At 36.8% G+C, this 125,877-nt stretch overlaps 3 protein-coding genes across 8 annotated transcripts; 1 reads left to right on the forward strand and 2 right to left on the reverse strand.

The window, feature by feature from the left end:
* Nucleotides 1-2,385: 2,385 nt before the first annotated feature.
* On the reverse strand, nt 2,386-7,373 carry frzb (frizzled related protein). Its single transcript, XM_067409901.1, has 7 exons — nt 6,553-7,373; nt 5,951-5,989; nt 5,717-5,773; nt 5,458-5,523; nt 5,115-5,319; nt 4,972-5,035; nt 2,386-3,319 (listed from the first exon to the last, which is right to left on the reverse strand). Exons 1-7 carry the CDS (start codon nt 7,007-7,009, stop codon nt 3,245-3,247), a joined length of 963 nt encoding a protein of 320 aa, XP_067266002.1. The 5' UTR covers nt 7,010-7,373; the 3' UTR covers nt 2,386-3,244.
* A 1,703-nt stretch (nt 7,374-9,076) lies between these two features.
* On the reverse strand, nt 9,077-66,337 carry nckap1 (NCK-associated protein 1). Of its 6 annotated transcripts, none has more exons than XM_067409049.1 (30): nt 66,037-66,337; nt 50,895-51,005; nt 43,296-43,382; nt 42,508-42,564; nt 42,244-42,386; nt 42,035-42,125; nt 41,770-41,907; nt 41,279-41,327; nt 40,551-40,707; nt 40,319-40,375; nt 40,026-40,229; nt 38,736-38,868; nt 38,297-38,378; nt 37,812-37,870; nt 33,926-34,071; nt 32,523-32,655; nt 25,482-25,601; nt 24,066-24,205; nt 23,511-23,642; nt 20,691-20,909; nt 19,633-19,763; nt 19,386-19,483; nt 16,960-17,053; nt 15,645-15,727; nt 14,779-14,859; nt 14,614-14,707; nt 12,465-12,581; nt 12,203-12,312; nt 11,947-12,036; nt 9,077-10,034 (listed from the first exon to the last, which is right to left on the reverse strand). In XM_067409049.1, the coding sequence occupies exons 1-30, from the start codon at nt 66,142-66,144 to the stop codon at nt 9,918-9,920; spliced, it is 3,381 nt and encodes a 1,126-aa protein (XP_067265150.1). In that variant the 5' UTR covers nt 66,145-66,337; the 3' UTR covers nt 9,077-9,917. The 6 variants fall into 6 exon arrangements, with proteins under 6 accessions (XP_067265150.1, XP_067265146.1, XP_067265149.1 ...); XM_067409045.1 differs by having other exon boundaries at nt 32,451-32,655; nt 33,902-34,071; XM_067409048.1 differs by having other exon boundaries at nt 43,296-43,388.
* Nucleotides 66,338-72,706: 6,369 nt separating this feature from the next.
* dusp19a (dual specificity phosphatase 19a) lies at nt 72,707-74,489 on the forward strand. The gene is made up of 4 exons (XM_067410511.1): nt 72,707-72,929; nt 73,220-73,266; nt 73,372-73,524; nt 74,271-74,489. Exons 1-4 carry the CDS (start codon nt 72,707-72,709, stop codon nt 74,487-74,489), a joined length of 642 nt encoding a protein of 213 aa, XP_067266612.1.
* Nucleotides 74,490-125,877: the final 51,388 nt, after the last annotated feature.

Genomic DNA, 125,877 nt, shown 5'->3' on the forward strand with positions numbered 1-125,877 from the left:
CAACTGAATATGCTGAGTTTGCTTTTGTATGAGCGAGGAGGACTTGTGGGGATGTAGGTGCTGTTTGATATTTTTTTTAAGGCTTTCTGAGATTCAAAACTCAATTAATCTCTGCAATTCTCCAGCTGTGATCTTTGGAGAGTCTTTGTCCACTCAAACTTTCCTCTTCACCGTGTATTAGGATGATTTAGACACACGTCCTCTTTCAGTCAGATTTGTAACATCTTTAGTTGAATGGAACTTCTAAATTATTGCCCTGATAGTGGAAATGGGGATTTTCAATGCTTTAGCTATTTTCTTATAGCCATTTTCTATTTTGTGAAGCTCAACAATCTTTTGCTGCACATCAGAACTATATTCTTTGGTTTTACTCATTGTGATGATTACTTAAGGGGATTTGGCCTTTGTGTTTCCTCATGTTTATACTCCTGTGGAACAGGAAGTCAGGGCAGGACTATTTCATGCTCCTAGTCATGTAAATGTGAATGGAAATATACTTCAGAGATATTTTACTCATAAGAATTTCTAGGGGTGGCAATAATTATGGCCAACATGTATTGGAGAAAAAACATTTATTTCATAATGTGAGTTTCCCCCCACTTTCAATTGTTTTACTTCAATGAAAGGTTCGATTCTTGTGAATTTTTCGAATGAAAGATCAAAAGGATAAACAATGCAGATTTATTTTTACAGCCGCCTTTGCTCATATTTACTAAGGGTGCCGGTATTTGTGGAGGGCACTATATACAAACTTTTATGTTAGATGAGGTTAATCACGCATTTGACAGCACTAGTTTTTAATACTTTAGACAAGTTTAAGTGAAAATTAGAAATTTTAGTTTATTATTTATGTTTTATTTTAATTCAGTTTGTTTCAAGTAACAAAAAAAATGTTATGGATTTAGCCAACTTTAAACTTTAAATGGAATAACATTCACTGCTGAATCATGCACAATAACACTGGGAACATGGATTAAAAAAAAAACTAAATAGTATGAAATACATTTCATGTTACTATACAACTCTCTTATGTGTTTCCGCGGTATGCGGTCTGTACCTGTGCTGGTGGACGTGGAGTCAGCAGCTGCCACTGCAGCTGCTCTCAGGAGCAGGTTGTTTACAAAGAGTAACTCTGTATGAATCTGTTACTGTAGATTACAGGCCTAATACTGACCCTCAGCATTGAGAAGCATAAACAGAGACTCTCTCTTTCCCTGACAGCAGGAATGCTTCACAAAACTAGTTGGACTGGCTCCAGATTTGCTCTCAATCCAGAGACCAATGGCCAAAGGAAGACGAGGGGAGTTTTCAGGAAACCCGTTTGAAAACAGTCATTATTTTTTTGCAATTCCCAAATTTGTTGATGAAAATGATGTAGAAATTACACATTTTAACCTTAAATAAGTAAATACGGTCAGTTTTGATTTCAGTGCAGTCTGAATGCAACCTTTAAAAGGGGACATATTATGCCCCTTTTACAAGTCTCTGGTGTCCCCAGAATGTGTCTGTGAAGTTTCAGCTCAAAATTCCCCACAGATCATTAATTTTAGCTTGTCAAATTTGCCCCTATTTAGGTGTGAGCAAACACACCGTTTTTGTGTGTGTCTCTTTAAATGCAAATGAGCTGCTGCTCCCGCCTGCTTTCCAGAAGAGGGCGGAGCTTTAACAGCTCACGCTTCAGCTTTGGAGAATCTCACGCAGCCAAAATGAGGATTGTCAGTAACGGTGTTCAGCCTTACATTGTTCAAACCGGAGTCGACACTGATGGAGAGACTCAGGAAGAAGTTACAACCTTTAGAATACAACTGGATGTTTCTGAATGGTTAGTGGATCAATTTATACAGTTACTGTGGAGTTGATTCAACTCATCGACTAGCGCGTGCCGTCATGTTCATCTTTTGTGCAAATCCAGCATTGAATTGACCCTCATTTGTGAAGCAATCTGGCATAAAATGACAGCATGGCAATAACACTCTACTACAACAACTCTTCCTCTTCTCTAAAGCAGCCCAACATGGCCCCACCCCATAAGTTGCATGTTCTCGGGGGGCGGGGTTTATGTAAATTTTAGGGTTAGTGATGTCACTAACCCAGAAAGAAGCTCATTGTAGTCCCTATACCAGCCGTTTGTTGTAGTCCTTAAACAGAGAATTCTAAAAAAAAAAAAAATCTCCCTTTGCATTGAACTTTGAGCTTCGTAACTTTGCAGATGTTGTTTATGCTCAAACAGCAACATTACACACTAACTAAAGTTAAAAACGTGAAATCATAATCAACCACCCCTTTAATATGGATGCTGAAATAAATACGACACTTATGTGTAAATTAAAATAAATGCATGTCACAGAGTCGAATAAGATTAAACATCTTTACTTGAACCGAAATACAGTGAAGAATGTTCTCGTTTGTCTTGGAAGACAGAAGGTCTGTTTGCAAAACTAATGACATTAACAATGCATACAAACATAACATGGTCATGTCATCAGCTAGATGTGTTTAACAACCGAGTTATAGACTGTACAATAATAGCCGTTTCCATTGCATGACACTTTAAATGCAACTTCTTCCTAAGAATGACATTTAAGATCAAGCATATCTAAGAGAGAACAGAACTACAAGAAATATCATGTAAAATGCTTTTTCTCTTTTAAATGAACATCATTCAGAAAGCCCAACAGCTTGTTTTCGTCGTCCACGATAATGTTACACTCCTAGTCTTGGATCATCTTGACGTCTTTGTGCTTCTGCCAAAAGGATTCTCTTTCTCTCTCCCCCCCACGCTGTTCATTGTTCTTTTCCGAAGAACATTTAAACCTCCTGAGGGGGGAATTCAGCGGAGCTGCAGTTCATGATTTGTTACCTTTGTATGCAGAGAGCTCAATGGAGCGCTGCATCATGTCAAAGCACACTGGCATCTCCGTGGCTCTCCACCTCAACGGCGCTACGATAATATTCCTCCCTCGCGTTCACCCCTTCCCACTTTGATGGGCAAACGCTGCCCGACACTCGCCTTTCCCAACAAGTATACACAGCAATGTCAAACCAACATTTTGTTTGTGCAAAGGCAACATTTTGTTTATGAGAATATAACAACAATAAAACATAAAGCAACAACTAAAAAACAAAAAAACAGTCTCAGCCAAAAAATGAAAAACAAAAAAAAAAAAGTACAATAGTGCAATTTCTCAGTTTTATGAACCTCTTCTCCTCCTTGGGCTTGTCCGTGTGGTTTTTCCAAGGACGGTTAGTGGCGGTTCCGTCTCGTGTTGCTCCTGCCTGAGTTTGCTCTGCTCTGCTCACGCAAAAGCTGGTCCCAGCGCTGGCAAACACATAAAAACATTAGTCACTTCCCATTGCCCTCTGCATCAGGGGCCTCTTTCCATATGCTCATGCAAAGGGTCTACAGTGTTATATTTTATGTCAGCAGGTCATAGACACAGAAATTAACAACACTTTATTCCATGCTAAAGTCTGCAGAATAAAAACAGATTTCCTACCTAGATGTTATGGCCACAAAAACACACACATTATGGGTATATACACACATATTATATAGCAAAATTGTATATATATATATACATACACACACATGTATAAAATGAATTTGGACACAAATATATGTCATTATATTAGCTAAAGTTATATTAGATTCACATTAAGTAGTTTTCTAATTGCTGTTGAATTGAAGAAAAAAAAAAACTTAACTTTTCAAAAAGAAGTCAAAGTTTACAGAAGAAAAACACATATTTCCTTGCTTGATATTATAATATATATTTAAGTTTTTGGACACTTAACAACATGAATGTTATGTAAAATTACATTAGATTAGATTATTTTATATTAGATGTTAGTAAGGTTTGAATTTAGAAAACTCTTCATTCTTTTCAAAACGAAGTAAACGTTTGGAGAAGAAAAAACATATTTCCTTGCTAGATATTATGGTGTCAAAAAAATCATATATGATAAAAATATATCATAATAAAAAACAAAGATATGACATCCAAAGTATGCAAGGTAGTACAACTAGATCTCTTTTATTAAATCCAATTTTGCTACATATAAAGGTATTTTAAAGATTTTGAAGTGTCAACAGGTCATTCGGTTTAACCGTCCAAAGGCCAATACAGCCATTTAATTTGTGATTAAAATATCTTAAAATGTAATAAATGTATATATTTTTTTTATTTTGGCATGATTTTATAATGTCATATATCAACATAGTACAACATGGTATTAAAATTATTTGTAGAAGTCGTTTCTTTGTTATAAGAAAAATGAATTTCATTGATGTCATTCGGAGTAACCAATATAAAGGGATCATTTTGGATCGAGTCATGCGGTCAATATCATGTGACAGGATGTGACATCTTTCAGACACCTGCAGAGGACCACACAGTCGTGAGGCAAAGTAACAAACTCTCTCATAACTATTTGAAAAAATTGTTTTCACTTGCTCATACGCATGTCCCCAAACATCAGGTCATTCGGTACAACCACTATAAAACATGGAAAATGTGGTAATATTTTAAAAACTTGTACTAAATATAAAAATCTAGATATCAGCCTGTTAGCATTGTTTGAAAATATCTTCATTTGGTATAACCAAAATTTTGGTTAAACCGAATGACTTTTTGGTAAAAAATCTTGTAAAAAATGACAAAATCAGTGTTAATTGATTATAAAAAACACATAATCTCATTGATAATACTTAATAAAACTTCAAAATTATTTATATCTCCATTATGATTTTTTTTTACACACTATATATAGGCTACATACCATTTATATATATTTATTTATTTAGATTTTTTGCAAGGAAATTGTCTCATAAAAGTATCATCCAGCATCATTTGTTTGCTTGATTTTATATTTTGCATTTTATGCAATGGCATTTAGACATTTTAAGCATAAGTGTCCAAAAACTTTTTGGGCTGCACTGTAATGTGGGGCATATGTTATTTCGTTTCACACCTTCACTTTCCGTCCCATTTTGTCTTTCCACTTCTGTGCAATGGATCCATCAATGAGCAGCAGTCTGTTGGAGAAATGATTGATTATGAGAACAGGAATATAATCCACAACATCCTCATCACATACTGTAAATCAAGCTTTACCTGGACCTTTCCTCGTTTTCATAACCCATGATGATGTATTCCTCATTGACAGCTAGTGGAGGACACAGACACCCAGAGTTATAATACAGAGTGACGGTGTCTCGAGGGATGTTGACCAGAGAAGACTTCAGAACGTCTTTGACCTCGACGATGGCGCTCAGGTCATGATTTCTAGTCTTTATCTCTTTCACTCTTGCCCGGATGACTGCAAAGAGAAACAACGAAAGTGTGTCCAGCATTATAAACAGTACTTTCAGTTTAGGAAAGAAAGAAAACGTGCAAGAAACACAAAGCAAACAAAACCACAGTAGTTTGAGACTGCAAAATACCATCCAGGTCTTACCATAATTGTAATTGTTCTTTGAATATGTCTTTTGACCAAGTCTCACAGACTTGCATTTGCACCGATCTGTAAAAGTAAAGGTATTATGTTCAGAAATGTTTATATTAATTGTATATCTAAACAGCAAAATAGACTACTTTTATGCAGTGTTAGACATATTTGCATCTGATCAAATATTCGTTTTGAATTTTGCATTAAAACTAAATGAAATATACATTATATAAATACTGTAAACTGTAATGATACTTAAATAGTATACCATTAGCTCCTTTGCAGTTGGAATTGTGTGAATCCATCGGGAAGTCTGGGTTTCCCTCTGTACAAGAACCAGAACTGAGTTTAATGTTCAACTTGCATTTCAATCTTTTCTTGATCTAAACTATCTAGTCTGGACACAGAAATAAACCTCCTTAAATTAGCAATATAAAACTTTTTTTTTTCAAATAATAATAATAATAATAATAATAATATATATATATAGAAAAAATCTTACCAGGGTTACATTTTGAAGGGTCTTGATAGTAAGGATTATCTTTAGGGAAGAAATGTTCAAGGATTATTTTCATAGAATTGATGATAATGATTATAGATATTAGAAATAATAATACAGTATATATTATAAACTCTACATCCAATGAATAATCAGTAAAATATTTGAATATATATCCATGTAAATTGAGCCACTCTGGATACAGAGATGACTGTCAAAAGTGCTAAATTCACCTTTCAATATAATATAATATAATATAATATAATATAATATAATATAATATAATATAATATAATATAATATAATATAATCACTGCAGTATATAAATATATTATAAACTGGTCAACTTTTTTTACATTAAAACTACAAAGAAAAGTGATCCAATTTACTTAAAACCATCTTAATATACTAAACATTATTTTAATATTTACATATTACATACTATGCATACAATCAAATCTGTATCTACTTATAAGTAAACTTAAAGGGTACATTTGTATAAATTGGGTCACTTTTTGACACTGAGATGACTGTCAAAAGAATCCCAATTTACCGTATATAATAGGCTAATAATTAATACTATCAAAACATAAATCATAAATAACCTGGCCCATCCGCCTTGACTATGGCCTCAGGTGAGATGCAGACTCCTCGGTCGTACACGGGCAGCTCCTCGCAGGCCAGACTCTCCGGCCACGTATGGTTGTACTTCTTCATGACCGGCTCGCAGCCGCACTTGGCCCGCTCACACACGGACTTGCAGGGTTTGATGGGGTCGTGCTGGAAGTCGATGGTGCATATGGGCGCGTACATGGCGCACAGGAAGAACAGCAGGTCCGGACTGCACTGGGTGCCCAGGAGCCCCTCGAACTGCTCGATGGCGAGCACGGCGTTGGCCTGCGTGCTGTGATGGAGGTGGTTGGGCATCTTGGTCATGTTCCACGGCATGGTCCTGCACATGGGGATACGGATAGGCTCGCAGGACGCGGCCGCGGTGCCTCGGGGGATCTCCAGAAGACAGGCGATGGCCAGGACGCAAATGAACATCTCGTAGGAAAACATTTTTTTGTGTGTGTGTGTGTGTGTGTGATAAAAACACAATTGAGAGAAGCAGCTAGATATAATTCACCAATGACATGCGGAGATCTTCTGGAGAGCTGGAGACTCTTGCGCGTAAAACTCCCCCAAAACAAAGTTTCTCAAACTAACTTCACCATACTGAAGTACTGCATCAGAAACGCGGATAACAAAAGCTCATCTTTTAAACTCTCGCTGAAACGGAGGTGAAAAAATAAACATAAATTCTCTCGTTGGGTTCCTCGCTTCAGGAGCGCGCTGGCGAACTGATCTCTCCTCCAGCTCCTGCTGACAGAAAGCGACTGGAAGCAGCTGGAGGAGGAGGAATAAGAGGAGGTGGGCTGGGGACAAGAAGCAGCCCACCTCCTTCTCCATCACTTCAGTCTCCTGTTGCGCCATCAAACACACGACTGTTGACTTACTGCTGCCGTAAATGACTTTAGCCAAGACAAAAGCGCTGTTTTGAATAAGTAAAATAGTACATAAATAGAGTTGTGGACATAAGGAGGTGTTAATTTAAAAGCAAACCTCTAATCAACATCGGTCTGTGTTGATTAGGGGACTACAATGAGGTAAAAACACACTTTAAATGCTCTTGTAGTGCATTTACAAAAGGACGTGCTGAATAATGAACTGTTTTGTGGAGCATAACATTGTTAGCCAAAGGATGTTTGACTTCATAATATATGGAGACATCTCGCCGATTTGCTAATAAAATTGCATCTTTATGATAAAATTTAAGGGCACAATTTTGTATTAAAATATTATTGGCCTACATCTGTTTAATCATGAAACTTGTTGGCTAACCAGAAAGGCTAATTTGGATAGGAATGTTTTTAGCACAGCAGTGTTTGATTTTGTGAATAAAATGAGTTTGTTGCTAATGTTGTAAGTGTTTAACATTAATTTCGTGTTTTACAAGTACACATTCATAGCTCAGACTTGATTTTTGAAAAAAAATCTAGTTGCTAGCGAGTTACTTCGGGAAAACTACAACTACCATAAGGATGTGTGTATACTTTCTTAACTCAGGAGACGAACGTTTGTAGTCTTTATCTAGAAAGTTATTAGCAGCATCTCTGTATGTGATTGATGTTGCACAACAAAATGTAAAAGAATCTTAAAGAAATGTTAATTACATTAATAAATCGAAAAGCTGCTATGCTAAAAACACAGTACTCCCGCGGGAACTTTGTGGCTCAAAAAAATGCTAATTCTTTTCTGGGTTTTAGGATTATAAACGGCTCTATTAAGCTAATTCATGAAGTGATATCTGTCCAACAGAAGATATAATCCTAGACATAATGTCGCTATGCACCAAATATATCAATATGTTAAGAGAGGGAGACATGAATCTAGAAAAGCTATAGCAAATCCTATATAGCATAATAGCATAATGTGCATGACACAGCACTCAATTAAACAATTTAATTGTCATTACACCTGAGGAAATGTTTTTTTCCCCTCCCCCTCAGCAGCAACATAATTTGGTTTTATCTCTATGCCAAAAGGGGTCAAGTACAACTTAAATGTGAAGCTAAAAAGCATAAACTAAAGGTAAAAACAAGTCCATAAAGTAGCTAAACATACAGCCTTTTAAAACGTTGTGCCTTTTGGCTCTGTGTCTGTGAGAAGATTTAGATGAGCAGCCTCAGATCAAAGAACTTCAGCAATGTTCTTACAGCTTGGACAGAAAAATAGAATAGTAAAATGCTGTTTTTAGAAGCCGTTTTTCATACTCCTGCATAATACAATGTCAAAATCACAGATGCAACCTGTTGTAGGATTCTTCTACTTTTTGACAAATTAATTTCATGAACTTAAAAGTTACCTGTGAGTTCCGGAAAATTATTTTTAATCAATAAATAATAATAATATAATTAAAAATTAATTTGGAAAAATATGTGAATTCAGTAGACTAAAAAAAAAAAAAAAAAAAAAAAATCCTGATATTTCCAGGTTTTTCATCAGAACCATACTGGCTGTAATTATGATCTAAAAAATACATCTATATCACTAAACAGAATTAAAGTGGACCAGTCAAACTGCATATGACCTGATGTTTATTCATGTTATGGAAGATACATTGTCATTTCCAAAAAATCCAAAACATATAAAACCGTTTAAGGGAGAGGAGGGGGAAACAACTGATAAACATTCAATAAATATGTAAGAATGTTTATTATAGCTCACAGACAGGTACAATGGAGTGTAAATGCCACAAGGCATCATGAAAGTTAGTTAAAAAATTATACTATGCTTTGTACAAACAACACTAGGTTGCTTTTATAACATGTAGTTATGCACAATTCTGCTTTTTAAATCCAAATGAGATGTTATATCTATCAATTTGGCAAGTATGTCAAAGAAACACAAAGTGTAATGAAAATAAATGCAAATTCACAGGGAGGGAGAGAGAGAAAGCACGCAGTAACCCACACAGATTAGATCTAGAACAACATCAAAAAAAGAATCACTGTTTCATAGAGGCATCTGTTATCGCAACAAGCATTTTAGCATGATGTAGAGTTTTTAACAATTCACCCTTGCCCTCCCCCCCACGTCCCACCACACACAATTCACTATTTAATGTGTTTGTTCCAAGTTTAACCATTGCAAATTAAAACACAAACCAATAAAAAAAAAAAAAAAGAAAAAAAAAGAAAGAAAGGTAATTAGTGTCACTAGTCCATGGGATCAAATTCGATTATTGTAAGTGGACAATAAACAAATCATTTTTTTCCTTTTTTCCTTATTTTATTCAGTGTTATAAAAGATTTGATCCCATTAAAAGTCTTGAACTGGTAAGACTATAACATTGGAGAATCCTACAGAGGAATATGGAATGAGGGTTGAAGTATCCGGCCCTCGAGTGCTCTTCACACAGGAACTCTTACGCGGATGAAGACACAGACTGCTTGTATACGGCATGGTAGGCATTCCGGAGCAGGACGTACGGGAAGCAGGATTCCAAGAGGTCCATGGTGAGGAATGGTGATTCTTGAACGATCTAGACAAAAACAAAATCACTTTCAGAACAGATCTCGGGGTGATTGGGATGTTCTGCTGAAACCGACACACGTGGGCTCTGTCCAACTCCTCCTAGCTTTCCATTACAGCCTAATTCAGTGCATCCTGCAGATTACACTTCAAAGAGTTAAAAATCCCATGGACAAATCCCCCACAAGCCTCACAGATCAAAAGAGCTGCGTGACTCTCAAACACAAACAACAGAAACAGTCCTTAGCACATTTTCCCAGTCATCAGATGGACTAAAAGAAAGATGGAAATATGGAGAAATAGAGTTGCAGCCCATTTTTTCAGTTGGCTTGGTTCTTTGAAGTATTTTTCCCATTCATTTTTTCCATAGGGATTTCAAAACATTCTTTAGTTCTAAGCCTTGAAACAAACCGATCGGATCTGAGATCAATCATAATATTGCAGCATTTGGTGCAAAACAACAAAGTATATGAAAACAACAAAGACAAGACCGTACTTTATATTATTTATGAAAGAATGAACTACTTATGCCAGAAACACTGCAACGTTATGATATAAAACTACCGACATCAGTCATTGATAAGCATAAAAAAAAATTAATTTACTGTATATTTTTCCGTTTGAAAAAAAAATTGGAGTTTGGACACATTACTATTTTCATTGTTTTTGAAAGAAGTCTCTTATGCTCACCAAGGCTGCATTTATTTGATCAAAAACCATATTTGATCTAATATGCTGATTTATTATCAATGTTGGAAACAGTTTAATATTTTTTTTATAATCTGTGATACTTTTTTCAGGACTCTTTGATGAATAAAAGCTAAAAAAAGAACAGCATTTATTTAAAAATTTGTAACAATATACACTACTGTTAAAAAGTTTGTGTTTTTTTCTTTTTTTTAAAGAAATTAATACTTTTATTCAGCAATGATGTATTAAATTGATAAGAAGTGATAGTAAAGACTTATATTATTAAAAAGCTTTCTATTTGGAAAAAAATGCTGTATTTTTTTTTGTTACTTATTATTCATCAATGAAACCTGAACAAAATATCACATGTTCCAAAAAAATATTAAAATATTAAGCAGCACAACTGTTTCCAACATTGACAATAACTGAGTATCAAATCAGCATATTAGAATGATTTCTGAAGGATCATGTGACACTGAAGAATGGAGTAATGATGCTGAAAATTCAGCTTTCCATCACAGGAATAAAATTATATTTTAAAATATATTAAAATAAAAAAAACATTATTTTAATTTGTAATAATATTTCACAATATTACTGTTTTTTTTTCTGTATTTTTGATCAAATAAATGCAGCCTTGACGAGCATAAGACACTTAGTATATATATATATATATATATATATATATATATATATATATATATATATATATATATATATATATATATACTATATACTAAGTGTCTTATGCTCGTCAAGGCTGCATTTATTTTATACACACACACACATACACACACACACATATATACATACATGCATGTATGTATGTATGTATAGTAGCAAAAGTTTGGACACATTGTTATTTTTTTCAACGAAGGTTACTATGGTAGTTAATCAGCAAGTTACACTGTTGTACAGTAAACGCACCTCTGATAAGTGGAGCTCTCTTTAGGATTATGGCTAGTGTAATTCTTCCCCATGAATTTGCCAAAAATATATATATATATTTTTTTGTTTTTTATTACACTGACAGAAATATATATTATATATCATTGAAAACCTAAGAATATATGATAAGTCTGTCTTCAATTTTTAATGATAATGTATTAATATTTCATGTCTATGTCCTATGTCTATGGAGAAAATGATTTTCACTTCTGCAACTTCATTGTTGCACACCATCATGAACTGCTCTCTCTTTAGTCTTGTAACAGAGGTGTGGATTCACTTACCATGTCCAGAAGCAGGTAAACAGACTCCCTGTTCCGTGTAGTGGTTTTATCAGTCTCCTGTCCAATCTTGAGCAGGCTGGAGGAGGCGAGCTGGGAGACAATAACAGGATTTTATTCAAGCTGCATAGTGAGAGTTGCAATTGAGTATTTATTGTTGATATGTTAATGTAAATTGTATGTTGTAGAGTAAAAGTATTGGAAAAGAAAAACCTTTAAACCAGGATTTAGGATAATTACAGCTACTACCGTTACTTACGGCAAGAAACTCTTTCAGGCGATCCTCTATGCTGCCCTTGTGGATAGTGAACAGCGCAGCGGCAATCTGGTTTATCGCTTTAGCCAGACAGTGAATGTTGTTGCAGTGACCTTAAAAGATTTATAGAGAGTTAACACACACATGATAAATGTCATGCACATTAAAACGCGTCGTTCCAGCGAACCGCAGTTCAAACAGCACAGATATAATCTGATTTCATTCGCAGCGGTTCAGCGCAAGTCTGAAATGTAAAAATTGGTACCTTCTATTGCGGGACTGTACTGTGACATCACGTTGCTGGCCAGGGTCGGCATGGAAACAGCCACGAAGACCATCAACAGGCAGGCGATCTTGTACTCTTCCTCTGGGCTAATATTTTCTGTTACAAACATGGAGAATTGAGTTTTCATCATGAATTTTCCTTTAGGTAACTCGGAGAAGTACCGATGTGTTGCCATTGTGAGACGGCAGGGAAATTGCAGCGATTGCATTTCTCTCTCTGAACAGTGTCCGAAAATCTGCGTGAAGAGCCAAGAAAAACAGCACTAATGTCCAAAAATTAACTCTTATTTATGTTATTAGCGCAACAGCATTTGGGAGTGATTCAATTAAGTCTAGTTTGAGTTGACTCGCTATTTAGATAGTAAACAGAAGACGTTTGGATTTAACCATCAGGGGAATAAAACAAAAACATCAGTGCTGGCCAAGAGACCCTGGAGGGTCTGGGCTGCTCTGAGAAAATGAAAGCTGTTCACCGGAGAGCTTTGCTCAATTCGCAAGAACTGCTATGTGGTATGAGGTGTTGAAGTGCACAAGGCTCTTCTCAGGTACCTCCAATGGTCTCTAATGCCTGATGAAGGTTTGAGAAGCAACGCTGGACAAAAAAAATCTGAAAACAGCAGTGTGACGGAAGCTACTTTGAAACTAGCTTTGCAAATGACAAGATAATTTGAAGTAGTGGTTTAAGTTTTAATTTTTTACAATAAGGTTACTAAATGATAACATTGGTGCAATGTAGTGCAATTTAATTCCACATATGCTCCCACTCAATTTTTTTTAATAATAATAAAAAAAAATAAATAAAAAAAAAACACATTTTAATGTTATTTGATCAAAAACACAGTAAAAACAAAAATACATTTGAAATTTTAATGTTATTTGTTAAAAATGCTAATTATTTTAATATAAAAATAAAACACTTCATACACGCTATGAAGCGCTGTCAAGAGCATGCCAAACCAACAGGTGGTGATATAACCCTAATATTTTAATATATTTTAAAATGTAATTTATTCCTGTGATGATGGTGAAGCTGAATTTCCAGTCTTCAGTGTCACATGACCCTTCAGAAATCATTCCAATTACTGATTTGCTGCTCAAGAAACATTTATTATTATCGATGATGGAAATTCTTGTGCTGCTTAATATTTTTGCGGAAACAGGGTTCCCCCGCATAGAAAAAGCTGCGGTTTTGAAAATATCCATGTTAGTGTGGACAGGGCCTCAGTTTGATTGGCTGTAAAGCTGCATTAGTAAATGAGTGTGACAAAAAAGCTAAGCGATGTAGCACTTTTTTGTCACATTACATTGTTACACAAAAAAAAGAGCAGAATATTGTCACGTCAATTTTACTGAGCTACTCCTCAACAAACTCCTGAAAACGGCACTCACGAGATACTAAAGTGCACAGATATTTGTATTATTTTTAAGTCTTGAGGTTGTGGTTAAGATAGGCCTGGCCATGTGAGGTTTTAAACTTTCTTGTGAATTCATTCACCACAGAAATAATAAGACATGGTAAACTGATACTGTGACCAACGTGAACATGGGTGTGGATGTAATGCATGTTTTCAAGTGTGTATTATAGCATGAGGTTACACCGTAATCACAGTGCAGGCAAGCATCCTAACGCTGCAGTACTTGACCAGATTGATATAAAGCATGTGATACCACTTAACGTTTCAGCACAAACCAAACCTTTTTTTACAGCCAGCTAGCTTGCATCCAAGGTCTTAATACAGGGATTTCTGGTAAATCATTTGGCATAAAATGGTCTTTAGATGTGAGCACCAAAGTGCACTTTGGAAAAAGAATTCCTGTTTAACTTTTCTTTCAAGTGTGTGCACACCGACGTCACACTTTGGTAACTACGTATTTTGGGGCAAATGCTGATGAAAGGAGCAATCCAAAAGTGGACGTTCACCGTTCTAACAAATCTAGAGCAAAAACACCTGATGCATATCAGCACTTTCTTAGGGGGGCAAAACCAAAGAACTTCCAGTTACAGCATTTTATTTTCCTCTGACTGTGACAAAAATTTGCCAGTTTATATATTGATGCCAAAAAGGATTTAACGTTTTGCATCTGGGATCAAAATGCATTGCCATTTCAAATGGCCTTAAATAACTTACCAGACTTCTGGGAAGACAAAGCCACAACCAGAGCAGGGTCGATCTCGCAGGGCAGGCCTGCGGCAGAAGACAGCTCATACACGTTCATGGCCACCTGAGAAAAGGGAGAATTTCAGGTCCAGCAGCCCATTGTTACTGCCAACATCAAGTCTGAACGTCACCTACCTTCATGTCAGTTTCACGAGGAATGTGGTCTTTGAAGTCTTCCACGGAGCTCACCAGGAAGGGAATGTGGCAGGACAGCACCTGGAGAAAAGGACACATCTGTGGTTAGAGCTCATTTGTGCGAGAACATTTCCAAACAAAGGAATATTTAACTGTCATCCTCATTCCAATGCCATATTATTTTCTTTCTTCCTTCAAACACGAAAGTCAGAAGAATATCTGAGCTGCTCTTTCCTTACAATAAACATGGACAGTGATTTATTGCATCAAGCTCTAAAAAGCACACACAAAGCCATATGAGATATATATATGCTGTCAAATCGATTAATCGCATGTAACAAATGTAAATATATATGTGCATTTACATATACACAGATACACACAGGACCATTTAAAGCAGGTGTCTATCAGCAGATCCCTAAAAAAATACAGTGATAAACAGATCCGCTGATAGATGCATGTATACAAACTTTTATGTTAGATGTGATTAATCAATTTGAGAGCACTAAAATGAGTAAATGCATTTCAATTATCATTTACTATAAATCTTCTCTTACTGTAGCTCTAACATCTCATTCACTCTTCACATTAAAACTTGTCATGTGACATGTGACAACCAAACCTGATGCATCTTCAGGTGGCATATTTGAATCAGTGTAATTTTAGTATAATTTATATACTGTTATAGTATTTATTCATATTTTAAATTAGCTTTCATTTTTACATTTTCATTGTATTTTTAGTTTGAGCTTGAGTAATTTTAGTAAAATGAGCAAGATCTCAGCTATAAGATGAAAAGCATCCTTCCATTGAGTTGAAGTGCTGTCCATGTGAGAGAAACAAGACGAGATGTCTGGATAACTCACATCTCTGAGAGCTTCCTGAGCCAGAGAGCGGAATGACAAAATCACGCCGATGATGGTCATCCGTTTCAGCACACTGTCAACCGCTACAGAAATAGAAGACAAGTCATATTAATAACTTCCAAAAATAGGCCATTTTTGTCCTTTAGAACCACTAAAAATAGGTCTGCAGGTGGTGTGTATATGGGTCACATTCCTCAGACGGGATTTTTAAATTCCTGCTCACATTTGAGCTCAGTAATACAGGACTGTGAGGACAAGCCATAACAAATACCACAAATAGCTCTGTGTAGAGGGTCCTGTCTGTATGTTATTACAGCTCATACCATGACATTCCAAACAGCTATTGTCTAATAAAGTGCTTCTCGACCTGTGGTAAGTGGACATGACTGGAAAGGTACAATTTTTTAAATATTCCAAATTTTTCAATTATAAAAAGACATTTTCTTTTTTTTTTTTTGGTGTTTTATTTGTTATTTCTGACCTTGCCTCACAATATTTTAAATATAGCTTTGCACATTTATGACTTTAAAACTGTGTCAAAATGTAAGCCTCCTCTCATTAAAGCTAACTCTGGCCAAAACCTGCCACTTCAACAAGAAGATAAGTAACACAATGTGACCAAACACAGTTCGCTTTGTTTTTACATGCTGCTTTTTTTAGAGAAAAAAAAAGGAATTTACAGTCAAACCAAAAATGATAGTCAGACACTAGAAATATATATATATATATATATATATATTATTTATTTTTTTTTACTAGTGGGTGCAGGACAATATAGTTCATTTATGTAAGTGAGGATAGCAAAATAAAGTAAACTGTGACATATTATACCCAAAAATTCTGCATGCAGTGGACTACCAGTAAAACTGATACAAATATGGAACCAAAAATTATTCAGACACTTTGACCTGACCATTTTTTGCTTAAGTGTTATCTGACATAAATAAGATTATTTTTTTCTGACACAGTTTAACTGAGATCTTGTCACATTTTATTACCATTTTTTTAAACTAGTGAATAAACTGTAATAATGAATGAAATGTCTGAATACATTTTGGTTTGACTGTAGTTGATATATTATTGCATTTAGTATGGAAATGATTTATATTAGAAAAATGTACTGTGATAAATTTTTTTCTGGGATGCATTTATTTGAATTAGAAATGTTTTGTAGTCTTTGCTGTCACTTTTGTCCAATTTATTGCATCCTTGCTGAATAAAAGTATTCATTTAAAAAAAAAAAAAAAAAAATCTTACTGACTCCAAACTTTTGAAGTTAGTGTATATAATTACAAGTCCCACAACGCATACTCACATGTCAGCCGCTTAAAGAGTGCTGCCATATGGTCCGGCTTGTCGAAACTGGTCCTCATCTGGGTCAGAACCTCCACATTGTCCACCACAAGTTTCTGAAATGGCAACAAAACACAGTATGATGAATAAGCAGGAAAAAATTATGCGAATAAGTCTGAAGTCTGTACATCCTTCCACAGGAGGTCATCATAACCTAAACCTACATACATCTTTAAAAGCATTGCAATCTAAGCATTTATAACACAATGCTGATTAGCAGAAAATATTTTTAATGTCGGCATAAATGTTGTCGATTGAACTTAATTTTGAACCCAGAACATTACTTTTAACACCAAAGCAGAACAATTTTGAACAGTAGCCATTTAAAGGCATGAAATCGCCTGAGACGGGAACTGCGAAGTAATGCAAAAGCACGAGTTTGCATGTCAACAAATCATTTGCGTAATTTGAGCTCTAAGAGAAAACATATTCCATGTTTAAGTCCTTTGGTGAACATGCCACAGAATAGAAATGCAAAATAAGCCATTTCACTCCACAGCTGATTTTGGGTCAGATAGGAAACTTGCCCCCCCCCCCCCCCAAATTACTTTCAGCTGAGGGAAAGAGGTTTGCATGTTAGAACATCACTGACATGTGCCAAGCCTGTGTTCTCACACTTTGGTTGGCTCTCGTTACTCAACTTTTCATTCCTACATCATTGTCTAAGGTAGTGCAAACAATACACCATTCATACTTCACGAGGAAGGCTTTGCCTTTAATGTAATCAAAGTAGCATGGTTCAGGTCTAAATGTTATCCAATAACTCAGAGTGAGGGGAAGTGCTACCTAAACTCTGTTCCCAGTAAGCAGGCCCATATGGAATCTGTGGCTGCAGAAATCCACGGAAAGCTCTTCAGATTTCTGTAATATTAGAACGTCCATCAATCACAAAGTTCAACACACCACGTGTGTCAACTACTTTCAGCCCTGTTCTAAGGTCATGTGATGCTGCCATTTTTACTCATGTGCGGGACTATATTTTTGTACAATGAATAGTTATTATTTTTGCAGCTTCATTTTTCCATCATCTGCTGGATCTATCTACTGCCTTTGACACTGTGAATCATCAGATCCTTCTGTCCACTCTGTCATCACTAGGCATCACAGATACTCCACTTCACTGGTTTGAATCCTAACTCACAGGTAGGTCTTTCAAAGTTGCCTGGAGAGGGGAGGTATCCAAAGTTCATCAACTGATCACAGGAGTTCCTCAGGGTTCAGTTCTTTGACCCCTCTTCTCCATATACACTACATCACTGGGTTCCATCATACAGGCACATGGTTGCTCATACCATTGCTATGCTGATGACACACAGCTCTACCAGATTTATTCCAACCAGATGATCCCACAGTAGCTGCACGAATCTCAAGCTGTCTGGCGGACATCTCGGCATGGATGAAAGAACATCACCTGCAGCTCAACCTGGCAAAGACTGAGCCTCTCATCTTCCCAGCCAATCCGACTCTACAGCACAATTTCACAATCCAGCTAGGTACATCATCAATTACCCCATCAAATTCGGCCAAGAATCTTGAAGTAATCCTTGATGACCAGCTGACCTTCAAAGACCAAATTGCAAAGTCAGCTCGGTCATGCAGATTTGCACTATACAACATCAGAAAAATCAGGCCTTTTCTAACAGAACATGCAACACAACTTCTCGTCCAGGCCTTGGTCATTTCTAGGCTCGATTACTGCAATGCTCTTCTGTCTGGACTTCCAACATGCACAATCAAACCTCTACAAATGATTCAGAAAGCTTCAGCACATCTTGTCTTTAACAAGCTCAAAAGAGCCCACGTCACACCTCTCTTCATCTCTCTGCACTGGCTACCATTTGTTGCTCGCATCAAGTTCGAGGAATTGATGCCTGCTTACAGATCTACCACAGGCTCAGCTCCCTCCTACTTCCACTCAACGATCTCCCTGTCTTCATCCCGAATGCAGAATCCCTGGCAATATTCAAAGGACAGCTGAAAACTCATCTCTTTTGTGAGCACTTAACCTCATCTTAAACCCCCCCATCCTTTCATTTTCTCTAATCCCTCCCTATGCTACCCTGAGCAATGTCTGAAACTTGTATTGTGAGCACTTCTTGTGTCCATTTGCCTCTTCATGATGAATCGCTTGTTGTATTCCTGACTTGTAAGTTGCTTTGGATAAAAGCATCTGCCAAAATGAATAAATGTAAATACAAAATAAATAAAGAAGTGACCTGGCAGTAAGTCAAAGTGACTTAAAAAAAATAAAAAATTCAAAATTGTATAAATAATAATAAAAAAAAAAAAAAAAAAAAAAAAAATCCAGATTTGATCTAGGCAAACAAATTTGGAACTGTGACAAGCCTAATGATGTGACCTTTCACCTCAGAGACCCCTATAGCTCACCTTGAGTTCAGCCACCTGGGAAGAGATGTGCCACATGAGGCTCTCGCTGAGGAACTTCATCCCGTATGGACCCAGCAGCTCAGAGAGTGAACGCATTTCTGAGAGAAAAAGTCAAGAACTTTAGACGTGCTATGGCAGTTTGAGTGTGGAAATAATCACATCCAGCTCAAGAAAACTATGTGAAATGTTTCTAAACAAGGAAATCTTTTATTCAGTGTGTTTTTATGGCATGCTTTTTTCCCCTCACCAGATATGTCGGAATACTCCTCTGCATTGAAGGTGAGCTCATTCTCTGTGGGCAAGTTGACAAAGGCCTTCATGGCAGGAAAGTAAGCGATGTGACCATTGCTAACCTGCCGCAGTAAAGTCTCCAGATACCTGCAAACAGATTTACACCAAACCAATGTTTCATTTTGAGGCAGTGGTCTCAAACTCAGCTCCTGGAGGGCAACTGCCCAGGCAGGTGAGTTGGAGCTAAAAGGCCCCGGTAAACTCTTTCTTTTTAATTCTTCATTTAAAGGTAAAAACATTTGAAATACCTTTGCAGTGGTATGCTGTTAGTTAAGTCAAGTCACATTATGTTTACTTATCTATCACTTTATGCAATATACTGCTTTAAAACAACCAGCTTTTCAGGTCAGTGTCACTTTTGTGATACTGAAATTTTAAAAATGTGATGATACCATTCCCCCTATCATTTTGAGTGCTGTTAAGCGTATTCTTAAACACCTCTGATTGGCCATTGTGTTCACATGCTCAACAGATATGTCATGAAGAACGTTTAATATGTCTATTTACAACATGTTTTTGAAGCGTTGATCATTGTAGCCAATCACAGACATATCTGCTGAGCGCGTGAACACAATGGCCAATCAGAGGTGTTTAAGAATCCACTCAACAGCACTCAAAATGCTAGGGGGAAATGCTGGTATCGTCACATTTTTTAAATTTCAGTACAGACTTGATACCGAAATTGGTATTTTTGACAACCCTAGTTCTTCGATTTCACTGTCATTATTGGGGCCTTTAGAGCAGTATGTTGTTAGCATGGCAATATACTAATGCCAAAGTCTATTCAAATTAAGTCAAAAATTTGAGTTAGGAGTGCCATTTGTTGCTGCCTATGTAAAGTCCTCTAAATCTGTCACTTAAGAGGTTCTATTTAAGTTAGAATGCTGTCTAAGCAGCAGCCTATGTAGGAAGTATACTTGGTTTTGGAACAGAGCCCTTCATCCTATTGTAAAAGCAAAAGTTAAGCTCTGAAATAACTCTGGAGGCCATTCTGGTATTGACATAAAGTCTCACCAGTTGGTGTAGAGGCTGGTGATGGTTGGTTCTCCATGGCTGTCCAGGTGTTGGGTCTGCTGCAGCAGCACATTGTTGAACACTCTGGTGATGTCAATCTGCACATAATTCTCAATGGACTGCAGCACTGTCATGTAGGCCCGCACGCTGGTGAGCAGCTCTGATGGTTTGGCGATCTCCTGTGTGGCCTGGTTGTACATGGTCATCCCAACTATTGACCTGAGCAACAATTACAGACAATTACAGAGCGAAAGACAAGAAAGACAAAAATTTGGCATTATTAATCGGTACATGTAAGGAACAAAAGGTTTGTTCTCTTAATATTTTATCAAAATGTATCTTCCTACTAGGGCTGGGACAATAAATCGATGCATTGTGAATTGAGAAACAATTCTGGATCGATTCTGAGATTTTCTGAACGCATTGCAATTCTCTCACGAATCGATACTGAGCTTAGTTTTTAACAGCAGGTGGCACTGCCTGCTTTAGAAACAGACGTATTCTGCTTGCTTCCAATTCCTTACGTTCACTTCATTCATAAAGTTTCAAAAAGGTTGAAGCGAATTACAAGGGTGTTTGCAGTGGGCTGTTTACATTAATCTTGTGTCATTAAAGCATTCTGACAAGCCACATTCACTGACAAGCCACGCAATATCGCGTTCGTTATTGAAGGCGATTCACCTGCGATATGAACGCGATAATGCGTAGCTTGTCAGTGAACTACGGCTCTCTATTAAATGCCGCTCCATTTGAAAGCAGGTGATGGCGATTTAGCGGTAATCAGGGAACCGGCTTTACTGATGAAATGCGCGTGACAATCGCATGCGATATATCGGTCAGCCCTACTGCCTTAAATAATTTCCTACTAAATATGCATTTTTACTCAAATAGTTCTTATTTAAAAGTAATTATATTGAACATGGAATGCTGTTTGCAACCCATTAAGCTTAAGTTAAATTATATAAATAATGAACAATTAAACTACATTAGTAGAATATTTCCAAACAAAACATGATATTATATGAGAAAAATGTAGAGCAAAAAAAGAAGAACAAAGAAATCTGTGACAGCTGAAAAGGAAAATCGTTTTAAAGTTGGACCAAGTTATTACATTTTGATAAAAGCTTACGAAGATAAACTTTTTTTCTTCTTCTTTGGAATAAAATGCACCAATTAATCATGCACAGTAAGACCTGGAATATATGTTACGAAAGTAATCAGGGTCAATTTGGATTTGGTTATTTGGTGCTGTTCAGAGAGCAATGGTGGCCACCATAAACAGATCCATAACAACGACATATTCTTTTTATGCTTTGACCTGAATCAAGGCTATTTACCCCATCTGATGGAAATGGGTAATAACAGCACATGGTTGGGTGGTGAGATCTGCTAACAGGGCCTCTCATTGCTGAGAAGCACAGCCACATGAGGGGTTCACAGCCCGGGAGAGAGGGGCCAGCCAATGCATCCGCGTCAGAGTTTTGAGTCCAACAGTGGAAAATACCTGTTATTCCTCTGCCCAATGTTTATTTAGTTGGAAAAGCTCTATTTTGGAACGGAGTCAAAAATCATGCTAACCCAAACTCTCACCACTAGTCCAATAAATTACACAAATCGAACAATAAACCCAAGAGGCTCTTTAAGCCGTTGAGTTCTCAGCTTAATTAATAAGGGAGAGTTGGAAGACAATTTTCCCCTCACATAAAACGCAACAGTAACTCTCCCCTATGAGGCAAATCAATATGATTGATGCTAGAGTGGAACGAGTGCTGATAGACCTCATCAGGAAGGGTTGACTGTGGGTAACGTAATAGATAAAAACAAGCAGTGATGTGTTTATGGAGGTAGCAGCCAAATTCAGTTTAGGCTACTGGGATCCTTTAACCAACAGGATTCAGAAAAAAAGTTACTAAATACTAGTATTAATAAGAAAATTTATACTTTTATTCTGCAGTGATGCATTCAATTGATCAAAAGTGTCAGTAAAGACATTTTTAATGTTACAAAAGATTTCTATTTCCAATAAATGCTGATCTCTTGAACTTTCTATTCATCATGGAATATATTAAGCAGCACAACTGTTTTCAATATTGATATTTCTCAAGAAATATTTCTTGAGCACCAAATCAGAACATTAGAATATTAGAATGATTGCTGAAGGATCATGTGACACTGAAGATTGGAGTAATGATGCTGAAAATTTAGCTTTGATCACAGGAATAAATTACTTTGTAAAATATATAATAAAATAGAAAACAGTTGTTTTCACAATATTACTGGTTTTACTGTATTTTTTTAGCAAATTAATGCAGCATTGGTGAGCCGAAAAGACAAAAAATAAATAAATTACATATTTATATAATTAAACAGTTCACAATTAAAAGGGGACACATCTGTACCAGTTGCCACATTTTATTGTCATACTAAATACTGTCATATATCCATATCTATAAAAAAAAAGATGAGCCAAAAAGACATCTTTTAAAAAAAAGTTCTCAATAAATAAATTATTGTAATTACGCTTGTTTGTCTGTTAACAGTACATAGTTTTAAGAAATGGTTATGGGTAGGTTTTAGGGGTAGGTGTAGGATTAGCGGCTCAAAATATAATTTTAATGCTATATTGTTACTAAAAAGGCATTATCACATGGTGATGCAATAAACATTTATTTTCCCTATTGAATTTCCAGCAACATAACGATATTAATTTACTCATGCCAAGATATTATGGTCATACCGCCCAGCCCGAGTTCAGATTAGGATGTAGTTTAATTCAGAGTTTTGTGGTATCTGAAGCATCAAGATGGAAGTCTGACTTACTTAGTGAAGCGGATCTCCAGGTGGGAGGTCAGGTACTCGCGTGGGGTGAAGGTGTGCTCCCAGACCATCATGTTAGGGACGTAGTTAATGGAGAAGCAGAGCTCTGAGAGGGCAGTGTGCAGTTTGTCCAGACTGTAAAAACCAGACGACAGCCTTAAAAACCAATTTCCTTCAGATTATACAGCCAATCAGGCAAAGCTTAACCAGCACAACAGTGCTGCTCACCATGGGGCCATACTGTTACTACTGCTCATGTGTGTCCATGGCAGGTTTTAGGATAAATCCATTTTATATTATATGGAGGATCTGTTTGAATGTCTGCCGTATGGGAGGATAATAGGTAAGGGCTTCCAGCTAGGTTTTATTTAACACAGTGAATCTCTACTTGTGAGTTCTAATAGGGACGCAGACATGCCCTCATCGACAAAATCAATTACAGAAACTAGAACGTGGTAAAAGACAAAATGACCCACACTATATTATATAGAGTATGAGCAACAAGGATTAACAGTTTATGCTGACTAGATGTAGAAGAAGAGTAAGTTTCATCCTTACTTGGTGACCAGGAGTCTGTTCTTCCTCATGCTCTCAACACCAGGTTTCTCTCTCTCTGGTTCACCCTTCTTCCCCGTCTGCTTTTTCGACTTCTTGTTCACGGCCTGACTGATGGTTTTGGCACAATGTTTTGGCAGTAGCTGCACAGAAGAGCAACAGGAAAAAGCCCCTTTTAAAGTCAACATGAAATCAAAATTGACCCTCCTTACTTTCTCAATACAAGTTCCTGGTCACGTTGTGCACAATTCATCAGTGCAAGTTATTTCAAATAATAAAAAAATGTGTGTGTATAAACATACATTTTTCTTAAAATACTAGAACCGAATGATTTATGACATACTAAAATACAGCACCACAGCAAAAGAAATTGTGAGCTTGAGTTGTGAGCTTGCTTCCTGAACTGGACATAATGAAAGATTAGGTGTAATAAAATATAGGTAGTGAATAGATATATTTCTGTTGCATTATCCTCACTGGTTGCACGCAATAACATGCAGCCTGGCCAGTATAGTCCATCTCATGCACAAATGACTCTTAAGTGTTGACTCTTTCTAATGGGTCACTCAAAAAGACTCAACACAGTGTCAAATTCATGGGTTTTCTGTCTGAATCAATGAATTGGTCACAGATGTTCTTCACTGATTAACTGAACCACTTGTTGTAAAACTAACCGAGAACTGTTTCTGTGATATGTACATACTTTTTGATATACATATAAACAGTTTTGTAAATTATTATATTTTAAATATATATTTATATTTGCATATCTGAAAGAATGAACAATTTAATATAAAAAAAGGTAAAAACATTCAGTAACCCGATCTGCTTCTAAAACAATTTTCCTTTTTAACTGACACAAATACCAAATACCTCTTACTACACCTCTCCTCCAACGACCTGTAACATCCACTTTTCACCATCCAATCAATTCCTGATTAATAAAACCAAGTCCTAGCCTAAGTCTTTGCCAAATAGATATCTTGTTGCACTTGGAAATATGTCAGATTAGATAAGTACAATGGGTTTCATGTTGACCTTAAGACTGTAATTCCTTAAGATAAATGTGCCATCCACAGTCCAGACATGAGCAAAGCGAAAAGTTACTTATGAGCTGCTGTCCGGTTTGCTTACAACATGACGGTTACATTCACCAGAGGGGGGTTAGAGTAAGTTTATTCATTAAAGCCGGCTGTATGTGTTCGAATCAGTGCTGCCAACTGTGTCTAGCGAATCAATCACCGTTTAATTTCACTGCGATCATATTGCAACGGAATGGAACATTCCTGGTGAATTTGCAGAACTCTTTTTAAACCCAGTTAAGTTTGTTAAAATCCCAGATATGACATGGAAAATTCCAGAACTCCCAAAAGTCCCTCTGTGTTTTGGCAGCACTGAAAGCGTGTGTGCGTCACTGACCTGGTCGCTCAGGGTGCACTGCTCTGTGCATATGTCTGTGATGAGGTTGCGGGCTTGCTTGGCCATCTCGTCCAGGAACATGTTGCAAAGGGACAGGCTGCGGTCTCCAATGTGGTGCCTCTGCAGGGAGGGACAGACAAGGAGACATTATTGGAGACATCCCCTAACACAATCTCAAAGTTAAGCGAGACTTTTGATTTTCAGCATAAAGTACAGTCCACTCTGTAGCATACAAACCCGATTCCAAAAAAGTTGGGACACTGTACAAATTGTGAATAAAAAAAGGAATGCAATAATTTACAAATCTCATAAACTTATATTTTATTCACAATAGAATATAGATAACATATCAAATGTTGAAATTGAGACATTTTGAAATGTCATGCCAAATATTGGCTCATTGTGGATTTCATGAGAGCTACACATTCCAAAAAAGTTGGGACAGGTAGCAATAAGAGGCCGGAAAATTTAAATGTACATATAAGGAACAGCTGGAGGACCAATTTGCAACTTATTAGGTCAATTGGCAACATTATTGGGTATAAAAAGAGCCTCTCAGAGTGGCAGTGTCTCTAGGAAGTCAAGATGGGCAGAGGATCACCAATTCCCCCAATGCTGCGGCGAAAAATAGTGGAGCAATATCAGAAAGGAGTTTCTCAGAGAAAAATTGCAAAGAGTTTAAAGTTATCATCATCTACAGTGCATAATATCATGCAAAGATTCAGAGAATCTGGAACAATCTCTGTGCGTGAGGGTCAAGGCCGGAAAACCATACTGGATGCCTGTGATCTTCGGGCCCTTAGACGGCACTGCATCACAGAGGAATGCTACTGTAATGGAAATCACAACATGTGCTCAGGAATACTTCCAGGAAACAATGTCAGTGAACACAATCCATCGTGCCATTCGCCGTTGCAGACTAAAACTCTATAGGTTAAAAAAGAAGCCATATCTAAACACGATCCAGAAGCACAGGTGTTTTCTCTGGGCCAAGGCTCATTTAAAATGGACTGTGGCAAAGTGGAAAACTGTTCTGTGGTCAGACGAATCAAAATTTGAAGTTCTTTTTGGAAAACTGGGACTCCATGTCATCCGGACTAAAGAGGACAAGGACAACCCAAGTTGTTATCAGCGCTCAGTTCAGAAGCCTGCATCTCTGACGGTATGGGGTTGCATGAGTGCGTGTTGCATGGGCAGCTTACACATCTGGAAAGGCACCATCAATGCTGAAAGGTATATCCAAGTTCTAGAACAACATATGCTCCCATCCAGACGTCGTCTCTTTCAGGGAAGACCTTGCATTTTCCAACATGACTATGCCAGACCACATACTGCATCAATTACAACATCATGGCTGCGTAGAAGAAGGATCTGGGTACTGAAATGGCCAGCCTGCAGTCCAGATCTTTCATCCGTAGAAAACATTTGGCGCATCATAAAGAGGAAGATGCGACAAAGAAGCCTGTATTAGACAAGAATGGGACAACATTCCTATTCCTAAACTTGAGCAACTTGTCTCCTCAGTCCCCAGACGTTTGCAGACTGTTATAAAAAGAAGAGGGGATGCCACACAGTGGTAAACATGGCCTTGTCCCAACTTTGAGATATGTTGACGCCATGAAATTTAAAATAAACTTATTTTTCCCTTAAAATGATACATTTTCTCAGTTTAAACATTTGATATGTCATCTATGTTGTATTCTGGATAAAATATTGAAATTTGAAACTTCCACATCATTGCATTCTGTTTTTATTCACAATTTGTACAGTGTCCCAACTTCTTTGGAATCGGGTTTGTACATTTAGTACTGACAGTGCTAAAATACAGGTGTAAATTGTCACTTTTGCTCTACTAGTGGCACCAAATGGAATTAAAATTCTATTTGGTTCTGCTATAGGCACAGGAAATACATCCTTAACCTTTAGTATCAGCAGTAAATAAGTTGGCTCAGCTGGCCACCTGTAAAAACCATCTGTGAACAGGGTCTTATACTGGCCAATAACATCCGATGGATGTATAAAGTTTTTGAGTGCCATTTTAATCAAATAAATGCAGCCTGGGTGAGCATAAGAGACTTTAAATATTCAAACTTTATATATTAATTTTAATACATTTAATAACTAGAATTAATTGAACAAGGGTGGGGAAAGGCCTTATTTGTCAGCATGCCATTAACTGTTGAATTTAACTGAAAATGGTCCTGTCAGAGGCTCAAACTACTCCAACATAAGCTGCTCAGGTGGATTTGGCTCACAGTGAGGTGCGGTTTGTGACCTGTCCATGTGTAAGTGAGGCTCTTTGTTATGGCCCAGCTGGTCTTGTCGCCTCAACTCCCTCCCTAAAGCAAACAGTGCATACTCTCTAAATTACTAATGCAAAATAACCTTTGCCCCTGTGCGTTTTGACGAAACCCAACAAGATGGAAGAGGCCGGTCCTTCTTCGCGACAAACACAAAGTGTCATTTAAAGCTTTGGTGGTTGATCTCTGATTTGATGAGCCCCAAATATTCTGCCTCACTCCTCGTGGGCATCTGAGGGCAGAGTCTGAGACGGTGCAGGTTAAAAAATAACACATCTATCCGAAGTGATGCCGAGGCTAACCTCTGCTGAAGCGCAGTGATCTTTTGTTGTTTCTCTAAACCGCTGTAAAAAGTTTTCTGTGCGAGGATGGAAATATTCTTGGAAACTTTTAGTGCTTTTCCAACATAAATAAAGCTTGCAGCTGTCCAAAGTTGTGTGGAGTGGACATAGGAGGAAGACCATTTCAGAGACATGCTGAGAGAGGGAGTTTCATGTTTAAATAAGGGAAACCCAAGCCTTCTATGGCTCAATAAATCTCTTTTATTCCTCTAAGTGCTCTGAGACAGCTCAATGTTCAGGCCTCGCAATGACATGAGAACTCTCATTGTGCCGTTTGTTTGGGTGCCGTTTGTCCACCAATTAGGAGTGAAAATGTGGGTTTATTTACCAAATTAAATTGGATATTGGAGGGCACGATGTTTGGCAGGAACAAACTCTTAGTGAATGTGCCGGCCATATACCGGCGGGGGGTGGGGGGAACAGGAATCTGTTGTGCTCCTCGTGTGTGCGGAGGGGCTTCCATATGCCCCCGGGGAGCCTGGGTAGCTGCACTGGTGTATGGTTCAATTACAGATTTAATAAATCATGCTTTTCAGCGTTTGGTTTTCTGTACACATCCTGATACATGGACCACAGCGCTCAATGCTGCGTGTTGGGACATTCCAGCTCTAGTTAACTCATGGAGCTTTCCGGATTCACAGTACGACTCCATCCTGAACCCTCGCATGGGTCGCGGCTAAGCCGTGGCGAGACCCGACAGAGAAAAGAAAGATCTTTTCCAAACTCCTCTTCTCAAAAGTAACACTGGCCATATTCACTAGGGGACATTCACAGACACATAAAACAGTTTTTTCCAAAAACACAGAGTCTGCGTTGAAACTAAACTGGAGATTTCAGGACAAGTCAAATATAATATATAATCTGACCAAATTAAATAAATTAGGTGTCAACTAATTTATAACAGTCAATGAAAGCAAGTACATGAGGCCAAAACTGTAAAATAACTATCACTGCAAAAATGTTTGCAGATTCACATATCATGACATTTTTATAAGTAGAAATACTTATAAGTAAAAATATATGTATTGTTAAATATTGTATAATTTTATATTGGTGCATATTAAAAAATAATTATATAGAATTAATTATTTGTGTTAATTTAGTTTAAAACCGTGTAAAACATTTTGAACTTGATTTTAACTGTATTTTACTTGCATTAAATGGACATTTCAGACAAAAATAAATACATTTTATAAATAACAATCATATAATAATTTCACAAATACAAATTCACAATACTCTCAGTGATACCTACAAAAATGTCATGAAACACTATTCTTAGATCAGGTTATTTAAGTCAGGGTTCGTACAGATTTTTAAGAGTGAAATTCAAATACAGCTGAGAAGTAAACTTTAGTAAGCTAAACTGCTATATCAATGGGAGACTATAGCAAATATGTTTGTTTCCATTTGCTCCAACCGCTAAAAAAAAAAAAAAAAAAAAAAAAAATCATTTTGCATTTCCAATGACTTTCCATTTGCAGAAGAAGAAAAAAGAAAGCAGATTAAAAGAACAATATATATATAATCAATTGTAAAACATGTTTACACAAAAAGCAAATCAAATATGTAACAAATTCTGCACTTAAACAAGTCAAGCGCAAATGCAGAGCCGTACAGTAGAGGGCGAAACATGTACACAACATTCAGATGCGCTGCGAATCCGGATATCAAAACAAATGAATGTAGAAGAAAGTTAAGACTCTACTTTCTAGAGATGTGAAAATTCACTTGCCCAGACCTGCCAACTTTGGAAACATTTTTCGAGTACCAGTGTGACGGGATGGGAGATGTTTTTTTTTAATCTTATTTAATCTAATTTTGACTGTTAAACGTTTTTTTAATTTGACAATTAAAAATTTCACTACACCTGCTCAAAAACATTTTTTTTTTTTTAATTCATGATTAATATTGCATTGCATAATGTGTTCTTATACAAACTGACAACCACAAGTGAATCGCATTCATATATTTAGTATGGACTAAAAATTTTTGTTTGCAATTTCAAGTAGGCTATATTTACATACAACTAACCTGACAGTTGAGACTTTTATACAGGTTTTTTAATGAAAACTAGTCTAAAATCAAGAAACCCTTAGAAAACAGTAAACATTGAGTTTACATTTAAAATACTTAATTTATTATTCCAATATCCAAATATGATAGTAAATCCCACAGAAAAAAAGGGTTTCTGTTTGTAACGTGCTGTCTTTGAATTATAAACAAGACAAACATTCGCCGAATAAAGGTTAGCCAATACAATCATTTATAGAAAACAGCTGACAATGAATATAAAGGACCAATACGAGCAAAACGAATCGAGTATTCAAGAATATCAAGAAGTTAGTCTGACATATAATGAGGGGTTGTGTTAACTAAAGTGTCCGTCATTTACTGGGTAGATAATTAAAAATGTTTTCTGACAAAAAAAATATCACAAGCAAGGACAAATTTTAAACCAAACATGGCAATTTTCATTTTACAAATGATTTTCCCTCTCTGTGTGCGCATGCATTTGTGTTTATGAGAGAGCTTGTGCAGCTCTGAGACAACAGTACTTTTAAATGCATAAGTAACTAATGTGCTAGTTTTCATACAAAATAAGTAGGCTATGTAACATAATTAGGTACTTTAGTCAGTATTAACACAATAACGCAACACATGTAGGCGTTTCTCAACACTGAGAATAAATAAACGCCTGTTTCTCCAGACTCGTGCTTGTCAGTCAGTCACACATCACAACATTTCCATAATCACTGAGCCATATAGCAATTTCAATTTTATTTAGATTTGTTGTTCAACATTATTTGAGCATTTTATACCCATTTACCTTAAGGAGTCAGAAGTACCGTGACTACTGTAAGTTACTGTCCTCGCTTGAGATTTCAGTCACTAACGGCAGGAGTGGAAGGAGGGAGATCGAGCGGGATTTTGTGTTGCAGCCTCTTTTTAATGATAATCCCCGCTTGCAATTTGGGAAATGAGCCCAGCATTCAGATTGGTCGAACTCTTTCTTTTGCTGGATTAGAGTACTACGTGCGCACAGACGAGTCACCAGGTTTTTGCGTAGTATAGAGTGACCGATCCTTCCAGCGTACTTTGAGGTCAAACTGCATACCCGCTACGCAAAATGCATACATGTTGGCAGGTCTGCTTGCCTCACGACTCAATTCCCTTTCAGAGGGCAACAATTAGATTATAAAACAATTCTCAATGCATTATGATGCATCATTTCCTCTAATCCTTTATATTAATAATAATTACTATATATATATAATAATCACAATATAGTTCTTTTTGTAATTTTATCTTTGTTATTAAAAATGAGAAAAATGGATGCACATAAACAGTAGAACAAATACAATATAAGAAACAAATTAAATGAACAATGCTTTACTTTTTGTCTTCATTTTACATCTGACAGAAGCATTAAAGTAAGAAATACAGAAATTAAATAATCAAACCTAAAAATAATCACATTTTTCTCATTCATGCATGCTTGTTCTTTTTGTAAAAACTGAAGCAAGTGCTTTGCTTCCAAAGGACATATGCAACTTTTTTTTATTAATATACAGTAATACTATTTTATTTACTATAAAACAGTAGCCTATTGTAGGAATCATTTCAAGTATTAATGAAAACACTATGTTTCAGGTTACCTTGGCAGGCTGGTGAGAACTGATTAGCACAAAGATAATTTAGTGTCACTACTTTTTATGAAGACAACTGTGTGTTGAGCTTCAGGATGTGACGCTGAACTTTCAGTTTAATTTACGATTGAATAGCTATCCGATCAGAGAAAACAAATGACATGCATCGCAGTCATTTTGATGTGTGTGAAATGTTTAATAGAACTATTTGGTTGAATTTATAGCATTGACTATGTGCAGCAGGGCAAGCTGTAAGCTGTCAGTCAGTAACTTGTGTGCGTGTGATGTGAAGGGGGTGAGCTAATGGTTTATCAGAGCTGTGCGCATTCACTGACTTGCACAGTTTAATTCTCACACTTTAATAGTTTATAACCCCTAACTTAATAAAACAAGCCATGTTACTATGAGGAATGATTACCTCAAAAAGTAGATCTGTGTGCAGGTATGAGGTACTTAAGGACAAGATAATTTTTGGGCGCCAACCTATCTCATGCACTTCTGATCTTTAAAGGTTATATTTGTTTTGTTTTTTCTTTCCTTTTTTTAATCAAGACATTCTAAGAAATAATATATCAAGCATTTTCAAGGATGCTATTCAAAATTCAAGCACATTTCAAATCTTGAAAACATAACGGTTAAAATCAAACATTTTCCAAACTTTCAAAACTCTGTACGAACCCTGTGAAGTGAATCTGACATTTGTGCTCCTCTTGGGGCCTGTTGGACTGATTCCAGGTCAGTGCGACTCACCTCTTCAGGGCAGAGCTCATGGGTGCAGCTCATAAAGTGGGTGCAGAGCAGAGGGAAGGAGATGGAGTATCGAGACTGGGACGGCAGTTCGAGACACTGCTGGAACATCTTTTCAAAGGCGCGGCTGTAAAAGCTATCAAAGAGAGAGAAAATGAGTTGCCAGTTCACTTCACCGTCTGGTACAGTCATATCTAATCATTAGAAACGCCCCTGTCTGCTTTTCACCCAGCATGAAAGTGAAATATCTAAAAACAAGAGGCACAACAGACAGTTGCTATGGGGCTCTGAGATCAGATATGCCTTCTGCCAATTGTGGAGCTGGCGTTAAGCAGCGTTTCCTGTGCCACTGCTAAAAGAATCATATTTTGCCCAAGTTGTGAGCTTTAAAATGTAGGTTGTAAAAAAGGCCAGGTACTGTAAAATTAATCAATTTTGCATTATCTTTGTGGGCTACAACAGACAAAGGGATAGCTCACCCAAAAATTAGTCACCCTCAAGCCATCCTAGGTGTATATGACAAACACAATCAGATATATTTAAAAATATCCTTAGTCCTCCAAGGTTTACAAATGGTTGTGAATCCCCATTCACGTGTTTTGAAGTCAAAAACATTGCATCCATCCATAAAAAAAGTAATCCATACGACTCCATGGGGTTAATAAAGGCCTTCTGAAGCGAAGCGATGCGTTTTTGTAAGAAAAATATCCATATTTAAATCTTTATAAATTAAAAAAACTAACTTCTGGTGGCGACCGTACACAGAATGCTTAAGTTGATTTGCGGCATTACTCATTTTGCTTAAGTTGACCAAGTCTGCGTACTAAGGTACGCCGGAAGTTATTTATTTGAATTTATAAAGTTTTAAATACGGATATTTTTCTTTCAAAAATGCATTGCTTCAATTCAGACCCCTGGAGTCGTTTGGATTACTTTTTTTTTTTTTTTTTTTTATGGATGGATGCATTATTTTTGACTTCAAAATGGGGCCTCCATTCATAACCATTATAAACCTTGGAGAACTAAGGATATTTTTTAAATCTATCTCCGATTGTGTTTGTCTGAAAGAAGATAGTCATATACACCTAGGATGGCTTGAGGGTGAGTAAATCATGGGATAATTTTCATTTTTGGGGGAACTATCGCTTTAAATGAATAAAATATACAAATAAATTAAAATATATTGGACAAAAAATTCAAACTCAAGTTTGAATCAAAATAAAAGATGATTCAATGAACCTAGATCAGCTGCAGAATTAACCGACTCACATAAAGAATTGCAAGTCAACATTTTTATTCATTTTTTTATTTTTACTTCTAAAGCCACTTTTTCTCTATTCAGTGTTCTACTCTACCACATTAATGTAATATCTTTGAATGACCTTTTCTTTGATGTGAGGTCATACCAGAAAATGGAAAGGTCAGAAGTCTCCACAAGCATCTCCACCAGAGAGTCCACCATCTTGGTGTGGAAGATGATGGTGTTCATCATCTTTCCCAACTCCCTGTGATCTGCCAGTCCTAGTGAGGCCTTGGACACACTGGTGTAAGCCTAAACACAGAGAAAAACATCATCATTAGCGTTAATCTGGAATCACAGAGTTCATTAATTATTCTGACAACTTTTCGCAATCTTTTCTCAAAGGCTGAGCTTGGTGGGCTTGATTTCCATGAGCAAATCCTCAAACAAATGAAGAGCAATGAATCAGATTGGAAACTGGACCAGGGCAGAGTCTGAAGAAAAGTGTGGTTTGATGTTTTACCATATCATTAACTTCTGAGAAGGCTTTCTGGGAAATATTTTTGTAAACTTGATACTGTTGAACCAGACAATGTCCAACCAACACAATTTCCTCTCTAGCATACATGATCAAATGAAGACTGTATGCAAAACAGATTTTCTTTGGTGTTTAAGTCAAAAACCCTCTTTTTCCCCCAGCGAAACAGCTGTGCCAGTCAGTGCGTTCAGCTCTTGGACAACTCGAACATAAGAAGTGTGAGAAAACTCAACCAAAACACGGACTACACACACCCCGCGCTGGCTTTCATCATCTAAAGATCGGCCAATTCAAAGAGCGTGGCATGCCAGGATGATGCCACATGACATTCAGCAGGTGCTAAAGCTTGTGGTTATGGAGTCCGGGGAACGACAATAAACATATCGTACAGCACTGAAGTCCACTGTGGACCAGAAAAAGTATTGAAAACAGGGCTTATTTTTAGATGAACATTTGCAGACTGCTGCTGGTAGTTTAATCGGCCATAGCGATAAAAAGGACCGCACCTTTGGAAACAAAGAGGCCAAATGCAGACGAGCAGACATGAACCGAGTGAACCGTTGGTTGTTATACACTGGCAAATGCTAGCTCAACAACAGGTCCATTAAACAGGAAGAAAGCATGCTAAATTTAAGGAGAGAACAGGGCATCCCTGCTTAGACAGCAGAGTCAGGGCAGCTCTTCAGAGTAACTCGCTGCTTGTCAAACTTGGAGTAGAGACTGATTCTAGTGCCTATAGAGAGACTTTTTCTACATATCTGTAGCGTTTTATTTCAAGTCTGCTTGGTATCATTCGCCAAAACAATCAGTTTTCATGACCAGTTACCCATCTCTTTTTACTTGCTACTATACATTTACGATATACACTACCGTTTAAAAGATTTTAAAAATCTTTTTTGCATGCTTACCAAGACTGCATTCATTTGATTAAAAAATACAGTAAAAACAGTATTATTTTGAAATATTATTACAATTTAAAATAACTGTTTTCACTTATTTTAAAATGTCTTTTATTCCTGTGATCAGGGACTGAAACTGAATTTTTTATATATATAAATGGCTTTACTGGCACTATGGATCGATTGTTTTGTGAAACAATGGAGGACAGTTGGAAAATCTCATTCTGCAACATTTTTTTAATGTTTAATTCTAAAAAGAACCACCAATAATATAACAAATTAACAGGAATAAAATTAAAATAATAATGATTAATCAAACCTAAAAATAAATAAATATATTTTTTTAAAGAAGTATAAAAAAACCCCCAATATTTTATAATTTAATTATATAATTTTTTCCTTTGGGTTTAGGGGTGAACGGCAACCTGGACATGTTTTCATGCGATTCACCTAGATAGCTGAACATACACATCCACCCACCCACATCTGTCAACAGCCTCACACACTCAGTTGCTCTATAGCTGACTGTTTAAATCCTTGAATTTGCTTTGTCTTGGCAAACTGAGAGCAGTCTGAGCTCAAGGCTGCGCAGTGAATAAACGCTACTGTTATTGGGGTCGATTTGTTTTTGTGGCCATGTGAAAGAGAGGATTCTGGCTGTGAAAAGAGCGATGGAGAGTGGGAAAAGGTCCAAACACAGAAAACTGTTGTTCAGCTGTGAGAAATGTTCACATTCCACTGATAGCAGCTTCTCCTGCTGAAGAGGTGAACTGAAACCCTCCTGTGTGATGAGGTTGAGGCCTGCTCTCAAAGGCATGTTCTGGGTTAAAACGCAAATAAGTAAACTTTTTGTGGGATTTGTGGCATTACCACAGGAAATAATCTGTCCGATAAAGCAAATATTGTGGTAACTGTATAATGGAAGTACAGTAAACACACTGATTCAATCGTATGAGATGGCGTGAGACAAGCAAGACAAAATAATTTACTGACCATGTCTGTATAAAGTTATTCACAATTTTTCAACATCATGACCGATAAACCAGGTATCTTTAACATAACACATGCAAGGTTATCAGAAAGGAACTGTTCAAATAATGCACATTCCACCAACAGGAACTACATCAGTAATGCACAACTAATTCATCCAAACTGAATATTTAAATGTAAAATAAATATCCAATACTTTAATCATTCCTAAGAATAAAGACTGCACTCACAGACAGCAATTTATAACCGATTAAATAATTTCGAGCTGAGTATAATAAGAACAATATATATTCACTAATATGAAAAATGCCAAGATTTCTAACAAATCTCATACTTTTTTTTTTAATAGCAGTATTCCCAATACATTATGTTTCAGAGCAGCTTAATTTATACTACCTTAATATCTTCATGCTTTAGTCGCATTCAACAGATTATAGGGGGATACTAATACAGTTCACAATACAAATAATCAAGCAATTGAGATATGCTATATAGTATATATTGCCCTACGTGAATATACTGTATGTTAATTCAGTATACTATATGCATATAAAAAAAAGAAAATTATCCCATAATTAACTCACCCTCAAGCCATCCAAGGTGTATATGACTTTCTTCATTCAGTCAAACACAATCAGATCACAATCTTCAATCAAACACAAATTAAAAAAATATTTTGGCTCTTCCAGATTTCCATATTTTTTAATATAACTGATTGTGTTTGATTGGAAGAAGAAAGTCATATACACCTAGGTTGGCTTGGGTCTGAGTAAATTATGGGTTAATTTTCATTCTTGGGTGAATTAACCCTTTAATTTCCATTATTTTTCCAGACCTGCAAATCATAATTTTGAAATTCCCTGATATTTCCAGGTTTTCCATGATGATGATGACCCTGAATGTGAGTGCTTTACCCGTAAGTATATTACTGTACATACAAGGGAAATAGGAAAAAAAAAGAAAAAAAGTTCTGTGGTAATCAAAATCATGCCTCAAATTCTGTTGACCCAGAACATTCTTTTATGGAAGAGGTCAAATGGCTTCTCTGCTGTGGGACTGGGCAGGCCAACACACAGGAAACGCATTTGAGAGCACACTGGACAATCCCAAAGACTGCAGTCCAGATCCATGGGCTTTTGAGGTCCACGCACACAAAAACACATGAACAAATCAGTCTCTCCATCTCTGCTTCCATCTCCACCCACCCACATGAACTGTTACTTGATGAAAAAAATGTGCTGTATTCCACAGGGACGAAGTCTGATTTATTTGAGCCTGGATGAAAGGCACAGGCTCTTCTTGAATAATCAAAGCTTCAAAAGAACAGCATGCATTGTGATTCATTTCGAAGTAATTCAAAATTAAGTCATTTTTCATACAACATGTAAAAATGTTGCTTTCATTCGAAAAGACAAAGGATAAGCAAATTTCAAACATTTGTCAGCATGAAACTTTTTGTTGTGCTGCATCTCAAACTGTGAGAGCATTAGTTGCTTTACGTTAACCAGCATCTACTAATTAGTAAGGGGGGAAGCAAAGATAAGAGCTGTTAATTATGCCTGATTAGGATCAGAGGAAACAAACACCATGTATTGACCCAGCTCAGACGACTGAGATCATCTTACCTGCAGTCTAAACCAGTCCAGCCTCATCCCTCTGAAATCAAACACTTCACCATCTTCAACTGCAACACACACCCATACAAAGTTAGTTATTTTGGGACACAGTACAAACAACAAGAGACAATGTTATATCACAAAATAAAAGAAAAATATTAAGTACATCAGTGTCATACTACATTATATATAAAATATAATTATATCATGAGAAGGTGTTATGCTGTCATTTTTTGGCTGGATTACGCAAAATTCGGTCACTGGCCATGATTATTTAATATATAAACCTTTTTTTTTGTTGTTGGATTTTCAGCAAAAATAATGACCTTGTAATCCATGCCATTACCATGACTTCAAATGACTTGATACACATATTTCTGTTTATAAAACAAACCAATGAATCTGATAAATAAGACCAAGGACATCGATTTTGATTACATATTGTCTTTTAAGCACATTTCAAGTGTTTAAATAAGAAGAGAGAGGTTCTCTACCTTGTTTAACACTGAGAGAGGTCATAGTGTTCACGAAAGATGACATGATAATGGACTCGTCCTCTGGGCAGACGGACAGGTTCTATAAGAGAAGACGACATGATGATTTTACCATTTGTGTGTGCATTTTAAAATTAAAACACCATTATGAGCAAGTCTCACTGCTGATTGCAGTTTTAGAACTGAAGACAATACTAGTTCTCCATCTAGTGGTGAAGTTCATGTATTTCGCCTCATGTTCTTCAAGACACCCTATGCGAGATCCAGTGAATGATTCATATTGTGACTAATGTTCATGTCTGAACCACCTAACGGCATGACTGATACTCATCTCATGAGAGCACTACAAATAGCAACTGCTCTCTAAAGACTGAAACTGATCTGCGTCCTTTTAGTGGAGTAGGAAGGAAAACTGGATCCACAGTGCAGATAGTCTCACCTGCACGAGCTCGTTGAGGACCACAGCGTCAAAGCCAGATAGGTACTGCACGTAGTATCTCTGCATCACTGGGCCGTACTTCCGTACGTGTGCCCTCAACTCCTCCATGTAAAAGATCAGCTCTGCAATGTGCCTGAAAAAACAAGAAGGAATTAATTAAAAAACAGCCTTGGTTCCAGACACATTTTTCACAGTCATTTTCTCTATAAAGACTAAAAAAAAAAAAAAAAAAAAAAAAAACAGATTGGTTCTAAGCCATGAACCAAATCAACATGCTCCAAGATGAATCACAAGAGTTGAAGCATTTGAATATGGATGATAACTTAATTAATCACTCATCCCATGATGCTGTTACAACCCCAAGATGGCCTAAGGGTTTCAGGGAATAACATTACAAATGATTTAAAAAGGGAAGAAAAAACTAAACAAAACATTAATGTGATGAATAATGCAATCAAATGAGAAATTATGTTATTGTTAACTAAAACTAAAATTAAAACTATTAAAAATCATTTTTGGTAACTGAAATAAGGCTGAAATAATAATTTAAAAAAAATATATTAGACGAAAAACTTGTAAAAAGTAAAAGTGTTTCCTTGGCAACTAAGGGAAATTGTTTAAACTGAAGTGCTAAAATGACAAATTAAAACTGAAACAAAAATAAATAAAAAAGAAATATTTAAAGATAAACAAAAACTAATAACAATTACAAAAGCGCATAGAATTACAAAACCTTAAACTAAAATTAAAATGAAAACTGAAAATATTAAAATTAAAAGCAAATTTAAAATATTACTACAGTATATACGATAATAGCATTATTATTAAGTTAATCTATTAAAAACTGAAAATAAAATATGTTAGATGAAAAACTTGGCAACTGAAATGTTTAGCTTTTAAATACCAAGTACGTTTTTTAATACCAATTAAATTAAATTACAAAATAAAAATAACTAAAATATATGAAAGCTAAATAGAAATATTTTAAAACAAATTAAAATAAAGAACAAAACTAAAAAAAAAAAAAAAAAAAAAAATCATGAAAATATAAAAAATAAAAACAAATTCAACATTTTTATACATACAATAACAGTAAATAAATTATATTGAAATAATATTTGCAATGCACTATGGGAGCAAACTGCACAGACTCACAAAAAAAAAAAAAAAAAAAAAATGACAGAATCACAGAATTTTTTGGTTTTAAAAATAGGAAAGTGTAGCATAAGGCCTCACTAAAGCATACATTTAAACAACAAATGAGTGTTGAGGTGTAAGAACTGCATTTACTTGTCAATGAAGTCATCTGTGCTTTTCTTCTGAATGTTGTCGGCATGTCTGAGCAGCCAAATGATCTCATCACGGGCGAAAGAGAGAGCCATGAACACAAACAGAGCCTTGGGACCCAGTAAACCTGGCTGATCCGCTAGAACTGTGGCAAGCTCTTTTAGGGCAGATCTTAAGAACTTGCGGCGTTCTCTGTGCATGGAGCCCCTGGATGAAATGATTAAAAAAAATAAAGATACTGCAAATGTAGAGGAGTGACAACTGTTATAGTATCTTCATACCAAGAGGCCACTTACGCATGTGACAGAGCAGACTCCTTGCATTCACGGATGTCATTGACACGTTTGTTGTAACTGTAGAAGAAAACACAAACACATCAACAACATTATATACACAACACAATAACATGCTATTTATGAAATGCATGAACCACATTATAATAATTTAAACATTATACTTATGTTACACACAATATGCAAATTAAGTATAGAAAACGTGAGAATGTGTGTGCCAGTAGAAATGGCTGACCCGCGAATGTTTACAAAGAGATCCTCGGCAGCTTTGTGAATGTGGAAGACCTCGTCCCTGAATAGACAGAGACAGGAACTGCTCTGAAGAGCCAACTTCCACAAACTGAGAGCCGCAGGGTCACTGTTCAGAGCAGCATGACACAAGATGAACCCGACTAGGACACAGAGAGAGACTGTTATAAACCACATGCACTACTGTTACATTTGTAAAACCAGGCTCTGTGTTCACCGATTTCAACAATTAGAAAGAGTGTAGTTTACAAAACGTATATGAAAGATTTGGGTTCATTTTTATTGATGCTTTTCCACAGAGAATGTATTGTTCTCAGATTTAACACATTTCACCAAATTTTAATACATTATGCAGATTCCTCAAAATAAGAACAGAAAGTGTGTGAAAAAGCAGACTCCATCTGGACCTGGTAAATATTAAACCATATTATGTAAACGGGATCCTACTATACAAAAAGACGAAAAAATAAATCAAATGTTAGAACAATTATTGCTTCACTCATTCTGAGGCATTATAACCACGAAAAGGTCTTCACAGAAATTTAACTTGGGTAACTTGATGTATTTCCAGAAAAGAAGTCATTTCAGAGGTTTTGATGTAAAGTTCAGAAAATATTTTTAGAACAAAGTGCAAAAGAACCATACACAGTACGAATAGGCACATTTAATAAATAAGAAAAAAAATTTACATGTTGTCTACAATAACACACTTACAGACGATCCATTTCTCCATGGTGTCCAAGGATAAGTATTCACAGGGCATCTGAAACACACAGGTCAACAAATTGAATTTGATCAATTGCACAATGTTCACATGCACCTGCCTATGAGGAATGTACAGTATGATAAAAATTCTATTTTATTATTTTTGCTAAATAACCATGTGTTTATGCCTATATTTGGGAAATCTAGTTAATTAATACTCTATGAGCAATGTTTGATTACACTTTGTTCTTACACCTAATGAGCTCGTGCCAGTGTTATTTTAGTATTATTTACCTATTATAAGAATATTTATTAAAAATTTTAATAATCTTTTGTGTTTATTTAATTTAAATATATTATTTAGCTTTAATTTATTTTATTTTAAATCAGTCTCTTATAAAAGGTGCCATGATGGTTAGTATGCTTCCTTAAAAGATAGCTGCGTTTGAAGACAGAGACCGTGTTCACAAAAATAAATAAAGACTATAGCGGAGCCTGACCGTGTCGGATTGAGCTGGGTTGAGCATGGTACTAGGAGCACTAATCAAACTGAGCAGCTGAGCATTCCTCCACTGATCTGCAGACAGATTCCGGCGTGGGTAGACCATCTGCAGGGAGACCAGTGCATCTGACAGCGACTGTCATGGAAGAGAGAAAGAGAGGAGAAAAACAAATGGCAGAGCGCTCAGATTAAACCATGTCCTCTTTATAAGATGGGAAACAGTAATAGGATTTTCTGATCTCATAGTAGCATGCAGATGTTACTTTTCCATGAGGAACAAACTCCTCCATCATCTTTTTCAATGGGTTTTCATAGTCCACAATCATCTGTCCAAGCCTGGGGTATTCTCGATCGCTGAATATAAAAACATCACACGAATCATGACCCCAGACAAATCTCTGTCATTGGTCACATCCACACTATAGCAGAATGAAAACTTACAGTGTGTGACTCTAGGTAAGATATGCATTACCTTGAACCGTGTGTCATTTCATGGGCATAGTTGTAGAGGCCGATTATCGCTTTGCGCTCCTCAATTCGAGAAAGCAGCATCATCAGAGTAGTGTACGTCACCACCAAATCCAGGTAGTTCCTTGTGAGGTCAAAATTTACAGTCTGCATTTTGGGAAAAAAAAAAAAAAAAAGACACTTTGCTATATATCTTCCATTTCATTGAACAAAAATCAATAATTCAATTCAAAGACACATTCTATTGATTGCCATTAATTCAACTCACAATGTCAAAGAAAACTTGACAGACGTCAATAGTGTTCAGCAGTTCACAAACGTGGTCCTGGAGGAACAGAAGATCACAAACATATTGGTTTTTAAGAAGACCCTCAATGGGTCTTTTAGCAAAAAAAAAATAAATAAATAATAATAATAATAATAATAATAATAATAATAATAATAATAATAATAATAATAATAATAATAATAATAATAATAAATATATATATATATAAAATTAATTATTAAAAATATTTATAATATAATTATTTTATATTATAAACAGTATGCTCAATATTAAATATTACATAATCACAGAGTTATTATTGTAATTAAAACTAAAACTAAAAATAATTTGCGTTAATTGAAATTAGCTGAAATACAATAAAATATATATATTAGATATTAGAATACTGATTAATTTATAATTTTAAAAACTTACACTTAAAAAAACTTACCAACTGAAATGTTAGTTTAGTTTAGTTAATAGTGAAGTACTAAAATTACTGAAATTAAATTAATAAAAATTACAAATAAATAAATCAAACCTGATAAAAAAACTGATAAAAATTACAACACTACATAATAAAATTATTAAAAATGAAACAAGAAAATGAAAGCAGAAAAAGTAAAAAATAAAAGTTAACTCAAAATATATAAAAAAAATATATATAAACATTAAATAAATAATAAAATACTAAATACTAAAAATACTACCATTTACATAAATATGATTTTATGAAAAAATCATGGTGGTTCATGATTGAGGCCCATAGAGAAGGACTGCTCTCATACCTTAAATTCCATAACGTCCACAAAGGTGAAGTAATATAGTGCTAGATTCTTCAGTATTTCTGACTTTTCTTTTTGTAGTTGTGCAAGCTGTTGCTGTAATGTAAAAGACAAGTGAATAAATTAAACACGGTCACATTAAACAAGGTCACATAACTGTGATATCTGACAGGAAACTTATCAGCAGGGTTCACATTAGATCACTTATGGCTGAGAACTGTACTATTTTATTAATTCTAATAACCTCAATAACAGGCATGTAAAGGAGTTATGAATTCAGTTTGTGTCCTAAACTGTGTAAACAGAATCTTAGAGTAGAGGTCTGACCCGATGAATCTGAGTGCAGCGTGGGAAAACTGTTGAATTGTCGAGTGCTGGTGCGGAAGACAGAAATGACACATAAATTTAAATATCTACTATATATAATAAATATATAATATATATAATGAATATCATAAATTTAATATCTATCTATCTCGCCGACATGGGGTGACACACTGATCCGACAAAACCCTATGAAGTGTCTGTTGCTGTATGTCGGTGCAGTGTGAATTGGCCTTTAAGGTACAGAAAGTTATTTGTCTATTGCAAAACAAAAATAAACGGTTTAGAGGCATACGGTTGGATATTCTCAATGCTTTACAGTTGTACGAGACAGCGAGGGAAACAACCTTCCTTTGCCTGTTGACAAATACAACAAGGTGAGGTCTGAAGCCTCACCTAGGGCTGTTTTGAGGTACATTTAAATAGCGTTAGGGTATGTTTACACTACAACAATGTCCTAAAAAAAATTCCTTCGTGTTTTTTTGCGTACAGACAACAACATGGTCAAAACGATCCTACATGTAGTTCATACAGCTCTGCGAAAACAACTAAAAGCATTGTATTATGTATGCCAGGCCAGTAGTTGGTGATCTCACTTTGTAAAGAAACACTACACGGCTAGAAACTGAACACGTAATACACATGCACATGATGTCACCGTTTTCACACCATTTACACGGAGATGATAACCTTATACTTTTAAACCCGTTTTCTTAAGTTTGCATTTTCAGGCCCCCGAAATGCTGGTGTCATGTACACGAATGGCCAAAACGCATAAAAAGTTATCAGTTTTTAGTTAAAAAAACGTTATTGTCTAAACGCCCCCTAAACACCAGAGTGAGACAGAATCTTACTTTAACAGGACTGAAAAATCCACACAAATCTAAAGCTGTGCAATTTTTTGGGCAGGAACGGGAAGAAAAATAATTTATTTTTAGCGCTAGCGGGATTAGAAAAAAAAAAAAATCATGAGCAGACCTCTTAGTATAACAAAATATTCAAAAACTGGCTTACCACCAAATACAAAAATTAAATGTCTCAGAGCAGGATTCAAAAATAAGGATGTGAGAGAGCTTCATAACATTTGACTGAACTATCTTGCTCTATCAGGGTAGTTCTGCACTGTCACTTATGCTCACTGATTATGTACATCTATATTAAGCCTTGCAAACTTGCCAGTTGTGTCAATTAAGTTGATTGTATATCAATGAGAATTAGTTGAAATGTGGAAAATAATTAAATGTGAGATAATGACGTGTTACAGTCTTGTTTTAAAAAAAAAAAAAAAAAAAAGTAATGTTTGATGCATATGCTACTGTTTTCCAGCAATCTTGTGTTTATGAATGTATACCTGTCATGGAGTTACATCATGTATAAAAATTTGAGCTGTCAAAATTAGCGCTTTAATGCATGCGATTAATTTCAGTTTAACTCGTTAAAAAAAATTTAACGCAGCATGTTTTTTCTGTCAGAATTTGGCTAGTGTTACATTATATGATCACGCTCTTATTCGTGCAAATGTTTTTAAACCATTCAAGCGGCACAAGACAAACGAGAATGCGCTGTCTGTGAATGTCTCAAAACGTCTGTCACACACATATGGAAAGCCAAATGGTTCAAAAATACATGAATTTTAACACATGAACAACAAGTAAAATACATGTTGAACCTCCTGGCTTTCCATATTATGCACAAACAACTCGTGCGCACCGAAAGATGCATGCCAGTATCGAGTTCTCTTTCGCGCTTGAAAAAAACGACACATAATTTTGCCGTTTTGTTGAGTATCCTCATAAGAGCAGACTTAAATGACTTAAATATCATTATAAATTAACTTAAAGAGTTTTGAGAAAATGAACTGCGCGTCAGATCCGTGTCATGTTCGGCAGTGGCAGGTCTTAAAGTCACAGCAGCTTAATAAACCAGTTACTGTGATGTCTGTCATTAATGTTAATCAAAGAACAAAGGTAAAAGAGAAAATTGTAGCTTTAAATAAGGATTCATTTATATTCAATTTATAATTAATGCAATGAAGACTGTAAAGTGTTTGATAACTTTATTCAATTTCTGTATATTTCCTGTTAGACAGGTAGGAAGGCCACAGTTAAATATTACATTATAATGGGTTTATGTGAAGATTGTTTGAAGTTTACTTAAATAAAAAGTAATTTAAGGCCTAATAAATGTTGAAATTGAGAGCATTTAGTTATACTCTAATGTTGAATGTCTATAATTGTTGTTTAAAAAAAAAATCAGTACCAGTATTAGTATCAGTGATACTGGTCTTTATTCATAAAAATATACCATTAAACAAATATTTAAATATATGGTCTTTAAGTTGTTTCTACATTAATTTGGGGAGAAACTGAATTATTACAATATGAAATATTAAAAAATTATATAAGTTTTTAATTGCGACTAATCACAATTACAGAAAAATGTGTGGTTATTTAATTTTTTTAATAGATTGACAGCACTAATAAAAATATCTGAATATGTAAATTAAGATATATAAATTCAGAACATACAAAGTAGGTTTCTAAAAATAGCTATTTATCATTTATGTTGCAGAGGCAGTTAAATGTTGACAGGGCAAGTAAACTCGACCAGTACAGCAGAAAAGAATCCTTATTGTTGAGTCCCGTCAAAGACAGCATTTCTCAGATTTTGTTTTTGACAGTCAAACTAGTGAATGAACCCTGCATCAAGTCCTGACACGCACAAGCCTTTTCCCCTTGGTTGTCTTGTCGGTTTTTGCAATTCTAGAGCAAAAATGCATTGCACCTGGGAAGGTACGCAAAATAACATTTTTTGACCTCATTTCAGGCATGCACATCTATATTATATTTGATTCATAATGTGCTGCTAATATCATTGTCTTTTAGTAATGTTTAGATAATATTGTATACTTGTTCAAAAGAGGAAAAACTCAATTCAAATGGAAAAACTGCATTATTTGAGAAGAATTGTCATTTTCTCTAGGCAGTGCAAATGTGCTCTAGAATCAAGTTAGTGACAGAATCCTTAGTATCTATCAGGATTTCCAGAAAACCAGGTTAGAGCTTATAGTTAATGATGCACTGCAGATACCCATAAAGCCCAATATCAGAGAAACTATGTATAAGCAGAAAATACAAAATCCATCAAACCACAGCATCCCCACCCTACATACTATATATAGATTCACATCCTATCCTTCTAAAGTATATAATTCCACTAGATCAAGAGGTTAAATGTAACATGGGTCTGGTATTCAGATACTGTAGACCTATATGAGGTAGAGATGATATGAAAAACAGCAGAGAGGGAGATTGAACTGTGATATATGTAGGATCTTACAAAAACATGTTATGGTCACTTTTCACTTAAAAATCAAAAGATTAAAAAAAAGAAGAAATTTTAATCTGCATAAAAAACTGAACCCTGTTTTTAAAGATTTTTAAGATTTTGGGCATTGATAATATTTAACTTTAACAGAAATTGGTAATTTTTTTTTTTTACAAAAATGTGTAATATCCTTTTTATAGTTTTTTATTTAAACTTCTATATTTCCATTATTCAGTAGATTATTTTTATTACATATAAAAAAATATTTCAATTAAATTATTTTCTTTTTAATAATACTTTATAGCTCTTTATCAATTTTATTAATTAAAATAAATATATTATTGCATTATAGTCATGAGGATTGGTGGGAATTAATTGTCATTATAAAAATAATTGTCATAATAAAAATAAAATTATAAAATAATATCACAAAACAAAAATAGGCTTTATTTCATTTAAGCAATATGTAATTTATTTATTTTTTTTTACTTCTCTCGTTGGATTCTGGGTTACTACACAACCTGGACATGTTCTTGGCAGGTTTCATGAGATTCTTCCACCAAAACCAAGTAAACTGAATACCAAAGATACATTTTTATTTATTTATTTTATTTTATTTACAATTTTTTCCTTTTTTTTTTTCTTTTTTTTTTATAAATGGTATAGTTTGAAGTTCAAAAAGTTTCATGATCACCATCTCCGCTCTTTTCCAATTAAAGTGTGTTGGGGCAAAACTATGTGATGCTGTGCACAATGGGCTAAACCTCATTACATATATATATATATTTTTTTTTTTTTTTTTTGAATAGAGTGGATAAATATACTGAAGAGAACATGTAACCATGCAGTAACAGACTCAAAGGAAGTTCAGAGCACATCCCAATAAGTAGTCAAATATTACTTCACAGCTACTCCAAATGAATAGAATTAACAGGCTTTGAATTTTAAGAGTTATTTGAAGGGCACATCTGAGATTCCTTTTGTCCATGTAGGTTACTGAAATACTGACATATATATGTGAGTACAACTGAAATGTTAAACTACATATACATAAGAGCAGGAACTAAATAAAGCAAATGGGACTCCACATGGAGTCCAAACTTACCAAAAGAATAATCCAGAAAATAGCCATGTTAAGCATGCAAAAAATGCAAAAAACAAAAAAGGAAATATAAAACACTAAAAGGCAACTCAAACACAGTTAAACATGACACAGCTCCACATCATTGCGAGAAGCAGTTAAACATCTTTAACACAAAGTAGAAGGCAAAGCAGCATCTGAAATATACTTCAAAAGGACATGGTGGTTGGTTAATACAGTGGGACCAAAATGAAAAATGAACACAAAACACACTTGAGACATGAAATGCATATATAAAAATAATATTTAATAGCACACATGAAGAAGTGTTTGGTTAATTTGTTATGAGACAATCCCATTAAATAAATTAAGACAAATGATTGATGTCATGATGCTGATGATTTTCCTGTGTTTTCCCCAAAACATCTGTGGCTTATTATTAAAAATCCAGGCTAAATGTCATCTTTACCTCTTTTCCTCCAAAATTCAAGAGCTTGCATTCAGGACCTGCACAAATTTCCATTTACTTGAGAGTCAAACTATAATGTATCTGATCTGTCTTTATACCATCACATGCTTTGATTTAGCATCAGAAGTTATGTAAACATTTTTTAGCACTCAATTCACACAAATGACTTTTGAATTAAAGTTTACGTTTTTCAACTGAATGTGCATCAATTAGCAACATTCGGGTGCTTCCAATGTAGGCAACTTTGTGGATTATAATAGGAGTGGTTTAGTTTTGTTTTGTGTTTTAAAAATACTTATTATCCCACTCACTATGTTCTAAGATCATCAGGGTTAAAGGGGCAAATTTTCCAATGCGCAGAATTGTGTCAGAATAGGCACTGGCTCTGGCACCAGGATCTTGTTGGTGGAAAAGGTGTATCTGAGACAAATAACCAGGGGGAAAAATGTTCTTTTTTACCCCACAGTAGTCATTTGAGATGTGCACATCAGATCAGTGACTGTAATAGCAGGAATGCAGGACCAAAACAAGTAGAGGTGTGAAACTACAACACGCCTACATTCCTAAAGCAACATGGGCTGAACGGATGTCATTTCCTGATCTGATAAAAACCAAAAAAGATATGGTGATTGCATCTCCTCTCTGGGTTATATGGACTGATCCACACAAAATGATTCCATGTTAAGAATAGCTTAATCCTATTTGTGGTGTTGTGGTCAAGTTAAGTGTGGCCAAAGGTTCCTGGAAAGAAAGACAGATCTGGGAAAGCCCCTCTCATGAGGACATCACCTTATGTTCTATGACTGACACTACATCAAACATTTGAAAAATAAAAAAATTGGGCTGCATGACAAAACAGTGTTTTTACAATGATCTCAAACTAAACCTCCATGTTCCATGACCATAAGGAGTGATGTTTGAATCACTCTCTGATGGTTGAGGAATGAGCACCATGGGAACCCATGAACAGCATGGTAAACATGCTTCAGAGATGTTCAGGGTTGTGGCAATGGCAACAAAGCATTACAGAAAGGACTGGGCTTGGCGACTATGGTGTTCGAGGGGGTATGATGGCAATCAGATGGGAGACTAAAAGTGCTGAAACAGAAAAAAAGTCAATTTGCAAGGGTAGCCCCTGACAAAATGTATGACACAGAATGTAGGAGTAACGCAGGCTTAGATGCCTCTCGCGATTTAATCAAATAGGGCTGTCCAACAAACTCAAGTTCCTCTTTTCTTATATCGAAATCCTCTGACATTTCTTTATAAAATTTCTCATTTTAGACTTCTAATTCGTGACCAGTGTTTTGTTTTGCTCTATCTTCTGCACTTCCACATTCGTCATTGCGTCATGCAACGGGTCAGGGGTTACTCTTCTGCCGCAAATTGATGCGTATGGCCATAAGTTAATTATTATAGTCAATAAAGTTTTAAATATGGCTTCTTTTTTTTTTTTTTTTTTTTTTTAAACCCATTGCTTCGCTTCAGAAGGCCTTTATTAAACCCCAGAGCCGTGTTTTTGGGATTCAAAATTGGGACCCCCATTCACTGCTATTATAAAGCTTGGAAGAGCCAGGATATTTTTGAATATATCTCCAATTGTGTTCGTCTGAAAGAAGATAGTCATATACACCTAGGAAGGCTTGAGGGTGAGTAAATCATGGGGTAATTTTCATTTTTGGGTGAACTAACCCTTTAATATCAGCTCAGAAGATGTATACAAAGTTGTATATTTGCTAAAAGATGTAGTGTCATCATTTAGAGCAGCAGTTCTCAACCAGGGGACTGGGGCCCACTAGGCAGCCTCAGCAAACTTCCAAGGTGAGAGCAGGATGATTCATGGTGGGTTGAGAACCACTGATAGAGAGGAACTGTTCTACAAGTTTGCTGTTGAACAACCACTAACATCAGATACAGTAAATATTATATGTACTTCTAGAATTAAACTGTTCAAAAGTTTAAGGCCATTAAAGAGTCCCTTTCAGGGTGCTGCACAATAGCTGATGTGATCAGGGTCATGGCACCAGATTTAATTTAGAAGGGTATAATCAGATATTATGACAGTAAAATACTTTTCGTCGATAGCTGAAACACTGGGATGGTCCTTGGTAAACATGGATATTAAAACCTCATGTACTGACGTGTGACTGGAAGCAGGAGAAAACATGCAGTAGTATCACTCAACAATTATCTTGACTGATTAAAGGTGTAGTAAATGGTTTTAGCCATTTTGCTAAGTGCAACCCCCCCCACCCCCAACAACAACAACAACAACATCACTTGCAGCACCTTTAATACATTAAACATTGAATTATAGTCAATTACATGTGTAAAATATTATATAAGCATCAACATCACAACCTTCACTCAGTCATTACAACATACTTGATTCATAACTTACATTGTTGTTGCGCGTCTCAACGGCTGGGAATTTTCTGACGATGAATTTCACGGCTGATTCCAGGTTTTTGTCAATTAGGTAGGAAGGTTTTGCCTTGGGATCTCCACAGGCCTACAATGAACAGGAAAAAAAACATCACTGCTAAACGTGCAACAGCTTTAACAGCACCACTGTGAACATATGCAGAAAACTGACTGATAATCCACTGATAATGAAACAAATATTCAAACCGTTTGAGACCGATCAGAGAGGATGAACAGTGAGGTAAAGTGCAGGGATTTGATCACAGTTAGAAAATGCAGGGGATGAAAAAAAAGAAAGAAAAGGCCAGAATGTAGAAGAGACTGAAAGAGAATGAAGGACAGAAAGAATGAAAGGTAGGGATGGGAATCATAAGGAACTCATTGATTTCAGTTTTATCATGATTCTTAGAACCTTTTAGGAAGCATAAAATAATTGAATCAAACTATATTATTTACTAACTAATATATTATATATAATATATATATATATATATATATATATATATATATATATATATATATAAAAAGAAAGAAAAATGACTATCATCTGTGATTCATCTAGGGCTGGAACAACGCATCAATGTAAATAATTACGATTACAAAGAATTCAATTACGCAAATTAGTCAATTTGCGTGGAATGCGTCAATTCGTTGCACTTTTTATGGTCATCCCCAATGATGGCAGCTCCGACTCTCGGGCATGCTGAAAATCAGCCATTATTACAAAAATACGGAGCCCAATCTAAAGTGTGGGAATTTTTAAACAGAGACCAAATAAAATGGTGCTCTGCACGCTCTGTAAAACTGAAATGACAAAGGCCTACCACAGCAGCACAACTTCAAGCATTTGAGCTTCTGGAAAGAAAACATCCCAGGGCTCTCCTACCTCAAAACGACCAGACGGCAGTGGAAGTATTTTGGACTATTATAGTGTCTCTCTGCAACCGGTTACAAAGCAATTAATGAAATATTTCATTTATTTAAAAGGTTAGCTCACACAAAAATGAAAATTCTGTCATCATTTAGTCACCCTCATGTTGTTTTAAACCCATAAGAGTGTCGTTCATCTTAGGAACACAATTGATATTTTTTATGAAATCTGAGCGATTTCAGTGCCTCCATTGACAGCTAAGCAACTACCACTTTTGATGCTTAAAGTTCATAAAGAAATCGTCAAAATAATCCGTATGAATTAAGAGGTTTAGTCCGAATTTTCTGAAGAAACAATCCTTTTGCAGGCTGAACAGATGTAATTTAGGCTTTTATTCACATATAATCATTCAAGTGGTGGTTGCTTAGCTGTTAATGGAAGGACAAAAATTGCTCAGATTTCATTAAAAATATCTTAATTTGTGTTCTGAAGTTGAACGAAAGTCTTATGGGTTTGGAACAACATGAGGGTGAGTAAATGATGACAGAATGTTCATTTTCAGGTGAACTATCCCTTTATTAACATGCTGCCAGTCGTGGTAAAACCATAAAAAAAGTTTTATGGACACAGTCATGTTTAATACTGTCTTACTGCTATGGCTAGTTAGAATGCGGTTGTGACTGTTTTGATCATCAACGGAATGAACATATTCAAGCAGCTACTTTAATCTCTTTAAAGAACAAAACATTTCAGGATTCACACTTTTAAGCAATATCTACTGCAAATCCCAAAAACTGACTGAGCACAGCCATGGTAAACACCTTTCCTAATTAGGTCTAATAAATAGATATTATCTTGTCATAAATAGTATCATCGATTTATCAGAAAAATAATCGATAGAAAAAATAATTGCTAGTTCCGGCCCTAGATTTAACTGTCCAAGAAAAAAAAAAAAAAAGTATAAAAAAATTCAGGAATCGAACTACAACCAATGTGTATGGCGCAATAGAATTATTATTATTTTTTTTTTATTATAGATGTGTGTTTTTTTTTTTTTTGTATCGTATGATTTCGTTGAGCATAATCTTTACTGTATTTTAGTACATTGTTCCAGGTTTGTTTAAAAAATTTTACCAGTTCTGGATTCCCAACCCTAATGGAAGGACAGACAAAAAAGGGAAAGAGAAAGAGAGAGGACAGAATTGAAAATGCTCTTCAAATGGACAAGGTGCTGTGTGAGAAGTTGGAGAGCAGTTAGTGGAACACAGACAGCAGTGTATGATCAGAAACAGTCCTGGAGAGAGAGCAACAGAGAGATGGTGGGTTTGCTGGACAGTGCGTCTGATTGGCTGGCTGTTCTGTAAGAGGTGAGTGTCTTACAGAGTGAAGGAGCTGGAACGCGTCAGTGGACGTGCAGCTGAGGCAGGGCAGTGTATATGGTCACATGACACGTTACATGATGCTTTACATGCACCTACGGCTAACGCAGCATCAAACCTCAAGACCATTCCAGTGTGCACGGCAACACACAGAGGCTCTGGGTGCTGTAAGACAACATGTGTTTTTTTACGAAGCCCATTAGGTCGTTCCCAAAAAAAGACACCGCATGGCTAGCAAACTGACGGGGGTTACACGCAGGCCCTGGAAATGATGCAAACCGGCAATCAGCTCAGGGTAACAGAACGAAACCCACTAACATTAAATTTACATTAGCTAAATTACTCCTGTGCCCACTGATAATTTAACACAGCCAATCACAGAGGAGTAAATAAATAAAGCCACAGAGAATCTGTACTATGCCTCAAAAATGGCTGGCTATGGCTAGTTTTGTTCTTCCTTGTTTATAGTACTACTGACATCCAACTGGTGCTTTGCAGTTAAAAGCAAACTTGCTGAAAATAAAGAAGATGGTAAAAATAAAACAAACAAATAAGGGGGGAAAAAAATTAAAAATAAAAATAAGCCTCATGCATTAATAATATTTATTATTACCCCAACAAATGTAAGCAAAGGTTTGTAGTAACATATTTGGCTGGGCGATATTTGTGAATCTGCCTATATTAGTGATTTATAAAAAATAAAATAATTGGCACATTACTTTTGCTGTTAAATTGTGCTAAATTGAATGGTTGAAAGATTTTAATTTCTTGAAGGGCGACCATCTCCACTTTTCAAACTTTTCATAAACTAATCATCTCAAACACAATGTATCAATATTTTATATTGTATATTATGATGCTTAAAGAAATGTATGCATCATAACCAGTGTTGGGTGTAGTGTTGTCAAAAGTACCGACTGCGATACCAAGTCACTACTGAAAATTTAAAAATGTGCTGCTGAGCGGATTCTTTAACACCTCTGATTGGCCATTGTGTTCACGCGCTCATCAGATATGTCTGATTGGCTACAATGTTCAACACTTCAAAAACATTGTAAACAGTCATGACGCAGTTGTGACGCTCTTCACCAAGCGCTTACAAAGATACACACGGGAGCGCTTGAGACCGGTCCACTGATAGACGCCTGCTTTCAAATGCTCCCGCTTTCAAATTCAAACACTCCCGTGTTTCACAGACATACCTGATGAGCGTGTGAACACAATGGCCAATCAGAGGTGTTTACGAATCTGCTCAACAGTGCTCAAAGCGTCACATTTTTAAAATTTCAGTACCGACTTGGTATCGCGGTCGGTACTTTTGACAACACTAGTTGGGTGTAATGCTACTAAGCTACTAAGTAATTAATTACTGTAATTTAATTGCTTCTCCCTTAAGAAAGTAATCTAAGGGATTACTGTTAATTTTTCTGTAATGCATTAAATACTGTAGAGACTATAGAACAATTGTATATAAAACAAAAGTGGGTTTAACATCACAATTTAAATATCTAATGTTAAAATATATGGTTTTTAATGCAAATTTCTCCCTTTTAAACACTTTGGTCAGACAGTTCAAGAATATTTTATGCATTTGTTTTATTTTTTATTTGAAAGAATTAAAAGAGCAGTTTCACATCTATGCTTTTATTCAATTGGTTGATATGGGATTAAATAGAAAGTAATTAGTAATAAGTGATGTAATACTCTTTAGAGTAATTAGCACAATAATCTAATTACACTGTTGAAGATGTAATTAGTAGCTAGTAATTAATTACTTTTTTAAAGGAACTTACCCAACACTGATTATAGCATTATAATGTACAGCAAAAAAAAAAAATAAATAAAAAAATAATAAAAAAAAAATGGATAAACATTAATTGATTTGACATTTACAAACACTATTGATTGTTTGAATTTTAGAACAAATCGGTTTAGATTTTATTTTAAATCTATTTTACTGATTGCAATAAACATTTTGAATCTATGAAGGCAGCAAATGGTTGTCAAAATGATGGCTCCTCTGCTCACAAAAACATCCATAAATATAGACGTATACTTCAAATATCATCAAAATGCAGCTAAAAATACTGAGATATAATTAATAATTTTTTTAGCTATACCGCCCAGCTCTCACCACTCAAAATCTGTAAGACTGGCATTATCGCAAAAAAACAACAACAATCAAAACGAAAATCACTCCGCTAAAGAAACAGAAATAAATCTGTTTAAAGAAAGGTTAAACAGAAGAGTCCTGCTGGTGCTACAGTTTGGGAAGGGCCTTTTTTGTGAGTTGCGTACAGAAAGATCATGGGACATGAGACTGGTAGGAGAGCGGGGGGAAGGGGGGGACTGAGATTTTAGGAAGGTGAAAAGCTGTGCAAACCTTCCAAACTTGTCCTTGCTGGGGGAAGCATTGTAACAGAAAGAGAGAAAATTACACATAAACACAGGTTCCAATGTCTACCATGCATGTTCACTTCAAAACAAATTAGCTTTGGGAACTAATTGTAAGTCGTTCCGGTTAGTGTGTTGGTTCGGGTCCTAAGGAGGGACGCAAGGGGTCAGTCGGGTCACACAGTGCATTGAGAGGCAGTCGTTCCCAGAGCTAACATTGACACCATGCAGAATTCACTCCTCCGGGAGCAGGAACACTGTGGGCTGAGTTCAGAATTCACGTCATGTTCAAGAAAAGACTAGGAAGTTTGTGATTAGTCAAAGAAACATAATCCATGCAAGTAAAAGGGAACCAAGGTCAACATGTTCACAAAATAACTGAAAACAGATCTGAACTTAAAGAATGACGAACAGAATCACACTGCAAAAATAGAGCGAGCAAACAAACAAAACAGACAAACAAACAAACAAAAATGTCATTATTATCTGCTCCAATGCATCAAATCATCTCATGCACAGAATTATAAGAGCAAAGGGCCAATTACAGCTGACCATCACTGATCTCAGACTGAATCCATTCAGGTGAACTTTGTCTATCTGTGTCATTTCAATCAGAAGTAATAGCAGGTAAGAGTACTAGATGGTGCAGCACTTCATCGAGTAGCGCACTAAATGTGCTTAATCATTTGAACTCAGTTTAACTGTAGCTTTTGAAAAAGAAACTTTTTTTCCCCTAGAACTTAATACAACAGCTTCTATTGTCTCTTACCCCTTTTCCACCAAAATAATGATACAGCTAGGCAGAGTGCAACGTAAAGCAGAAATGTTCCATCCAACAACTCGCAATAAGCGTTGTGCTTTGTTATTTTTGTTATGAGCAAAGTCCCAGCTTTCAAATTCAGCTAAAAAAAATAAATTTAAGAGAATTTAGATATATATATGCACTAGATTACATATTTATACTTCTATATTTCATGTATGTTTGAATAAATCCGCATGAAAACAAGTTATGACAGCCACCATTTAAATGTTTATATTTGAGACATGCACCAGTCAACCGGATATAAATCAGTTTTTAGATTTATTTTGGACAATCTCTTTTCCAGACTTGCACACAAACTACATTGCAATTATTTCCCAAAATGTCATTTGTGTGCAAGTCTGTAAACAGAACGTTAACACAGGCCAGAGACGGGACACACCTAGGGCCCTATAATTTCACGATCACGGAATCGCGGACGGAATCGCAGAATCCATTCATAAAAACGGAATTTACTATATAACGCGGAATGTCACGGAATTTGTCAAATTTTTGATGAATGAATTAAAAGCAGGTCAGTACACTTAAATTAAATCGTGATATAGACTAGTGTCTGTGAATATTAAACCGCAAAAAGACTATTTAAATGTGAATCCTGCATGCCTTTGTGCCTCTGAAATGAATGATGCGGAAGCGCAGTTTCATTTACCTCACACCCACTCGCTGAAGCACATGCGACGCTCGCGGTGTTTTCGTCCTCTGTCGCCTCAGTATATGAACGCACAAATTAATCTCCAGAGCTGCTCTGAAAGTCACTTCATCAGCATTTAACCGCTTCGTTTGAGAAAACTACCATCATAAACAGAGAAACTCAAAGCTCTAGGCAAACCATCAAAATAAAAGTTTGATTTAACTTGACAAACATATTACTGTTGTACAGTAGAATTTAGATAAATTAAATTTAACAATAAATTATTAAAATATATTTTTAAACAATAATCTCAGTGTCTCAATGTTTTAATTTTAACAGTAAAGCTCTGTTGTGCAGCACATTGTTTGATTTCGTGATTAAAAGATAAATTAAATGGTATGCGTTAATTTGATTGCCAGAAAAATTTAAATACACAACAGAACTTCTGAAAAAAAATCATAAAAAATCATAAAAATATATTTTTTTAATTAATAAATATAGTTGTTTTTAAGAATTCAATTAATTAGACATACTTTTTGATTATTAAAATGGAATTAAACCATTAAAATAGAATCCAGAAAACAGAATTTGGTAAAAATAAAATTTGAGGGGAAAGAAAAAAACGTTTATCATAGGGCCCTAAAATTTTTTTATTTTTTTTGTTAAACTTTTATTAAATTGTTGGTAAATTGGACAAAATTCATTATTTCAATTAAGTAGACATGCTTTTTGATTACTAAAATGTAATTTAACCATTAAAATGGAGCCAAAAAATAAATAAAACGGAAAAAAACGAAATCTAGAAAAAATTAAATGAAAAAAAAAAGGAATTTGGGAAAAAATAAAACAGATTTCATAGGGCCCTACACACCAAAGACGGATACAAAGAGAACATAAAGTAAGCGCAGCGCTGCTTTTTGTATAGCAGTAACCAGAGAAGCGCTGTATCACTGCTGTTCCATAAGCGTAAGAGTAATTTTGCATTTTCCTTTAGTACATCTGCTGTTTTTGTGCAGGTATGTCTGATGTCGCATAATTTCACAAAGCTAAAGTCAGACCATTCCATTTTTTGTTTTAAATCTTGAAATTATATAATCTAATTTAAAACAAAAACAACTGCTAATGCTACATGTATGGATTGTAAATGCAGTGCTTGCCCCTAATTTCAAATGGCTACATATATGTTTTGTTAAAGGCCTGAAATGCAGCAAATAAAAAACAAATACATTTACTTAAAGACAAAAAAAAAAAAGGCAACTGGTAGGGCACGATTCATCGAAATTAAACCGCACATGATTTGGCAAAGGCAGCATTTTTTATGTGCAGCTTGTCAGTAAAATACAGCTCTGTGATTAATAAATGCTGCTCCATCTGAAAGCCAGAAGGTGCTCTCGCACAGAAACTCCAAATATACCCCGCAAAAGTAGTAAGATAATGCACGTCGTTCAAGGAAATCTCTATGTGCATCAAACTATCGCTGTAGTTGAATAAACAGAAGATTGAAATGCTTTGATTGATTAAACATGACTAATAAACACACGGCTACGACAATATATGGTATCTGAGTTCTTCAAGCCTTATCGGGCATTTACATAATAAAGTAAATTTATAACGCAATGCTAATCGACATAGCCTTTATCACTGGATAGAATACCATGAAATATATATGTTGTGTGCCGTATCAAAGTCCCTTTAAGACAAGTCATTTCACTCGGCGGCCATCTTTGAAACGCCTCTCAGGCATCCTGGGCATCATGCAGCTCCTATCTCTTTGAATGGGGAAACATCAGATTCTCCAAAACTGTTCGTCAACCTTACGATTAAATTTGATATTTGAAATCACCAATGAAATCTAACAACAACCGACTCATAAATTTAGTTTCTAAATGCTCGAATCATGACAAAAAAACTTTTTTTTTTCTGGCTGGATCAAGCTAATGCGCATGCGCAGACCTAAATGCGCGTCTCTTCTATAGAAACCGGTGATTCTAACGGCCGCTGAAGTGACGCGAAGACTTTACCAGTCGGCGATTGGCTCTTGGCTTTAGAAGGCGGGACTTATTCCGCCATATTGCGCGTTACACTTTCTCCCATTCAAAACAATACGAGTGACACGTCTTGTGTTATTCTATAGTATTTGGCCGTATTCTGTGTAAGAAGCCACATCATCTCACAAAGATGTTTGTTTTCAAACACTCAACTGATGTTATGAAGTAAGTTTGGAGTAAAAACATGTTATTAAATGTTGTCTTTTGTTGGACAAGAGGTTCATAAATGTTTCTCATGTTTGGAAAAATGTTTGACGCATGTTGCTTTTTCAAATGCACTTTATAAGCGACACAAACTTGCAGTGCTTTCAAATGGATCAGCATTTACTAATCACAGAACCTTGCTTCACTGACAAGCTGCACATAAAAAAATGAATTATTTTTTTGCAATTTCATAATTGCACAAAGCCAAATTGGTTTAAGCGTGTTTTCGTGTTAATTCTGATTAATTGTGCAGCCCTAGCAACCAGTATCAGAATTTGTAAAAAAAATATGAATCAGCCATGAAAAATTCCAGATTTTCCGGAATTAAATGTTTGTATATAAATCAGTTATTAATTTTGAAATTGACATGTACTGTACCTGATTTAGATCCAAAAGAATCGAAATTGAACAGAATTGAATCCAAATCGGAATTGAATTGAATCATGTTTTTGAATCAAAATTGAATTTGTGTCAATGCCCAGCCCTATAATGCAAAGGAAGAGAAAGCAGGGGTCTTAAGAAATGTTTTATTTATTTTTTATTTTTTTAAGTTGGACGAATTTAAATTTCACATGCCATATCAAACGTGTAAAACTCTTGGTGGGATGCTCCAAAAACATCATGAGACTGCCAAAAATCTCTCTCTGAATGTGCTTGACTGTAAAGAGGATATATCTACAGATGCAAAAAAATAAATCTACTAGTTAACCTCACTAATCTGCTGGCTGAGAAGCCCATTTGTCTGGCCTTTGGTGGAAATGCACAGAATGGCTCCTGGTTTGGGCACTGGCTTGGCACCAGGACTCTGTTGGTGGAAAAGAGGTCTCTGAGGATTTCATGTCAAACTAAACACACTGTGAGATAAGGGCACACTTCCTGAGGTTGTTTCCATGGAAGTATTCTGCTGTCATTTCCTGTGACACAGTTTTGCTACCAACCTATATACTAGCGGTGAACTCAAACAAATTCCAAACTGCATTTAATACAACTTGTGTTTAAAATAAAGTCAGTGTTAGTTATCATTCTATGCTTAAACTGCACAAGCATAGGAAAGATGAGAAGGTCATTATGTTTTACTTAAGGTTTAAACCTATATGAAAAACAAGCATTAAATCTTTTTGACATAAATAGTAAACATTACAAAGCAGAAAGAACAATAAAAATGTCAGCGGCAGATATTCAGTTTCAAATCAGCATCAAATGCTATCTAAAATCTTAACTCCCTCTCTGTATCCACCAGAATGCAACATAGATCTTACAGCACTCAGTGCAATGCCTGCCAGTTGCTAGGCAACAGGACTACCAAAAGCGTGTATTCCAATTTCTAGTCCTGTGGAAAAGCAATCCCTCAACTAAATTTGACAGAAAAAAAAAAATGCAAAATGAAGTAACGGGCAATAACACTGAACTGGTTCGTCAAGTTTCCCACAGTGCATTCAACCGTATTGTATTCCGAATGGATATGGTGCATGGGAGTACACAAGAATATGACAGAATATGACTAATATTGGGTTGACCCCCGGTGACTTGTCTGAATGAGCAAGGTCAGACATACACAAGAGTGACATCAGTGGGCATGGAGAGACAGGCGGCACTCCAGAGAGCTTCTTGCACTCTAAACGGGCATCACACACACTGATGAATTCACATCACATATCTGAGTGAGTTCACGGCCAGAGGGAGGAAAAATGGTAATGGCGATGGTCCTCCACTAGCCCACTTTCTGCTGTGATCTGGCCTGCTTCCATTTTGGCTAGCCTCAATGCCAAGCCTTTCTCAAAAACCTTAGAACTGGCTTTATTGGCAAAGGGATAGATTTTTGTTGAACATACAGACTAGAACTGACAGGCTTTTTACTTTGTGTGTGATGCTTGCACGATTCAAGATACTCATGAAAACATGTCCAGCTCACATTTTCAACCCAACATTAAGTGAAAAAAATGTTGCATTATGAAAATAAACACCATTATTTCATGACATTTAAGCACTTCACTTTTTCGTTAGATTTTTTTAGTGGTAGGCCAATATACCAGCCAGACAAATTAATAATTTGGCTTTATTCTGCATCAGTATGTTTGTTTATGAGACATGTTATCTGTTAAAATTTATTGTCAATGTTTTTATATTAATATATATATTTTTTCCCACCTCCCCAGTGATTATTATGTTAAATAAGCACTTAAATTTAATTAAATCTATTTTTTTGTCATTAAATTTTTGTTGGTCACTAAAATCTAACCTAGTTAAGAAACAATGTTACAATTAAAAATACTGTAATATATATTTTTCAAAATCAGAATTAAATAATTGAAACAATGCTACACATGGGTCAGCTTGTTTGTAACATGGACAATTAATTGCATTTACTGCAAGGGAAATCTGCTTACTTGCCATGAAAATAACATCAAATATATAAGCAAAATATCTTTTGATTTTGGGGTGAAAAATGACCCAGACATGATATATACCCAAATATGTTTTAATTTCCCATAATTCCAATTAGAGCTGCACGATTAATTGTTAAAAGATTGCGATCTCGATTCAAACATCCACACAATTTTATTCCTAATTAACAATAATAGGTAAGAAACAACTTCTCAAACATAACGTCTTTCCAACCATAAAGTATTGTTATTTTTTTCGTTACCAACCCTCTACCATGCGAGTAAATCACAATATACGACTAAATCTTCACTCTGGGCGACTAAATAATGTCTACCATTAGCCAATGGCTAATAAATTCTTAGATTTTACTCGCCAGTGTGTGTGTTAGAGGTTAAGTACTTTAGCATAGATATATTTTCACTCGCTGAACACTCTGACTGAGCACTTGACAGTTTTGCTGTACTTTCAATTCAGCTCAATGGATACGCAGCGTACCTGTATTTGACGTACCGCAAACTCTAGTGCGAAAGTGCACGACTCGCCATCATTTTGTTGAGTGTGCAGTTTCAGAATCGATGAGCTACAATTTAAACTAGGGGTGGAACGGTTCTTGGTAAAAAAATCAAACCATTCGGTTCTCCACCCAAGGTTCGGCAATCGCTTGCACCGTGGTTCATCCCAAATCTGACGACGCATCTATAATATGGTTTGTTAAAAACAATAACGTGTAAAACAGACAGACGGATTCAGCTAATGTACGTTTCATTCGAAGGATATGCATTCTGGTTTCCCTATACATTACAACAGCAATGAACATGGACAAAACAGTCACTCGTTGTAAACAAATGTTCAATGACGTACCGAATGCTCTATGACCAGACATTTACGCCGTCACCAGCCGGGTGTTGATGGTGCGCAAGCGCAGGTGAGACCTGAACATCTCATGTTGCTTTCTGTGTTTAAACTAAACTCATTTAAACCTTGCCAATTTAAATATTCATCCGTAAGACACGAAAGAGAACTCGCGCGTGCTGTGAGGAAATATGTGTGTACACATCCGAAGCACGTATATGGAGAGCCGCGTCACAGCGTGCAAATACTCTCATGCAAATTCTCTTTCAAGTCTTGCACTTAAATGGACAAATTCACACAAAAATAATGTCAACATGCCCATCTTAGTGAGTATCCTAACAAAACATAGTAGGTTATGTCTTAAAGTCCCTGTAAAGTCAATTCTGAGAATTCTTTCTAAACACTTTGTAAATGTTACAAATGTATTGCTGAAACACATTACAAAGTCTGTGAATTGAGTAATGCTTAATTGTGAAGTTAGAGCGTTAAACAGTTTTTCACCAAGTCTCTGCTCAGGATTTTTTTGGCGGAGCTAAAACGGGGTCTAATGACGCACATCGTCCCCCGAGCATAGCCCCGCCCCTAAGACTATATAACTGTCGATGACGCACCGAGTTCACTCGCTCAGTGTCATTACAGTTATACAGCCCTTTGTACATTTAGCTAGTAATGCCTTCGTCACGCATATGCATATTACATGGTTGTTAAAATATACAATATGCTCGGTCTCCTTATTTAAATTTCCTAAAACGATGATATGAAGGATTCTAAAGTGATCGTTGTACACCGGATATTTTACAAACTTTTATCAGACAGCTGGGATTCACAGATAATCCGCTGTTTTTGGTGAATGTGACTGAACAGACCTCGTCCACCCCTCCCGCCTCGGCCTTCTTACCGTCCCGACGATAACCGATGATATATGTGGCCGGACATAGTCTATCCCGTCCCGGCCTTCATCCTCCCGTCTCGCGGCACCGTCATTTGTCGACGCGACAACAGTCCGGCAGTACGTGCCCAATGAGTGTAAGTTGTCGTGTGTGCTTATGTTATAATAAGTAGGTACTCCACAGTAACTCTACTAAAATGTGCAACCCTCTAACGTGGTTCTTTTGTTTATGCATCGCTATGTTTGACTCATTAGACAAGTAAGTTGAGACTGCAGCTCTTGCGAGTGGGCGTGGTTTCAGTGCCAACAGCGGACACGCCCCTAGCGCTTGAGAGCAGAGAGCGCTGCCTATTTTTTTGAGATTTTGATAACTTATTTCATTTACTTGCAGATTTTTTTTAATCATTCAAATTTGGCTGGGTGGTTAATAACACATTTTTCTGTGGTGTGACAAGCTTAAAACACATACTTTAAAATGACTTTAAGAGAAAAACGAGACAGACAACGCATGTGTATCAGTATCAGTGTACTGGATCTTTGAATTATGTCTTAAAGGGACAGCAGTCTAATATTCCTGCTGTCTGTTTTTCATGTTAATTGAACAACAAAGCACAACAAAATCACTCTTGACTGAATAGCTTTTGTAACATCAATAATGTTTCATCTTTATTTAATTATTCAAAGTTTATATGCAGTGTTATTTTATATTTGATTGCTTTTTTTTTTTTTAATTCTGTACCTGAAAGCTGTTAGATACCTGAAAAACCTGTAAAGCATTGTTTATTTTATTTGTATCTTAGCTCTCATGGGTTTATTAGCGCTGTTTCTTGAAGTTAGATTGTGTTTTTATTCTATTAAGTTTTATTTACTTTATTTGACAATTGTCCTATTTTTTACTGAATATGGCACATACCGAACCGTGACCCTAAAACCGTGATAAAACTGTACCGTGAGTAATCTGAATCACTCCACCCCTAATGCAAACAATATTATTCATGTTTATATTGATCATTCGCATGTTAAATATTCATGAACCCAGCAGCTCATCAATCTTTAGTGTATTGTATATTGTTATTAGTAGCAGAATTAGTAGTAGTATTATTATCTTTTAATAAATTACAATTATCTATATTTTTTTTTACAGAAACACCCAATGACCAACAATATCTTATGCACCACCACCAGTCCTAAGCTCAGTTAAAATGACAAATATGCATTCATACATGGTTACCAAGTTTTAGTTCTATCATTAAATAGTGCTAGATTATCATAATATCATAATATAATGCTTGATTGACTAATGTTAAGAGTGTACATTCAGATATATTTAAAAAGCAGTGCCATTTTACAAACATAAGCTGGTTTGGTGGAATCATTCACACACACACACACACACACACACACATTTTATATATATATATATATATATATATATATATATATATATATATATATATATATAAGTCTAGCAAGTAGACTAAAATATTTGGCGACAAGCGACTGTTAAAAAAAATGTATGTGTCTTTGAATTATTCATGAATAATTCAAAAACGCTGATTTATCCAGTAATGAAACACGTGAAGTGTTTGAATGAGCCATCGAATCATTCTTTCAACTACTTAATAATAATAATAATAATTAATTCTAATTATTAAATATTTTTAAATTGACTCCAGCTATTAACATTTTGTCAAAACCTCTAGTAAACTACGTTATTTTATTTAGTTGTCTGTAGTTCTGAATCGTGATCTCTATTTTAAACAACGACAACAAAAAACGTGAATGTATCCAGAATCGTGCAGCTCTAATCCCAAGATAGGCTTCAACCAATTTGTGATTGGATATTACAGCTCAGCAAAATCAAACAACTACTTTTACAATTAAATTCACTGTTCAATAACAAAGGGAAATTATGAAAGAGCAATACTGCAGGACGAAACCATCAAAGCACCACTTCATAATCCTACAGATCATCTGACATCTGTCAAACATGCTCTGGACTTCAGGTATGACAGCTAAAGCAGTGAAAGGGCTTGGTGTGATAATTTCAACACACCCACTGAGATATTACAATGAAAGATTCAATTTGACCAGGACTGTCAAGCTGCTACCAAATACCCACAATTACATCTTTGTAGAAACTCCAGCTTTCAGGGCTGAGATGTTTGGATTGGATTATCCTCTTCTATAGATGGGTCATTATCAGTGCTTTAAAAGCTGGGTCACGGTGAGGTTCTAGTCTGGACACACAATGTTCACAGGCCCTCTCAATCACAGCTTTGTGCACTTAGCCCTGAATAGACAGTGCCAGTATATAGATGCAAAGCATGATATCTGCTTTAGGAGCGTAGAGGATGTAAAACTAGGGCATTAGCCATCCTCATCTCACCATTATAATCATCGTTATTTTTATAGGTTAGATCGACCCCTGGAAATTCACTAACCTGTACTAAATCTCATTTAAAATGAGCCATTAAAGCACTATACAACGTAAACATTGATTTATGGCTGTGTCGCGCGCACACACACGCACGTACTCAATCAGGGCCTGGCCTCATCAACCCCGTGTGTGTGTGTGTGTGTGTGTATTTGTGTGCGTTTACTGCAGTCCTCTGCTACACACATGCATGAAGCGCTTATTCTCACCTTCTTGATGTTGTAGATGCGCGTGAGCATCCCGATGCCGCGGTCGTTGAGGATCGTCAGTTTCTCCGCCAGCTTCTGCTGGCTCGGCTGCAGCGCGCCCCGAGACATGGCTCAAACGACCGTTAAAACGAGCTAAATCAAAACCGACCGAATTCCTCTTGTAGTGTTAAAGGGTTAGGCGCCGAAACGAGGTGGTTTTTAGTGTTAAAATTCGCCCATATTAGGGGCTTCAGGCGCGTCGTCGGGGATGTATTTTTTTTCTAGGTGTTGCCCTGACGGCCAGAACGAGGCTGCTTCCGGCACCGACGTCACTGCGTCATGTGACCAAAGCACTCCGCCCCCATCATTGCTGATGATAGTAATTGTTGCAACGATGTGGTTATTGCCTCTTAATTCTTTTCTATGAATTTTATAGTTTTAAGCTTGTGATTTTATTTGGTACATTTCATACACATAAAAGCAAACATAAACACATTTTCCAATATTTTCAGAATCTTTTTTTCCATTTAATGCATCATAAAAATTATAGATGAGAAACCAAGAGAAACAAAGGCCTGGTAGATTAAGCCAGGATTAGGCTTTAGTTCATTTAGGACATTTAGGGAGAACGGGGCACAAAGTAACACTTTTTGACTTTCTCAGTTTGTGTAAATTCACTTAGGGTTCAGAGTATTTTTTTCCCCCACATTAATTTCACACGTCCAGTACAATTATGTGGTTTTGTTTCATCAATACAGTGTAGTATACTTTTTCTTGATTTACCCCAAAAGAATGGAAGTGAAATGTGACAACATGCCCCATAGGTGGGGTACATTGTTCCGTGACCATACAGCAGCTTAAATGTTATCTGATCTAATTAAAAAAAATATATATATATATACAAGATAAATTAAAATAATTTGTCAATAAAATACAATTATTAACTTTTTCATTTAAAATAATGACAATTTTTAATAATTAAAAATAAACTAATTTTTGCGTTTGACAACAAACACCGCAAAACACAGCTAAACAGCATAGTTCAAAACATAATAATTAATCATTTCTGAACTTTGACTTTCAGTTTTATTTACCTTTTTCTTGTGGTTTCTCAATAGAATTCATAAAAGTATAGAATAGAATAGCATAGTTCCAATCTGAGAAACTGGCATTTAAACCCGGCTCGTGTCTTCTGCTGGTTAGATCAGCATTAAAGAACTATCTCAATATAAGATTAAAATAATATCAGATTTGTCTAATTTTAAATAAACACAAAAAATAGAGACAATAAATGAACTTAAGTAAGAAATTTACTTTTGCTATGGTTAAATAAATGTTTAGTGATATCTTCCAAAGATTTTTTTTAATTTTGGTGCAATTTTTTTTCTCGATATAGTGTTGATATGGCAACTAGTAAATACACTACGTTTCGTCATGATGGCATTTGTGGAAAGTTTTAAACCATGTGTGTGTTACAACTAGCCACCTTTTTTTTTTTTTTTTTTTTTTTTTACAGTTTATGGTAATTCTCCTACGTTTTTTATGTTCAGCGCTTTCAGGTTCTGTATCAGAACGCCGGCTCAGTATTGGCCGACGCTATTCACGTGAGCAGCACGACACATGCGTGTGATGCTGATGCAGGAGCCGGCCAATAATGAGTCGGCGTACTGATGTACAACCTGAACTGATTGACACTGAAAGCACAAGAGACGCGCATTAGCTTCATCCTGCCTGAAAAATACAATTTTTTACAATTGTTTAGAAACACAATTTATGAGACAATTGTTGTCAGATTTCATTGGTGATTTCAAATATGAAATTTAATCGAAAGCTTGGTAAAACAGCTTTAGAGAATTTGATGGTTCCCAATTCAAAGAGATAGGAGCTGCACTTGAATGCCCGAGAGGCTTTTCAAAGATGGCCGCCGAGTGAAATGACTTGTTTTAAAGGGTTAGTTCACCCAAAAATTAAAATTCTGTCATTTATTACTTACCCTCATGTCATTCCACACCCGTAAGACCTTCGTTCATCTTCGGACCACAAATTAAGATATTTTAGTTGAAATCCGATGGCTCCGTGAGGCCTTCATAGGGAGCAATGACATTTCCTCAAGATCCATAAAGGTACTAAAACACATCTAAATCAGTTCATGTGACTACAGTGGCTCAATATTAATATTATAAAGCGACTAGAATATTTTTGGTGCGCCAAAAAAACAAAATACCGACTTATAAAGTGATGGCCGATTTTTAAAACACTGCTTCAGAAAGCTTCGGAGTGTTATGAATCAGTGTGTCGAATCAGCTGTTCGGAGTGCCAAAAGTCATGTTATTTCAGCCGTTGGCAGTTTGACACGCAATCTCAATCATGATTCGACACACTGATTTATAACGCTCCGAATCTTCCTGAAGCAGTGTTTTGAATTCGGCCATCACTGTCTTTTTTTTTTTTTTGGTGCACCAAAAAATATTCTTGTCGCTTTATAATATTAATATTGAGCCACTGTACTCACATGAACTGATTTAAATATGTTTTTAGTACATAAAATCGTACATCAAGTGGATCTTGAGAGAGGGAATGTCATTGCTCCCTATGGAGGCCTCATAGAGCCATTGGATTTCAACTAAAATATCTTAATTTGTGTTCCGAAGATAAACGAAGGCCTTACGGGTGTGGAACGCATGAGGGTAAGTAATAAATCACAGAATTTTCATTTTTGGGTGAAGTAACCCTTTAAAGAGACTTTGAAAATGGTTTCCGTGTAAACAACAAAAACGCGAATCTGTGAAAACGATGACGTTATAGTGTTTCATCGCCATAATAATAGACATAATGATATGTATACGACCATGGCTTGCCAGCAGAATAGTTCATTTTCACAGATTCGTATGAATGTGGATCGTTTTGATAATGGTGTCGTCTGTACGCGCAGAAACTCAAAGGATTTTTTTTTCTTTTTAAGCATATCGTTGTCGTCGTATGGAGGACTAAACCTGCAGATATTAAAAATGAATAAATAAATGAAAGAATAAATAAATATATAAATTAATAAATAGATAAATAGGTAAATAAATGTGATAATAGGAAAATAAATAAATGAATAAACCAATAAATATGATTAACTTTTAATAAAATTCATTTTCCCCCTTAATTTATTATTTTTCTGCATTTATGATTTAATTATTTCTAATTATATTTATTATTTTATTTATTTTTCCATTTATTTTATATTTACTTATTTTATGCATTCATTTATTTTTATATTTATTTATTCCAATATATATATTTTTTCCAGATTTATTTATTGTAACATTTATTTATTTCAACTTTTTAAATTTATTTTCGTATTTATTTTTACATTTCTTTGTCTTGTATGATAATTAGGTGGGTTGGTCTTGCTCATAGGGCTTGCTTACCATTGGTTCATCATTGATTGAAGCTCTCGCTCGATTACTCTGGCTTTGTAGTGACAGCTCTTGCGGGTGTATCACTTTATGTTCGCGACAACAAGGGTTACACCATTGCGTTCGTTTAGTTATCTTACTTCTGGCTGAGAGGGAACTAATGCTAGTCGCTAGCCGTAATCCTGGTAATCCTGTAGCTGTAACGGTATATTAGATTAAGCGGTCGGAGTGTTGCGCTGCACTTTATGATTTACACCCTCCACCTTAAGACGAGAGCACCTGAGGCACTGGCTGAAGGCGCTAAACTTGAAGTGCCCACCCAAGCGCCCGTATGTGTTTTCGTAGCATTTCATGGACGGGAAGCTGACTGACGAACACCCTTACCTGAGAAATGTCTCGGCTATGATGCTCCAGTAAAGAAGTCACGGCGGCTGCTGAACAGGTTGTCAGATTCAGGTAAGCTAACTTAGCTAGCCATGTGCTTGTTAACCTAATGCTAGATTTGTGAAGCCCCTTCTATGAATTTGAAATCAGTATTATTCACAAAACACAATGAATCTTGCACTATTACCATTGCCCTCAATATATTTAATATTTACGATAGTACAATGGTACTTATTTACTGTAGTATTATAGTACATTAGTCTTACAGTAGCTTACATTATTCCTGTAAGTTACAGAGATTGCATATGATGGCAGGCAATCTAGCTACATCTCTCATATTGATATTGACTTAAGTATTAACACTAGAGTTAGAGATTGTGTATAAACTCATTTTTAATGCGTCTCTCACACTTTTCTGTTCAAGTATGAGTGCCATCATATATTCTCATGATGTACTATTACTAATGTAAACATTTTTATGGTTGTATATTCTTCCACAGATGCATCGATGAGCGTCAGTGATCAACTGTGAAGATGATCACATCCACATGCCCTGAACTGTGATGCAGAAACACAACAGGAGGATCCATCTGTCTCTGAACACAACTACACTTCAAAATCACATCTCAGTCTGAAGCCACCTACATCTGAGATGAGAACACAATGCGTTGAGCCAGCGCCATTGTACACAACTCTGAGAAACAATCATCTTTGTCAGCACACAGGGTTGACATCGGATGCGTTTCATTCAGTCGCCGAACATCTTACCAACACATACACCAACAGCTTCCAGCTACACAGTTGGGATCAGCTCCTGATGACTGATGAAGCTGTGTCTTAATTTATTGCAGGGTGATCTTGCTGAAAGGTTTGGTGTTTCAAAACCTGTTGTTGTGGTAAATTCATAACTGCAAATTCAGGGTTCCTGGAATCCCTTCGTCCAGGTGATGAAGTAACGGCAGACAGAGGCTTCATCATTACTGATCTCCTCTATGAAAGGAAGGTGAAACTCGTCATTCCAGCATTCACCAAGAGAGACTCTCTGAAGAAGACACCACCGACACTATACGCATCCCTAAGTGGTCATATGACTGAAAAACTTAAAAATCCTTTCTTACAACAGTTCCAATTATCCTCACCTCTAAAATTGATAAAATGTAGAGAATTGATCCTGTGTAACCTTCTAAGCAACATGATTTCTGATGTAGAGGATGAATAAGTTTTGATTTGTAGGTGCAGTCCACATCTGTGCTGTGGTTTTGATTTAACTAATCAGTGTAAATAGTGTATGTAGTCATTTTTATAAACCTTTACAATGTGAACAGATGTTACTTATCTGTAAAGTTATTTCTATAAACCTTTGTAATATGATCAGATGTTATCTTTTGTGAATTTTTTTTTAATCTTTACAATGTGGCCAGATGTTAGCAGTCAGTAATTTCTTATAAAACCATATAATGTAAGCTCTGTAGATTCCCCTTAAAACTTAAAGGAATGAAGTCTTCTGATTTAAATGGAGTAAGTCATGTCAAATTTGCAAATTAATTCCATCTTGGTTTATTGCATATGAGAATTAAATGGTGAAATATTGCATGAAGGTCAGTAAAAGTTCTCTAGCTTCCTGATAACAACAAACAACTCTTACAACTGATTTTATGAAACTTATATTAAATGATACATTTTTCTAAAATCACAAAGTTATCACTTTTTTTTACAAAGCTGAATTTAAAATAATTCCAGTCATTTTCAACTACACCCTCTACATGCTGCTCCAACTTCTGACAGTCCCATGGTTTCCTCTGGCTCTTCTTCATATATCTACGCATGTTAACAATGTCGATATGAGACCATCTGATCGTCGTATGAAGTTTTCTCCGTGCTCCGAATTTAAAACATTAACGGCATTAATGTTATTTCTCATTTTGCTAAAGTTATAGCTAGCTATCAACAATCTTCTAACCTAGGCGTCATCACTCTAGCGTCTGAAGTCGACGGTTCCAGACTCGATGATGATTTTGATGCTGGGGATCACATAAGTAGCTTTAGCTTCATGTTTTTATTTCTGGAATATAGTTTAAATATTTCGGCACAAATCGAATAACATTAGGCGAAAAATAACCTGCAACTCTCCAGCTGGTGCCATTTTCTTTGAAAACTCCGATCTCTATCGTTTAACTGGCCTGATGAGTCTGGGCGTGAGCTCTTAACCAATGATGCACTGAAGCTACAGAAGGACCGCCTTCCTCATTTCCATGTTACACACGGAAAAGTAAAAATAAATGAATCAATAAATAAATCTAAAAATAAATACGTGGGAATAAATATATCTAAAAATAAATTAATACATATATACATAAATAAATCTAAAAATAAATGTAAAAATAATATATAAATATAAAAATAAATGAAAAATGTAAAAATAATAAATTAAGGGGGGGAAATAAAAAAAAAATGATTTTTTTGTTAAAAATGAATCATTTATTTTATCAAGTCATTTATTTATTTTCGTATGATCACATTTATTTACCTATTTATTTATTCTTTCATTTATTTATTCATTTTTAATATCTGCAGGTTTGGTCCTCCATATCGTCGATTGTCCTTTAGATTGTTAGTAACTTTGCCTGGCCTGAAAATACGTGAATAATTTGCACATGTGAAATACTCAAGGTAAACATATGCAGATATATTTCTCTCCTTTAGGTGTCACTGTTGTTTGATCCTCCTCAGGTAATTAGGCCTATGCTGAGGTGCGCTAATGAATCTTCTCAGTTTTCAGGTATATCAAGGTCACAGAAATGTAGACGGACATTACTAGGGAGGGACGGAGCAACGAACGGTCTATACGAACTAGGACTAGGATCCTTTGCATTTCTGCCTTGGACATCCCCGCCGCAAATGTGATGCAGTCGCTTGCACAAGAAATAAAATCCTTCTCCAAAACTAATTTGCGGAAACAATGCACCAGAGTAACGACTTTGAGCGGAAGGCGGATTATTGAGACATGGAGAGGTTCCACTGTACAGGTGGTTGAGGAAACAGTACAGCCTGAAACTGCTTGTGGATATGTTCAGGATAATAACTGGGATCTTCAGGTTGGATATATTAAACCATATCTGTTGCTTGGTGAGTAGCTGATCTTCTCATTTGACTCTTGAACAGTATAAAAACCTCTCAGGATGGCCTGTTTGCTTATTTAAAGTAAGCATTTTAATCTTTTCATGTTGTTTATACAGTATAAGTAAGGAATGCATTTAATGAAATTTAGACTTCAGGTTATGTCTGAAGTAAAATAATAACATATAAATAATCATTAAAACGTTATTACATATTATTCTAACAGTGTAATATATTCTGTATAGATTTTTATATATTCTAATAACGAGTAATGATTTTTAATTCTGTTTATTTCATAGGGTCACAAGATGCCGCTCATGACTTTGGTACTTTGAGGAAATATAAGGTAATGTGCTTGACTTCTTTCTTGATTATTATTTTTATACTATTTTATTATAATTAATAATGTAACTTTGCTTGATGGCTTATAATGTGTTTCCATTGATTTCAGGTCACACATATATTAAATGTTGCATATGGTGTGGAAAATGCCTTTCCTGACCTGTTCATCTATAAAACACTGAGCATACTGGATCTACCTGACACTGATATCATATCGTATATCAAGGAGTGTGCACAGTTTATAGACCAGGCTAAAGATGAGGTAACATTAGCATTTTGTTTCTTTGCATAGTCATAATTGTGATTTCCAAGATTGTTTTTGCACAAATTCAGCTCAAATCCTTGCATTTTGCATAATGTAACACCAATGTCTGGAGGTCTGGCAGCATTAAAAGAGGGATATTTCATTCTCTCAGTGTAATTTCATGAGTGTTGAGCTTTAGCGCCTGGCCTATGTGATACTGCACGGTCATCCAATGGCTAGCTCTCTTATTCTAGGTAACCGTGCGGCGTGCTGAATAATGGATGCTGAGTTTTCACAATGCATTATTTAGCAAGTTGTAGAAAGATCATATCACTAACGGGCCATTGTTTGTCATACAACCTCTTTACTAAATAGTGTCGCCAGTCACCCTTAACCTGACACTGCCGCATGATTCAAATTCACTAAGGTTTATGATTACAATGGCTGCTGGAAATAAGTTTCCACTCCTTTGTAAAATGAGCGTAGCACCTCCTGTCACCTAATTTAGTATGTCGTCTATGATGCAAAGGGAAACAACAGCTCAGTTAATCAAATAATGTTCTTCTCAACTCGGTGGAAAGTGGTTCTCTCACCCGTAACTTGCAATTTTGTAATTCCTTGCAATTAGCATAGGATTAATTACATGCTTTATAATGGAGTATGTAATGATGTGAAATTAAATGCCTCCATAGAGGGATTCTAGTAGCTTCTGGAAACAGTTTATTTTCCTGCTGTCTGACTGAACAATTGCTTTCTCTCTCCAGAAAGGAGTCGTACTTGTCCACTGCAATTCGGGAGTTTCACGTTCTGTCTCAGTTGTCATTGGTTATCTGATGTTAAAGGAAAATCAGGCATTTGGTGACACATTTGCACTGGTGAAATCAGCTCGACCGGCCTCGTGTCCAAATCCAGGTTTCATGGAACAGCTGAAAAACTTCAGACCACAAGACGCTACACAAGCAAACGGTTTGGGTCATGACTGAACATTATTCTATGGCTGCATCCACTCAATGTTAAAGAGATAATTCACCACATAATTAAAATTCTGTCTTAATTTTCTCATCCTCACACCACACTTTCTTTATATAAGGTGTCTTTAAAGGTGCAATATGTAGAATTTTCTGTCCGCTAGAGGCCTATTTAAAACAAAGGCGTAGCTTGATGACGCCAAGTTTGAGCGTGTAATCATGTGTTCTACACCTCACAGCCGGTGGAAAATAATCAGGAAAGGACTCGGGAAGAAATCATGTTCATGGTTGTGATTAACGTTACTGTAGCACGTCCTGATATTGCTGAGTTACATGTGTTCCTGGGTCAACATATTTTGTTGATCCTGGAACAACATTCTAGTCTGCAAATTTAATCTTAACCCTATTCCTACTCCTAAACCTAACCCTACCCAAAAGTTATCCCAAAAATCAGAGGGAAATGATAGATGAATAACACTGATGTAGAAGCACCAATTCATAATTTTAAGTCTAAACTTGACATAATCTGTAAACTTGTCCCTGAAATCTGATTGGTTGATTTGAATGTTGTTCCAGGGTCAACAAAAATGTTGACTCAGGAACATGTTGAACTCAGCAATATCAGGTTATGCGTTACTGTAGTATGAAGCAGAGCTGGACCGAGTGTTGTGGGAGCTGAACGAGGCCGCTGGAGCGATTGTTAACGAGAGACGAATGCAACACTCCGCGAGCAGCGAAACTTTTATTATGCCACAGTTGCCGGCGCTGCTTCTGCTTTTCCGGTCATGAGTTTGAGGTAACACAGCTCTGTTTATCATATTAGATGCATTTGACAGTGTTGAAAATGATGTTATAACTCGGCAGCTGCTGTGAGACACTGTTACACACTGCAGTGAACTAGATCGATTTTAGAATATCATGTTAAATGCTGGATGGCTTGTGTTAAGAAATGGCATGCAATTAATTTTAAAACGTTTTGTATGATGGAGAATATTCTGTATTACTGTTACTAAAAATAAAGCTGCATCTGATTATGCTATGTTAGCTACTTGACAAAATAGTGTTTTTCTCTGAGGCATGGTGAAGCATGGTACTCACAAAAAATAAGACAATAAGACTAAACGTGTTGAGCTATATAACAAAAATTAGTTCTCTGTCTATAAATATATCAAAACAGTTTTTTCCTTGTCTATTAAAACATGTAATATATCAAAGCGTCTTTGGTGTTTCCATGGTTTCTACAAAATCAAAACCGGAAACCGAGGGTAAAGTAGGTATGACGCAATTGACAGGCGACTCCTCACACGTTCCGGAGCCTTGGTTAAAATTGCAATTTTCTCATGATTAACAAATAGTTGAAAATATTTGGGATATTGTAAGTACTCAAGTCAACAAAATATATAACACTGGCCTAGTGGTTTAGATATTTTACTGCAAAACTCTTACATATTGCACCTTTAACTAATATGTACTAACATTTACATTAATCATTGAGTACATACATGTTTTTACATTGTACTTGTATTTTAAAGGGGTGGTTGATTATGATTTCACTTTTTTAAACTTGTTACTGTGTAATGTTGCTGTTGAAGCATAAACAACACCAGCAAAGTTACAACTCTCAAAGTTCAGTGCAAAGAGAGGGATTTTCTTTTACAGAAATTGCTTTTTAAGGACTACAACAAACGGCTGGTAGGGACTACAACACGCTTCTTCACAAACCCCAAAATTTCCATAAGCCCTGCCCCCAAGAACATGTTACAAAGGGGGTGAGGCCATGTTGGGCTGTGTTGAGTGTAGAGTGTTGTTACCATGCCGTCATTTTACACCAGACTGCTTCACAAATGAGGGTCAATTCAACGCTGGATTTGCACAAAAAATTAACATGACGGCACATGCTAATCAATGAGATGAATCAACTCCACAGCAACTACATAAATTTATCCACTAACCATTCAGAAACGTCCAGATGTATTCTAAAAGTTGTAACTTCTTCCTGAGTCTCTCCATCAGTGTCGACTCGGTTTGAACAATGTAAGGCTGAACACCACTACTGACAATCCTCATTTTGGGTGCGTGAGATTCTCCAGTTTTGTTGTTGAGCAACCGAAGAGCGAGCTGTTAAAGCTCCGCCCTCTTCTGGAAAGCAGCTGGGAGCAGCAGCTCATTTGCATTTAAAGGGACACATACAAAAACAGCATGTTTTCGGCTCACACCCAAATAGGGGCAAATTTGACAAGCTATAATAAATAATTCTGGGGATACCAGAGATTTATATTACATCTTGTGAAAAGGGGCATAATAGGTCCCCTTTAAAAATACATGCATGTAATTACATCTGTAATTAATTTCTGTAATTACATCTTTAATTGCACTATTGACCCTTCTTCTACCTCTTAACCCACCCTTAAATCTACCCATACCACCAGACCTGTCCCAAACCTTTCCTGTGTCCCACCTCAGTAGCAGCAAAAGTGATTTGGAATACAACATCAACATAATAAGTACACCAGACTTTTTTTTTTTTTTTGATGTAAGCACATAGTAGTTGAAGACACCTTATATAAAGTGTGACCAATTTCTTTTTATAGAACACAAATGGTGATATTTATAGAGCATGTCTAAGCTGCTCTTTTCCTTAAAGTGAATAGTTTGGTAAATAACGTAAATTTTAGTTTGTTCCTCACACAAAGCTTAGAATATACTGTAGCATGAGTTATATGCACTAGTTTTTTTTTGCCTTTTTGGTTTTGAACAGTCTTTCGCAAAAAATGAAATATATAATATGAGGGTGAGTAAATATTGACAGAATATTCATTTTTGGTGAACTTCTCTTTTAAAGGCACCAGTGCTTCCATTGCAGTCTCATATATGGCTTTGATTTAGCACTTTGTAATTGTTTTATAGGTGCTAAACCAGCTAAAAGGGAACATTATCAGAACTTCCCTAACGTTCTGACAAGGTTCTCTCAAAGCTATGAACAAAAGTTCTTCCAGTAACATTAATACAACATTCGTTCAAAGTTATCTGGTCTTTAATGATGTCCTCAAAATGTTAGCACAAAAACATTTTTTACATTGTTCATGGAACGTTTTTTTTTTTTCTCTCTGAAATGTTAGTTAGATATTCGTCTAACATTTTTACATTTTTCAGAATGTTCAGAGAACTTTCAAAAGTAACAAACCCATAATGTTTGCAGAATGGAATGTTCCTTTAATGTTTGATTTTTTTTTTATATATATATATTTAAAAAAAACATGGCATTTCGAATGTTCAGAGAACATTAAAAAATAGCATTGTCATAACTTTATGGGAACATTAGCAAAACGTTCTTAGAACATTTTATTGTTAGCTGGGAATATGACAAAAAAGACAAGTGAGCACAGCCACAGGCATTACAACAGCACATTGTAAAAAAAATATAAAATGTCCTGGTAATTTTCCATCAGGACATTATCTATTTCTGTTAACTCTAAAACAAAATGCAATGCAGTACATCATTCAAAATACAGGTAAAACACCTGTAAAAAAAAATCAACACGGAAATTCCTTCATATTAATACAGTACATTGTGTCCTATGTTTACGGACATTTTTCAGAGTGCAGCATTGGGAAAAAACTTGCTTTTTGTTCATGAGTTGGAATTTGAATTAAATTAGCTCTACAGGATGTTGAATTGGAATTTGAATCAAAATGACAGGAAGAGGAATTTACTCAATTGCAGCACTAAGAAATTCACTATAGTCACAGAAGAGTTCCCATTCCCAATATACCATATTTGTAATTCCATAAATTCTATTACAGACTACAGTTCAATTTCAAGCATTCAAAGACCATTCTATAGGGTGTACATTTCTTCTCAAGATAAATTAGCATAACAGTGCATCCTTTAAGATGCAGTTATCATCCTTTTCTGCTAAATTAATCAGGCATTTAGAATCTTCTTTCCTGATAGTGACATCTTGTGGTCACAGCTAAAATTGAACCTTTTCATATTTTTGGTAAAATTATTAGATCCATTTCAGTCTCTTATACTCAGCAACATGGTCTTTGATTGTAACACTAGGTCATTTTGTCCTCATTTAACTTCCTTGGTTAGTGTCTGGGATGTTAAGCTATATTTGTGCAAACCAAAAGAGAGGGACTAGTTAAAGAAGTATTCCAGGTACATCAAATCTTAGCTAGTTAATTTTCTTTTGTAATTTTGTAATTTTCATGATATATTTTGATGTTTTTGTTCATAGATTGCATAGTAATATAGTGTTTTTTTTTTTTTTTTTTTTTTTTTTTTTAAATCTTAAAATACATGTTTTAACCTGTTTTTCACTTGCTGTGATTTTCTGAACGTAGCAAGTTTTGTCATCAAATTGTGAGGACATTGTTTTTTCTTTTTTGAATTTTGTGGTCTAGACTGAGCCTGTTTTTGATGTTAAAGTATGAATGTGTGGAATGAATTATATTGAATAAAATGTGTATATAAAGATACTTTACATGCATGTTTATTTTTTTTATACACTATGTAACAGTGACTTTAACTAAAACTAAATTCCAGTCAAATTAAATATATTCAGTCTATAAACTACACTGGCCCCATAAACAACATAATCCCACCTTATTTTCCATGTCATAGTCAATACTGAGATCATTTTAACAATATTGTTAATATTGTTATTGTTTCATTGTTAACAATATTGAATGGAAACATGTTTGGAATTGCTTATTAACTTATCAAAACTAAGTGTTAGATTATTGCATACAATTTTTCCTAGAAAAATAATTAAAATGTTTAAAATAGATAAAGAGACAAACTTGAATCTGCCCCTTCTCATATTGTTTGGGACTGTATATTTATAAAACGTCTCCCCTCGGAATAGTCGGGGTTGTAGCGCCCTCTGTGTTAGTGATAGTAATACACTTTGGCAGGGCGTGCACGTCAGCCGATGGCGCTTTTAACTGGACTGCTGCCTAAATTAGGATATTATAAATGAACTGAGATGACTTATATCGAAAACATAGGGAAACTCTCTGGCCAATAGTCGTCACTTCAACTCCATCTCCCATGTTGTTGATAAACTCGGGGATTTGCTTTTCCACATGGGCACTTTCTCATCCAAGCTCTCCAGGAGAAATATTGTGACCGTGAAGCCCAAAGAGTCTGATGACGGCAGAGCGAACCGGGACCTGACCGAGAGCCAGACTCGGGTCATTAAAAATGCAGTTCAGAGGGTCAGCCGGGAAGTTCAGAGGGCGTCTGTCATCACCGAGGGAGGCAAGTGATGAGAGTTTCATTGCTGTTTTCAACACTGTCCGTGCTGAGGTAAAGTTTGGCATGGTCCAATGACGGGTTTGTTTATTAACTTTCAAGGCGGGTAAAATGATGTCAGGCATTTGGTTACAGCTTAACTTTTAGTGAGAGTTATATGAAAACTATGTTTTCATATAGCAAAATAATGTAATTTATTACTTACCCTCATGTCGTTCTACAGCCGTAAGACCTTCGTTCATCTTCAGAACACAAATTAAGGTATTTTTGACGAAATCCGATGGCTCAGTGAGGCCTCTATTGAGAGCAAAGCCATTCAAAGGTCAATAAAGGTACTAAAAACATTTAAATCAGTTCATGTGAGTTCAGTGTTTCTCTCTTAATATTATAAAGCGACAAGAATACTGTTTGTGCGCCAAAAAACCCCCAAACAAAATAACTTTTCAACAATATCTAGTGATGGCTGATTTCAAAACACTGCTTCAGAGCTTTACGAATCGAATCAGTGAATCGGAGCGTCAAAGTCACGTGGATTCAGCAGTTTAGCCGTTTGATAGTGTGCATAAAAGATTTGTAAAGCTCAGAAGCTTCATGAAGCAGTGTTTTGAAATCAGCCCATATAGATATTGTTGAAAAGTCGTTATTTTATTTTTTTATTTTTTTGGCACACAAAAAGTATTCTTGTCACTTTATAATATTAAGATAGAACCAATGTACTCACATGGACTGTTTCATGCTTTGCTCTCAATGCAGGCCTCACTGAGCTATCGGATTTCACAACCAATATCTTAATTTGTGTTCTGAAGATGAACGAAGGTCTTACTGATGTAGAATGACATGAGGGTGATTAATAAATTACATTATTTTCATTTTTGGGTGAACTAACCCTTTAATTCACAGTTAATAACAGGGAATTTGTCACTTATAAGGTGCAAATTAAGGGTTGAATCTCCTCAAAGGAGGTCTAAAATGTTGCATAGAATTATGGCAACATTAGTAGGCTATTAGATATAGGGGAGCGCAGGGCACTAACACAGAGTTAGTTGTAACACACGTGGTTTAAATACTTCCACACACTTTGGCATGAAGAAACTTAGCGTATTTACTAGTTGCAATATCAACAGTATATAGAGAAAAAAATTGCGCCAAAATTCAAATATCTTTGGAAGATATCACTGAACATTTATTTAATAATAGCAAAAGTAAATTTCTTAAGTTAATTTTTCATCTATATTTTTTGTTTTTATTTAAAATGAGACAAATCTGATAGTATTTTATTCTCCAATCTGTTGTTTAGCAGGTTGGGTAGTTCTCTAATGCTTCACTAACTATCAGAAGACACTAACCAGGTTTAAATTCCAGTTGCGCAGATAAGGTTCGTTGTAACACTGTGTTACAATGTGCCCCGCTGTTACTATTCTATTCTGTGCATTTACGATATAATGGGCATAATTAACTTTTATGAATTTCTGTTGATAAACTATGGGGAGAAAAAAGGTGAATAAAGACTGGGAGGAAGAACCTGAACATCCAGAAAATATTATTTCAAGAAATTTTCAGCATTTGTACTGTCTCGTCTATTTGTCTGGTGTTGGAGGGAGAGGAGTGTTTTGTTCAGCTCTGTGTTTTTCTGAATGTCTGAATATGTCTCTTCATCTGTTTGGGTGTATTGTTTTGACCAGTGCTGTATAGCAACAAAATTATTTGAATTTCTAAAAAAAAATGCTATTATTTTATATGAAAAAAATATTTTTAATATTTATATATTTTTTTAATTAAGTCAGATAATTTTTTTAGCTGTCATATGGTCATGTTTTACAAATTGCCCCATCACATGTTACAGTGTGCCCCACCTATGAGGCATGTTGTCACATTTCACTTCCCTTCTTTCGGGGTAAATAAAGCAAAACGTATATGCTGTATTAATGAAACAAAGCCACATATTTGTACCAGACATGTATGAAATTAATGTGGAACAAAATAAATTCTCTGAATCCTAAGCACATTTACACATACTGAGAAAGTCAAAAAGCGTTAGGTTGTGCCCCGCTCTCCCCTAAGTATTTATAATTTCATAAGTTGTCATCATTTACAGGCTATTGTTATAGATGTACACAACACAAAAATATAACAGAAATCATTGGTGTTAGTTGACTCTTCTGAAACTCATTAGGCTAAATAAACATCATCATTAAAGTCGTAATATTGCAGTATTTATTATAAATTATTTATCCATGCACATCATAGTTTTTTACAATTCATGTGCCCTCATAATCTTTAATCAAAATAATTTTCCCTCCTCTTGCAACGACAACTCTTCTCTGTTACTGACGCGAGGGCGGGACAATAGTTTTTGTCCTGTTCAAGAAGCGGTTTCACTCAGATAAACATCATCACCACAATAGGGAAGAAAATGCTATCACAACTTCTGTTTTAATTCCTGCTTTTTAAACGTCATTTAGGGTTAGCTGACTGTGCTTCGACAAAAGACAACTTTGGCTACTCTAATTTACTGACGGGAAAATTACTCACAGGAATTCATTTAAAAAGTTAACCCTTCTGAAACTGATTGAATAAGCATCATATTTTAGATTTTTCCAGATATGAGGAAATCAGGTAAGTACTCTGACCTTTAGACCTTATATAGTATTCACCAGTTTTTTCGTAAGCAAAACTAAATTCAATATTTATGTTTGTAGACAACATGACCAAAATAGTAAAATTTTAAAAAATACAGATAAAATTGTTTTGATGGAAATTTATGGGCAGAATTTGCACCCTTAAAAATGACCTGTTGGCTTGGGAACCAATATCAGTTCAGTTTCGAATTTGCCTTCAAAAGTTATAGTTGGTCAATTCATTATTAATGGTCACACCCAAAAATGAATTGCTTTTTTTGCAGGAAAATAATTTGACAAATCAAATTTGTCAAACTGAATGAGACATAAAGCTTAGAAAATGTAAAATGGTTAATATAAGATTTTATAGACTGAGTGTTCCAGCAGAGATCAATTTTTGAGTGAAGAATCCGACTCAAAAATAAATCAACAAGTAAATTTGGGTTACAAGCATAAATGTACTCAAACTTCATGTTGAACATGTTTCTTATACATGTGGCCACTTGGACCACTCACGCAAAACACTAGGTGAGCGATATGAATATTAATGCACTTCCAAGAATAACATGACATGGCGAGTATTTCACTGCTGTCTTTGTCATGGCAACCCCTGTACAATATTTAATAGAGTGTCATCAGAGGTCCTGTTTCTTTAGAGAATGCATTATAATGATTTGAATCTTACTATTTTATTTCAAGCCTCTTGGACGTAAAGGGGTTGAGTGGGCAGAACAAAGCCGGTGGAATTCATTACGAGGCCTCTCTGCGTCGTCGATTGGGATGCTGCAGATTGAGGGCTAATTTGCTCGCCGTTGTTTTGGTTGCCAACCGTGCTGGATGGCTGCGATGAAAGCAATTAAAGATTTTGTCTTATAGCCAAATGAAGAGCAATTAAGAGGAATGAATTCAGCCTCTTTATTTCACAATCACACTGAAGAGCTGTTGGTGGTTAGATTAGCATAAGAGCTTGCAGCGTTCTTTGTTCCCAGTGTTTTTCCAGCCTTTGACCCCTAGTAACTTACACACAAATCTTCTGTTAGCCATAGTAGTGGAGCTCACAAAAGTATCTTCAAATTTAATATTGCACATTTTGGGCCCTATGATACATCTGGTGCAATACGGTGCCAGACGAGACGAGTGTATTTTGCTAGTTTTTTGCTGACGCATTTATCATTTTTACGTCCTGCGCCACGTTGTTTAAATAGCAAATGCATTTGCACCCACTTGTGCACCCATGGGCATGCTGGTCTGATAACGAGGTGTGTTCAGGCGCATTGTTGGCACGTTGCCAACAACTGAAACCTGGTCTAAAGTCAATGGAGCAATATTAAAAAGCGTGTTAGTAATATGCACCTATACGCGGGTGCACAATGTGTGTACACTCTGCTTATTACACACACAGGGATGCGCAACAGCACACAAACATGCCAAATATTAAAAATAAAAGGGTTACAATGTTAAAGATTATTATTGTGTGCATAAAGATAAAAATACTTTGGTGGAATTTTTTTAACCTCGCTCAGGAGCAGATCTGTTTCCTCGCTAGAGAAGCATTCAGTTTTTCCGCTTGCAAATTCCGCCATGTGAATCCACCATGCCGCGAGCGCAACTGGCTTTTAAAGGAAATGGGAGATAAGATTCTGATTGGTTTATTGCACGTTACGCCCAAAACACACCCATGACTCATTAAGAGAATAGGGACAGCCCTTTTAGACCATGCGCCGTGCACGGCAGACATTTTTCCAGTCGTTAAAACTAGCAAAAGTGGATTCGGACACACCCTTGTGCCGTGCACTTTAGAGTTAAAATAGGGCCCTTTGTTTTTAAAAGAGCTATTTGTATAATTCAGAAACCCTTGTTATTAGTGACACCAGTGGTCGTTAAGTGAACTGCAGCCAGAAACTTACAGCTAGTCCTTGCACTTGTGCACATGTAATTTACAGAGACTAAACGTGATGCAATGCCGCTATATTTTCACGCCGGAGTTCTTTTCCGTTCTTTGCTTCGAAGTAAAAAGAAGTTGGAAATACCTTTGCAGCGATATACTATTAATGGACATCCAGATGCTTTGTCTTTGTCATCCAGATGCTTTTTCCTGGCAGAAATGTCCCAAGTCCTTCACATAAAAGCAGGGCAGTGTGGCCTAATGTTTTGTGAGTCTGACTTGTAGTAACCTGAAGGTTGTGGGTTTGAGTCTCAGTACCAGCAGGAAATGTAGGTGGAGTGAATGAACAACACTCTCTTCAACTCTCATTAGGTGACCTTGAACAAGGCACCTAACCCCCCCAATCGCTCCCCGCAAAATGGTGTGTTCACAGTGTGTGTGTGTGTGTGTTCAGTAGACTTGTGTGCACTTGGATGGGTGAAATGCAGAGCACAAATTCTGAGTATGGGACACCATACTTGGCCACACGTCACATTGCATAAAAATCATTCTACAGGGGAAGGTCTCGTTTTTCATGTTTTATTAAAGCTGTTCACACATTAATTAGCGATTAATCGCAACAAAAATTCTTACATATAGCCCCTTTAACCTATATCTTTCATTTATGATCTGCAGAGCATTTTTCTCAGGTCATATGGCGCCACCAGCCAGAACAAGTTTTCCCTCTGCAACTGCATAGGAAGAACTGAGGTTGAGTTACAGCAGTGGTTTTGTTAATTGGTGTAGTGATCTATATTTTAAAGCCCATAATTAAGTCTTTGAGTTCCCGCAATAATGACTCGCCCTTGCCTTGTCAAATGTGTCTGCAGACGAGCGATCCTATGTAATGAAGAAGGTTTCCAAATGCCTTCTGTCCATTTGAGACCCAGGATTGCCGTTGCTTATCAGTTCTAGATTTATTACTCTGTTGCTGGACCAGCCGAAGAAACTCTTCCTGTGACGTGCCTGTACTGTCATCCTGGAGGAATAGGAGATGCAAAGACTATTTCCTGTTCATTGTTGCTGATAATTAGATGACCTTGAGCATGGCCAGGGCAGTTTCATTAGACCAATTTGCATGTTCATGTCTGATAAACATGCACATTATATTAAGGAACAAACCGGGTTGTGGAAAGTGACACATATATTACTGAGAATCATCTTCTGCCACACACCGTGTTTACATCAGACACGAACGGCGCGATGCGATGCTACAAAAGCAAATAGAAGCCATTATAAACAGTAATGCTCTCTACACTGGATGCAGAATGGCACAACACAAACAAATTCCCAACAGTAAACTGATGCCCCATTCTATATATGATGTACTTGTGAACAAATTGAACAAAACAAGACAGTCGAAGCTCAACCCGTTCTCAAACACTGTAGAGGTCTAGAAGTGTTTGTTTTGTGTTGTCGACATGTTAAGAAGATGCTGTTTTCTGCGCTTTAAAAGCAAATCCACTTTGCATGCACTTCTAAAGGATGAGGACTCATGCTTGAATTGATATGGTAAAACCGGTGTACACTGATTGGTCGAACGAACGCGAAACACCAGCACCCGCCATTTTTAAAAAGCTGTCTACGCGACACAGCCTATATATTTACTCCACAAACAGAAAACAGTCAAGTCAAGTCACCTTTATTTATATAACACTTTTTACAATGCAGATTGTGTCAAAGCAGCTTTACATTGATAACTGGTACATACTTTTTGCACAGCAGATCTTCAAGAATAGTGTCAATGCAGGCAGATCAAAGCACTGTTGAATAATGTCAAGAAAACTGTTGAATATCAAATGTCAAGTCAAATGTCAAGTGTCCCCAACTAAGCAAGCCAAAGGCGACAGCGGCAAGGAACCCAAACTCCAACAGGTGGCAAACAAGTGGCAAATAGGTGTTAAAATGGAGGGGAAAAAAAACCTTGGAGAAACCAGGCTTAGTCGGGGGGACAATTCTCCTCTGGCGAACAGTGCTTTGTTACGAATCAGGTTGCTATCATAAGTCTGATAGGATCGCAACAATCAAAGTATTTATTTCGGTTCCATCCAGTTGAGGATCGTATTCATCACGCCGGTATGGACGGTTTGTTGAGGAACTGTGCTACTGGCTGTCATGTCGATGATGTCTTCACAATGGATGATCTAGTTGACTTGATCTCTGCTGATACTTCAGGGCTGCGTTGTGGTCGTGTCCAATTGAGGATCATATTCATCCCACCAGTATGGACGGTTTGTTGAGGAACTGTGGCACTGGCTTTCGTGTTGATGATGTCTTCACAATGGATGATCTAGTTGACTCGATCTCTGCTGATACTTCAGGGCTGCGTTGTGGTCGTGTCAAGGCGCAGGTCCTTGGTCTCAGCTGGATACGGCCCGGATCCGGTTGACTACGGTAAACCTCGGGATAAACAGAAAGACTAGTATTAGCATAGATGCCATTCTTTTTCTGATGTAACGAGTACATCTGGTGTTATAGGAAGTGTTCCCGGTTCCGGCTGACCTAATTTATGCAGCCTAATAATCCTTTAACGGATTTGAAAATATATATTGATAATGTGTTATGTGTATGCCAGGTTAAAAAGATGTGTTTTAGTCTAGATTTAAACTGACAGAGTGTGTCTGCATCCCGAATAATGCTAAGATTGTTCCAGAGTTTGGGTGCCAAATAGGAGAAGGATCTACCGCCTGCGGTTGATTTTGATATTCTAGGTATTATCAGCTGGCCTGAATTCTGAGATCGCAATAAACGTGAAGGATTATAATGATTTAAGAGCTCGCTCAGGTACTGGGGAGGTAAACCATTTAGTGCTTCGTAAGTAATTAGCAAGATTTTAAAATCTATACGATGTTTAACAGGAAGCCAGTGCAGTGATGACAGAACTGGGCTAATATGGTCATACTTCCTGGTTCTAGTAAGAACTCTAGCTGCTGCATTTTGTACGAGCAGTAGTTTATTTATCAAGCGGGAGGAACAACCACCCAGTAGAGCGTTACAGTAATCTAGCCTTGAGGTCATGAACGCATGAACTAACTGTTCTGCATTTTTCATTGAGAGCATATGTCGTAGTTTAGATATATTTTTTAAGATGGAAGAATGCGGTTTTGCAGAAAACAGTGATAGATGGACCTCTCAAACTTATACGCTAAGGAGAAAATCCAGCATGACTTTGAGCGGACCAAGCAAAACAAGAATATTTATTTCAGCACAGCTAGTGACATTGTGCAGAATAATAACGTATTAGACAGGACTGTTAAACAGTTCATAAACTAATGAAGATGGAGAATGCGAGCACTGTGTGCTCAGGTTCTGGCTGAGCTGTTCTCAGCGCCGCTGAAATAAAATACGCAACAACAAGCACAGTTTACGTCACTTCAGAGTACCTACTGGCGGTGCGAATGCAACCAGGAAAATAGCTCTAGGTGAACATTAGTTCTCGGGGAACCATCCTGGTGGCTAGTTCCTATAACTAAGTTCCTAGAACAACATGGTGTGAAAGCCCCTATTATTATTTCATGCATATGCATACTTTTTTTTATTTAAAGAAGAAACCAAACCAATGTATAGTTGACATTTGAGGCTTAATGTTACAGAAAAGCAATAAAAAATTTTCAGGAAGAGTGTTTTCAGCTTGTTTTTTATTTTTACATAAAAATATGGCATGAAGTTGGTTCAAACTATGGCTTTTCAAAACATCATTCAGTGTAATTGTGATCATCTTAATTAATAATTGGAAATGACAATTTCAAGCAAATAATCTACAATTATGGTTTCTGTCATAATCGTGCAAGCCCAGTGAATTATTTGGTATAGCATGCATAAAATATCCATACAACCTGACAGACATCACTGAAATATGTGTCGGAAGAATCACTGTCTCTGTGTCTTAACCTGCTTTTTGCCTGCCTTTTATTGTGTGCATTCAGAAGTTTAGATCCTGGAATGACTCCCTGAAAGGATGTGACTTGCTTTCAGAAACATTGGGCACTGATCATAATATAATATAATATAATATAATATAATATAATATAATATAATATAATATAATATAATATAATATAATATAATATAATATAATATAATATAATATAATATAATATAATATAATATAATATAATACATTTTCAGTCACCAGAAAAAGGTGGGAAACTCCTTTCATGGCATAATAATTTAAATAATGAATCTTTAGCAATTACTTGTTATCTTTGTTTAATCTACCATATAATTACATACCCATACCCATCGCACATAATTACAGTTACACCAATAGCGAAACAGTAGCACTTAAACTACATTTAAATATAAATCTCACAATGGCATATTTACATTACAAGATGAGATTCTTTGTCACTAGAGGGCTCCCTTTACCCATAAAATTCCCAAGAGAGCGAAAGAAATAAAAGGCCATCAGTTTAGGGTTTTGAAATATGGCATGCATCTTAAAAGCATTAGCAGTATTTTCAGTACGGCTTACTGTATGTAAAGAGTTATGCTTTGTTTGAAGAATGTTCTCACATTGTTGTAAATCTAGGGTAACAATGATGCAGTGCAGACAAACTCAGAGTGGTGTAAATTATTGTTTGGAAAACAGATAATAAATAACAGAAGAATATTAAATGTGTTAACTTGGACAGACATAACAGCATTGGTTGGCTCATGCAACAATGTAAGCTTTAGGTGGGACTACATGTTTGACCATAAACAGAGAGGGTATATCTCTATTTTAAAACATCACTATTTTAAAATTTGTTGCCACTAGAGTGGACATTTTCAGCCACTTTGCTAACTTCCACCACTAATTTATTCATTTATTATACCACCCAAATTCCTTCAATTACATGCCCTTTTAACAAAACCCTGCCCTCCAGAGACATGATGTCATGCCAGTAAATCAGAACATATAAAAGGCAATGAGCTAGAGAGCATTTCTGATTGGCTAAAAAGGTTGAGTGGTTATTAACACTGATTTTTGTTGTTTACAGAGTCTAGCACTGTCACAGAGACATACGTTACATTTTTTAGTCAGATGGGTGCTAAAATATCCCCGGCAGTGCGTAAAATTAAGCAAGCACCATTCACAAAGAATAGATACATTTGTGTTCCACTGCACTGCTTTGAAATCATTTTCTGTGTGAACATGCCCTATATGGGCGTCTTTGTCCGTTACATCAGGTCTAGCAGCTTTTTCACTGATCTGTGCACGAGCCAGGGTTTTTATAGTTAACTAAAACCCTAAAAGCCTTTTGTTACTTGAAATAAAAAAAAACTTTAAATTAAAATAAAGTAAAATATAAAAACTTATTTTATTTCAGCTAGTTGCCAAAGTAACATTTTTAATTTTCATTTAGTTTAACTTGATGTACTAAAAAAATAAAATTAAAATAAAAATGAATAAAAACTGTTTAAGACATTTAAAAAAAAACACACAGCAAAACTAAATAGTCCTAAGACTTTAACTGAAAATAAAATGAAAACAAAAACTAATTAAATACTCAATTAAAATATTAATAAAAAATATAATTGTATCTCAATGATGCCATGGTTTTTTAAAATGGCGTGTCAAGTTCAACATTTTAAAATGTGTCTCGATTTATTCTGATATATAATCAACATTCTGCTTGGTTGGTCTCTTGGTCAATTTCCTCCTATAAAGGCCTGTTCACACCAAGAATGATAACTAGAAAGATAACTATAGTGAAAACTACAAGCATCCACAAAGCACAATATTATTATGTTTATTATTAGCATGCATTGTAGTTTTGTTGTAAATTCTCCACCTTTTTAAAGCATGATGGATTCTGATTGGCTTGTTACAGTTTTCGTCCTTATTGTGAATGAGTCTTAAAGGGTTAGTTCACCAAAAAATGAAAATTCTGTCATTTATTACTCACCCTCTTTCCAAACCTGTAAGACTTTCGTTCATCTTCGGAACACAAATGAAGATTTTTTTGATGTAATCTGAGAGCTTTCTGTCCCTACATAGCTGAAACTTTGATGCTCTCAGATTTCAACAAAAAGATCTTCATTTGCATTCTGAAGATGAATGAAAGTCTTACGGGTTTGGAATGACATGAGGGTGAGTAATTAATGACAGAATTTTCATTTTTTGGTGAACTGTCCCTTTAAGTGTGTTGGAAATGGGAAAAATACAGAAATGATTAAATGGCTGAGCTAACCCTATATTTAACTGTCAAACAACTTTCTGGCCACCATGCAAACAGCTCTAGGCTTTGGGCCAGGTCAGATCCATCCCCCTCTCCTCAGTGTATAGTCTGTCATTGCTCTAAAGATGGGAGTGTGATTGTTAGTCACGAATCGTGCCAGATATAGCCTTTGACATTTGAGCCTATTAAATCAAGAGAGGAGCATCTACTCACCTTGAGATGATCCTTGATAAAGCATTCATTAAATTTATCATATTGCTTTTCCGGACTTTTTGTTATATTGTTTCCCTCAAGGTTGAGTGCTGTAAGATTAAAGACCTTTAATGCATTTTTTTTTTTTTTTTTTTTTTACATAGAAATGGATTAAGGCAAAGGTCTGATCAGTCCACCAATAGTAAATTAGACAGACAGGAATGATAAGAAACACAAGGTGAGCCCCAATCAACAACATAAAGGCTGCCTATCCATATGAGGATGATTTATCCTTCCAGGAAGAGGAAATTGGGCTCATTGTAGCGTGTGCAAATCCGGATTTATTCCCTCAATGAACCGGTGAGGTATAATGAAACACTCTGTGAATTGATTAATATCTGCCCCTAAATGTCAGGTGTCAATCTCAGTTATTCAAGGTTAAAAACAACATTCTCTTTTGAGTGCAACACTTGCACGCTGCTTTCACTGTTTAATCACAGGTGTGTAAGCATGATTCATGCCTTTTGTCGCAATAACTGATGCCAGCATTTTAAAAAATTGTTATGTAATGGTTATGCAATGCTTAATTTTTATGTAATTCAGACACACTTGGTTCAGGCACATGCATTTTTTTTCTTCTAAGACAATTTGAAACTGTTGTCATATTTCTCTTTTATGCTTCAAACTGTTCATAATAAATAGGTTTGTATTTTATATTTCTGTTAAGCTTTTGTGCCAGAGTTATAAGAATCTTATAAGAAAATGCTAATTAGGACTAGTCTATATTGGATATTCACAATATACTATATATTCAAAATATTCACAATAATTTTGCTGTCAATCAACTATCAAATGATTGCAATATTGTTTTTATTTGGACGTAAAGTTAAAGGGGTCCTTTATTATGAATTTTCTTTTTTTAACTTTAGTTAGTGTGTAATGTAGCTGTTAGAGCATAAACAACATCTGTAAAGTTACGACGCTCAAAGTTCAATGCAAAGGGAGATATTTTCCTTTACAGAAATCGCTTTTTTTTAAGAGCAACAACTAACGGCTGGTAGGGACTACAACGAGCTTCTTCCCTGGTTGGTGATAACACAATCCCTGAAATTTACATAAACCCCGCCCCTGCGAAAAAGCAACAAAGGCCATGTTGGGCTGCTTTAGAGAAGAGGAAGAGTTGCTATAGTAGAGTGTTGTTGACATGTCGTCATTTTCCGCCGGACTGCTTCACAAATGAGGGTCAATTCAACGCTGGTTTTGCACAAAAGATTAAAATGACAGCACATGCTAGTCGATGAGTTGAATCAACTCCACAGCAACTACATAAATTGATCCACTAACCATTCAGAAACATCCAGTTTCATTCTAAAGGTTGTAACTTCTTCCTGAGTCTCTCCATCAGTGTCGACTCCGGTTTAAACAATGTAAGGCTGAACACCGTTACTGACAATCCTCATTTTGGCTGGGGGAGATTCTCCAGCTTTGTTGTTGAGCAAGCGAATTGTGAGCTGTTAAAGCTCCGCCCTCTTCTGGAAAGCAGGCAGGAGCAGCAGCTCATTTGCATTTTTAAGGGACACACAAAAACTTTGTGTTTTTGCTCACACCCACATAGGGGCAAATTTGACAAGCTATAATAAATGATCTGTGGGGAATTTTGAGCTGAAACCATCCATCTGCTTAGAAACCATTCAAACATACCTATTCAACAGCATAGCAACACCTTAGCAACCTCCTTGAAATACTCCATGCATAGATGTCTAGAGCCAGAGTTTATCATGTGACTTTGACACAGTGTCAGTGAGCAATGAGGCACATGATTATAATGACAATATATGAGCTTTCCAATTAGAGCTCTATTTTTTGCACTGGCAGAAGTGAGGTATTACATCCCTAATGTGTCATATTTTATTCAAGACCTATAACTTCTCTGATAGATACTTTCAGCAGAAATGTAGTTTAGCTTCAATTTGAGAGCGGATGCTATTAATCAGACATTTGACAAGGTGTAGTATATTTAGACAATTATATTCCAGTCCTGTTCTATTAACAAAGAGAACCTGGTCTTCATCAATCAAGGGTCCTTTCAGGTCTTCAGTGTTTAATAGCATTTTTGGTCTGAGTCTGTGTCATGTCTTGCTGTGTTTACAGTCTTGATGTGACTGTCCTGTTCCCTACTGTAGCTTCACTATGTGGTGTTAATGAAGTCCATTAACACATGCCACAGCAGCTAGACATACTTGAGACTCTGACTTTTTGACACACACACACACACACACACACACACACACACACACACACACACACACACACACACACACACACACACACACACACACACACACACACACACACACACACAGACAAAGCCTTTACAATCTTTACAGTCTCCATCTTGGAGATCTGTCTGAACTTATAAGAATGACCTTTGTATTACTGACATCTGGATGACATCTAGAGAGAATAATGTAATCGACTCCTGGTGGTGTTTTATAGTATCTTTGGAATTAATTATATATTAATTATAATTAATCTAGGTGCCCTAGAACCAGTATTAAAGGGATAGTTCACCCAAAAATGAAAATTTGATGTTTATCTGCTTACCCCCAGTGCATCCAAGATGTTGGTGACATTTTTTCTTCAGTCGATCACAAATGATGATTTTTAACTGCAACTGCTGCCGTCTGTCATTCAAATAATGGCGGTTGATGGGAACTTCATCTATAAGAGTGAATAAACCTTGCTTAGACAAATCCAAATGAAACCCTGCGGCTTGTGATGACACATTAATGTCCTAAGACACGAAACTATCGGTTTGTGCGAGAAACACACATTGTATGACACTCATTGAAGTATATGCGTGAGACATCACTGCCGTTGTCAGAGCGCGATCAGACATCACTAAAGGAGTATTGAACGGAGTTGGACATAGTGGTGTATTAGAGGTAAAAAATGATATAAATACTGTTTGGTTTCTCGCACAAACCGATCGTTTCGTGTCTTAGGACATTACAGTTTTTTTCGATTGCTAAACGACAGTGGGCACAACTGGAGTCACATGTCTTGCACAGACTACCAACTACAGTCTGCACAGCAGCAGTTCATGTGGACCAAACTCTAGTTCGTTTTTCATTGCTTGAACACAGTTTTCAAAACTCTACACACTTATCCCATGACTTTAACCACAACCTGCACAACACTGTGGATTTACAGCACTTTGTTCAAATGCTTACACACTGCTGTCAAAACTGAACCACACATTCAAAACACAATAGATTTCAGCCTTGTGCCTTTCAAACATTGCAATTTCAGCTGAAAGGCTAAGCAGGTGTCTTGTTTTAGACTTGTTAGTGAACACACATACATACATATATGTAACTCATTACTGTAATTCCATAAATTACTACAGACTATTGAAGCAAACTGCTAATTTTCATTTACCTTAAAGAATTATGTTCTAAAAATTTAAATAAATCATGTGAAAGAATGTCACTCTTTTCTTTGAAGAAAATATTACTTTGTATTAAGTCACTGAAATTTTTCAAAATGTAAAAGATGAAAATTCATTTATTCATTCATTCATTCATAGTGTTTGGCTGCACTGAGCCTGTTTTGAGCCATGTGTTAACTGTTTAGCTCAGGTGACTGTTGGTAGTGCAGACTGTAGTTAGAGTTTTGCACATGTAGCTCCAGTTGTGCTCACTGTCGTTTAGCAATCGAAAAAAACTGTAATGTGTCGTCACGAGCCGCAGGGTTTCATTTGGATTTGTCTAAGCAAGGTTTATTCACTCTTATAGATGAAGTTCCCATCAACCGCCATTATTTGAATGACAGAGGGCAGCGGTTGCAGTTAAAAATCATAATTTGTGATCGACTGAAGAAAAAATGTCACCAACATATTGGATGCACTGGGGGTAAGCAGATAAACATCAAATTTTCATTTTTGGGTGAACTATCCCTTTAATAAGATGTAATATAAGTCTAAGGTGAACGTGTCTGTGAAGTTTCAGCTCAAAATACCCCATAGACTTTTTTTAATTAATTTTTTTAGCTGCCTATTTTGAGCCATAATTATATATGCACCGATTCAGTGCGCGGCCCCTTTAAATCTCGCACTCCCCTGCCCCCGAGCTCTCGACTGCCTTAACCAGCATAAACAAAGTTCACACGGCTAATATAACCCTCAAAATGGATCTTTACAAAGTGATCGTCATTCATGCTGCATGCATTCATCGATTCCTGTGAGTATAGTATTTATTTGGATGCTTACATTTGATTCTGAATGAGTTTGATAGTGCTCCGTGGCTAACAGGCTAACATTACACACTAGACTTGTGCCGATATTCGGTAATGCGATAAATCGTGATAATGAATATGCACAATATTGTAATCTTCGGCACTTCAGAATAACGTAAATAATAATTTATTACCAATTATTAATTTTTTATAAGGCAATTAAGAATACTTTACCCATCAATCATATAAAATGCACAACACCGCTGTATTTTACGTCAAAAGAACATGCACTCAGATGTAAACAATCCCAATGTGCACGAGAAGCACATGGCGGAACCAGTGAAGGAGACGAGCTGTATGAAAGTGCGCGTTCACTCTCTGACAGCAGAGGGCGCTGATGGAACAGCAGTGTGCAGCGTTTACCACGGAAACCGTGCAAACAAAGTAACTGCGCTAGTGAAGTTTTTAAAATGCTTCAAACAACATTCATTTTTTTGTAATCTCAGTGTTGTTCATCACAGCACCAAATACTGAATACTTAAAAAAGACTGATATTTATTTTCAAACCTAAACATTTTTATATTTTAATCTGGACTACAACATGCCCTAATGATTAGAAATGTTCTGATTATTTGTTATTGTTCAGTAAAACTTTGAAAACATACAGCTTCATTAGTTAACGTGTTAATTAATTAAACTGACTATAAAAATACTTATAAAGTACTAATTATTATTAATTAATGTTAATTTCTTAGTTACTGTTTAATAACATTACTAAAATCAAAATTACTTATTTAATGGACCTGAGATAAAACTAACAATGATCAGTTGTGTTTCTAAACTAACATTAACAAAACATAACACTTTCTGTATCAAATGTAGCTATTGCTCAATCTTAGTTAATGCATTAAATAGAGTAAAGTGTTCTGTTGTTCTTTATAGCCTAATTCTTTTGCATTTTAATCTGTTTGAAAATTTCAGTCAGTTGTTTTGTTTTATTACAAAAAGAGTTCTTAAACCTGTTAAACTATGACAAAAATGGTTTTGCAACTTATTTTAACATCGTGATAATACCGTATACCGTGATAAAATCTTCATCAATTAATCGCAACATGAAAATTTGATACCCTCACATGCCTATTACACACTGTTGGAGAGATTTATAAAGAATGAAGTTGTGTTTATGAATTATACAGTCTGCAGTGTTTAAAAATGAAAACAGCGACGGCTCTTGTCTCCGTGAATACAGTAAGAAACGATGGTAACTTTAACCACATTTAACAGTACATTAGCAACATGCTAACGAAACATTTAGAAAGACAATTTAAAAATATCACTAAAAATATCATGATATCATGGATCATGTCAGTTATTTTCCGCAATTGTTCTTACTTGCTTACCTAGTCTGATGATTCAGCTGTGCACAGATCCAGACGTTTTGCCCTTGTGTAATGCCTTGAACATGGGCTGGCATATGCAAATATTGGGTGCGTACATATTAATGATCCCGACTGTTACGTAACAGTCGATGTTATGTTGAGATTCACCTGTTTTTCTGAGGTCTTTTAAACAAATGAGATTTATATAAGAAGGAGGAAACAATGGTGTTTGAGACTCACTGTATGTCATTTTTTCATGTACTGAACTCTTGTTATTCAACTAAGCCGAGGTAAATTACATTTTTCATTCGATGGCACATTTAATGTATTAGTAAATGCTGAAATTAACATTAACAAAGATTAATAAATGCTGTAGAAGTTCAGTTCATTATTAGTTTATGTTAATTAATGTAGTGAAGTAATGTTAACTAATGAACCTTATTGTAAAGTGTTACATTATATTTGAACATACTTTAAAATGTAATTTATTCCTGTGATGGCAAAGCTGAATTTTAAGCATCATTACTCCAGTCTTCAGTGTCACATGATCCTTCAGAAATCATTCTAATATGCTCATTTAGTGCTCAGTTATGATCAATTATTATTGGTGCTCAATTATTAATGGTTATTATTATGAATGTTGAAAAACATTTCTGTATTTATAAAATAGTAAGTACCACTGAGCAACATATTCCTTTAATCTGTTAATCAGAAATAAATATAAAACTTTAATTAGTTTTTATTTTTAATGAACTACCTTCATCCTCAAATTTTAGTTAAGAAATTTCTCTAGTAGCATCTGTACTGAATGGACTCACACTGTGAATAACAGGCGTGACGCTTCCATCAGATCCACTGAAGTGTAACCATCTGGCCGTAGCAGAGAGACTCACACACCTCAAATCACCCAGGCTGGGAACTGCAGGAAATGAGCTCGCAGTCCAAATGATGGCTGACGTTTCTTGAAAAAGTGCATGAACATTTCTGAAATCCTTTCATTCCATCAATGAATTATTGAGTGTTCTCTTTCAGAGAATGATCAGGAGCCACTTTTTCTGGAATGTGTATGTCATTTACTTTTATAAAGTGTCTTTTTAAGCACAAACCCCTTTGCTTAGAAGCACATTGGCTGTAATTAAACCCTCATTAAACCTTAAGATCGACTGACTTTGTCCTCTTATAGCAGTCCTTAGGTCAAAACCTTTACATTTCAACCTGTGACATTTATGTACATATAAACCTTAGAAACATTTAATTTAAAATTTGTTTTTGTAATTGGCCAGTTTTAAAACGTAATAATATCAAATTCAGATTTTCCCCCCTCTAAAATTGTCAGTGGGCCTCTAGCTCTCCCTAGTGGCCCCTGGGGATCATTTTTGGATTGACATGGAGGTGAGTAAATTATTTAAATTTTTAGGTGAATTAACCCTTTAGGTTCAGCTGATCTTGACTAGATAAACAATTCTCAGTGTCAGGTCAAACATACTGCTCTACCTGTTGCTTTTTATGGTCACAGAACTTAGGTTGTGATGAGTGGATCATCTGTTTGAAAGCCGTCCACTGGATTCAGATGTCATCTTCGTGTGATCATGCAAAAACTTTATAATTGAGTGCTTTTACTGCACCATAGCAATCCACTGTTGTTCTTACGCTAACATAAAAACCATTGCACTGTTTTGAGCCTTGAAAGGATTTTCTAGAGAGTCTGTTCCTCTTCTTTTTCATGGTAACGTAAAACATGTCCTCACAGGTCTGATTGAACTGCCACGAGCAAATCAAATTTCCTGCTAATGGTCTGCAATGCCTAGATGCCTCTTCTTTCCCCACAAGTGTGAGTTATTGTCAGAAAAGGGGTGAATTCAAAGCCTTAATGTATCGCTTACACAAAAACTGGCTTTCATAGGCTTTTCATATTTACTAATAATCAGTTGCACCTACTGATACTCTTTGTTTTGTTTTAACACGATTTTTAGCATCCTATTCACTTAAGGAATTGTGTGAATCAGGTAACGGCACAATTTTCATAGCACAATACTTGATGACTCACCAGTCAGATTTGCATAGAAATCAGAAAAAGCTAACACACCTTGCTTTAATATAATTTAATAATAATTATCTTAATTTGTATAGACAGAAAAATGCCTGGTGCAGCGATAAACCAGCAAACTAGATCTACAGTTAGTTAAAGGATTAGTTCACTTTCAAATAAAAATTTCCTGATAATTTACTCACCTCCATGTCATCCAGGATGTCCATGTCTTTCTTTCTTCAGTCGAAAAGAAATTAAGGTTTTTAATGAAAACATTCCAGGATTTTTCTCCATATAGTGGACTTCAATGGAGCCTAAACGGTTGAAGGTCAAAATGATAGTTTACAGCAATCTCAGACGAGAAATAAGGGTCTTATCTAGAGAAACCATCTCTCATTTTCTAAAAAAAAAAATAATAAAATAATATACGTTTTAACCATAAATGCTCATCTTGAACTAGCTCTCCTCTTCTTCTCTATTTGAATTCAAACAGTGTAGACGCTACTAAGTGTATTACTGCCCTCCACAGGTCAGAGTTTGAACTAAATTGTCATATACAATATGCTAGTGCAAGTATATAACAATTAGTTCAAACTTTAACCTGTGGAGGACAGTAATACACTTAGCAGTGTTTACACTGCCAGAATTCAAGATGAGCATTTATTGTTAAAGCATCATTACTTCAGTCTTCAGTGTCACATGATCCTTCAGAAATCAATCTAATATGATGATTTGATGCTCAAGAAACATTCATTATTATTATCAATGTTAAAAACAGTTGTGTACAAATTTTTTTTAAAAATTCTTTGATGAATAGAAAGTTCAAAAGAACAGCATTTATTTAAAATAGAATATGTTCTAACATTATAATTGACTTTACTGTAACTTTTGATCAGTTTAACTCATCCTTGATGAATAAAAGTATTGATTAATTTTATTTCTATCCCCCAAAAATAAAATTAAAATTCTTACTGACCCCAAACTTTTGAACGGTAGTGTTTGATGTTACAAAAGATTTAGATTTCAGACAAATACTGTTCTTTTGAACTTTCTATTCATCATAGCATCATGAAATAAAAATGTAAATAACTGTTTTCAACATTGATAATAATCATAAATGTTTCTTGAGCATCAAATCATCATATTAGATTGATTTCTGAAGGATCATGTGACACTGAAGACGGGAGTAATGGTGCTGAAAATTCAGCTTTGATCACAGGAATAAATTACACTTTACTGTAAATTGACATAGAAAACAGCTGTTTTAAATTGGAATAATATTTCACAATATTAGTGTTTTTGTTTGTATTTTTAATCAAATAAATGCAGGCTTGGTGAGCATTAAAAAATCGTACTGACCCCAAACTTTTGAACGGTAGTGTGTGTGTGTGTGTATATTTTTAGAAAATGAGCGATGGTTTCTCTAGATAAGACCCTTATTCCTCGTCTGGGATTATGTAGAACATTTTGAAACTGCAATGAAACTTTGTAATTGAGTAATTTTGACCTTCAACCATTTGGGCTCCATTGATGTCCCCTACATGGAGAAAAATCCTGGAATGTTTTCATCAAAAACCTTAATTTCTTTTCGACTGAAAAAAGAAACACATGAACATCTTGGATGACATATGGGGTGAGTAAATTATCAGGAAATTTTAATTTAAAAGTGAACTAATCCTTTAAGCAATATTAGAAGTTAAATTGAAATTACATTTTAGACACAATTTTGCCAGTTTCTTTGTCTATTTTAGCTTTACCAATGTAAATAGTTTGAAAATAGTTTGTCTCACCAAACAACACATAATAGGGTGTTTCATTCCTGAATGAAGCGTTTTTTAATTAATCGTTTGAGTGAATGAGTCAGCTCAGTCACTTGTTCCATTTCTGAATGAATCAGTGTGTTTGAACAAATTGTTTGAGGGAATGATTCAATGACTTGCTTATGAAAACACTGGCTGCATATGACATCACATACTCTAGGTACTTATTCAAAGTAATTACATAGCAACTGCTTCTGTATAGTATAAATGTGTGTAGCATGAATGTGATCCAGACGTACTACATTCGCCATGTTATCATTATCATGTGACAGTTTTTGATGCTTTACTGCCATTCAAAAATCCTATCCTGTGGCCTCATGGGATGGTAAAGTGTCTAAAGTGAAAGGCTGGGTATATGTGAAATTGCATACTTTCTTAATTAAGTATTTATTTTGAGTAATTTCTTACTTTGCGCCCAATAAATTTACAGATTCATTATATATAAATTTACAGATTCATTATATATAAATTTACAGATTCATTATTTATATACATTATATATATATATATATATATATATATATATATATATATATATATATATATATATATATGTAATTATAAAGTTAGTATTATAACTTTATTATTATAAAAACTCCCTTGTGTGTAATTTAAGTGTTTGCTAACAAATCAGTTAATTTTAATCTTCAATATTATAGTTACGTAGTATCAACTGACTCCCTGTATAGTTCACAGTATTAGTCGAGAGATTTTTTTCCCTTGAGAAACTTTTCCATGTACTGTACCTGATATATATATCCAAATTAATCAATATCAAATCGAATCGCAAGCTTGTGAATTGAAATTGCATCGAATCATAAAATTTGTGTCAGTATCCAGACCTAGAAGTATGCAATTTCTGATGCAGCCATTCACTTGATTCATTCCTGAATGACTCATTTTTTGAACAAATCGGTTGAATGAATGATTGAATGACACTCATTGTTGCCACCTACTGGCATAACAATGTAACCTGCAGAAAGAGTCACTGAAAATGTCCCTTGTAGTTTTTTTTATTTTTATTAAACAGCATAATAAAAGTATTTAATACATTTTTACATTTAATAATAATAATAATAACAATTCTTCCACCAATAATACATTTAATTAGCCTATCATAAAGTCTCCAAGCAACATAGCAGCTTGGCACATTGATATAGAATTTGTGGCCACAGGTGTAGGTTTATAATGGCTTTGAACATGACTCAATCAGTCAGAGTTTAGAGAAACTATCCATTTTATAAATGAGGTTTTGCAGTATGTTTTTATCACCTGCAGGCTTCAGTACAGTTTTCCTGTGAGATGTCAAGCCATTGACCTCAGCTGCAAAAGCCACAGTTGTTTCTGCAGAAGAGAAGTAAAATTTTAATCGAGGCGATCACAGTCACACCTGCCACTCGTATGCAGCCACATATATCCCTCGAACCACACACAAACATCGACATCGATAACACTTGAGCAAGTAGGCTATTCAGGATGGACCCATGTTTACACACGCAAATGTTCCGCTCTTCTGATCGGCGGTGTGCATCAGCATCCACTGAAGAGAAATTGTGGGCAATAACATTTGACATTATGGATGAATAGTTTTGCATGGAATTTTCAGAATGTATCTCTATGGCAACCAGTAAAACCCAATTTCACCGACACTGAATCATAAATTAGGCCGTAATTGTCGTGTCCACCCAACTGCTCTCTCTCACCATATTTAGTCACACATGCTACCACATTCTCACGCTTTTCTCTGTCTTCTCTCTTTCACTTTCCTGTTTTTTTTTTCTTCCTTTGGTGTACTGCATTGTTTTAGCATCTATTTCAGTAAAGGAATTATGCAAATCGGGTAACGGTACAAATGGACCCTTAAAATACTGAACACAATTTGCATGCCAATACCCAGTCTTGCAGTTCTAAGTGCACAATTGTAGAGGATACAGTAGACTGTCGCAGTATGCTGTACTTTACTGAGACTGTACAGCATTTATCCTCCACTCTATAATTCTGTAAAGACTGACATATTAAATGATAGTCAGAAAAATGTATGCATTTGAAACTGAATTGTCTATTGAATATTTAGACAAAATATATTGCATATGTGTTTTTATGCATCATACTCAATACATCACAGTCTAAAAAATGCTGGGTTAAAAACAAACCAAGCTGGGTTGAAAATGGACAAACCCAGCGATTGGGTTGAAGGGATAGTTCACCCAAAAATGAAAATTCTGTCATCATTTACTCACCCTCAGGCTGTTCCAAACCTGTATAAATGTCTTTGTTTTGTTGAACACAAAGGAATACATTTTGAAGTATGTGAGAAACTGAACAATTCTGGGGCACCGATGACTTTCATAGTATTTTTTTTTTCTACTATGGAAGTCAATGGTGCCCCAAAGTGGCCTGGTTACAAACTTCCTTCAAAATATCTTCCTTCGTGTTCAGCAGAACAAAGAAATCTATATAGGTTTGGAACTTCAGTATTTACAAAATTCGGCTGCTAGAGTTCTGTCTGGGGTCAGGGCTGGTGATCATATTACCCCTGTCTTGAAGTCTTTGCACTGGCTTCCAGTCAGGTATCGTATTGATTTTAAAGTCCTTATGTTAACATATAAGGCTTTGCATGATCTGGCTATGATATGTCCTCAGTACTTGACTGATCTTTTAATGCCTTACACTCCATGTCGAAATCTGCGTTCCTCTCAGAGTGGACTCTTAGTTGTTCCTAAGACACGGCTTCGCTCCAAGGGTGATAGAGCATTTTCTTCCTATGCTCCTAGGCTTTGGAACTCTCTCCCAGCTGACATCAGGGAAGCAAACACATTAGCGACTTTTAAATCTCTTCTTAAGACATACTATTTTAGGATTGCTTTTACTTGATTTATCATTTTATTTTGTTTTTATTTCTTTGATGTGTATTTTTTGTATTTAAATGTGTTGTTTTCTCTGTTATGTTTTTTTTGTAAAGCGCTTTGAGAAAGCCACTTTTAAAGGCGCTATATAAAATAAAGGTATTATTATTATTATAACAACTTGAGGGTGAGTGAAAGATGATATAATTTTCATTTTTGTGTGAACTATCCCTTTAAATGTTTACCCAACATGCTGGACAGTTTTATTTAACTCAACTTTTGTTTAAAAAATGACTATATGGCTGGCTTATAATGAACCCAAAATAGGTTGGAAATTAATAATCAGACATATACTGTAATTACTGGAGGCAACAATAATAATAATATTCAAAAAGTGAGCATTTTATTAATGAGCAATTTAATGTTTATTGTTTAATTATTATTCATTAAACTTATTAATAAATGTTCATGTATTAAACATATTAATAAATGTTTTTTTTTTTTTTTTTTTAATAAATGTTTCCAACATACTTTGGGTTCATTTTAGGCAAGCAATACAGTCATTTTTAAACAATAGTTGAGTTAAATAAAACTACCCCGCAGATTGAGCAAACGTTTAACCCAACCGCTGGGATAAAACAACCATTTTCAGCCCAACTTGGGTTGTTTTTAACCCAGCATTTTTAGAGTGCAGGATTTTATGGTCATTGATTGATCACAACAAAAAATATCCTTCACTGTATTTATAAAAAGCATTTCGATTGATTAAATTATTATTTTTTTAATAGAGGAACATTTAATTAGGCTTTGTGGTTAGCAAAAACTAAAACTAAAGTCATGTTCTAAAGAAGTAATATAAATATAATTGTACATCTTAAAATAAAAATGAAATATGCATGATAATATAAACTTAATTGGGGCAAATAATAGAAACAAAAATGTACGAAGAATAATTTTACAGTGAAAATCAGTGGTATTTTAATAATGATATAGCAGGCTACATGTGTATATATATACAGCTCTGTAAAAAATGAAGAGACCACTTATCATTGATTTCTGAACTTGGAGTGGTCTCTTAATTTTTTCCGTAGCTGTATATATATATACACACACACACACAAAGATAGTAATACAAAAAATTTTGATTCTGAAATTTTGATGCATTTTTGGTAAATGTAAAATTGCAGAAAGTTTTCTGTGAGGTTTGTGTTTTAGGGGTAAGGTTATGGTTAGGGGATAGAATATACAGTTTGTACAACATAAAAATCATGTCTATGGAAAGTCCCCATAAAACCACATGCAAAAGTGATGCAATGGTTTAGTGAATTTGTCCCTCAGCTGTGTTTGTACTGATGGAGAAAAGGAAAGGTACTGCACAGTGAAACAAAGTTTAGCAAAATTAATTTCTCCTATCTGGAGCTTCAGGCACACTGAATCTTGAGAGAGTGTCTGAAATAATTCTCTGGGAGATTAATGAAGTCCACATCGAAATGCCAGTGGAGGGTAATAATTAGAAACTTCAGCATGACAATTATGCATTCTAATTCTAATAGAACGTCAAATCGTCATATTTCTCCACCGGCAATGAGGAAACGAGCAGAAGTCTTGTTGGAGACCTTTTAAATACCTTCTGATCATGGTTTGAATTATTGCCTTTAATTTTAACTTCTCACACAAGCTGTGTGAGTTGATGAGCTAAAAACTAATTTGGTGAAGGTACTTTCAAGAAAAACTGAGCAGAGTTATCACGGTACCAAAATTTCAATAATACTAGTGAATTTCAATAATTCCTTTTATTTTAAATGTTAAATATTAATATAAATATTAACAAAATGAATTTATTGCATGTAGCTTTCAAGTGTTTATCATTTAAATAAACATTCCTTTATCAAGTTAATAAAAAGGATATAAAATAAAGAACAAAGACCATTAATATAAAAGTACAATAAAAAAATCAAATGTATATTATATTATATTATATTATATTATATTATATTATATTATATTATATTATATTATATTATATTATATTATATTATATTATATTATAGTATAGTATAGTATAGTATAGTATATTATATTATTAAAAAAAAGTATCAGTACATGCCAATACAACCGATACTGTTAAAGGATTAGTTCACTTCAGAATTGAAATTTCCTGATAATTTACCATGTTATCCAAGATGTTTATGTCTTTCTTTCTTCAGTCGAAAAGAAATTATTGTTTTTGAGGAAAACATTCCAGGATTTTTCTCCACATAGTGGACTTCAACGGCTACCAATGGGTTCTACACGCTCTCAGCTGAGGAATAAGGGTGTTATCTAGCAAAACAATCATCATTTTCTAAAAAATAAAATAAAAATGTATATATTTTATAAACACAAATCCTCATCTTGCACTGCTTTGCGATGTGCCATGCATTACGTAATCATGTTGGAAAGGTCATACGTGACATAGGCGGAAGTACTGATCAGTGCCTACAGAGCAAACATGCAAAGACTAAGTCGAACGGCCTTTACAAAAAAAGGTAAAACAACGATGTCAGACAATTTTGAAGTTGGAGGAGAAAATGAGATGAGTTTTTCGTCCTACCGGTACTTCCGCCTACGCGTGACCTTTCCATCATGATTACGTAATGCATAGTGAAGTCTACAATATGGCGAAAAATACTGGAATGTTTTCCTCAAAAACCTTAATTTCTTTTCGACTGAAGAAAGAAAGCCATTAACATCTTGGATGACATGGAGGTGAGTAAATTATCAGGAGATTTTAATTCTGAATTGAACTTATCCTTTAAAAGACTGGTATCTTTTTGCATTTAAAAGTACTAAAAGCACATTCAACATCTCTATAACTAATATTATCTGTAAGTGTGATCATGAACATGGAAATGATTAATGTTTTACGTCAGTCTTCTGCTATGCAAATAATCTAGAACATACTGCGTCTCCCTGCAGGTGACTCTGTGCACTCTATGATTGCGATGCAGCCTGGCTCTCAGGCCCTCAGGCACAGGTGGGGCTCAGTGAGGGGTCAAAGCCGAGGACTGGCTGGAAGGGACGTGCCTGTGGCCAAAGATCCCAGAATTAGGTAAGAGTCCCCTGAAGTGACCAACTGCCACCAGAAGTACATTGCTGGTGTGTTCTCTTACTACCTCACGCTCAAACTGCCATGCCAACTCATCTTTACGCTTTTTGTGAGGACACCATATGTTACCTTTAGACAAGTGAATACTCACTTAAGTCACATTACACACAGCTTATTTGCTATATTTTCATAAAACTTACACAGTTACATGGACCTTATAGATGCAATATTGTTATCTGCACAGAAATGACATGCTTCATCTTGAATGCTATACGGATTACAGCATGTCATATTACCCAGAACAGTAATTACATCTTGAGACTTATTGCTTTTTTATGGATTGTGGGCGTTTGATGTGTACAGAGCCACAGTTTCTCCATGCTGAAACATTTCAGGTCGCCATAGCAACTCAGAAGACCTCTTAACACCTGACGGATACGCAGAATGTTGACATTTGTCAGGATTTTGTCAATCTCTGAAAATGCACACATAGGGTTTAAAAAGCAATCTGACCACCTATGGAGGGCAACATGGTGATTGGACTGAAGCCTCAAGCCATGAGGAAATCCTTATTTATTAATCAGTATGCTATTATAAGGCAAAATAGTTTTTGTGTGAACCTTTATAGAGTTAGTTCACCCAAAAATGAAATTTCTGTCATTAATTACTCACCCTCATGTCGTTCCAAACCCGTAAGACCTTCGTTCATTTTCAGAACACAAATTAAGATATTTTGATGAAATCTGAGAGGTTTTTTTATCCTCCACTGAAAGCAACGAAATTGCCACATTCAGTGTACAGAAAAGTAGTAAAGACATCGTTAAAATAGTCAACGTGACTACAGTGGTTCAACCTTAATTTTCTGAAGTCACTTTATTTAACTACTTTGTCTCTCCCATGTCATTCTGCTACACTATTTTCTTTGCAGCGCTTCCAGGTTCTACGTCCAAACGCCGGCTCAGTATTGGCTGACGCTGTTCACGTGAGCAGCATGAGGCATGCGTGTGATGCTGACACAAGAGCCAGCCAACAATGAGCCGGTGTTCAGATGTAAACATGGAAATGCAGCACTGCGTCAACTGCTTAACAGACTGACAGGGAAGAGGAAAAATTGTTGAATAAAGTCACTTTTTTTTTTTTTTTGGTTTTCTCATTGCTTCATGAAGGTTGAACCACTGTAGTCACTTTGACTATTTTAATGGACATTGAATGTGGTAATTTCATTGCTTTCAATTGAGGATAAAAAACCCTCTCAGATTTCATCAAAAATATCTTAATTTGTGTTCCGAAGATAAATGAAGGTCTTACGGGTGTGGAACGACATGAGGGGGAGTAATTAATGACAGAAATTTCATTTTTGGGTGAACTAACCCTTTAATGGAAATTTGCAAGTATGGAAATTTCTGAAGAAATGTTCAGACCTTTGAGGTAAGTAAGTTTCTTATTTTAACCAAGGCTGCATTTATTTGATCAAAAATACAGGATAAAAGGTAATATTATGAAATAAAATAACTGTTTTCTATTTTCATATACTTAAATGTAATTTATTCCTGTAATGCAAAGTTGAACTTTCAGTAGCCATTACTCCAGTTTTCAGTGTCACATGATCCCTAAAAGAAGTTATTCTACTGGAGTCACGGAGTGTGATGACACGTTTCGTCTCAGTTACGTATGTAACCCTCGTTCCCTGAAGGAGGGAACGGAGACGTACGTCAGTAGTGACCGACGAATTGGGATATCGCTTAGAGAGCCCTATCATCTTCGTGTAAACTAAAACAAGCCAATGGAATTGGCGTGCGATATTTGCATAATGCGCACCGCCCCCGACAGGTGTATATAAATAGGAAGCAGATGCAATCGCACTCTGTTTTTCGCTGAGGAGACAACTGGTGTCCGCACTACAGCGAGGGTACAGAAACTGTGGCGACGGGACGTACGTCTCTGTTCCCTCCTTCAGGGAACGAGGGTTACATACGTAACCGAGACGTTCCCTTTCAGTCGGTCACGTTCGACGTACGTCAGTAGTGACCGACGAATTGGGATCCCAACTAAAGCGCCACAGTTACGAAACCCCTTCCAGTGCCCAGCACAAGCTCAGCCGCCCATAGCACCGGCTGGCGGTGAAGGGGGCGAGCTTACACCGAGAGAGTCTACTGCTGTCTAACCACTACCCACTAAGTAAACTAGACACACTGGGGAAGCGAACCCGTAAGGGACGCTGCGGAAACCACTACCTACCCAATGGGGGAGGAGTTTACGTGGGAATACACACATGGACTGGCCCGGGGGGGCAGTACGCATATGGAGTCCCTGGGATGGCTCCACCTGGTTAGGGGGAGACTCATCTGACAGGTGACAGCAGAGCTGGCTCTGCTAAGGGAAAGACACGGACTCGGCCCGTAGGGAGTTTTAAACCGTGGAAAATACACATATGGGACCGCTCACGTAGAGGGGTCACGACATATGGGCCCCAGCCAACAGACAGCGTCAGCGACGGATGTAGGCCTGGCATCAGACACTCCGCAATGTCTGAGCCGAAGGGGGAGGCGGAGGAACTCGACAGGGTTCGCCAAGCGGGGAACACGACTGGAGTGAAAGTATGCACGTATCCGGCCAGTGGCGGGAATGGCATTGCAAGCCGACACTTAGAGTGGGTACAACACGTCTACCGACTAGTGGATGCGAGTACACGTGAGGATACCGGCTCTACACGTAGGCTATAAAACCTAGCGAACGTGTTTGGTGTCGCCCAGCCCGCAGCTCTACAGATATCTGTCAGCGAGGCGCCATGAGCCAGCGCCCAGGAAGAGGCCACCCCTCTGGTGGAGTGGGCTCTCAACCCGAGCGGGCAAGGCACGCCCTGGGATTCGTACGCCAAGGCGATGGCATCCACTATCCAGTGGGCCATCCTCTGCTTGGAGACAGCCTTTCCCTTCTGCTGGCCTCCGTAACAGATGAAGAGCTGATCTGAGGTCCTGAAGCTTCGCGTTCTGTCCACGTAAACGCGCAGAGCGCGGACGGGACAGAGCAAAGCTAGGGCTGGGTCTGCCTCCTCCGAGGGCAGCGCTTGCAGGTTCACTACCTGATCTCTGAAGGGAGTGGTAGGAACCTTGGGCACGTATCCAGGCCGGGGTCTCAGGATGACGTGAGAAGCACCGGGCCCGAATTCTAGGCACGTTTCGTCGACCGAAAATGCATGCAGATCCCCTACCCTCTTCAGGGAAGCCAATGCAACCAGAAGAACCGTCTTAAGAGACATTAGTTTCAGGTCGACTGATTGCAAAGGTTCGAAGGGATGACCCCGGAGAGCTGTGAGAACCAGGGTCAATCCCAAGAGGGTACGGAGGAAGGGCGAGGAGGATTCAGTCTCCTGGCCCCCTCAGGAATCTGACGATCAGATCGTGTTTCCCCAGGGACTTACCCTCAACTGCATGGTGATGTGCGGCAATGGCGGCAACATACACCTTGAGGGTGGAGGGAGACAGCCTTCGCTCCAACCCATCTTGCAGAAAGGAAAGCACGGATCCGACCGAACATGATCGGGGGTCCTCTCGGCGAGAGGCGCACCATTCGACGAACAGGTTCCACTTCAGCGCGTAGAGATTCCTAGTGGAAGGAGCTCTAGCGGAAGTGATGGTGTCTACGACCGCTTGCGGGAGATCACTCAGAACCTCCGCATCCCGTCCAGGGACCACACGTGGAGGTTCCACAGATCGGGACGCGGGTGCCACAGGGTGCCCCGTCTCTGAGTCAGGGGTCCTTCCTCAGAGGAATCGGCCAGGGAGGTGCTGTCACGAGGAGAATGAGGTCTGAGAATCAGGTCCGAGTGGGCCAGTACGGAGCCACTAACAGAACCTGCTCCCCGTCCTCCCTGACCTTGCACATGAGTTGTGCGAGAAGGCTCACTGGGGGAAACGCATGTTTGCGCAGACCCGGGGGCCAGCTGTGTGCCAGGGCATCCCTGCCGAGCGTGCCGCCGGTCAGGGAATAAAACCACTGGCGGAGGGCAGTTTCCGGGGAGGCAAGCAGGACTACCTGGGCCTCGCCGAAACGCTGCCAAATCAGCTGGACCGCCTGGGGGTGGAGCCGCCACTCGCCCGCAAGTAGATGCTGCCGTGACAGCTCGTCGGCTGCACGGTTGAGCACACCTGAGACACGAGTGGCCCGAAGGGACCTCAGATCCTTCTGACTCCACAACAAGAGATGGCGGGCGAGTTGCAACATGCGACGGAAGCGTAGACCACCTTGACGGTAGGTGTACGCAACGGCCGCAGTGCTTAGTGAGCGGACTAGAACGTGCTTGCCTGACAACAGCTCCTTGAAGCGGGCCAGCGCAAGATGAACCGCTAGCAACTCGAGGCAATTGGTATGCCAATGCAGCTGAGGCCCCGTCCAAAGACCTGTCACCGCATGCCCGTTGTACGTGGCCCCCCATCCCGTGGCAGAGACATCTGTGGAGACCACAGCGTGCCTGGACACTCGTTCGAGGGGTACTCCGGCCCACAGGAACGAAGGGTCCAACCACCGGACAAGGGTGCGACGGCAGCTCGGTGTCACGGGGACACGGAGCGTGCCGCACTGCCACGCCCATCTCGGGACCCGGCCGCGGAGCCAGTGTTGAAGCGGTCTCATATGAAGCAATCCGAGCGGCGTACCGCGGCTGCAGATGCCATATGCCCCAGGAGCCTCTGAAAATCTTTCAGTGGAGCCGCTGTCCTGCACTTGAGCGAGCTCAGGCAGTTCAACACCGACTGGACGCGCACCTCGGTGAGACGCGCAGTCCGTGCGACCGAGTCTAGCTCGAGACCGAAACAAGAGATCCTCTACCCGGGGGCGAGTTTGCTCTTGTCCCAGTTGACCTGAAGACCCAACCGGTTGGGAGCTACAACCATGTCGGGTAGGACTTTGTACTGACATGCCCGACCCTCGAACGCAGACCGACCTAGGAAGGGTCTGTGTCGAGGCAGAATCGAGACATGAAAGTAGCGTCCTTCAGGTCTATTGCTGCAAACCAATCCTGGGGACGGTCCAGGATTGGCCGTAGCCCACCGCCCTTTTACGGTACAATGAAGTAGGGCTGTAAAACCCCGACTTCATATCGGCTGGAGGGACCGGCTTGATTGTACCCTTCGCCAGGAGGACAGCAATCTCCACCCGGAGAACAGGAGCACTGTCCAACGACACCTGAGTGAAGTGGACAGCCCTGAAGACCGGGGGACGCCGGGCGAACTGAATCGCATAGCCGAGTCTGATAGTACGAATGAGCCAACTGGACAGGCTGGGGAGCGCTATCCACGCTTCCAGACACTGAGCCAGCGGGACCAAAGGCACCACAGACGCACCGGGGGTAGGGCAGCAAGGCAGAGAGGGACCCGACTACGACGGCTTGAGGGCGGCCCGGAGTGGGGTCGGACTCTGCGAGGCAGCAGTGTGCATGGGAGACGGCGCACGGGACGCGGTCTGCACCAACACACTGCCACCTGCTGGCGAATGGGGAGGGAGCTGACAGCAGCGAGGCGGAGCCTGGCACACTGGCAGACACCCCTTGTTGTGACCTGGAGTTTGAGGAAACTGCTCTTTTTGTGGCAAAGTGGGTACCGCTGGACTCCGGAGAGCCAGCGGCGGTAGATGGACAGCCGCCACAAAATCCCCCCCGGCCCTCCTCCGGGGGTGGGAGAGCAGATGGAATACTCTCCCAAAGGGCAGGAACCTTCCGCTCCAGGTCGCCCGTCTCAGGGCCGAGTTTTCCCCGACCGCTTGCCACCTGGCTGGCAGAGACGGGCTGGGCACCACGTCCGCGCCCGGCACCCTGCTGTTTGGCTGGTGTAGGCTGCTGCTTTGCCAACTTAGCAGGGGCGTAGGAAGACGCAGGCGGGCGCCCTCGGCGACGAGCGGGCTGAGGCTGAGCCACGGGCGGCTGGGTGGAGGCAGCAGCGGACCGCCGTGGCATGACATGTCTGATAGCCTCAGCCTGCTTCTGTGCAGCGGAGGACTGTTGGGCACAGTTCTCCGCCGCGTCGCCGAAAAGGCCGACCGGAGACACGGGGGAATCCAGGTACCGATATTTGTCGGTCTCCCTCATGTCTGCCAAGGTCAGCCAGAGGTGGCGTTGCTGGGCTACCAGAGTAGACATCGCCTGGCCAACAGAACGCGCTGTCACCTTCGTTGCCCGGAGGGCAAGGTCAGTGGCAGCGCGCAGCTCCCCAAGCAGCTGTTGGTCAGGACCTTCCTGGGGCATCTGCGACAGCGCTTTTGCCTGATAGACCTGCAAAAGGGCCATCGCGTGCAGGGCAGAGGCAGCCTGCCCACAGGCACTGTAAGCTTTCTCAGTCAGATCGGCTGAGAATTCACAGGCCTGGGACGGGAGACGCGGCTCACCGCGCCAGCCAGCGGCCGTTGGACACAACTGCGTCGCAACAGACCGCTCGACTGGCGGGATCTTCGCGTACCCCCTGGCTAGCCCGCCGTCCAGGGAGGTGAAGGCGGACGAGTGACCAGGCCCTGTACGAGCCCCATGCGGAGCTTGCCAAGACCTGGTCACCTCATCGTGTACTTCCGGGAAGAAAGGCATTGGGGCGGGACGCTGGATTTGACCAGCGCGACCCCCCGTACCAATCGTCCAACCGAGATGGGCCGGGACAGGGTGGAGGGTTCCACTCAAGCCCGACGCACAAGGCGGCCCGGGAGAGCACAGCCGTGAGCTCGGGATCCGACTCGGGCAACGCTACCGTCCCGGGCGGCAGCGCGTCCGAATCCTCCCCCGAGGACTCAGGCTCACCTTCCGATGCAGCGATCGACATCCGATCCGCCGCCAGCACACCAAAGGTAACGGCTGGACAGTCCGTAGAGGGCCCAGCGGAAACCAACGGTGGCACGATGGGTTGCGGTGCTGATGAGGCGGCAGGGGCCCGAGGAGCGTTTCCGCTCGGCGGGGAAGCCCTGACCGTAATCCTCCGGTCACCCTTCCTATACAGCGCCGTACCGTCATTCCGGTTCCCGGGGCCGGAAAAAACGGTCGTACGCGGCATAGGAGAGGGGACCCCCGCTTCCTGAGACTTCAGGAAGGAGAGTCTCGACCTCAGCATCGCGATAGTCATGTTCCCGCAATGGGAACATGAACCATCCACAAAAGCTGCTTCAGCGTGCAGAATGCCCAAACACGAGATGCAACGATTGTGCCCATCAGCAGGGACCAGGGAACGACCGCACCCATTAACGCACAGACGAAATGACATACTGTCAGGGTTCGTCTGTAAAGCTCTTTTAGAAGGGGAAGTCAACTCACTCGTGCTGAAGCACCCAGGGAGTGACGCGATGTGTCAGGTACACCACTCCCTGACACACCGAGGAACCGGCCCAAATCGCTACACACGCACACACTCTTTGTGTTGCTGTGAAAACAGCAGTTTTCGAGCTTATAGCTCAGCTCCTCGGAGACTCGCGACCTCGCTGAACGTGCCCTTTCACCAGCACTGAAAGCTCGCCGTAAATCCTCTTCTGAGGCAATGTTTTAGAATAAAACAAACGAAGAAAGGAGTCTTCTAAAACAGGACACCAGTGAATGGCTCCGAAGCGAAAGACAGAGTGCGATTGCATCTGCTTCCTATTTATATACACCTGTCGGGGGCGGTGCGCATTATGCAAATATCGCACGCCAATTCCATTGGCTTGTTTTAGTTTACACGAAGATGATAGGGCTCTCTAAGCGATATCCCAATTCGTCGGTCACTACTGACGTACGTCGAACGTGACCGACTGAAAGGGAACCACAGTTATCAACATCACAAATCTTGTAAAGATTTTTATATTTTAATTTTTAATATTTTTATACACATTTATAACACTATACTTTGTGTTATTTTACCTTGGCAGTAAATGACAAAAAAACAAATTATTACAATGGTTACTTTCTAATACAACGGCTGATGGAGTGATTTTGGCTTGTTTCTCTCTTCTGACCAATGTAATCAATCACTCTATAATTTTTCCTCTCTTTTAGAAAGGTGTTGAAATGCTATCGCAGATTTTTTCTTTTGCCATTACAGCAAATGCAAATACAAAAATTATATTTGCTGTAGTCTCTCATCACATTCACAACTATAGAAGTTTACCCAAATATGATGACTTCCACTTCGGAGAATCCCAGAAATGTCCAACAAAAGGGTCCTGATTTGGTGTTCAAGAAACATCTTTGTATTATTATCGTATTTGTATTATTATCACTGTCGAAAAAACATCATTTAATTGAAATAGAAATATGTATATATGAAATAGAATATGATAGCATAAATGATTTTACTGTCACTTTTGATCAATTTAATGCATCCTTGCTGAATAAAAGTATTAATTCTGTCAATTTTTTTTTTTTTTTTTTTTACTGACCCTAAACTTTTGCATGGTAATGTATGTATTTGTATTTAATCTAAAAATCTGCCGTTAATCTCATACTTGTAGAAAAGGAGGAATCCTGAAATTAGTCCATTGACACACTCTTTATGATAATTTAATGACCGAGTAAAAAGAATATTAAAATCATATTGGTTATTTTTTTATTTATTAATTTATAGTAAGCAAAATCATAGTAAAACATTGTGAATATTCAATAAATCGCCTTGTCCTACTCTGTACTGTGTCTATAATAATAATAATAATAATAATAAACTAAAACTTGCACTCAACCTTAGATTCTTAGGATTTGTTCATCTCTTCTTTGACAGTTTTTTTCATGTATACCAAATGATTTCAGAGAAGGCCTTTACCCGATTGCTGATGCGGGACACAGGACCAGCTCAAAGTCACGGTCCTCATCTCGTTAGAACATTAATCATGCAGCGAGGTGAAAACTGGCCAGAGCTCAAGTGTGAACCGCCTCTGTTTGCATGTTTCTATCTGCCTATAGAGAAAATCTCTGTATGAGTCACTGAAATGACTTAAATTACCATTGCAAATGCGAGAGCTTAAAAATCACAATAATAGGCGACGTTAAGCACTCCAGAAGCAAAGGACAGATACATTCATAAACCGTTTTCATAATAGTGGATATAACAGCCCAAGAAAGAGAATCCTGCTCGGTGTGCCTACACAGATAATTGAATTGTCTATTAGGGAAATGGCTGGAAGCAATGACACATCATTACAGACATTAGTGTTACTGATCTTCCAGGCTTTGCAAGAATTCAAGATTTGTGTTCAGACAGAAACAGAGAAATAGAGAGGATGGGTAAAGAGTTGCTCTTCCGCTTTGTTGGTGGTCTGTCTAAAGTCAGACTGCTGTGGTACTGGCAGAATCACATTACAACCATGCTAATTAAAGTCAGTACAGGCTAAATTAGCCGAGCTGCGCTTGAGTGGCCTCAGAACTGACCGTTCCCCTGTGCACTGGATAACCTCACAACACGCTACTGCTAATATAGGACAAATTGAGAGGTTGTGAAAGACTATCCTAAATTACCCATGCTGCATTTGGTCCCTGCACATTGTGGTGTGTGCATGAACAAATGGTCTGCATGACATCATCCATTCGGGTGACATCATTATAGTTTGAGATTCCTCTCGGTTAGGCTGAACAAATGTTCCGATAATTCCTAAAATAAAAAAAAATGAATAAATAAAAAAAAAAAATAATAAAATATATATATATATATATATATATATATATATATATATATATATATATATATATATATATATATATATATATATATATATATATATTCACTGTAAAAAAAAATTGTAAAGTTAAAACAAATTCACTGTAAAAACAGTCAAATTCATTGTAAAATTCAGTCAAATTCACTGTAAAAAATATTTTTTAAAGTTAAAAGAAAGATTATTGGAGTACATTTTACAAATACTATTTTAGTCTTTCTACTTCACAATTTCAAGTTTAACTTCCATTTCTTTATAATTATTTGTGAAATTTACTAGCAGTTTCTGAGTAAAATCTTAAGTTTCAAAGTAAATCCTATTCCTATAAATCCTAATTTTTAAACCATAATTATTTATAATTATTATATTTTATGTGATTATACTTATTTTAAATAATTATATATATATTTTTTACAATCATATAATGGATGAGGACATGAAATTGGTGGGTAGATGCACTCTTGTGGACGTTTGACTTTTTTTTTTTTTTTTTTGATCAGTAGTTCAGAAGTTTAGTGTGTCATTTGGAAGAGGGCCTCAATCAATAACTAATGAGACAGAGGTGGAGTCTTTCTCTCTCTTGTTCAATGTGACGCAGATCAGACAAGCATTGCATTTGTGGATTGACACACAAAAAGCATCTAACAATAACACAAGGTTCATCGGTGCATCATTTCAGCCATGACCTTGGAGAAATAGCAGCGTTTGCATTTGAAGCTGTCATTATGACCTTTTCCCCTGCCTCTGGTGCTTTCAATATGTGTCTGTTGGCTTTAATTTGTTTTCCACTGACTTTTTCTAACTCTTTCTAAATCTTCAAACTGCTCCAAACAAATCTTCGTAACCCACAGTACAGATCCTGTCATTTGCATACTCCTGTGAGATTCTGCCGAATGCCCCCACATTCGTGACAATCAGGGTATTTGTTTTTCACTCTTGCTGTCTCCATGTGAGGTATCCATGGTGACAGTCTTTGGCCTCTGCATTAGGCGGTCGGAATAAAGATGTATCATCAGTATCATCGGTTTAATAGTCTCCAGAGACTAGACTGATAAAGTTCCTCTGTGCTTGCTGCTGGAATACCACAAAAGAGATTGACTGCATATTACTGGCCTTTATGATCTTTTCCTTATCCTTATATTGGCCACATTTGTCATTTTTATGCTGTATTTACATTACATTAATTTATATTACATTTACATGAATCGTTTAGCTGACACTTTTATCTGAGGCAACTTTGAGGAATTGAGGAAAACACAATCAATGCATCAGTATGAATTTGTAGCAGTAGTTTTAACCAAAATGAACATTTTGTCAACATTTGCCCTCATTAAATTTCACACCATATGATTTATTTTGATGGTCCATTTTAGACACAGACCTATGGCCCTATCATACACCCGGAGCAATGCGGCGCCAGGCGCGACGCAAGTGTTTTTTACTAGTTTCAGCCCCACACAGTTATCATTTTCACGTCCAGCACCCACGTTGTTTAAATAGCAAATCCACTCGAGCCCATCTGTTCGCCCATGGGCGTGCTGGTCTGAAAATGAGGTGTGTTCAGGCGCATTGTTGGCATGTTGCAACTAAAAACGACTGTACCATTGACCAACAAATACCTGGTCCAAAGTCAATGCAGTATTTTTTATTTATTTTTTGTTATTTAAAGATCATGTTAGTAATATGTGCCTATACTCTACTTGTTACACACACAGAGACATGCAGCAGCACACAAACATGCCAAATATTAATGATAAAAGGATTAAAATGTAAAGGATTATTATTGTGTACATATAGATAAAAATGCCTACAGTACATGTCATAATGGACAGTCATTGCATGTGTCATAATTACCTATTTGCAGTAATGACGATTGAAATTGGAAAATTATTTGACCGATCGTGGCAATACATTAAACTGACTCAGGTTGAAGGCGTCTATATTCCACCATGTAAATGGCAATCTGCCATGGTGCAAGCACACCTGGCTTTTAAAGGGAATGGGAAATGAGACTGATTGGTTCACTGCACATTACTCCCAAAACACACCCATGAATCATTAAGAGGCGTACAGCCGTTTTGGACCATGCGCCTGGTGTGTCGACTATTTTTTTTTCCATCGTTAAACTAGGAAAATAGGATTCGGATGTGCCCTAAATGCACCTGCACCATGCGATTCAGACCATGCGCTTAGATCATTAAAATATGGCCCTTAGACTTCATTATAAGTAACTTTGCAAATACATGTCAATTAAGGGCGTTTTCAGACCTGTAGATCGTTTGCTTTGTTCTGAAATAGGGATATAATTTGTTACAATGTTGCATTTTCTTTTTGGTTTGGTATGCTTTCAAAAGGCAATATTTCAAATCTTACCAAAATGTGTTTATGCAAGTCACATGCTTATTGTCATCATGCATCCCCTTATTGGTCAGAGTTTCCTCTGCGTCATCCATCAAGATTGACAAGTTCGCTCCAAAAGCTTATTGTGGCTTGTTTGCTACTGTCGACACACATATGAATGTAGCAGCCATTCCCACATTATTATATGACAGTGATGTGGTGGAAATTTGTGCTCTGCATTTCACCCATCGAAGTGCACACACACAGCAGTGAGTATTGAACACACACACCCGGAGCAGTAGGAAGCCATTTTTGCTGCAGGGCCGGGGAGAGATTGGGGGTTAGGTGCCTTGCTCAAGGGAACCTCAGTTGTGGATTATAAGAGTGGAAGAGAGCTCTTTTCATTCATTGCCCCCACCTATATTTCCTGCCGGTACTGAGACTCGAACCCGCAACCTTCAGTTTACATGTCTGACTTTCTAACCATTAGGCCACAACCGCCAATATAACATAGCCTATATAATGCAATCAGAGCAGAAATCAAGGCTTCATCGGGACTGCATTCTTGCAATGCACGGAGAAGAGCAATTACACATGGTTTTCAACTGCGATAACTAGTCCTCACTCACAGAATCAGACACTGCAGCTTTTTACATAACACTTTTGCTATTATGAATTATGATACCGCTTGGTTTGTTGGTCCTCAAACAAACTGCTCCAGAGTTTGTTTGCAATCGGGCCGAGACCACCTCGTTCAGGCAATCTCGGAGTGATTGTTTTGGTACGGATCCGAGTGTGATTGCTGTGTTCATATATGCCTACATGAACCATACTAAGCAAGAAACTGCACCAGGTTCTGAAACAAATGCTTCAAATGAGCCGGGTGTGAAAGCACCCTAACTCTCATTAGAGTATTAGTAGACTATTAGGTTACGGTACTGCTTAATAGAATAAGTTGATGTAGTTGCAAAGTTACTTATAGTCAGTAGAATGTCTGGGAACATCAAAATAAAGTGTTCGCAGGTATAAAGCAGACAATCTACTAATACTGTAATCGCGGGTAGTTTACATGTAGTTGCAAAGTTACTTATAGTTAGTAGAATGTCTAAAGTGGACTGTCGAAATAAACTGTTACCTTCTTTTTTCATAAAACACAAAATGAGATGTTAGGCAGAGTATCTGAGCTGCTGATTTAAACTTTTAAGCTTTTAAGGCACCATAAAAATATTATAAAGTTCAAAAGTTCTTTTCAAGTCATATGAGCTTTTATAGTACAGTATGTTTTGGCCTTTTTGTTTTTTGACAGAAATAATCATTATGCATCTCCTTTAGTCTTTCACAGAAGGTAATAATGCTGTTGGAATGACATTGGGGTGAGTAAATGTCAAATGTTTTGGACGAACTACCCCTTTAAATGTTACATACATGTGAGTGCGATCATGTATAGCTGTATATACGAACATCCTGTCTAGACGGTTTGATGTTACATTGACATCTTTATAGAGCATCAGTTCAGCTAAATGCACGCTATATTCTTTAACTGTTCCCCTCTGGTTTTCTTACTGTAATGGCTGGTGTATTGATTGAAATGAAGTGACCTTTCTAGACATGATGTTAAACATAATTAAAACTGAACGTTTTGCAATGTTCTACTGCAGGCCAGGGAAGAGGGCTCACACACCACACATGATGGATCCATAATTATCCCCTGATCTTTACAGAGCTGGGGACAAACCTTTCGTAATGTAAACCATAATTGGGAAATGGCTTTAAAGATTGATAAGGCTTGAACCTAAATATTTATTAACTGAGCAGTTAGGAAGGTCATAGTCCTGGTATAATTGAACCTTTGCTAAGCTCCGCCTCCTTCATTTCTTTTGCTAACTCAGATGGAGAACACCCCATAGGAATGAACTGGAGATTTTCAGCAGTGTTATTTTAGTATTATTCATGTATTTTTGTAGTAAAGGGATAGTTTACCCTAAAATGAAAATGAAGTCATCATTTATGCACCATGGTATTGTTCTAATGCAGTATGCCATTCTTTCTTTTTCGGACCACAAAAGGAGAAATTAAAAAAAAAAAAAAGTCCTTCTCAAACTCATCCATATAATTGCAGCGAATAGCGACTAGCATTAAGCTTTCAACTCTTTCCCCATCAGCGTTTTTTAAAAAAGTGGCCATGCAGCCACCGCCTGCATTTTTGATAATTTTTCAAAGAATACACTTTGCATAAGCAATGCTTCTATCGCTTGTTTCTACTTCTTTTTTCCTGTGTTTTGATCAGGAGATTCTGTACTCTTTCAGAAGTTGTGTAATAGTGCCCCCTACTGAATAACAGTGAAAACATGGAAGGCCATGTCACAAACATGCACATCATGTAGCCGTGCACAGAAGACCAATGGCCAAGGTCAAGATTTTCGTGAAATAATACATACAATTTCGATTTGTTTTTTACCAAACCTTATCATATGCCACTAGAACACCTGGAATATATGGCATGTGTCGCATGAGATCATTCTGTGATACTTTTGCATATTTTAAAAGCTTGATGCTGGTCACTATTCATTGCCATTATATGGATGAGCGCAAAAAAGTTGTGCTTCTTTATAGCTAATTTTGACTTAGTTCCATGATTGATGAATTTTGAAACATCGACACTTATTGTTATTGAAGTGAATCGAATCTGAACTGACTCTATTGTCTTGTGTAGAACTGCTTTACAGCAGAATTTAGTTTAGTTTTTTTGGTTTTATGAAAACAATAACAACACTGATAAAATTTAGTTGAATCTGCAGAGACAAATCAGAAGTTGGTCAGTAGTGTTTTTATGGCAATGCTTTGCGAAGGGTCATTTGGCAGTTCTAAGTATCATCATTTATATTTAGAGGTTTTCTGGGATGTTTAAAACATGAAGTGGTTGGAACTGTGGTAATATAAAAAGCCATTGTACTTAAATTGAAGTGGGTTTAAATCTGTCACATTCAAGCCCACTTTGTTTCTTGTCATTTTTAATAAATAGTACCAAAATCAGTGATTCTGAATAAGGAATAAAATAAATAAACTGTATTTGTAAATTGTAAATACACTGTATTTGCAGTGCAGGAAAAGTTTCTTTCAGCGCTCACATCTTTCAAAGAATACATTCATGCCACATTGTCTTTGTTACATGCATAAAAACTCTTCACAGGACATTTTCAGTTTTAAGCTGTCATTAGTAAGTAAAAGCCAAGCTTGTGAGGAGTTATTCAAATTAAACATGAGCCGCACATGTATTTAAAGTGTCAAATGTATTATACATCATATGTCATGCTGTCTGGGGATGGGGATAAACATTGACTAAGCTTTTGGCTCTTAAAACTCCATTTAATTAAGAGGTACAACCAAAAGGAAACACCCACTCTCACATTATAACATTAACCTGCTTGATGGTGATTGTTCTCTGACGTCAAAGCATGTTTGTCCGTGAACCGAAAGCTGTGAAGATTAAGAACAAATGTTTGTAAATTACAAATCAGGGTCAATGGGTGAATCTCGAAACAACATGTCCAGTTCTCATTTCACCACAAAATTATTTGAAATTATGTACTGTATATGAGTCAATGAATCTTATTTTACGAACATCAAGATTGTTTTCTTATTTCATTATTTAAATGACAAATTAAGCACGATTTGCCCTTAAATTATTATTACTGTAATGTGTCTAGATATTTATTTGTTGAGCTTTTTTTAAAGTAATTCTCATTAATCTTAATGGTGTACAATCATCATTTTATTCTCTTCACTCTAATACAATGATTGGCATAAATAAATATGTGTGTGTGTGTGTGTGTGTGTGTATACATCCTAAAAATAGGCTCCATATTTTCTACATAGAATATAATTTATTTTTATATAAGCTGGAATATGAATATGAGCCAGACAGGTTTTGTGAGATTCACACCATTATTCTCGTTTCAAAGGCTGAAGCCAATGTAAAAAAGTGAAAGTATATAACATTTTTTACTTTAATGCTGCAGCTATTAACACACTTGACTGATGGCTGTTTACACGCATGGACACATGACCCGCATCCACCCCCGTATCAGATGTGAGGTTCTGCCACAGCATAAAGCCTTGAATGAAAGAGTGATGAACTAAAGAGTGATGAAACACTAGAGTTCATCAGTAGGACAGTGGCTATGTTCCAAAACATTGATTTGACTTCATAGGCAGCATTTTGCATCGTCCTTTACAGCAAAGAATCTCACAATGCTTTGCTACCAGCTCAATACAAAATAAAAAAAGTAAAATAATAAAAATGTCAGATGAAACTAGAAAGTGATGATTATAAATACAATTCATTAAATACAGTGTTATTTTGTTACTATGTATAAACTTTTATAGTATTTAATGTATTTATAGTATGAAAATCAAGTTTTTAATGTTGTTCATATGTCTATCTGGTGTTTTTACTTGCTTTAAGACAAACCATGTGCAAATTTATAAGTCAACACCATTGTTGAGTATTTTCTCTTTAAAACTGCTGTAAGCCAAAGACTGTCTCAAACCTGCTGTTTGAAATCTCTGGTGTTTCTGACATCACAAAACTACCTTGTAACCAATCATGGTCAATGTTGCTTTAGCATATTATTAATTGAAGGTTATCCCGGTATATTTTTCTATTTATATGAAACATCGGGTAGATTTAGTAATATGGCTGGCGTATGATGTATATTAAAGGAGTACTTCACCCCTGGAAAGATGAATGTGTATTTAAAATTGGTCATTTATGTAGTAGAAATGTGAAATTATTTTTGAATTTGGAGCTTTCTAGACTGAGAAAAGGCAGAAAATGTATTTTTGACTATTGTGGATGAAAGACAACAACTCCCATAATGCACTTGTTTTGCTGCCCTTGCGAGGCCACGCCCAAACCACGCCTATCGGTTACAGGCGGCATTCAGGAAAATTCAAACAAATAAATTGTGAGTTAGTTCATACATTTACAGAGAAATGGTGCTAAATTGCTTTGTACCTGGATGTACACCCAAAACCAGGAAAGGACAAGTAAGTTTCCATCATTTTCCGATTAAGTTAAAGATTTTGGAGCGATGTAAACAGTGGCTACGGGCCATCAAACACCCGAAGTTTGGAGATGACACCGTTATAGAAAACCTAAAAAAACGCAGAATATGTAGTCTCCATTTCAAGCACGAGGACTACGAACCAAATATCTTTGCAATGAAGAGAACCATTCTGCAGGACACCGCGATACCATCGATATTCACTTTCCCAGAGGACGAACAGCCTGGCCTGATCTATGTCCGTGAGTAATCTCAAACGCGCATATGTATGGGCGTGGTGAAAAAATGCGGAACTACTTGCTATTACTGGCTGTAGTTTTAAGCCTCGGGCCAAAAAAGCCTCTGATGACGCAAAATGACGATTTTTGCATCATCGGAGGCTTTTTTAAGGAATAAAACCGCATAAATCTCTCATCTCGGGCTGATATGAAGGGGGAAAGCACGCTAATTCGAAAATATTAGTGGTATTCTACTAATACAAAGCTTAATGCTAAATCCTGAAGTAACCCTTTAAGATGTTTTGATGAACTATATGCCTTTCTCCACTGATGTTCTGAGTTGTTCAAAGCAAGGATATGATTGTTAGAAGACAGCTGTCTGACTCGTGAATGTGAACATGGTTTGTGTAACATTAGCAACACATTATTAGCTGTTTGATAACATAGTCAAGCAAAAGGCTAATCATATTAATTAGCTTTGACATTGTAAAGAGCAATACCATTGTGCAGCGTTTACCTCAGTAAGTTGACCAAGTTGACCAAGCTGGAAAAAAAAGTTTAATTATGTAATTTTGGTGATCAAAGATGAGTTTCAAGGAATAAAATTATTGACTGCAGGGGGACTTTGATCATTTTTAATATATATTCAAATTTTTATATTAAAATGTTTGCTTTAATATTAATTTTATATTTAGGTATATATATTTTTACAAAGTTATTTATAGTAATTTTAGTATTTAAACTTTATTTTCCAAGGCAACATTCTTTTTTGTTGAGGTTTTTTTTTTTTTTTTTTTTTTTTAAGTTTAAAGGGTAAGTTCATCCCAAAATGAAAATTCTGTCATTAATTAATCACCCAAATTTATGTCGTTCCAAACCTGTAAGACTTTCATTCATCGGAACACAAATGAAGATCTTTTGATGGAATCTGAGAGCTTTCTGTCCCTCCTTTGACTGCCTTTGCAACGACCACTTCAACGCTTCAAAAACATCATAAAGAGATCATAAAACTAATCCATATGAATTGAGCAGATTAGTAGAGACTTGATTGCTTTTTATGATGAAAAGATTTAATTTAGGCTTTTACTCACATATAAACATTGATCAGCGAACATTAGCAGAAGCTCAACCGAACCTAAATGATGAACCTCATTAGTTACGCAGCACGTTTGAGCTTCCAGAAGAGCTTTGTGATCCAGTCTCTTCAGAAAATTTGGATTAAACCGCATCAGTGGGCCCCGGTTGAGAACCATTGGTCTATACGCATTGTTTGCATAGCAACATGCTAACACTAACTCCTGAAATCAGTCAGTCAAGTCTTCCATGTGCTTTGCATGAGAAGCAATGTTGGCATGACACAAAGAATTTCTGCATATGTAGAGAGTTCCAAATCAATCACGCAAGGTTTCATTTCAGTTAGAATGCTGCCTTAAAAGGCAGTAGACAGCAAGGCAGCTCACTAGCTGTTATGTTTGGTTAATGGAGTTCTGTGCACCGTCTAACCATTGACACTTCTCTGACTTCACAAATCACAGTGGTATGGCACGTCAGGAGGTCCTGGAAGTGTCTGTCACAACCAGAACCTCTTAGATGATCATACTGTCCAGGCCTAGATCGTGTCTGAACAATTTTCACTGATCGTTCGGTAGCCGACAAGCACAAAAGCTTCCCTGATGTGCTTTGAATCAAACTTCTTACTCTTGTCCTACTTGTTCTTTTGTGTCAATAATCACCATCATCATGACTGCAATCATACAGGATAAGTGGACCTCTATAGATAACCCAACACAGTTTTTATTTGTAGTCTTTGTTGGTGCTCTTTTCTGTCTCGGTTTGTCTGTCTGTCTGTGCGTCTGTCTCTACACGAGACCTTCAAGTCATTCTTTTACAGCCGTAATCATTCCCTCTAAAGCCATTTGTATGGCAGTGTGTGTTTCCATGGCAACGTCTTTCACCATTTTAGTGCCGAAAGTGAATATGAATGTGTTTTATTTACACACACATTGTCCCAATTTATGCATTTCTATTAATCAGAACTGTTTTATATGAAACAAATGGCTAAATCAACCCTCCTGACTGTCAACCAACACAATATTAAACGGAAAATAAAAACAGAAAAACAACAGATGAAAGGCTATTTTTTCACGTAATGCAATTTGAACAAAATGTGGTTATCTTATTACAGAAAATGGCATAGCAACCATCTGAACAATCAAAATCACTTTTATGTGAATTAAGAAAGATTTAGAGTAATCAGCCTGGAAATAATCTCAGAACATACTAATTTCAGGCAATTCCTATGTGATGAAATGAACTAATGAGAAATTAGTTTTGTTCCTATGCTAATGCAGCAATGATTAGGCTGTTTTACATTGTAGAGTGTAATCCAATAGACCGGTAACCCAGAAGAAGTGATCATTAAGATTCAGCCTATTCATGCCGCGGATGCTCCGTAGGCAGGAGATGATGTGCCCTTCCCCCTAATGAATGAAAATCAGCCATGCCTGGCTGCAACAGCACCCCCCAAAAAAATCCCACAATCCTCGTTCCATTCTTATGTACAGAAACGAGA

This window comes from Chanodichthys erythropterus, chromosome 14 (assembly GCF_024489055.1).
Source record: "Chanodichthys erythropterus isolate Z2021 chromosome 14, ASM2448905v1, whole genome shotgun sequence".
In the NCBI taxonomy this organism is placed as follows: Eukaryota; Metazoa; Chordata; class Actinopteri; order Cypriniformes; family Xenocyprididae; genus Chanodichthys; species Chanodichthys erythropterus.

What these genes read in the sequence shown, in the direction of transcription:
- dusp19a (XM_067410511.1), top strand. Translation starts at nt 72,707, where the DNA reads ATGCAGTCGCTTGCACAAGAAATAAAATCCTTCTCCAAAACTAATTTG. An exon ending in GTACTTTGAGGAAATATAAG is followed by an intron (nt 73,267 to 73,371) that starts GTAATGTGCTTG and finishes CATTGATTTCAG; the next exon opens with GTCACACATATATTAAATGT. An exon ending in TAGACCAGGCTAAAGATGAG is followed by an intron (nt 73,525 to 74,270) that starts GTAACATTAGCA and finishes TTCTCTCTCCAG; the next exon opens with AAAGGAGTCGTACTTGTCCA.
- frzb (XM_067409901.1), bottom strand. Translation starts at nt 7,009, where the DNA reads ATGTTTTCCTACGAGATGTTCATTTGCGTCCTGGCCATCGCCTGTCTT. An exon ending in CCCTTCAAAATGTAACCCTG is followed by an intron (nt 5,774 to 5,950) that starts GTAAGATTTTTT and finishes GTTCTTGTACAG; the next exon opens with AGGGAAACCCAGACTTCCCG. An exon ending in AAAGAACAATTACAATTATG is followed by an intron (nt 5,320 to 5,457) that starts GTAAGACCTGGA and finishes TTCTCTTTGCAG; the next exon opens with TCATCCGGGCAAGAGTGAAA.
- nckap1 (XM_067409043.1), bottom strand. Translation starts at nt 66,144, where the DNA reads ATGTCTCGGGGCGCGCTGCAGCCGAGCCAGCAGAAGCTGGCGGAGAAA. An exon ending in ACTCTTTAAGCGGCTGACAT is followed by an intron (nt 15,728 to 16,959) that starts GTGAGTATGCGT and finishes CTATTTCTGTAG; the next exon opens with CGGTTGACAGTGTGCTGAAA. An exon ending in CTCGTGAAACTGACATGAAG is followed by an intron (nt 14,708 to 14,778) that starts GTAGGTGACGTT and finishes CCCTTTTCTCAG; the next exon opens with GTGGCCATGAACGTGTATGA.